Below are 134,317 nucleotides of genomic sequence, written 5' to 3'. Positions count from 1 at the left end.
GCAATGATGAATATAGTTCATCTATATTTCATAGTTTTCATATTGAAAAATGATTTTTTACGGTGCAGACAACTTCTTAGTTGGTGGGGGAACACAATTTGAATATTGTGGGAAGTATTTGAAGATGTATTTCATTGTTGTTAGTGTTTTGTTTTTTTAAAATCTACTATACCATATAATGCAGTTGGAAGACTGAATTTAAAAAAAAATTTATGTTGGGAACCTTAAATTTACTTGTTTAATGTTGTGGACTTTTTAGGTTAACAACAATCTAGAAACACATTTGATGTTATGTATACAACACTGTGTTTCTGATCCTTATTACAAGCATGTATATTATTTTACCGATGTCTTACAAGATAAATTTTTTTGTAGTCATGGTCTGTACAGATGAAGGAAACATCTCAAGAAGGGTTTCCAATTTCTTGCGTCGTACGGAAACCAAGCCATGTGTCTAAGGCTAAAGCAGGATTTAATACAAGCCTTAGAAGAGAGGATCTTTTTCAGTCAAAGTATGTTAACGCTAGTGTTAAGGAGCCGTTTTCTGCTGCGGCTACAAACTCTAAATCTGGTTTGCAGAAATCCGTGACACCGAAATCAACTGGGCCTCACAGCTCTGTCAAGAAGAAAGGCATAAAAACAGAACCTATTGACCCTCTTGACTCCGTCAGTCCTGTCTGTAAGACCAAGACTACTCTTGGGGTGGATATTGCAGAACTGTCTGAAGGTTCTGATTCAAGTGAGAATAAACAGAACAAGGCTTTAAATGGAGCACTCGATGACTTGCTTCGACTATGTAAGAAGGACGACTTTGTATCCCGGGTTCCTAGGCAGAAAAACCTTGCTTCAACACAAGTTCACCCATTCATCAGAAGTTCATTGGTTAAGCGTATATTGCGGGGTAAGACGCTGTCCCCTACAGTTTACGATCCGTTTGAAAAGGCGACACAATTGTCGGTGGATATGCTAGTGGCCTTCATTCGACATGATCTGTAAGTACAGCTTTTGTTTTAAAACATTTGGTTTGTTAAATCTCTGTCATTGATAGGCTTTACTGTTTACATTTACTATAGGGATAACCCATTAGAGACAAGCAACGGTGCAGCTAACTTCTATTTGAGGATAATGACACCTAAAGAGGAATGGCCTATAGGAGATGAGTGCTACGGATGGCTGAAAGATGCGGTATGTTCAATTGGGCCTACTATAATTGAGGATTTTATTTGAATACGAGGACAGAGTAATTAACACATACCATATATCAAAACTGTAGCATTTATGCCCTGCAATGCAATTGCTCCAGAAGCGGTCTATGCAACCAGTTACTCCGTTCATCACTGATAGGCTTGCCTTCTTAGATTCATGATTTGTCAATCAATGGGCTCATGATTACAAGAAGTGGGATAGTGATAAGAAGTGGCTTTTTTCGGAAGAGTATTTCAAGGTCTATTCTAGCCTATCTCCCTCATTTGGAATTACTAACAAGAAATGGGTAGAAGATGTAGATTTTGTGTACTTAGCTCATAACATCAACAACAACCACTGGATTGCTCTTGAAGTGGACTTACAAAGGCGCCGGATAAGCATATGACAGCATCTTGAATGCTTACACCGACGAAGAAGTGTATGAGTCATGTAAGCCATACACACGAATGATTCCTGCTTTGTTGCAGACTATGGCTCCACCAGGTAAAAAAAAAACATTAGGCGCAGCCGCATTCTCTTTCTACAGGGTGAAATATGTGCCTCAAAACATACAAGAAGGGGATTGTGGCATTTACTCTTTTAAATACATAGAGTGTTTAGCTCTAGGACTCACTTTTGAGGGATTAAGTGATGCTGCAATGCCATGGCTCCGCATGAAGCTTGCTAGTGACGTACTGACTGAAGTGCCTGGAATTGATTGCTTCATCCAAATGTCTGACCCAAACCCGCGACACGCTGAATCTGGTGGTGTGCAGTTCATCTCTGAGACGAAGTAGTAAAAGTGGAAGATAATGGTTGGTCTTTATTTTTTGGTGTTCTTTTCGCTACAATTATTCAGATCACTTTTGGTTGGGTATAACCAAGTTGCATGTTCTATAGTTTGACCTATGAAGTTGCAACTTTGTTATTTCTTCCTGGTACAAGTAACCATTTTTTGTGATGTAACAAGCTAATTTGGTGGTTCACTCGAATTTGGTTTTTCACTCTAATTTGGTTAACCCATTTTTCGGGACAATGTGTATTCAAACACGGGCTTTGTGATTTCAATGAAATTACACTTTCATTTGACCCTTTCTTTAACGTACGTAATATATGAAATATTCATATATGGTGAGGACAAAAGATGGGAAAGGAAAAAATCGATAATAGTAGCCATAATTGTCCTAGAGTGCCTAGAGAACCCAAAAACGTCACCAATGTCAATCAATTATCTAGAAACCGCCAGATAAAAAGTCATGATTAGGTTCTCTGTTTGAAGCCACTTCGTTTGCCTATATTTATAGGGAACCGAAGACTAAATTATTGTATCTCCAAACAAAATATCAATATCAACAAAGTCAAACAAACACAACTCTTCAAACAGCATGGATTTAATCTCCGACTTGAGTATGGCGAGGACAAACTAGGGGATTCATGTCAAGATTCTGGCTCTGTGGAACAATCCCTCAAGAGGAATTGTCTTGGAAAAACGAATGATTGTGGTTGACGTGAAGGTTAGAGTTATCTGTGTTTATATAAGATTGATTTAGTTAAATTTTGGGTAACCTAAATTCTTGAAACTGCTGTGATGTAGGGAAATTACATCGAAGTAATTGTTCCAAACAGGACCTACAGAAAAGCTTTTGTCCGGAATCTTTCAGAGGGTAAATGGTTTTACCTTGAAAACTTTCATGTTTTCCCTTCTAAATCCACCTGTTTCGCTCTCAATACCTATGAAATACGGTGTATGTGGGAGACGACGATGGTTTCCGTCTCTGACAAAACAAGCAACAACTTCTATCACTTCGTTTTCCCTAGCGAAGTTGAAAATGCGTTGGATGTCCAATTTCATCATGTTACTGGTAATAAATACACCTGATTGTGTATATTTTTTCAAAATCTATATTCCGGCTACTTTAACGATTACGTTTTTGCATGTTTCAGATGCTGTTGGGGTGGTTGTGAGTCTGTCTCCCATACGAAGAATCCCGTTTGTCTGCCGTGAAAACGAAACAGATTACAGTGCTAGATATGTAAAACTCACAATCAAGGACAATATGTAAGCCTGTCAATTAGGTTTTTTGAACATTTTATCTTATTTTGTTCATTATGTGAGTGAAAGTTTGCGAATTATTTATGTTCTTATATGTGTCTAGCTACAATGGGGAATTATCTATGTTCTTATATGTGTCTGGCTACAATGGGGAATTATCTATGTTCTTATATGTGTCTTGATAAATAGGGGAAATCGCACAACTTGTATTGCTTTGGGAGAATGTTGTGAGACGGTTGTCAAGAAGGTCTCAACGATCCTGAGTTCCCCCAGTTACAATTATCAGCCAATAGTGGCTATGATGCGATTCTGGCGGGTTCAGGCGTTTGAAGGTGAATCCCTATCTTACTTTATTATCCCTATAAAATTATGTCGCATTTAACATTGGTGTTCTCTTTTGTTTTAGGTAAAAATGTCGTCATGAGCGTTGATGATTGTGCTAGGGTTTACATCAACCCGACATTTGAAGACTTTGACTTGGAAGGATACATGTAAGTAGCATTTCCTATTATAGATTGCCACGTTAGATAAGTTACATTTATATATAGAGAGAAGAGAGTAATCCATGTTATGTTTTGTTTCTTGAATACAGTCGAAGCTTCGCAGACCCGTAATCTGATGTTGTTTACATGGAGGAGGTTGCGTCTAACTAAGGGATGGAACGCTCTTTGGGATGCTGGGCTATGAAATCCACCTTATGTTTTGTCATTTTTCTCCCTTCTCTCTCTACTTCTAAGACTCAAACTTGTTTCGCTATGTTATGGTTAACAAGCTTTTGGTTTTGACTAAAACAATATGTTCCGTTTTTTTATTGCCCTATTATAATCGGTTCTTTGTTTCCTTATATCTACTACAATGAAATCATATGTAGAACAACTAATTGAGAAAGATAAGTCTAACATTATCATTTATTCACCGTAATCATAAGTTCAACATGATAGAAAGTGGTTATATGGTTTGATTACAAATTCTACGAAATGATTAGAATGGAAAATTAGAAACCAAAAACAATTTGGTTACTTCCCTTCTGAATCACAATGTAGTAAATAACAAACACAACCAGAGCAAAAACACAAACAAGACTGATCATGTTCTTGATCTTCGCTTTGTGTAATTCCTTTTTGCACCAACCCATCTCTTCTTTCAGATTACCGACCATCTCTTTTACCTCATCACCTACGATCCTCATATACACAATCTCCGATTCTCTTTGCAATAAGTCTTGAACCTCTTCATACATTCCTTCTTCCACCCACTTAAACAAATGACCATCCTTTGATAAACAAAAATAGTAATACGAATAATATCACAAAGTTGTTGCAAATCAACGGTAGTAGAGTAAGAACGAAATAAAAGTAATGATTTAGGAGCTTACAGCTCTCGTAGCAGCACATCGGAAATAAGGCCGACCGGGATTCAGTTTTGATTGAGATGTGAAAAGAGATACATTACTGCCACACACACAATATTTCGGAAATCCTCTTTCATTTGAGCAATTGTTAATTGAGTTACAACTTAACTCATCCTATGAAACAAGGAATCATCAGAAGTTATGAAAAATCTAAATAAATCCTTGTTATTCAAAAAAAGTTCTGATAGGTTCGAAAATAAATTAATTACTTACAGATCCAGAGGTTTCGGGGTTCGATTTGATGTTTTTCGTGTTTTTCATCGGTTCAAATGCACTCGAGCAATCGTCCTTCGCTTCTGGGTTTGTCGGAAAGCGGCTAGGGTTCTTATTCAACGAGTTGGGGATATTTGTTGGTTTTCTCTCTCTCGGTTAAATAGCCACATTATTCGTCTCTACTAGTCTTTCAACGTTGACTATAAAAAGGGTCCATTAAATCGTTGACTTAAAAGTGGGCACGTGGGATTTACTATTTTTTCCGCTTTATTACAAACACTACGATTCACAAAAAAGGGCATTAATCTCTGTGAAAGAGTGTCTTTTACTAACACAGATAAACCCAACAAATATAATACGAAGACAGCATAAAATATAGTCTTACACATAACCAACAAAATATTACGCAAACATTAACACATTAAACGAAATATATTAACATAATAGTAGGCAAAACAATGTTTGCATACGACTATATTGTCATCGTGTTGAAGGCAACACAGAGGACAAATATTGAAATGGAATGTTCTGTAGAAAACCCGATAACCTAGAATTCCCATGGATCTTGCTTGTTCTACCACTTCGTTACCGATTATGACAGCTGCCTCAAGTGTTGGAAACTTCCGCAAAAAATATTTATTTACAAGCATACCTTCTTTTAAAGCTCCACAGCATATGAGTAGTATCCCATATGCAAAATGTGCATATATCGACTCGCCAACACATTGACTTAGCATATCTAGGGCAGCTTGTGAAGGACCTACTTGAGTCAAAATCCTCAACGCTTCAACATATTTTGCAACAGGATGACCTACTTCGAGGCACTTTAATAAAAAAAGTCATGTAACTCGCATGAACATTAGCAAGCCTTCCATTAAAAATAAATTCATCAATATCAACATTCTCCAAAACCTCAGCCGTGTAAACTAGCTCAGTGTAGCCTGGTCCTGCAGCGATAACCGGACCAAGGTAGCGGAAACCGTCTTCACCCAGCCGGCGGAAAATGTTGCAAACAATAGGAGTGGGAAGGTACAACATATTTTCCTTTTGGTTAAGTTATTTGATAGGTGAAGTTATGAGAACTTCGAAGTTCGTGTAACAACCCAATGTAGTTATAAAGTGGTGAAACAACAAAGAGAGTTCCCTCCATAACCTAATCTATAAGTATTTACTTAAGTTGGTGAGATAAGACCTCCTTGGGAATTTGTCATAAGTTCAGTAGGTTGTAAACTATTAACTACAGCTTAAGTAGTTATGATGACAGAGTTTTAAGACAGACGAGACATCAGTAGGTGAGCCATAACTGCGTAATGACAGATTTTTTGTGGAATAAATAAGAAAGGATAAATATATAAGAACAGAGGAAATTGTCATAAAGAAATGCGTTGACTGTTGAACAACACATTATACATACACATTTGTCCAAAAAACATTAGCTGATGAGTAGATTAAGCTTCAGAATCCTTAAGACAACAATATGTTAAACATGACGAGTACCACCTTCAACCTCAGCATCACACGTAAGTACATCAAGATATCTAAATATTGGTTGGTGTTGGTGGGCCTTTGTAATAGTAATGCAAACCCAAGGCCCATTGTATTGACTATTTTCGGGATGGGCCTTGTTAAACAAAACATGTTGGGACTGAAGGATAAAGTCGCATATCTAGGGTTTTACTTTTATACTCTATCTCTGTTTTTATCATCGTCTCCTCCACTTTCCAGCTGCAAGAACATATTCAACAATGTCCTACATTCCAGCAGCAGTAATGACAGATATAGTCCGTCGAGTTGGGAGTGATGGATTCCGGAATCTTGGTCCTCTGATCGCAGCCGGGCCATTCTTTCAAGAAATCGTCTTCTCCCGTGATGTTTTGCTAGACGTCGATCTGGATGAGTTCTTGTTCAACTCAAGGCTCGGTAGGGAAGAGTCCATCTACCGACCGTTTCTTTTGAGATGCGCAGCAGCAGGGCATGAGGTTGCAAGATATTTAGAAGGACTTTGGCGTTTGACGCAAGAAGGACCGTCGGTGGAAGCATTAGAGATGCTTGGAGAAGTTGGATACTCTTCCATCTATGCTACATTTGCATTTGCAGTTATGCTCCTCTGTTGTGGTTCCTATGACCAAGGTATGGTCGTTACACGCACTTTTTTTAGCAGGATTCAAACTTTGGAAGAGGCAATCGCCGTAGCCGGCGTAGTAGAAGACCAAATACGTCATATCGGACCAGGGGGTCGCAATGTCTTTGACGTTATATTCATTTCAAAGAGTATCCAATTTGCTACTTCGCACACACCAACTCGGCTACTTCCATTTGTCACCATTGTTTTACGTTTAATTACGCCACCACTTTCCATGAAATGTGTTAAATTAGGTAACCTTACTTCCAATGTTCTTGATCTTCGCTTTTGTTGTCTACAAACTCTGTTATGTGATGAACGTTGTTCTTGTTCGATTCTATCTGATTGTCTATGTTTATATATTTGTTGTGTAGTTTCTTCCTATGAAAACTTTATTCCTTCCTACGGTCTATGTTTATATTTTAGTCAGATGACATATAAGAATATACCACTAAGAAGATTTGAAGTCTTTAGTAGTGTTAGACATAACAGAATAGGACATAACAGAGTAGGACAAATGTAATTTCTTACAAAAACATGTGAAGAAGTACTGAAACAGAAAACATGTTATGAATTACATGTCGTTCGATTATGACCAGCTAAATGACATTTCGAGCAAACGTGAACTTTCCTTGGTCGGCTTCGATCAATAGCTATCTCCATTTGCCCTTTTATTCTTGTAATCTTCGGCCTGCCAGGTGGGATCCTAACGAATGGAGGCTTACAAACTGTCGAACCGATTCTCTGTGGGATAGGTGATGAACCATCCTTTGGCATTATGGACATTGCATAACCGCTCCGAAGAAAATCTGTCAAGTAGTTTTTGTCGTTGAGTGTAATCCTAGAAACTTTAGCATGCTCTGCTGCAGCAATAGCATGAACGCATGCTATTTTCTCTAAATCGAACATCATACATGAACACCTTTTTGCAGTCAAATTCACCACGTTTGTCGACACTCCATTGTTCACTTCATATTGATGCCTATCGATCTCTTGTACAGCCAGATACTTTGCCTTAATAATACGGTCCTATAAAGAGAAAAGTATATTGTTAGTAGTGAGTGCAACGTATTACCAGTATATAGATCCAAATCACAAGTTACTTACATGTAAATGTTTTTCTAAACCTTTTGTTAGGGTTGTTATCATCAACATCGCTTCTTTCCTCCTTTTAGCATACCAACGTGTCAGCATCAACCTCACTTCATCAAGTAGCATCACGATTGGGTACTTTCTGGCACCAGTCATGACTTTATTTAGAGACTCTGCAATGTTGCTAGTTGTGAAGTTGTGCCTATCGCCCGGAAAGTGTACCCGACTCCAGAAACGCACGTCAGCCCTAACTAAATAGCTATGCAAATCGGGATTCGTATCTTTAATCTGATTGAAGTACACGTTAAAATCTACGAGACGGTAAGCACTTGCAGCCTTTTTCACTAGTCCATATGTCTCACTACCTCTAAATTTTAACAATATATTCTTGTGAAGATGGTAAGTACAGACACCCCGACTAGCCCGCGGGTATACACGTCCTATTGCTTTACCTATTGATTTATGTCTATCTGATATAATAGACAGGCTTTCGTCATCAGGAATAACACAACTAAGTTGTCTAAAGAACCATTCCCACGACACATCGTTTTCCGTGTCAACTACCGCATATGCTAAGGGGAAAATATTGAAATTCCCATCTTGTGTTGTGGCAAGTAGAAGCGTACCTAGATATGGCCCTTTCAGAAATGTTCCATCCACAACTACAACTTTTCTCATAAACTGAAATCCATGAATGCTTGCGCCAAATGCAATGAAGACAAACTTAAATCTATCTTCTTCGTCAATTGCAAGTCTAGTTAGAGTTCCTGGATTTGCTTTCCTTATCAAGTATAAGTATGAAGGAAGATCTTCATATCCATTTTCTGAAGTTCCTCTCACCAAAGTCCGGGCAAATAAGAGTGTACGATGTGCCTTCCAATAGTCAACCTATAAAGAGTTAATATTTTTTTAACATCAATCCTCCAAAAGTGAATGATATTGATCTATGTTTTTTCATTATCTAACATACCTTTATTCCATATCTTAGGTTAAGTGCTTCCGCCACATGACATGGCAATACGGATTCACCAACACCACCAACAAATTCCTTGTAAAGCTGTCCTAGTATTGCAGGAGTCGCTTGCCTAGCACGTGCCGACCGTTCTGTGACTGAACATGTATGGGTACGATTGTATATGCGAATATTAAAAACATATGAATCTCCTATGGGTGAAGCTCGTACTCTGCACCTGCAGCCGGGTACCCAACAATTAACAGTATACAAGTCTGGCCTCGATCTATCAACATCGAAGTCGAACTTTTGGATTACACTAAGAATCTTCAATCTTTCCTCTAGTGCATCCTTGGACTCATACCATTGGCCAACAGCTAGATCCACACCACACATTTCCAATTTCAGATAAGACTTCGCATTCCAATAATTACCTGATGATAAAGAGAATTTTTTTATTTCTTTTGCAATTCCTCTGAGATTCCTCTATTTTTGCCTCACTCTTCACTTCATCTCTATCAGCTACATCTTCCTCCTCTTCCTCGTCTTGTGAATTCAATCCATAGTATTCATCTCCTGAGCTCGCTCCGTCTTCATCATCACAATAATCAAATCTGGGAAATTCATCATCATCCTCCAAATCTTCTTCGCGAATTGCTTCAGAAATGATTGATTCAACCTCCTCTGCTTCATCCACGGAATGTTCTGTTGAGCCAAACTTTCGATTGAACATATCTCCTACAGGTTTTTTCCCCTCCCTCTTCCGGTTGTAGTACTCCTCGTCTCCAATAACTGTTTCCTCCTTCACTTCCCTACTCTCCTCACATTTGCCCTTTCTTTTCCTGTCTTTCTTTTCTCGACAGTTACCACCACCAATTATTTCGACATATAGCCTCACCGATTCTTTTGAACACTGCCAGAGATATGCCTCGAATTGACGGCCATTCGTTACAAACACAGGTGGCGTATCTGCAAAACTTTAGGACTTCATATGTAACATATAACTGAGCTTGATTGACTCAGTCTTTGAATCAAAACCAAAATCTTCATACACCATGTCATTAAATGCTTCAAAACTACTACCAACACTAGCAGGTAAAATCCTACTTCCTCTTTCTTCATCAATACCAAAATCCCATCTTGATTTCTGAAATTGTCAGCTACCGCAAACTAGTTGAATGTCTTCCATCGCCTTTCGTCGATGTGCTCAGATTCGGAACCACCGAAAAAGTTTTTAACCTACAAACAACGAAGAAGACGCGTGTCCATTGAAATTGTAATTACAGTTACAATGGAAGGGTTTTTTTGGAATTGCCAATTTTAACGATGTGACATATTTAACATCATAAATAACTCTATCAAAATAAATCTATCACGTCTATATAACAAAACATTTTTAAAGGATTGCGGTTTTACCGGTTTTAAGTCTACCCCCACATTGTCTCGCTAACTCTGTCACCAATCAGTCGTAATACCACAACTCTATCGTCACACACATAAAGTCTACCACCACTTATCTGACACACTGTGACACGCTAGTAATTAATTTCTTGGATAAGTCTGTCAATTATATAATAAATCTATCGTAAAAAATTACTCTACTTTAACTACTCACAGACTTTGTTTCAATTTTCAAACTCTACTACATTTCTCTGTCTTTTCTTAACAACTCTATCATAACCTTTGTTAACTCTACCTAACAAATCTATTTCCTAAATTACTCTTTCATTACTACATATTAGTCTGCCTAACAAAGCCATTTTACATATTACTTTGTCACCACTATATACAACTCTACCAAATAACTCAACCAAAACTACATAAATCTATCACTCTACTTCAATCTACTGTGTCTTAAACATAGATTTATCAAATATATCTGACAAATCTGTCATTATTTATTAAAACTACCATACAAATTTGTCACCTCCATAAATCTGTCGCCACTTCCAAATTATCCTCCCTTTTTCCCGCCTCTTACTTTTTCCCATCTCCCGCATTTTTCATGGCATTTCTGTAAATTATTGTAATTACTTCTAATGGCATTTCTGTTATTTTTTTCTCGCCTAACACATTTATGAGGGCAAGATTGCCTTTAAAAAAAGATATTACTGTAGCTTCAAAACCATGTCATTTTAGTTTTTTTCCCTCTTCACTAAGCCTTTTGAGTAATTCTCCCTTTTTTTTTTGTTTTTAAAATTTTCTTATACTTTTATGATATGATTCGTTTGTTTATAAAATGTATGAATGAATGTAGAATGCAATTGTAGATTTTATTTTTACAGTGTATAAACGATTTTTTTTAATATTTATTTTGACCCCAGTTAAAAACAATCCTGGCTCCGCCACTGCCTGTCAATGCTAACTCCGAACTTAATCAAGATTTTGACGTAGGGAAAACTAATCACCCAAAGAAAACATTCGTGAATACTTGTTTGGTTGGTTTCCATAGCTTGGCTGCAAAACAAATAGGACCCAAATAGGAACCTCTCTGAAAGAAAGACAGAAAACGACGTAGTATATAACGTAACACAAACAAAAATAAATATGTGAAATAAAAAACACATGTCCACACATGGATACAAGAGCATTTAAGGAGCAGAAGGCAAGTAGTGGTTAGAGGGTATGTGATATAATTAATCGGCCCAAATAGATTGGTAAGTAGTAGCCGTCTATATCATCATCCATACTCATAACTTCAACCTCAGCTGCTTTCTACTAAAACCCTTTTACTATAAATTCTACGTACACTTGCCACTTCTTCTCCTCAAATTCATCAAACCCATTTCTATTCCAACCCCCAAATATGGCTATTCGTCTTCCTGTGATCTGTCTTCTTGGTTCATTCATGGTACTTAATTATTTACTCAAACAAAAATTGATTAACTTCTTACTTTTATTCTTTGTGGTTTGATGTTTTTTTTTACTTTATTATTGCAGGTCGTAGCGATTGCGGCTGATTTAACACCTGAGCGTTATTGGAGCACTGCTTTACCAAACACTCCCATTCCCAACTCTCTCCATAATCTTTTGACTCTTGGTTAATATCTTTTACTATACCGGCCGACTTTATGTTTGTTCTTAATATTAGATATACATATTATTTCCTAATTCCTCTAGGATATTGACATGTTGTTCTGAATTTATATTTTGGTTTTGACTAGTTTTTAACTGTTTTTTTTTTTGTCATTTTAAGACACACAAAAAAAAGAAAGAATTATATACATAAATGCAAATGAAGATGTGTTTGACTTGTATTATCACAATTTCTTTATTTTTCAACATATTTTTGAATCTATACGTTAATATAAAGCAAACAAATGTATTCTCTTTTGGTTGTTAATAAAATAAATGTGTCCTTACCATTACCAAACCATTTTTTATTCTGCAGATTTTACCGACGAGAAAAGTACCAACGTCCAAGTAGGTAAAGGAGGCGTAAACGTTAACACCCATAAAGGTAAAACCGGCGGCAAAACCGCCGTGAACGTTGGAAAGGGAGGTGTACGCGTGGACACGGGCAAGGGTAAGCCCGGAGGAGGGACACACGTGAGCGTTGGCAGCGGAAAAGGTCACGGAGGTGGCGTCGCAGTCCACACGGGTAAACCCGGTAAGAGAACCGACGTAGGAGTCGGTAAAGGCGGTGTGACGGTGCACACGCGCCACAAGGGAAGACCGATTTACGTCGGTGTGAAACCAGGAGCCAACCCTTTCGTATATAACTATGCAGCAAAGGAGACTCAGCTCCACGATGATCCTAACGCGGCTCTATTCTTCTTGGAGAAGGACTTGGTTCCTGGAAAAGCTATGAACGTCCGGTTTAACGCGGAGGATGGTTACGGAGGCAAAACTGCGTTCTTGCCACGTGGAGAGGCTGAAACGGTGCCGTTTGGGTCGGAGAAGTTTTCGGAGACGTTGAAACGTTTCTCTGTGGAAGCTGGTTCGGAAGAAGCGGAGATGATGAAGAAGACGATTGACGAGTGTGAAGCGAAAAAAGTCGGTGGAGAAGAGAAGTATTGTGCGACGTCTTTGGAGTCGATGGTCGACTTTAGTGTTTCGAAACTTGGTAAATATCACGTCAGGGCTGTTTCCACTGAGGTAAATACACTAACCACTGTTTTTTTTACCGGTTTGGTTTTGACTGAAGTGAAAACATATAAGATTAATACTAAATATAAAATATTTATACTTAATTCGGTTTTCTTATGATAAATTTAAATTTTGCTAAGGTTGATGTAGTTTTGGTCAAATTTACTTTTGTTTTCTTATGAATAAATATGTAGCTAATTAATTGGTTTGGTTATGATAGATTTGGTTCAGGTTGTGTAAAAAACATATACAAATAGCTACTATGTACTTAGCTAATAATTATTTTTATGAAATATTAAACATGTTTACATCTAGATAGTTTAACATAGAAATTATTTCTTAATTTATACAAGTTCTTTATTTTATTTTTTTATATAAAAACGAACCACACGAATTTATATAAGTTCCTGTGGTTCGTTTATACTCAAATTGGTTTAAATTTGGCTTTACATATATAAACCAATCTAACTATACATGAAAACACATGGTTCGGTTTAGTTCGAGTTGATTTGTATGTCCACACCATATATTGTGGCTAATATTTTGGCTATAAACCAATGTAACTTTGGTTACTACAGGTGGCTAAGAAGAACGCACCGATGCAGAAGTACAAAATCGCGGCGGCTGGGGTAAAGAAGTTGTCTGACGACAAATCGGTGGTGTGTCACAAACAGAAGTACCCATTTGCAGTGTTCTACTGCCACAAGGCGATGATGACGACCGTCTACGCGGTTCCGCTTGAAGGAGAGAACGGGATGCGAGCTAAAGCAGTTGCGGTGTGCCACAAGAACACCTCAGCGTGGAACCCAAACCACTTGGCCTTCAAAGTCCTTAAGGTGAAGCCAGGAACCGTTCCGGTCTGCCACTTCCTCCCGGAGTCTCATGTTGTGTGGTTCAGCTACTAGATAGATCTGTTTTCTATCTTTTGTGGGTTATATGTATAATTACGTTTCAGATAATCTATCTTTTGGGATGTTTTGGTTATGAAGATACATACATATACATATAGTAATGCGTGGTTTCCATATAAGAGTGAAGGCATCTATATGTTTCTTTTTTAAAAACCTACGTAGCTGTCTTTTGTGGTTTGCTTCTTGTGGTTTTGCAAGAAAATATAATAAAATTAGAGTTGAAATGTTACCATTTCTATGTTTTGAGTCAATTGACGGAAGACTTAGGGCTTGATTGGTTCTCCCGCTAGCACCCTCCTAGCGGTTGCTAGCGGTCGGTTGCGGTTGTTAGCGGTTGGTGCCAATCATAGAAACCGCTCCATACCGCTTCAAACCGCTCGAAATCGTTGAATTTCAAAAGCTCCTTCCCGCAAGCGTTTGCGGTTGCGGACGGTAGCGGTTGGATTTAAAAAAAAAAAAAAAAAAAAAAAAAAAAAACAAACAAACCTTTACTTATAATTATTATAAAATATATTATCCTATATGTATCTTTCATCTTTGTATCACGTTTTCATCATAAACCCTAATCAATATTCTAAAATTTTATTTTCTCAATGTCTTCCACCCAAACTGATGAAAATCAAGAACCAAACGTAAGTATCATATATCATTTTATTCATTCATCACCTCATGTGTAACTCTTTGAATATTTTTCTTAGCATCTTTTTTTTCTTTTCATTATGTATTGCTTTGCTTTTTGATTGAATATATGTTTCGATTTATTTTCTCGAATAGAAAATCACTTGCTTTTTGATTGAATTCAACGTTATTTACAGTTTGCCTCATTACTTGATGCAATTTTTGGTGTTAACCCAGTATAAAATACTATCTTATTACAAAATTTCTTTATTTTTGAATAACTATTTAGTACTTTATTTATGGTTTTAATTATTAAGCATGTTTAATTTTTCTAATATTATCATAATAATATATTAGTATTTTTATTTCTTTTTTTGTAATATTTTTTATTTTTTTGGTCATTTTTTTATTTAACTGCTACCGCAACCGCTGATTTACCAGTCATAAAACTCCCGCAAACGCATCCATTTTCAAACGCTAAACCAGTCGTTCAAAACGCTTGGTAACGCTTGAAACCGCAACCGCCCGCTTCCGCAAACTCCCGCAACTGTAACCGCAACCGCTGCGTTTAAACCAGTCAGACCCTTAAAATGCAGCAAGTAAGACCATCTCCAATGGGAAGTTTCTTAACATCAAATAATCAAAAATAATTAAAAAGAAGGAAAGAGAGCACGGATGAGCTCTTTTGTATCTGGCGATTATTTTGCGATCGAAGATTTTATTCCATAGTAACATACCACAAAATATTTGTGATTGGTGAGAATTTTGTGAAAAGATATCTCAAAGAATCATCTTTATATTTAATCTAGTTTTGTCTTAATATGGATTCCAGACTAGTCACAACAATCGGATCACAATTTCAGATTGGTTGGTACTATCGGGTCGCTACATCGATTGGTACTATTGGATCGCTACACAACTTCACATCGATTGATAAGTAACATTGTACTGGTTTATCTATTCTTATCATATCTTTCTTTCACCCTCTTTTTGCTAGCCATATTTTCTTTTTCTATAAAAATAAAAGGTAAAGAGATATTCTCTTTAATTAAAAAATCTTGATTGTTAATATGTTGTGATTTAAATGTGTACAGTTATTGATACCATATAAATCAAATCTAATGAAACCTAAAAATATTTTGCTCAAAATTTCATTTCAGTCATAGTTTGACCACCAAGAAGACTATTTTGTAGTCCATATAAAATTTTTTACTTTTAAGTTTTTGAGAGGTGAATTCCTTTAAAGATCCATATGATTGGTTTTCGTAGCATACTAGTATATTGAGTTGGCTGCCTTTTTTCCGCATTTATTTTTCTGGCTCTATCAAAGATGAATCAAGCATTTTGCATTTTTTAGTAGAGAAAATAAGCTTTAACTTATCACTATTCATACATTTTTGTTCAAATGATATATGGAGTGCTTATTTAAGGACTCTTTGTCTATTGCGGTTTATAGGAGAAACCGGTTCCATAGAGAATGGAAAAATCAGCTCAATTCTATGAATCTTTCACCTATAATGGTTCTGATTATTGTCTTTGTGACTGTGTCTGGATTCGCTATCCCAATAAACAAGACTCTAGACTCTAGAGGATTCTTTGTTGGCAAGATCATAAAAATGTGGGAACACAAAGATCAACGTAAAAACCCGAGGAGAGTTGAACTACTATGGTTCTTCAAACCTTCTGAGATTATGTTGCATCTTAAAGGAATTCAAGATGTACTTGTGAACGAACTATTGCTGGCTTCGAGGATAGGTCGTGGCCTCACCAATGAAAACCAATTGGTAACTAAAAACATTATCTCCTTTATAATTTTATATTTTTACAATGCATATTCTTTGTTAAATCGTGTATGTGGTGTTTTTAGTCGTTCTTGGCTTTTCATTTCATAATGAAAACATAATTCCTCATTTTTTTCCAACAGAACAATCTAATACAACCAATTATAGGGGCTAGCCACAGATTGCTGTTTCTAATTACTTATTTCCTTGTATCTTTTCTTTGCTAGCCTTGTTTTAAAAGAGCTTATTATTGTTTTGATATAACATTGTTACACAGGAAGCAATTTCTGGAAAATGTTATGTTTTATTATGCACTTCGGAAGACATTAGGAATCCGCAACCCTCTGATGAAGAAATCAAGTCGGCCGACTTCTTTTTTCGCCGAACTTTTGATGTTGGAACTTACAAAATCTTAGACAAGATAGATGATAAAATTGCTGGAGTTGATGGTACATTTTGTTTCCTTTCATATTATAGTGTTATTAGCTATTTAATTTGACACTTTATACATTATATATATCTTCTTCATTTCGCTTTAATGTTTGCAGTTAAATTTATCTTCAACAAAATCAGTTGTGAGAAACAAGATAGCTTGAAACCAAAGCTTCCTTCAACTAGTGGTTCGGATAGGCAGAATAGTTACAAGAAAGAAGAAGAATGTCACAAACGATTGGCTAGAAAAAAATTTACATTTGTAGAAGAAAGGTCTAACAAGGATTATAGTCGGCTTGATGATGACCTTACAACGCTTCTGGTTCAAGGAGAAATGATCACCAAGGAAAAAAAAAGACCAAGAAAATGAAATTTGAAAGCAATTGACTAAACAAAATTCACGGCTTGCAAAAGAAAGGTGGAGTAAAGATTTCTACTGTGTGGATGACTTGCCCCAAAAGAAACGGTTGCTATGTGGTTCTGTTGAAGTATCACATGGAAGAACAAAAAATTGTTATGGTTGAAAAGATGTAAAACCTATTAGAAAAGATATGTTGTTAAAAAGAAATTAGGCTTCGAGAGGAAAGATAGAGTCAAGATTCTTACAGTTTGGATGACATTCCTCAGAAAAAAACGGAACCTCTAAGATTATGTTGCAGTGTCGGATGGAAGGCCGGAAAGTTCGCAGAATATAAGTCATGATAGTAAAAAAGAGACAAAACATGCAAATGAGAAGGGTCAACTCAAGAAATCATCAAAAAGCACTAAGGAGAAGATGTTGACCGATACCAATTACAGACGAAACTATGAAGACGTTGACGTGACCAAAAAGCCGAATGTTGTAAGTTTTATATTAGTATGTGAATATCATGTCGTATAGTTTTTTTTTTTTTTGATAAACCCTATCGGCTATCCGGTCGGCTCCGGTAGGAACGCACCGAGGTGCTACATAGTGGACTAGTCCACCGTGTTAACGGTTAGGCCCTTACGGGCTACCACTCTGCCTATCCCGAGTTTGGAATGCCTTCCGACTAAGTGCCAGGGGGTAGTCAGGCCGCCTGCATTTCTGGCTACCAGGTAAACCAATTGGGCCAAGGCCCAACTGACAGACTTCCCAAACAAATGTGTTTTTGTTTCCAGGGAGAATCGAACTCAGGTTTGGGAGTTTCACCCTTTCCTAAAACTTCCTCTGCCACTAGACCACAGATGCTTGGGCATGTCGTATAGTTTGAATGACGTTGGTCTAAAACTGTCTGCTTACAGAATTTTCACTTTGATGTTTTAAAATTTCCTTAGTTATTAAGGGTGGGGTTGTACATCAACCTAAACTTCAAACAAATGGTTTTTTTTTTTTTGTTAGGCAGACCTTTGTGTGTTATAGCGATATTCAGTCACGACACTTGTTGCCAATGTGCTTGTAGACATGGATGTTCTTTATCTAATAGATTGTTGTTTCCTTTTCTTTATTGCAGGAAGAAATCAAATGGTACCGAAAACTTGTAAGTATTTCTCCTTTCTTTCTAATACCAATTTACTATACCTTTATCATCGTGCTCGACATGCTTGTTCTTTCATGTGAATAGAGTGACATGTTTATTTGCTTTAGTGATATGTTATAATTTAGCTAGAAAATGTTTATGTTATTTTGTTGAAAAATCAGGAACTTTCCTTGAGAAAGATCATGAGACTTTTGTTAATTTAGTTTATGTAATATCATACTAAAAGCATGATGTGGCCGGATCAAACCCAAACCAGCTTTCTCCAAATTTTATAATATCCGACCATAATTTGAAGGAAATCAACTTAGGGGTGTATCGAAACAAGGATTTTTAAAAATTTTGATTTTTTGTTAAAATCCAATGTTATTCAATTAGTGATTTTAAAATCTCTTCCCAAATTTCATTTTATTGAAGCTGATATTTATGTAAAGTCATTCCAAATAATTCCAAATCTCTTGTTATTCAATTAAGAATTTATAAAAACCATATCAAATCTACTGTTATTCAAATTTTACAATTTCTTTATTAAAAAATACTGAAAATGGATTTGGAGAGATTTTGGATACTTTTTTAGTACAAAAATTAGAACAAAACAATCACACCTCTAGAGATGGTATTTGAAAGGATTAAAACAAAAAAAATCCAAAAAAAAAAACATGCTAATCTAGCCGGCAATTCAGTCACCACACCTCTGTCTCCATCTCTCTGTCTCAGCCCACCACTCCGTTTGATCTAATTTCACACACACCAACTCTTTCTCCGCCGTAATCACCATAACCAATATAATCATCAAAGTGGATGCAAGAAGCAATTGACCATGTCCAGTAACAGCAAAAACCAATTGACCATGTCCAATAGCATTGAAACCCCTTATCTTTCTCTGCAAAAAACCAAAGAAAAGAAGCGATTGACCATGTCCAATAGCATTAAAAAACCTTGCCTTTTCATTTATCACCAATAGCTCACGTTATCTCCCTCTTGGAAGCACTACACAGTTATAATCATCCACACATACACCATCCCACGATGCAGTCACAAAGAAGTTATGTCCAAGCTTTCATCCTCGTGGTCATAAACCGCCGTTGCACACACTTCTCCCTTCTTCTTGTTTGGTGTCACCGCATCCCCTTTACATCCTAAAGCTTGAAGTGCTCTAAATGGTATATTGATCCCATAATCTTCTACAGTCCTAAAATCCTAACAAGAACAAAAGTTTGATTCAAACGTACACACAGAGTAATGCTCTACGAGTTTGATAATTGCGGATCAACGCTTTTAAAGGAAAAAACTTCATCTCGCAGTTATAATAGACACTTTTAAGATGATCCTCTATTAACCCACACACCGTCACGAAGTTAACCATGAGAAACGATGAATCTGGAGTTCCACTTTGAGATTCCTATATCCAGGGCCGGCGTTGAAGGGGTGCAAGAGGAGCAAATGTACCGGGCCAAATTTTTTTTGGGTAAATTTAAGGGTCCAATTTTTTTTTTTTAAGAAAAAATGATAATTTTTAAGATTTTAAGGTAATTTTAGTATGAAAAAGGCCCAAATATATACTTTTAGTATGAAAAAGATCAATTTTAAAGATTTTTTAGCACCCAATCACCAAAAACTGCAATTGTATGTACCATGTTTCTGTGGAAAAAAAAGTTTACAAATTAGTTTTTGGTGATTGAGTGCTAAAGAACGTATGCCATTTTACAGTAGATCAAACAGTATGTGAATCTGAGACAACGAAATTTGCCGGAGAAAGAGGGAGGAATCGAATCAGATATAACCGTTAGATGCAATTAGAGATAGAACAAAGTGAAATTACAAATTTTTGGATGGTAAAGTGAATGACGAAAATTAGGGTTCATGAAAAGAACTGAGATTTAATGGGGATTATGAAGATTGCTCGATAGAGTAAAATGTGCAGAGAAATAGCAAAAACAGTTTATGACGATGATCAAGGGGTTTTTACTTTGTTTTTTCTTTTTTCTTTTATTTTTATTTGTGTTTTTTGTTTAATGAAGATTTTAAAAAAAATAAACTCTCAATTCTTATTTTGTAGTTAAATTAAAGAAAACAAAAATCTTCTTCGAATTTAACAAGGAGTTTCTTGACTTTTCATTGAAAAAAACCTAGTTATTTAATTCTAAAAGATTTGGTATATTTTTTAAAATTTACTATAATTTTTGGTATATTTTAATAATTGTCCCTTTATAATTCCCGATAATAATTTGCAGAATATCAACTTAGTCTTTTTGGTTTAAAATTCCATTATATTTATTGTGATAGAACGAACAAACCCGCACGTTAGACGACTTTTATCTACAAATTATTATCCGTCCTAAAAATAAAACAACCTACTCCACTAACGATATAGTCTGCTGATAGTTTAATCCGGTAAATCAAAGCAAAAATTCTAAGTGTAGACAAAGACTATTGAAGTTCTTTATATCGTAAATATCAACAGTTAAATGTTTCTAAAAAGCAAAAGAAAAAAACAAATAGCAAAACCTTTTTCATTAATCTTTCGATTCAATCCAAAACGTTACGTGTAAAAAAGCTACAAAAAACGACGCCGTAGTGCGTTGAGATATGTGACCGTTAGCTTCATCCTTTAAAAATAAAAATATGAATATAGAGACAAGACACCACTATAGCATGAAAGCGCGAGTACACAGAAAACCCCCACTCGCAGCGCGTGAGACAAAACACCCCCCTTCTCTCATCTTCTTCCTCCTCCTCCTCTCTCTCTCTCTCTCTGCTGCATTTTTGTTCCCTTCATTGTCAATCTCTCTCTCTCAAAAAAAGACCTCTCCTTTCCAAATGGGTTGTGCTCAATCTAGGGTTGATAACGAAGAAGCAGTAGCTAGATGCAAAGAACGACGAAACGTAATCAAAGAAGCAGTTTCCGCAAGCAAAGCTTTCGCCGCCGGTCATTTCGCTTACGCTATTGCTTTGAAGAACACTGGTGCTGCTTTAAGTGACTATGGTCATGGTGAATCTGATCAAAAAGCTTTAGATGATGTTTTAGATCAACAACATTACGAGAAACAGAGTCGTAACAATGTAGATCCGGCTGCTCCTCAGCCACCTCCTCCGCCACCTATTGAGAATCTTCCTCCTCCGCCTCCTCCTTTGCCTAAATTCTCTCCTTCTCCGATTAAACGTGCGATTAGTTTGCCGTCTATGGCGGTTAGAGGTCGAAAGGTTCAGACTTTAGATGCTATGGCGATTGAGGAAGAGGAAGAAGATGAGGAAGAGGAAGAGGAAGTGAAGGGTAGTGGTAGAGGCACTGCTCGTAAGGAGGAGGAAGAACCGAGAACGCCGGAGAATGTTGGGAAGATTAATGGGAGGAAGAGGTTGGAGACGACAACGCCGGAGATTGTGAGTGCTTCTCCGGCGAATAGTATGGCTTGGGATTATTTTTTCATGGTGGAGAATATGCCTGGTCCTAATTTAGATGATAGAGAGATTAGAAATGGTTATGAGAATCAGAGTAATCATTTTCAGTTTAATGAAGAGGATGATGAAGAAGAAGAAGAGGAAAGATCTGGTTCTCGTAAGGTAGTTGAGGAAATGGAGCCGAAGACGCCGGAGAAAGTTGAAGAAGAAGAGGAAGATGAGGAGGAGGATGAGGAAGAGGAGGAAGAAGAAGAAGTGGTCGAGGTGAAGAAGAAGAAGAAAGGGAAAGCTAAGATTGAGCATTCGAATACTGCTCCACCGGAGTTTCGGCGTGCGGTTGCTAAGACTACTAGCGCTGCTGCATCATCAAGTGTGAATTTGATGAAGATTCTTGATGAGATTGATGATAGATTCCTTAAGGCGTCAGAATGTGCTCAAGAGGTCTCTAAGATGCTTGAAGCTACAAGGTTACATTATCACTCGAATTTCGCTGATAACCGAGGTATTGAACTCGTATTTTTCCTTGTTATTGAAGCAGTTATGTGTGTATATTCTTGCAATTTGGTGAATCTTATTGAGTTTCACGAATTTAGTGTGGTCTAGTCAATGATCAAAGCTTATTGTAATGTAATTGTTCCCTTAGCTTTAACCAAAACTTTGGTTGCTGCTTTTTTAAGTGATTCATAATGTGACTATGATTTGGTTAGAAAGTTTGGTTCTTTGTTTCTCTAAAGGAAACACGAAATATTCTTTATGTATGAGACTTTGATGCACTTTTTGGTCTGTGATTTAACTTTTATGAGAATCTAAGATCAACCTTAAATTAATAGACCTGATGGTTTTCTTAATCGCTTTTTTTCTTTTCTTTTTCCGTTTAAAGCCATTAAACAAAGTTCTTGATTTGAGTAAGTAACACTTTAACCTTTTTTTACTTGCTATCCCTACCATTATACCTGATCTGTCTCTATAAATTGTGTTGAATGTTTCTTGGACAGTTGTTGCTTTCTTGCTGATGGAAAAAAATGCTCTTTTATGTTGAGCAGGATATGTTGATCATTCAGCTAGAGTAATGCGGGTTATAACTTGGAATAAATCGTTAAGAGGCATATCGAATGGAGAAGGTGGAAAGGATGATCAAGAATCAGATGAGCATGAAACTCATGCTACGGTGTTGGATAAATTGTTGGCGTGGGAGAAGAAACTCTATGATGAAGTGAAGGTAAAATTTAACTTTTAAGCTGATCATTGCTATCAGAAGTGAAGGATGTTTAGTTGAATGCATCGTTTTGGTGGTGTAGCAAGGTGAGCTTATGAAGATAGAGTATCAGAAGAAGGTATCTTTACTCAACAGGCATAAAAAACGAGGTGCGAGTGCAGAGACTGTGGAGAAAACAAAGGCGGCTGTGAGTCATCTACACACAAGATATATCGTTGACATGCAATCCATGGATTCAACGGTTTCCGAAGTAAACCGTTTAAGGGATGATCAATTGTATCCAAGACTTGTTGCCTTAGTTGAAGGGTAAAGTTCCCTCCTTTTCAAATGATTTTCTGCAAAGCATTATCTTAGCCATCTCTGAGACACTAACCAATTTTCTCAACTTGTGAGATCTATAGGATGGCGAAGATGTGGACAAACATGTGCATACACCATGACACCCAACTAGGTATTGTTGGAGAGCTTAAATCCCTTGAAATCTCAACTTCTCTCAGAGAAACCACAAAGCAACATCACCATCAGACCCGCCAGTTCTGCACAGTCTTGGAAGAATGGCATGTTCAGTTCGATAGACTCGTGACCCACCAGAAGCAGTACATTAACGCTCTCAACAGCTGGTTAAAGCTAAACCTTATCCCCATTGAGAGCAGTCTTAGAGAGAAAGTTTCATCACCTCCAAGGCCTCAGCGCCCGCCAATCCAAGCCCTTCTCCACTCATGGCACGACCGTCTTGAGAAACTTCCCGATGAAGTCGCCAAATCAGCTATTTTCTCTTTTGCCGAAGTCATCAAAACCATCTTACTTCATCAGGAGGATGAAATGAAACTGAAGGAGAAATGCGAAGAAACACGAAGGGAGTTTATACGGAAGAAGCAAGGTTTTGAGGATTGGTATCAGAAACATTTGCAGAAGAGAGGACCAACAGAGGAAGCTGAAGGTGGGGACGACACAACAACGAGCGCTAGGGATCATGTGACAGAAAGGAGAATTGTTGTGGAGACACTGAAAAAAAGACTTGAAGAGGAAGAAGAAGCTCACCAGAGACATTGTGTTCAGGTAAGGGAGAAATCTCTCAACAGTTTAAAGATCAGATTGCCTGAAATCTTCAGGGCACTGTCTGATTATGCTCACGCTTGTGCCGACTCATACGAGAAGCTCAGAATCATATCGCAGAGTCACAAATCAAACGGTGGAGCCACTGAATCTTCTTGAACCAGTTTTAGTTCTTTTCGACTTATGTAATATGTATTATGATGGGAACATTATGCATAGTTTTGTGACCAGATTATGTAGTTTACTAGTATTGTTACTGAGTTCCTGTGTTTATATCCACATACTGCCCAAAATTACAACATGCTAAAAATTTAATAAAATGAAATGTCAGAAGTGGGATTTGAACCCACGCCCTCTTACGAGGACCAGAACTTGAGTCTGGCGCCTTAGACCACTCGGCCACCCTGACTTATTACAATCAAATTTTCACTATGGAATATCTATTTTAAACTTCTAGTAACACAGTTGAGGAACCACATTAAGGACAGTCAAAGACCTAAACTCTTTTCTCAAAATAATTTACCATAATATCAAAGATGGAAGAGATACTACATAATAAGAGTCAAATCTACACTGTTAGGAATGGAGTATATCATCATCATATACCAAAAAAGGAAAATATATCTCCCAAGTTCTAAACCTTCTAATCAAAAGCTTGGTCTCTCCACCAACAGACAACACTTCAAAAGCTTTTTACTATTTCTTCAACAACATTGAGGTTTTAAACTAACAGATGGCTGAGTTCCTGGTAACTCTTTGTCTCAACCTGTTTTTGGCACCGAATTCTTCCTTTGGCTCTGCGTCCTCCTTGCTTTTCTCATTCTCTTTTTCATCCTCATTGTGGATTTCAAGTGCTTCATCGCCTACATCCTCTGTTGACTTCACCTTGTTACCTTCAGAACTGTCGTTTGAGGTACTTTGTTGCTCCCTTCCTTCTACCTCATCTCCATCGGTGTCCCTGATCAAGAAAAAAAGTAAATGATGAGGTTTCTTCATACTAACGCTCTATCATCAAACCGACTCAAAGCTGTCAGTAAATCAATTTGAATCTATTACTATGGAAGAGACAGAAAGGAATGAGCTATAGAGCATGGTAGCAGTTTCATAACTCATCAGGCAATCGATCTGTTTCTGATACTAAATTGGTTTTCAGCATACCATTGACAGATAGAGTTACATGACAAACGTCACTTACTAATTTGGGCTTGATTTCAAACCAATGGTACACTGGAAAACGAATCTATACATCAACAGTGGTTTCATTCTAGTTCATCAGATTATTCGAGAGTTTATTTACCCAAATGCAAATACTACCTCATATGTGCTAAGTATTGATGTATAGATGACTTGTATTAAGATAGAAGTCAAGCTCTTACTCTGTTTCTTCCACGGCATCACTGATCATCTTGTCATACTCATCTGCATAATAAGATATGCAAACTAATAAGCCACGCCAACAGGTAAAGAATATATCAAATAACCGGAGGAAACGCAAGAAAAGATGACTTTACCAAAGGTGTACGTAGCAGGCATGCGATTACGACAAGAACGGGTAGTTCGGAGAGGAAGCGAGAAATTAACGACCATCTCTTGCTTCATTTTCCTTTTCATGGCCTTTTCTTTCTTCTGTTATTGCAGAAAAAATGAAACACCATAAAAACATGGTATAGAAGATGTGCGCATAAGCATAAAGACCGAATTTGAGAGATGTAGCTAGCAGTGGAAAAAAAATACTTTATGATATTTCTCAACAACGGGTATAGCTTCTGTCTCAATCATCCCGCCAATTGCAGCCAAAGAAGAAGCTTTGCTTGATGATAACTCCCTCTGCCATTACAGGATATATACTTAATGAATGTTAAAACAATTACAGACATCTTAAAGATCAAAATCTTACAGCGACTCTCTGAAATTCATCTAAATTGGTTGCTTCAGTTTCCCAGCTCAAACAAGATAAATCTGAGCCAGCATTCTTCTTTGAGATTTCATTGACTTCCCTATATATTCTGTACCCCTGGATGTCATTACCATCAAACCTACAGCGAAGATAAATGTTGATCACATTCACATTAAATGTAGAAACATAGAAAAAGGATATGTAAGTGTAAGTACCAGTAAGAAGTCTTCTTTCCATCTCCTCCTAACTTCCTTTTTCGGAAACAGGAATCCCTGTCTCCTTCCTTGGTATTTTCTTGAATATACGTACGAGCATCATCTTGCTACACCATTTACCGAAATTAACAAATGTAACTAGTAATGATCTTGTTTACATTGTTTTTCTTTATAGGCAAGGCATGCATTAAAAAATAGACTTCAACAACTAAATAAAGAGACGAAATTACTTGAACTCGAAGCTCACAAAGTGCCTTAAGAATCTTCAGGCGGTTAATAGGGTCAAGTCGTTGGTATTCAGATATCTCCTCCCTATTCATACACCAGAAGAAAAGAACGTTGTTATCAATCCCAACTCAACCTGAATAAATTCACATCATTTCACCACTTACCCTTTGTTAGCAGTAATAGGAATTTCACCCTTAGCAATCTGCAACAATGGCATTACAGGAACCATCAATAAGGAAAAACATAAACCTATTACAAAAAAGAAGAAGATATAAGCTAACAAAATGGTTCAGTGTAGTCTTACGCATGGCCACCATGGAGCAAGTTTCTTACACAACACCGTGATCCAAGCATTTGCATCGTCTAGCGTTTTATTCACCGGTGGTATCCCCTGAGATAAATTCACATCCAGAAGTTTCTTATAAGGCAACAAACACATAAACTTAAGCTTGTTAGTATCCATTAACAGCTGCAAGGTCAAAACCTTCAAAAGAGCTATGTGAAGCTGAGCATTTGTAGTGTTGGACTCTATAAGACCCATCTCAATTTCTTCAGCTGTTAACTTCAATTTCTCCGAGACAAGTGGTCCAAAGACCTATCACAACAACACAAAATTTTTAATTTCCCATGAAATTGAAGCACCCAAGAAGCAAAATCTCTAACAAATCCCTAGAATCATACATTGAAGAAATTGAGAACAGAAGCAAGTTCCCAACGTCCACGCAAGTGCTTCACAGCTGAATCGGAGGAAAGAATCGTTAAGCCTTCGCAGAGTCGTTCTTCTTCCATCTTCGGTTCAGGTTCTCTGGTCACCACCGTCTTCCTCTGGCGGAGCGTTACCATTTTTGTCGGAGAGAGAAAGTGGAAGATGAATGGGTTTTTGTGGGAGTGGAGAATGTATAAAAATTGGAGAAAGAAAATTTCTGGGGGAAATTCTCCCGCCAAAAGAGGAATGATTTTACTATTTACTATTTTACCCTAAAACACCCTAGGGCTATTATTTTCCCTTTTTGTTCTTTCTTGTATTTTCTTCTATTTCTATTTTTAGTCCCTTTATTCTGAAAACTTTAGTAATTCGCCTTTAATTTCTTTTTGCTATTGTACGTGGTCCTGAATAGTACCTTTTTGTTTGACACGACTTAAACAGTACATTAACATGCAAAGAAAGTCATATAACTTATGGTCAAATATGAATATCTCAATCTTTGATCCGCATAATATCAAAACGAATATATACTACATGACAAGTTGAGCAAATTCTTGTTCATTTGTAATCTATTTTTATGAGTTTTTTTTCACTTCAATCCGAATATACTGGATTCAACCACACGTATTTTCTGAATTCACACATTGTGATAAAAGTTGCAATAATAGCAATGTGAAACTAATACCTTAAATTGTATGTAGATACAATACCAAACCAGTGAGATTCTTTATTGACATTTATAATATTTCCTTTACCTGATATAGTTTCTCCAAGAGCATCATCCGCTCCTACATTAGAAATAAGGAACTGAATCAGGTAATGATCAATTTAGCAGTTTCATGCCTAAGTGAATCTGTGAGAGGTTAAAGTGAGTACCGGATTTAGCCTCGGCTGTTGCTTAGCATGTCTAGAATAGTGTAAGCAGCTTTCTGAAACTGGTCTTTCTCCTCCTCGAGAATCCTTTTCTTCTCCATAGCAAAATCCTTTGATTTCTCAATCTCTTCCTTGATTCCAACAGAGTTTTGATCGATTTCACTGCAGAGATTTTGTCAACCAAGAAAGAGAGGCACTGGATCAGCACTCAGCAAGTAGCCACTTTACAAGACTTGTAGTAGAGACCGAACATAAACATGTATTTACTTGACCATCTTGAGCATATTCTCCATTCCCATCTGAACTTGCTGTGACATTTCTGCAATTGCGTTTGTTTTCAACATAATCAGGACATGGCTAAAAATCTATATACAAAAAGAAATAGACACACAACATTGACTTGTAATCTCAAATCCATCCACTGATTCTAATCCATGAAAACATATAATGATAAACCTTTAAACGACTTATGGTGTTTGCTAATGCAATTGAACAAGCCAAAGAGTTAAAAGAATAATGTGTCGAGAACATACAGAATTCGCAAAATAGACTCAACACTGACTTGTAATCTCAATCTACTCACTGAATCAAAATTCATGAAACATTTAATGATAAACCTTTAAAACGACTTGTGGTGTCTGCTCATGCAATTGAACAAGCCAAAGAGTTAAAGGATAGTGTATGGAGAACATACAGAATTCGCGAAATAGACACAACATTGACTTGTAATCTCAAATCCACCCACTGATCTAAATCCATGAAACGTTTAACAAGGTAAACTAATGCAATTTGCATATGCCAAAGGGTTAACGAATAGTGTATCGAGAGTATAACAAAATATAACAACTACGAGATTCCAAAATTGATCAAACCAACGATAATGCACATCTTTCATTCTAAGTATCACCTACAGATCTATTTGCGAGAGAAGCAACTAACAATGGCGGATTCTAAATGCGATTTCCACAGGTGGATTATAGCTAAATGCGAATTCAAGTTTAGATCAAGCGATTAAGCCATTAAGTAAACACAAACTCGACATCGTAACTCAAGCTCAATCCTGATTTCTAGGTCAGTTCGAAATTCGAATTTGAATGAATAACGATAAGAGGGAAAGAGAAAAAAAAAAACAAACCGAAGACGAGAGAAGCCAGATCCGATTCCGCTTGCTGACCAGGAGATTGATGAGCAACAAGCTGAGCATCACTGTGAGATGGTGATTCCGCCATTATCGCCAAGCGAGAGAGAGATATTTCAAAGCGAGAGGTCTCGTGTATAAGCGACGAAACGGATTTATTTTTGAGACGTGATTTTCGTTGGCCTTTTAGAGGAGCAGCGAAACAGTTTCAAATATTTTCATTTTTAAGTATTAAATATTTAAATTCATATTAAAATAGCTAAACCCAGCCAACAAAAAATAGGAACTTTATTCAAAATGCAACCAATAATCTAAAAAATGCTAAATATATAATTATCTTAAACAGGAGTAACCAAATGATTTTATTCGAACATTCGAAAAATTCCAAATGCAAAAGGTACAAAATTCCCACAAGTTCAAATTTGGGATTTTTTATTATCAGAATAAACGGAACTACTCAAAAGAGCCGCAGAATTACAAAAGGAGACTAATCCTAAAGGAAACTAACACCAAGGAGACATAGACTTAGTGAACAAGAGACGACCCAGAGAATATTGAAGAAATGAGTGAAGAGATAGACTTGAGAGACCAGTCCTCAGGTGAAGGAGCCAAATGACACTATTCGTTCAAGTGAAAGCTCTTAATTGCATCTGATAGCAAACAAACTTCAAAACGCCATGTCCGATAAGAGCTTCAGCCTCGGGTTTGGCGAGTGTTGTATGATTTGCAGTTTGGGCATTTCTGAGCCACCACATGGTACTTTACCTCCGATTTTTTCCCACAGTCGTTGCAGAGAATCTGCACCTGTTTTGTCACCGTCAACAAGACTTTTAGTTCTTGGTTCGAGGATAAGGTGTAACTAAGTAAGTAAGTTCATACTGACCATTCTGTTCTGGTATGGTTCTGGCATTGGTGTAGCCGCAATCTCCATGTCAAATTTCTCCCACACCTTTGACATGTCGCATACGGATTTTGAGCAAAGTGGGCACGCATATCTGCAGTCATAATTTAGAGTTGTCAGTTGATATATACAATAGCAACATTTGAAAATAGGACACAAGCCCCTGAGTTATTTATGTACTTACTGGTAATGATCTCTCATTTCCTCCAAGCACTTCTGATGGATTGTGTGTCCACATGGCAAAACCGTCACATCGTTCCGTGATTCAAACAGGAACTGGAAGGAAACCAGCCAAAACAGTTTTTGTTAACAAGGGACGCTCATGTTTACAGTGGAGAAGTAAAACAAAACTAACAATGAGCAATACCTCAAAGCAAATGGGGCAGTCGTGATGCATTGCTCCTTCAACACAAGGGTGGCTGTTCTTGAGGAGGATTGAATAACAACAGCCTGGTTTGAGAATCAGAGAGCTGGTTAGATTTCACAAATCAACAAATATAGCATTGCCCAATCTTGAAATTTGAGGTTATCTGATGCAGAAGATGGCTTACCACACTTGTAACAGTGAAAGAAATTTTCACGTCCTCCAATTCTGAAACAAAAGTAAGATTTTAGTTATGAACAAATTTATAGTGTGTGGAGTAAATCAAACATGTTGTATGTTAGCGAGGAGTCCAAGAATGTACCTGCAAATTCCACACCCATCGCAGTGGTACTGTTTTTTAGACGTCTGGAAACAAGATAGCAACATAATGGTTAACCAGCAACAATAAAAAAGCCTGGAAAAATCAAGGCCTAGTATGTAGCATGAGAAAAAGAAAATGGATACAACAAAAAAGCTTAGCAATAAGTTCTCCTCGGAAACTTACATCATCATCGAAGAGCTTGCAGACTTTACAGAAGTACTTCCCCATGCACACTCCACAATGGATACAAATTTGGCCCACCTGGTACCAGAGAACAAAGTTAAGAAAATGTCTGATTACTAAACGCAGCAAAAGTCCAGAGAAAGTATAAAAGTCAAAACAGACCTCTTGTTCAGTACCACAGAGTAAACAAATAACCTGTGACGAAGAAGATAGAGATCTTGTCAATAGGGAATCAAACACAACATAATAAACTCCGAGCAACTAAGATATATAGACTACTTTACCTGTTCAACTTGGTGGCGAGGAATATCATGCCTCTGCTTCTGATCTACATTTATGTTGTTCTGATTCAAAGACATGATTACAAGAGTCAGTATACAGATTTTGGAAAAAATAGCAGTTACAAAAGGCAGTTTCCTGAAATCTATAACTTGAAAAAAAGAACTCTACCTTCGCCTCATTATGACAGTGATGGCAACCAAAGATCTCATTACAGCAAGGAGCTCTAATGCAACACCTTCTCCTGTAATGTGGACATCTGAAAGCACATGGGGAAATTAATCCAAGAAACAAGCTCAATGCTTAGAATTTATAAATACCTACCCATGCTCCATTAGTCCTCTACCAAGGACTTTGTTTATTAATGACTCTGCTGTTACCCTTTCCAGAGTTGACGATTCAGAGTCTTCATTGATTGAATGAGGGTGCAAATTACTTGACATTTCACCCTTCTCTTGGTCAAACATCTGCGGTTGCTCAGCGAAATGGTTGAAATATACGTCTCCCATTACGAATTATCTGTCAGTGATATTGGCAGACACTGCTAGCTGGTGGAAAGCTTATGAAACCTGCAAGTAAGAATATATTTAGAAAATATATTCCTCATTTTGAAAACATTATCAGTCACCTGAAAATCCAGCAAAAAAACTCGATGAATTGTTGCTTCCATCTACATTGCACCACACCAATCCAATCAGCACCAAGACAATCCATTTTTGAAACAGCTCCAATCAGCTTTCTCCAAGAGGAACAATCACCAAAACAAGATCTACAAGTATCCTGTTAAACAACTAAAAACAGCCCTCTTGGTTGATGGAGCTTTCATAGAGAAATAAGAGCTTAGCACATTGAGTGCTCACACTTCAGTCCTTCAATCTTGGGAAATCTATCCAGTTTAAACCGGATATGCCCAACCTATCGTAAAAGCAAGGCAAACACCATCAAACAAGGTTTGGGACTGACATAAACATGGGAATAACCGGGTTTTAAAGAGATGGGTTAGTGTCCAAAGAGAATAGACCTACCTCCCACTGCCACTTTTCACCAATATTCTTGAGTCGACATACGAATCAGAAATTTCTTAAAGGAAACAAAATTCTGAAGGATACTCCTAGTTTATGGAACCCCATCTTTAAAGCTGGCCTGTTTTGTCTTGACCTAAATGGTAACCCCATAATCAAAGGAAATAAAATCTTCTGATGTTCACAAGATCCGCATGCTCGAGGGAGCAAAAACTTCATCAAGGACAACAACGAGATATGCTCTAAGGAAAGTCAATACGGGGACCATAGCTGAGATAAGCAGACTAGAAACAAAGGGAGCATTCATGCCGCCTTCTTCAAGAATAACTATGAGGACCCTCTATTATTCCACCTTAGATGAGATGACAAAACAAAGAGCACTCTCGGCCAAATCAGAGATGGTAAACAGATGATTAAAGATGTTTCATGATCAAGGGAAATGCTTAGGCAGAATGAAGATTGCACAAGTCAAGATTAAGGAAGAAATAGCGACTAAGTGGGATAGAAAAGAATCGTTTTTTTCCACTAGATCAACAACAAGGATGGTTTCTCAGTGACCTATATGTCTCATTCTCATGGATCCTTTCATTGGTAGACCAGAAGATACAAGAACCAAGCTCTCAGACTCACCTTGAATCTGACTTTTACTCTCCTGAAACAGCACCTAAAATCCCTCCTAAAGATACCAAAGACCCCACAAGAACTGCCCTGCAACCTCAAAAAGACTGCCTCATGGTCATGGATTTGATTCAATATAATGTCTTCCTTAACATCGTCTATATCTTCTGGAGAGATAATTAGGTCAAATTCAAGACTCTAGATTACGTACGGATCGTTTCTTCTTCTGAAATCTTCCAATTTTTCAAGAAACTAACCTAATCGATCAAACTAAAAGTGTACAAACAAAAATCAACCACACATTCAGAAACACAGACATTACCAAGAAAAAAAAAAAGCCAAAGAATGAAGAAGGATCTAAAATCTAAATCAATGAAACAACGTAAACAAGATAACGAACTTTCGATCCGACGATTCTTCACCGATCAGAATTTTCAGAGACGCTAAATTCTCCGGCGATAATTCTCGCGAGCTCCGAACCAAGAAATCTCCGATTGAAACTGACGACGAATAAAATCAACTTTTTTTTTCCAGGTGACGAAATTTTGAGTAAAGAAAAAAAACGCGTCTGGGTTTTTATAAAGGACGGAAAAATTTCCAGATACTTCGAATTTTGCTTGTTCTTAATTTGGGGAATGAAACGTCAACCAAATTATTTTTATTTAGTTGACAGCGAAATATCTAAAGACCAATATTTATTATTTCCATAATTACTAAGTTTAATTAATATCCCATTAATATTTCACCAAATGTTTATACAGATGTCACCAAATAATTTCAACTTTCCAAATGTCTGAGATCATATTTTCGATGAATGCCTTATTAGTTACCAAATTCTTAATCATACAATTAATTTATTTTTTGAAATATATTTTGCCTAAAGAATGCAATAAAGTTTTAAATATGGAAATATTTTACGTGTTGGACTTGATTAACTTGTTGCGGAGACACAGGTGTGTGTGACCTGGCAACTAAATGATTGGAAATATCTAATTTATAGTTTTGATTCTATGGAAATCTTTCATTAGTTTACTTACAAAAAGTTTTCGCTAAGAATCATCAATCTTATCTCTATGAATGATGTAGACAAGCTATCAATTTCTTCAATCCTTTCAATATTCAGAATAACACATTTTAGTCCAATGTCCAATCTTTAGAATTTTGACTCGAAAAATATCTAATCTCTACTGATATGCATTTTTTTTTCCGTCAAAATTTTGACTCGAACTAATATTCCAAAGGAAATAATAGGTACTGTTATAAACCATGTTCGGATGGACTCCATAACCGTGAGCCTTGACCACGTTCTAGAAGTTTCATGACACACTTCTAGAAGGCCCGTCCATAGTCGGCCCAAGGTTATAAGCGACCAAGGCAATTGGGGCATCCATAGAGGCGGTTTAGTCTTAGGCTTAGTGGGCTTTAGTGTTTCCTAGTTCAAGTGGGATTTGTCTCCCCTATTGTGTATATATATAAGTTGTAACCTCATTCATTAATCAATAAGAATCACGAGATTCATAACACGTTATCAGCACGACTTGCTCTTAACAAAACCCTAAAAGCCGCCGATCTCCGCCGCTCCATTAAAGCTCGTCCGCCGGCCGTTTGCTTGCTCCTTGCTCGGCGATCTCTTACAAGGTTCGTACGTTCGTGAAAAGCTTGATAACCGAGGTCTTTAGCTCCCGGTTCCAATCCGTACAACCCCAAAGGAGAAAGGTAACTTGACAAACCCTAAAGCTAAAGAACCCTAATCGAATTTGGACCTAACAAACAACTAAAACCCTAAAACGAATGGTTGATAAGTGTTTGCGATTTGATTGCTTGGTCCGATTGTTTGTTTGCTCGATTGCTTGACTTGTTTAGGTTGCTAGAAAGCTTGTTATTGCTTATCCTAAACTCGCAAATCGAAAACATCTTAACCTAGAATCCGAAACCCTAAAAGACATAAACCCTAAATTGAAAAACACTCTAATCGGATCAAAACCCTAAATTCTAAATCACGTTTGGTTGAGGTTACGCAAATTACATGGGTTACGCAAATTACATGGGTTACGCAAATTACATGGGTTACGCAAATTACTTGCTTAGGGCGTTTTTAGTTTGATTGTTTCTTTGATTGATTACATGCATAAGTTGTTAGAAACCCTAAAACTAAAATCGCATGAACCCTAGAAACCTTAGAAAAGATAATCCTAAAGAAAATAGTAAAACCCTAAAATCCTAATTAAAATAGGAAATCTTAAAACCCTCAAATCCTAATCAAAATAGGAAATCTTAAAACCCTAAAATCCTAATCAAAATAGGAAATCTTAAAAACCCTAAAATCCTAATTAAAATAGGAAATCTTAAAAACCCTAAAATCCTAATTAAAATAGGAAATCTTAAAACCCTAAAATCCTAATTAAAATAGGAAATATTAAAACCCTAAAATCCTAATTAAAATAGGAAAATCTTAAATCCTATTGTAAATAGGAAAATCCTTAATTCTATTCAAAATAGAAAATCTATAAATCCTAATTAAATTAGGAATTTCATAAATCCTATTCAAGATAGGAAAACCTTAAGAAATAGAAAATTTCCAAATCCTAAATAAAATAGGAAATCTTAAAAATCTAAAATCATAAGTGAAATAGGAAAATTAATCCTAGAGTAAAGAGAAAAGTAAATCCTAAAAGGAAAAGGAAAAGTTAATCCTAATTAAAAAGGAAATCTAATCGTAAGCAAAAGAGGAAATCTAATCCTAAGCAAAAGAGGAAAGTCAAATCCCTAAGTAAATCGATTCATGGTTCGGTCTCAAATACCGCATGACACTAACGATTACATGATTTTGACTCAAAACTTTTCATTGTAGATGTTGAATTACAACTTGTATTTTACTGCCCTAAATCTCTTAGGAGATAATTATTTAAAATGGGCAATGAATACTAAGATTATCCTAAAAGTCAAAAGGACTTGGTGAATGTATCTAATAAGGCAATAATGCCAAGAGAGAAAGATAGATACAAGGCAATATTAGCCACCATCTTATTGAGAGTCTCATAATCCAGGACTATAAGTCCGTGGATGAGTCTATTGCTAGATGAGCAAAATAATGACTTACTGATAAAAACAGTGAATTACGACCTCATAGATTAACCCCATTACCTGATGCCAATAAGGCCGCAGAGGATAAGAAATAATCCAAAGAATCTAACCACGTCTAAAGTAATAGACCACACGGCCGTAGCCGTAGTGGATGGAAAGAACGTGGTTGTGGCCACTATAACCACTATAACCGTGGATGTAGACCCAATTCCGACCGTGGTCGAGGGCGAGGACGATGTGGTATTTCCAAACCCATTTGGTATATAAAGATGGTGAACATGATCAAGATGATCTAATAGAGTATGAGACTTCTGATTGCCTAAAAGAATCAAGTTGATAAATCTGAGTTCGACATTAAAACCTCTATGTTTTCTTTGCATTTTATGTTTTCATTGATTGTTATTTCCTTGAATTTATTTTATATTATTTTATGTTTAAAACATGATTCTTGTCCATATAAGAAATGGCCGAGGACAAGAACATATTTATGGTGGATAGTGGAGCCACACAAAAGATAAAAGATATTTTCCTAAATCTCATAATGAAAAATACCAATATTAGCACTATAGCGGGTATAGCAAATCTTATTGAGGGCTACGGCCAAGCCCATATTCTATTACCAAATGGCACGCATTTTGAACTAAGCGATGCCTTATATTCACCCAGCTCAAAGAGGATCTTATTGAGTTTCAAAGAAATAAGATTGAATGGTTTCCATATTGAAACAAAGGGTGAAGGGAACAAATAATTCCTAAATATAATTGAGATCACCAAAGGACATAAGAAAGTCCTAGAGACTATACCCGCATCATCCACTGGTCTCTACTATGCTAAAATCAATATAATCGAAGCTAATATGGCAATGAAAGAGTCCAACGAAAAGTTCACTTTATGGCATGACCGGCTTGGCCATCCGGGTCATAGTATGATGCGTAAGCTTATGATAAATTCAAAGGGGCACACCCTAAAAGAAAAAAGAGTTATCCCTAAGAATCTCACGTGTGAAGCATGTGCACAAGGAAAACTCATTATAAGGCCATCACCGGCAAAGATAAATAAAGAGACATTAAATTTTCTGGAAAGGATACAAGGGGATATATGTGGACCAATACACCCACCATGTGGGACATTTAGATATTTCATGGTCCTCATTGATGCATAAACAAGATAGTCGCATGGTTCGATCTTAAATACCGCATGGACTAGTCTAAAATCGATTGTATGATTCGGTCTTAAATACCGCATGGCCCAGATCATAAGACTGAGAGCTCACTTTCCAGATTTTCCGCTTAAGACTATTCGTCTAGATAATGCCGGTGAATTCATGTCCCAAGCGTTTAATGACTACTGTATCTCCATGGGGGTAAGTGTGGAACATCTCGTGGCACATGTACATACTTAGAACGGATTAGCGGAATCCTTCATTAAACGAATTTAATTGATAGCTCGACCATTACTCATGAGGTCGAAGCTTCCAGTAGCCGCTTGGGGACATGCTGTTTTACATGCATCAGAGCTTATACGCATAAGGCCATCTAGTGAACATAAATATTCGCCATCCCAATTATTAACGGGTCATGAGCCAGACATATCCCATCTAAAGACATTCGGGTGTGCCGTATATGTACCGATTGCTCCACCAATCCGAATTTCCTACTATAGGTGGAGAGACGAACAAGTTGGTCAAAGAAATATCATAGAATCAAACATCCTTAAATTGGCAAGATCCTTGGACTCTGATGTGTGACTCAGAGGTCCATAAGATAATAAATTTGCAAAAGCTAGCTAATGAATTGCCAGATTCCTTTGATGACCCAAAGAGAGTTATAAAAGCGTACATACCAGCTTGTAATGCACCAGTACGTATTGATGTTCACAAGGAACACAATCAAGTTGCTACAGAGTCTAGACAACGTAAGAAATGTGGTAGACCAATAAGTTCCAATGATAAAAACCCTCAGAAATTAAAGAAAGGTGCAATAGGAATCTGAGGTTACTGAAACCATCCCAGACATGGAGATAAGGCCGGCCGGCTCTAAGGTACAGGTACCAAACAATGTAGCTTGGGACGCCAAGCTGCAAAGTGTTAAAGGTCCTGATAATAATTAATCTAAATCGATTATATCATGTCTGGAACATAATGGAACCCATAAGGAATGTCGACATAAGATGATTTATTTACATACAAGGTATCACTTGAATTTATGAATATAAATGAGGATCAAGAGCCCACGTCTATACTAGAGTGCACTCAAAGAAATGATTGATTAAAATGGTACAAGACCATAAAACGTGGAGCTAAGAATCATTAAAGAAAAGGGATGTGTTTGGTCCGACCTTAAGGACACCATCCAAGATAAAACCAGTAGGACACAAGTGGGTCTTTGTGAGGAAGAGAAATGAGAATAATGAAATCGTGAGATATAAGGCACGGCTTATAGCACAAGGATTCTCACAAAGACCGGGGATAGATTATGAAGAAACATACTCCCCTGTGGTGGATGCTAAGTATGGCTATATAAAGAAAAAGATTTGATTTGCGGCTAATGGATGTAATGCCTGCATATTTATATAAGTCCACTGGATAATATATATGAGATTACCAGAGGGTATTGAGCTCAAAGATAAGAAAGATTCTCGAGAATATCACTGCATAAGGCTGGACAAATCCTTTCATGGACTTAGACCAAATGGGCGTATGGAATGTTATAAATGATCCCATTAGTCCATGTATTTTCATAAAGAGGTTTGCAAACAAAGGATTTGTAATCATAGCAGTGTATATGAATAATTTAAACCTTTGGGAAATCGACCAAACAGTTAAGTATATCTAAAAGAAAGACCTATGCAATAATTAAGTTCTGTTTGAGATTACAACCTGAGTACATGAATAATGGAATCCTTGTGCATCAAAAGGCATATACTGAAAAGTACTCAAGGATATTTAATAAGGACCAGGCCCGCCCATTGACCAGGCCCAATGGTGGTGAGAAGCCTTGGATTGGATAGTGATCCATTCGGTCCAAAGAAGGACGAGGAAGAAGTTCTCGATCCTGAAGTGTCATACCTCAGTGCCACAGGAGCGTTAATGTACTTGGCTAGCCACACTAGACCAGACATATGTTTTGCCGTGAACCTCCTTTGTCTAAATTTAGTTCATGATCAACCCAAAGGCACTGGAAAGGTTTGAAGGAAGGTTTGGTTAAATTTTAAAGTTTATTCTTCCTACTTTGTTTATTTGGGTTTTATTCTATACTGATCTAACCAAAGAAGGTCTAGTTTGCTTTGGTTTAGTTTGTTTTGCTGATGCAGGTAAGATCAGATTATGGCATGGTCAATAAATAGGAACTACGTGTGGCTTGATCCCTTCCAAGGGTACGTAGGCAGCCTTCTTCAAGGCGTAACTACTACAACATCAAAGACCATCATATGTGAAGACAACGTAGCCATGTATCGCTCAGCTCAAGGACGGCTACATCAAGGGAGATCGGACAAAGCACATTCTACCAAAGTTCTTCTTCACGCATGACTTGCAAAGGGATGGAGAAGTTCGAGTGATACAAGTTCGGTCAAGTGACAACTCAGCCGACCTCTTCACAAAGGCATTACCAACATCGACGCTAAGGAAGCTCACGCGTCAAATTGGAATGCAAAGACTTAAGGACTTACAGGGATGACCAAATCAGGGGGAGTAATGCGTGTTGTACTCTTTTTTCTTAACTATGGTTTTGTCCCAAATGGGTTTTCCTAGTAAGGTTTTAATGAGGCAGCATCCCCCAAGCGCATTACTGAGATCCTTTGGCATCTACACGGTTATGTCATCCAAGGGGGAGTGTTATAAACCATGTTCGGATGGACTCCATAACCGTGGGCCTTGACCACGTTCTAGAAGGTCCATGACACACTTCTAGAAGGCCCGTCCATAGTCGGCCCAAGGTTATAAGCGACCAAGGCAATTGGGGCATCCATAGAGGCGGTTTAGTCTTAGGCTTAGTGGGCTTTAGTGTTTCCTAGTCCAAGTGGGATTTGTCTTCCCTATTGTGTATATATATAAGTTGTAACCTCATTCATTAATGGGTTGCCGGATTTTTCAGCCCCCAACTAGTTGCAAACTCAAGGAGTCCCCCTATACTTTTTCGTTCTTAAAAAATCACCAACAACTAACAATTTCCTTAATAAAACATCCTCAACTTTCAGATTCATCTTGATTAATACGCCTCCAATTGAACCGGCCATTAAACCAAGTTTAACCACAAATCCGCGTTTACTATACCGCGATTAGGATTACCCGCATAAGTACCCATGACCCGAGAGTTAAAACGACGTCGTTTTGACTCGTCTCTTTTTCTCAAAACAAAGCCAAAACGACGTTGTGTTCTCTATTCTCTCTATTTCTCAAAATCGCGAATTGGGGGTTTAGGGATTTCAAAATTAGGGTTCATCTTCATCAAGTCTTTGGTTTCTGAAATTGCAGCGATGAGCACCACGAGTTACTACTCATCCGCTTCAAGTCCATTGCATCGTTTTTCTTCTCTTGGTGTCCCGTCGAACTGCTGGTGTGGAGAGGGTATCATCACATTCACATCAAAAACGAAGGAGAATCCATACCGGAGATTCTACCGATGCGCGATTGGAATGATGGTATATTTTTCTATTTGGTTAAATTGTTGATTTGGAAAGACCATGGAGTATTGATCGGAGTTTATTTGTATAGAGGGAAAATGAGAATCACTTGTTCAAATGGGTTGATGAAGCTCTCTTAGAAGAAATTAGGATGGTCGAGGAGAAGTGTAAGTTAGTTGCAGAGGATGTCAATGCTTTGAGGATGGAAGTGATGGGTACTATGAAGCTCCAAAACGAAAACTTCAAGAAAATGGAGGAGAAAATGGAGGATGTGATGAGTAAGAAGATAGAAGGTGAAGTGAAGATCATGAAGGAGAATGTGGAGGAGCTGGGTCATGTTATGGCTAAGTCAGCTTTGAAGACAGTAGGTGTTGCTTCTGTTATTCTTTGCTCAATTGTATGGCTATGGGGAAGAGTGTAGGTCTTGAGACAATGTGTAATGACTTTGTGGTCGTTATGTCTCTGTTTTGTGTAATGATTTGTGCTTTAGCTTTGTGCTTTGTGTTTTGTAATGCCTTTGTGCTTTGTGTTTTGTAATGACTTTGTGCTTTAGCTTTGTGTTTTAGCTTTTGTAATGACTTTGTGCTTTAGCTTTTGTAATGACAAAATGACTTTGTGCTTTAGCTTTAGATTTGTGCTTTGTGTTCCTTTTGTAATGCTATGATAATGATGCAAGAATGCAGAATTAAACTTGAGGAACCATTGTTGTTAACATCTAAATAGAGACATAATGATCCGAGAATAACATCCAAAAGATCAACATCCAAAAGATCAACATCCATAACATACAAAAAGATACTAGGTGTTCTGATCTTACATATTCTAACCAAGACTAAAACCTACAACTACTAGTCCCACTGGTCCCATTGACTGCTTCTTTGTGTTAGGTTGAGTGTTTCGGGTCCCTGTGATCCTTCTTGATGATCCATAAGCTGTGAGGGCTGAGAGGTAGATACTTCTTGATTCTTTTTACCCTTTTTAGTCTTCTTCTCCTTAGGTGCTTGTGAAGATCCAGCAGCCTACAACAGAAAGATAAACATGTTTAAACATCTTTCTCATTCAAACAGACACATTAGAAAAATATAAGGGATATACCTCTTCTTGATTCTTTGTCTTCTTACTATTCTTCTCCTTAGGGAATTTTTTACAGCCAGCTGCATTATGTCCAGCTTCCTTACATGATCTACAATGAATTGTAATCCCTTTCCTTCCTAGCTTGAGTACTTCAGGTTCACCCGGATTCTTCTTTTTCTTTGGTGACTCATGTTTACCCTTGATCCGATTATAATTCTTCTTCTCTCCTTTCTTTCTACCAGGTGGAACAGGAGCTTCTGGTGCGGTTATTAGGACATAACCAGTAGGCCAGTACATTTGGCCTCTAACAGGTTCAGGAGCTGTATCATAAATCTCTGCCCAAGTTGTTGTATTGAACATTGGTACAACATAATCTTCAACAGCCTTCTCTGCATGCATGATTGCTGCATAAGCATGTTCACATGGAATCCTAGTGACTTGCCACTTGCAGCATGAGCAATCCCATTCTTCAGTCGTCAAGTTCACAGAATTAGAATTACCATCTACCCAAACCTCATACTTGCCATGTGTTCCTTTTGTAACTTCACATCTGATAGCATCCTCCTCCTCCTCAGCTAGAATGTCTGATACATACTCGGAAACCTTTTTCTTCCATCTCTCAACCTTTATCTTCCTCTTACTAATGCGTGCCATAGCTTGTCTTCTTATTGTTTCCATCATTGGAACCAATGCCTTGGCTCTAGCTTGGACAATTGTGGCGTTAAAAGACTCTGTTGCATTGTTGTCCACATCCTCACAACAACTGCCTAGCCTAAACCAAGCTCTACACCAAGTCTTTGGATCCTCATGCATGACATCTTCATACAAAGCAAGATCATAAGCTCTCAGCTTATTCAAGTTAACTCGATATTGGGCATCACTGTAACTCCAAGCCAAATTCCATACATGCTTCTTCAACTCATCTTTATTTGCATGTCTCTTCTTCAGGTTTTCAACAATATGCTTCACACAAGGCCTGTGTTCAGCATTTGGCAAGACATTCTTAACAGCACTAATAATTCCCTACAACAGATACAAAATACATATAAGCACAACCACATACATTCAAAAACACAAAAGAAACCTACTTTTACTAACACATACCTTGCAGCGATCTGATATAACTACATAATCACTGCCATCCTTCAAGTTCAAGTCTTGCTTCAGGAGATTCAAGAACCAAAGCCAATTATCAGCATTCTCAGATTGAACAGTTGCCCATGCCACATGGTATATCTGATTGTTTGCATCATGACCAATATCAGTAAAGAGACAACCTTTAACAGCATGCTTCAAAAAGGTTCCATTTATCCCAATGAGTGGCCTGCAATAGTAGAATGCATTCTTCATTGCTCCAAGACACTCATAGATCCGGTTGAAGACATGGTTCCCTTTGGCATCAGTAATTGTATCAACAATGGCAGTTGATCCCTTATTTGTGCTATTGATTTCAGCAACATACCCTCGAAGGTGAGCAAACTGTTGCTCATATTCTTCTTTCAGCCACTTCAGAGCTAGACACCTCCCTGTCTGAACTTGTCCTATACTACTACACAACTTCCACTGCTCTTTGATATGCCTCTGAATGTCAAGAGGTATGTACTTAGGCTGCAATCTCAACTTGTCCATAAACAATCTTGCAATCACTCGGCTCTTCAGCAGCCTACATTTGCCATTAGGAGTACAGCTATGATCCAAACATTTGGTCACCAAAACCCACAATTGCCTTGTCCGATTGTAGGAGCAGTAGACATACCAGTCACAACCCTTCTTCTGAGCACACCTAAAGCTTATTTTATCCTTCTCCCACCTATTTTGCTTAATGTTTAGTCTATTCTTCATTGCATAATGCAACATAAACTCCTTAAACTCAAAACCAGTGAAGAATGTTCTTCCTATAGCTAACTTATCATCAGATACTAACCTAATCTTCCTATCTCTAGTGACCACATGATCCTCATCTTCATTAACACTCTCTGGAATTACACCACGACGAATCTGAAACTCATCAAACCAATTTGCCACTGCTTCTTCTATTTCGAACTCAAACCTCTCCATTATGTCTTCTTCACGCAGATCTTTCTTCTCTTTTCCCCTCGGTTTCTTCTCTCTTTGCCCTTCTTCACCTTCCTCATCTTCCTGTCGTGGTCTCTTCCTTCGGATTTCATCTCTGTCACCCTCTCCATCATTCTCACGGTTTCTGTCGTTGTTGTCACCTCCGCCGTCTTTCTCACTCTCACTGTCGGAGTCGGAGTCGTCTCCTCCAGCACTATCGTCATCGCCATCTCCCTCATCTCCGCTTTCAATTCCACTGTCAACCACATCACTCTCACTCTCTGGAGGCACGAAATCAGGATCATCAGGATCACTTTGATACACTAATTCCTTCCACGGCCTATACTCCGATGTATCCCCAACCCAATCAGACATAATTTCAAACCTTAACCCAGAAATCGCAAATCCCCTTTCCCTTTCTCTCAAGAACCCTAATTTTGAAATCCCTAAACCCCCAATTCGCGATTTTGAGAAATAGAGAGAATAGAGAACACGACGTCATTTTGGCTTTGTTTTGAGAAAAAGATACGAGTCAAAACGACGTCGTTTTAACTTTCGGGTCATGGATACTTATGCGGGTAATCCTAATCGCGGTATAGTAAACGCGGATTTGTGGTTAAACCCGGTTTAATGGCCGGTTCAATTGGAGGCGTATTAATCAAGATGAATCTGAAAGTTGAGGATGTTTTATTAAGGAAATTGTTAGTTGTTGGTGATTTTTTAAGAGCGAAAAAAGTATAGGGGGATCCTTGAGTTTGCAACTAGTTGGGGGCTGAAAAATCCGGCAACCCTTCATTAATCAATAAGAATCACGAGATTCATAACAGGTACAAGAAATAAAATAAAAGAGAATATGCCATAAAGATGTCAAAACCTAAAAGAAAAAAAAAAAAAAAAGAGAGAAAAATTTACTGATCAGAGTATGAGACATGTCATTCATACGCACTTGGTAGTATCATGTGGTAGATCCAACTTTGAGAAATATTGTGTAGGGGTGAAAAAAGTGCAAAACATTATCTACAAAAATAAAGTTAAACTAGGATCGGACCCGCGGTCCACCGCGGGAGAATATTGGTTTACATACGTTGCGTTTAATATTGTGTATGTTTTTTAGTAGAACGAATCGTGTAGTATACTTATAAATATTCATAATAACGAATTGTAGAAAAAATGTAAAATTGTTTATAAATATACCCATCGTATTAATTATGATTTACAAAATAGAATTTTGTGTTTTAAAATTCTAAAATTAGACGATTCATGGGAATTAGAGCAGTCAAAAACCGCGGGTCGAGCCCACATCATCTCACTATGGGGCAGATTTGGGAAAATATATTAAACCCGCAAATAAGCGGGCCACATGGATTAATTCGCAGTGGATCATAGGTTTAATCGGTTTTCATCCGCGGGTTGGTGGATCAGCCCGTATATTAGTATTTATTGATAAAATTATAATTTATTCAACATGTGGTAATTTAAACAAACTTTTTATAGTATTTTGATTTATTTATTTATTTTAGTAGTATTTTAAATTTTGGTTACTTTAAAATTATTTAAACAAAATTCATGGACAATCCCGCAAATCCGCATACATTCGCGGGACGGGTTTGTATTTCATATATGCTACCCGCGGGTCGTGCGGAACGACTAACTACAAGTCAAAATATTTTTTGTCTATCGCAAAACGGACTTAACGGGACGAATCAACTCGCTTTGATAGTTCTAATGGGAATATTATTTAGTCATACAACAAAATGAAGTTTGGACATAGTAATAATAGAATATGTATTTTATTTGTTAGATGAGAGATTGAAAGATGAAGTATAATGATTAAAAATTAATTATTATTTTTCATGATTCACAAAATTTAATAAATACTTATCATTTTGTTGAATAATTCTAAAATCATATTCAAGAAATCTTTATAAATTGAAAATTAAACTTCTTTGGTAAGCTATAGGTATGAAAATATCATAATTTCGATTTAATCTAATTAAATTAAAATTAGTTACATGGATTTTATATCTATTTAATTTACACGACCAAAATAAAAATATCTATTTAATTTACATGACCAAAATAAAAATATCAATTTAATTTATAAAACAGATGGGTTATTTGTGATAAATTTTCTAGAAATCTTTAGAAGCAAGTAAAATATCTTTCAATTAATGATAATTGGCTAAAATGAACGAAATTAATGACAAAAACGTTGATTGTTATGGAATTAGTCCCAAAAATATATGAACAAATTTATTATACGTAATTAATGTATAATATTGTTTGGAATATGCTATTATTATTATTTACCATAAGTACAATCAGATTTTATTTGATTTCTATAAATATTTTATTTTATTTTGATTTTTTATTATTAATTCGAATTTATATTCCAAAAAAATCTCAAAGATCCGATTTCAGAATTTCGGGTCAATTTTCTGATTTTAACCCGACCCATTTTCATTTGTACTTCTCTTTTAATAGTATAGAGATGGTTGTCCTAATAAAGTTATCAAAAATAAGTTAAGATCAAAGCAACTCATACTTGGATCAAAACTTGTGAAAATTTTATTTTCTAAAAAAACGAATTGCACTTGAATCATTTATTTTAGGGGTTAGTGTTCAATCTACATGTGGTTTAACAAAAGAAAAATAATTGAACCACGACATTTAAACCTCATTTCACATAAACAACTACCTCATGCATAAATTCATTTTCTTGTGAAAGGTAACAGAATGCATATCAAATAGTTTAATTAACCACACTGACTCGTTGATCCGTGCCAGATGGTTGCTACATTTGTTCTTATTAATGAATATGAAAAAACAGAGACCAAAAAATTATATAAAAGTTAAAGTTAAACAAACACACACACATGCAATCTAAAAAAAGAGACAAATTCTCTACACTTTGGTGTCCTAAAAAATTTCAGCTTTGTTGTCTCCACTTGTAACTTTTGGTTCCCACTAGATATATCTCATCTGGCATTTACTTTCGACACTAAATAATCTCATTCTCATCAACACTTGCGCTTTCTAGTTTTCTACACATAGATAGATCAGTTCATAGACGGCGCCGGTGACAATGGTGGTGGAGGCGGTGAGTATATCGGCGGCGGACATGGTCTAGCCGGAGGCGGTGGTGACAATGGTGGTTGAGTAGGAGATGGCGCCGGTGCCAATGGTTGCGAAGACGGTGATATTTGAGACGGAGGAGGAGGAGAAAAACACGAAGAGACAGGACTACACTTAAAAGAGTCACAATCTACAGGTTTCGACAAAAACATCTTACACTCCATCATCGATCTTTGGTCTCTCTCGTCTTTGAGACAATTCATAGTATAATTATAATTCTCTAGATAACGACACGTGGCTGGTTCTCCGGTGAAATAGTTAGACCCGTATCTAAACTCTCTTAGCTTCTCAAGCGAACATAACTCCTCCGGTATTAAACCGGAGAGCATGTTACGTTCAACGTTCAACACCTCAAGATTCTCCATCTGACCCATCGACTTTGGTAACTCTCCGACCAACCAGTTATAACTAACGTCCAAAACGGTGACGTTTTGAAGTAAACCCATGTCATTAGGTAGACAAGATTGTAAACCGTTATCCATTAGGATGATCTCGTTTAGAGTCTTACCCATTTTACCGAAACTCGTCGGTATACATCCTTCAAACCGGTTTGATGCTAGAACTAGAACCGATACCGGAGAATTCCCCATGTTAACCGGGATTTTATTAACGAACCGGTTACTATTCAGGAACAGAGCGTCTAGTTCTTTATCAAACAGAGATTCTGGTAATTGACCTTCAAACTCGTTGTACCGGAGATCAAGATACTTTAATTTCGGTAAACCGATTACCACTTCCGGGAATTTACCAGCGAACCGGTTATTACTTAAATCGAGTTCGAAAAGGAGACTCAACTGCGAAAACCCGACCGGGAGAGTACCACAAAACCGGTTCGAGTTAACGTGAAACAGAGCAATATCGGTTAAGAGGCCAAGCTCTTCAGGGAGGTGACCAGCGATATCTCCATGGTTTAGATCAACGCCGGAGACAGTTTTAACCAAAGGGTCGTCGAGAGATGATGAGCATACTACACCGTTGTAGTCGCACACACGTGATCCGAACCAGTTAGCCGTTAGATTCCACGGGTCAGAGATCATGGTACGTTTCCACGCTTGTAACGCCACGTAAGCTCTTTCGAGCCGTACGTTTTCGAAGATTAGGTACGGAGGTATGGTTATAGGGTCGTCTCGGGTGTACAAAAGTTGCCGGGAACCACCACGAGCCACGGCGGCGGAGATGTAGAGTAAGACGACGGTGGTGAATGATAATAACGTCGGTTGATAAATCCTCATCACACTCAAATGGAGTTTTGTGTTTTTGTTAATCACTCTTCTTCTTCTTCTTCTTTTATTATTTTTTTGGTTTTCTTTGAGATTTGAATCTGTAAAGAGAGAGAGAGAGAGAGAGATTAGCAGTGAAAGGTAGTGATTCTTATTATTAGATGTGAGTGTAGAATAAAACATTTGTATCGCTATTTTTAGTAGATTATGTAAAACTGTTTTTTCCATTACAGCATTGTGGATTTGTGGTTGACCGAGAATGTCTAAAAACTGTAATGTTTTTTCTTTGTCATTTACAATTTTATTACAATGACACGACGATGAATAAGTAAAAAACACGTATAGTTTTAGGGAGAAAAGACCACCTATTATTATTTTGTAAATTAAGATTTATTTTGAATTGACTTGGCAAATTTGAAATGAAATTGTCCCACTAGTTTAGCGTCTGAGATTATGCTAATAGAACATTAGTATGTGGTGATGCTAGCTTTTAGGGGTGATCTTAGGGGGTTTGTTTGTTTGTTACTAAGTTACTTACTATCTTGTACAACTTACTTTTTCATTGTCAACCTTACTATTATGTTAAGTTAAACGAAATGTCTGCTAAACCAAATCGGAGGATGATCACAACTTACAAAACAGGAGTCACCATAACATGATATTAGCATTACGAAACAAACAATATAATCAACATTAAATTGGAAAAGATCTATTTAATTTGCGCTTTTAGTCCATAAATACTTTGAGTTAATGTTAATGATCCATCTAAGTATGTATTTTTTATTCCAAACATCCGTGTGGATCGATCATGTGATTAAAAATCTATTTGTTTAACGTTTATGATTGTATTTTAAAATATCTTATACATAGCCTATGTATACACTGATTTGACTGTTTTGATTTATTTTATTTTTTTTAGTCAAAAGGAATAAGTCTAACGTAACGGATGGAAGCTTAAACCCTTGCTTTGCAGGTCCTCTTGTGTTTGTGCTCAGCAGGAAACAACACAGTTGGCAGCATAAGTTGATACTCCTCAACTGTGAGAGGAAGGAGCGCATGGAATAGGTATGAACTACCCAACGAGGATGTGGTCAAAAGTATCAACTAAACATGGTAATTATGTGACATGATGTTTACGGCCGGAATTGTCCATTTACTTGTGTGCTCTTAACTTAATGTTTGTTATCTTCTGCCATGTAACTTTGTTGTTTTTGACTAAAGAATTTTGCCGCTTCTCTCTGGTGTGGCTGTATCTGAGGTTCTGATATTTTTCCAATATTTTGCCGCTTCTCTCTGGTGTTTCTGATGAACACTACTTGTTTATTATATCTGGCCCGGATGGAATCTAAGCTCTTATATTGCTCCCACCTAAATCGGAGTCTTGGTAAGTCATAGCGTACTTACAACCTCCTCCTTTCCTAGCTATTTGTTGTATACCTAGGCTACAACATAAATATCACCTATTCTGAAGTATATATACAATGATGATCTGAATGAACTCAAACATAAGAAAAAAAGACCCATGTAGTCTTCATTTAAGAATATTACTTTGTAAAAAATCTTCAATTGTTTGCTTGCTTCATAGGTATAATTGTGAATGGGAAATGTTGTTTCAAATTGTGTTTTCATCGTGGATTAATTTGATGCAATAGTTTAGCTGACATAAAGGTAAATAAATGTCTAGGTATCCTGGGATCGTGGAAGACTCTCTTCTGAAAAAGTTGGCAAAGTATCAAATGTTGACTCACCGGGAATATTTCTCCCTAATAGCTAATGATAATAACAATCACTATTTTATTTTACTTTTGTTTTTGTTGATTTCATTATTGAATTTCTTATTAAAAATAAAAATTGAGATCAAATTGGAGGTAAACGTAAAAAATCCAAGACCAGACCAGCTAATATAAAAAAAACTGAAACAATAAAATAAAACCAGACCACTTGTCACGTCATGTACTCTGGTTCGGTTGGGGTTCAACTCCTATCAAAGGTCAGCTCTTCCAGGATAGCGAGGGAAGGGAATAACGTCTCTAATATTGTCCATTCCTGTAGCGAAGAGAAGCATACGCTCCAAGCCGAGTCCGAATCCAGAATGCTTCACTGTTCCATGACGTCTCAAGTCAATGTACCACTCGTATTGCTTAATTGGTAGACCCATCTCCTCCATTCTGTAGACCAGATTTTGCTTCATGAGAGATATCAAATAACCAAAATTAAACAGATTGGTTTCACTTTCACAAACCTTTCCATGAGGACGTCCATCCGTTCTTCCCTTTGGCTTCCACCAATGAGTTCTCCTGTAGAACTTTGAACTCTCAAAGTGTTTAAGGATCGGACAACACAGATTTTACTCTGTTTTGTCTTACCTCTCTGTTTTGTATAACGTAAAACCACACACTTTTATTAGATATATAAACTGTATTTATAGTTTTACATGACACACTTTGACTAAGGGACACGTCTCTACAAGACAACCCAATGTAGAGACACATACATACACGTGTAACTGTTTTGCAGTTAACGATTCTATTCGTATCTCTTCGGTGTGTAATACGAATAGTTTATACATAACAAAACTCAGTTACTTAACTCTATAATATAAGACTCTAAATAAAACTACCATGAAGACTTGATCACGACCAACACTCCTCCTTGATCATGGCTTCATCTTCACGCCTAGCTCTTCTCGTAGAGACTCAAACCTTAACGTGTTTAACGGTTTGGTTAAGATATCAGCGACTTGAAACTCTCCTGGACAATGTTCAAGCTTGATTTTTCCTTCTTGCTCAGCTTCTCTTACGAAATGATACTTGATGTCGATGTGCTTTGTTTGACGATGTTGAACTGGATTCTTTCCTATAGCAATTGCAGATTTGTTATCACAGAGAATCCTTGTACCTTTTTCAGTCTTGAATCCGATTTCATTCACTAGCCTTTGTAGCCATATGGCTTGATTTGCTGCAGAACAAATCGCAATGTACTCGGCCTCAGCCGTTGATTGAGCAACCGTCTTCTGCTTGCTTGAGTTCCAACAACATGCCCCAGATCCAATCATAAAGACATAGCCGCTTGTACTCTTCTTGTCTTCCACTGAACCACCCCAATCACTATCGGAGAATCCCACCAACTCTGGTTCTTCTACTCGCTTGAACTGAATGCCATAGTTCAAAGTACCTTTAACATACCTTAGAACTCGCTTGGCTTCTTGGTAATGTTGCATCGTTGGAGCAGCCATGTAACGAGACAGGTATGAACTTGCATACATGATGTCTGGCCGTGAAGCACAAAGATATAGCAAACCTCCGATTATGCTTCTATACTTTGTAACATCTTCAAGGTTCTCCTTTAAGACTTCCTTCTTCTTTCCATGAGGAGTTAATGGTGTTGACAGACTTTTGCAGTCTTGCATTCCAAATTTCTTCAAGAGCTTCTTTGCATAATTTTCTTGTGACAAGAAAATACCTTCTTCGTTTTGGGTTACTTCCATGCCGAGAAAGTAACTTAGCTCTCCTAAGTCGGTCATTTCAAACTCATTCTTCATCTCCTCCTTGAATTGTTTAATCTCCTTTATTTTGCTTCCCGTGACTATGATGTCATCAACATATAAACTAACCACCATTATCTCCTTTGAGGTCTTCTTCACATAAAGCGCTGCATCATTGATGCTTCTCACAAAGCCATTCTTGATAAAATATCCATCAATACGTCCATACCATGCTCTAGGAGCTTGCTTTAAACCGTATAGCGCTTTGTGAAGTTTAAGAACTTTTCCTTCTTCTCCTTCTTCTATGAACCCTGGTGGCTGTTCTATGTAAACTTCTTCTTCCAAATATCCATTTAAGAATGCTGACTTTACATCCATTTGAAAGAGTTTCCATCCTTGTTGAGCCGCAATCGCCATTACGATCCTTATTGTATCATATCTTGAAACCGGTGCAAAAGTTTCAAGATAATCCACACCATACTCTTGCTTTGTGTTTGATTGCTTCTCCACTTGCATCAGTCTTCAAACGAAAGATCCATTTGACACTGATCACATTTTTGTCTTTTGGTCTTGCCACAACTTGCCATGTTTTGTTCTTCTCGATCATCCGCAACTCTTCTCTCATGGCTTCTATCCATTTTCCATCTTTCATTGCTTCTTCCAAGGCTTGTGGTTCTTCAGCCATCATGAGACACATCTCATGTATAAGTGCCTCTCCTTCAACTTCATCGGTTTGGTTCATGAGATCATTGATTGATCGGAAACCTCTTGGACCAACATAATTTTCTCCTTCTTCTTCTGAGTTTTGAACTGCTCTGTTTGAAATATGAAGTTGATTCAAAGCGTTGCTCACTTGATCTATTTCAGCGTTTAGATCATTTCCTCCTCCTTGTTCTTGTGAGTTGATCTTGACTTGCGATAGAATCGATTTTCTTTCTCCTTTTTCATCATGACTCCATGTTTTCTTCTCATCGAATGTCACATCTCTTGACACTTCGATTTTTTCTTCATTTAGCAATAACACTCTATACCCTTTTGATTCGTTGCTGTAGCCTACGAACAGCCCTTGTTTGGCTTTAGTGTCAAGCTTTCTTCTCTTCTCATCCGGTATGTGTATGTAACATACACACCCAAAAACTTTCAAGTGATCAACACTTGGTTTCTTTCCGCTCCATATCTCAATTGGTGTAACTCCTTTTTCCAATGAATTAGATGGCAATCTGTTTTGCAAGTATGTTGATGTTGCAATAGCTTCAGCCCAAAGCTTGTTAGATAACTTCTTCTCTTCGATCATTGATCTTGCCATCTCTACAAGCGTTCTGTTTCTTCTTTCCGCTATACCATTTTGTTGTGGAGAGTAGGGAGTCGTTATCTCATGATGTATGCCACTCTCTTGACATAGTTTGATGAATTCTCTCGATAGAAATTCACCACCTCCATCTGTTCTAAGCCTTTTGATCCGATTCTCCGATTGGTTCTCCACATAAGGCTTGAATATCTTGAACTTTGTGATCACTTCACTCTTGTTTTTCAAGAAATATACCCACGTCATTCTTGAGAAATCATCAATAAACGTGAGGAAGTACTTGCTCCCGTTTATTGACTCCGTTTGCATTGGACCACACACGTCCGAATGAATAAGCTCCAAGGTTTTGTTTGTGTTGCTTTGAGATTTCTTTGGAAAGCTCCTCCTTGGTTGTTTTCCCATCTCACAAGCCGCACATACGCCTTTTATTACTTCGAATTTTGGAAGATCTTCTACACTCTTTAGCGTTTGCATTTTCTCCATCTTGTCATAGTTCACATGACCAAAACGCTTGTGCCAGAGATTTGTTTGTTCTTCTTTTTCTTCGAAAGCCACATATGCTTCTTCTCTTGAATTTTTCCAACGAATTGGAAAGCTTCTGTTCTTCATCTTGATCTCCAAGATTTTTCTTCCTTTTACGTCTTGAATCACACACTTGTTGCCTTCAAAGATGACCCGATATCCATTTGATATCATTTGGGAGACACTAAGCAAATTTCTTGCTAGTTCGGGTACATAAAGTACATCTTTGATGACATGATCTCCTTTGGTTGTGGTTACTCTTATGTCTCCTTTGCCTTCGGAAACGACTTTCCCACCATTACCAATCTTTATGGTAATTTTCTTGCTGCGATCCAAGGTTATGAAGTATCTAATGTCTTTAGACATGTGATTGGTGCACCCACTATCTACCAACCACGTTTCTTCTTTGATTGTTGAGATCTCTTTTTCTTCAACAGCACTAAATAGCATATGACACCCATCTTCATCTTCATCTTCTGATTCTTCAATACTTAGATGTGCTCTTTCACCTTTTCTAAGTTTACAATCTTTGGCTATGTGTCCTGGCTTGTCGCACACGTAGCATCTTCTTTCATAGTTTGCACCTCTTTGTGAAACGCTTTCACTCTTCTTTCTGAAACAATCTACCTCATTGTGATTGTTCTTCTTACACACGCCACACCACATGTTGGTCTTCCCATGGCGATCTTTGTTTTGCTTGTTTCCTCCTCTTGAACCAAGCTTTTCTCCATAAAACGCACCCTCATTGATACGATCTTCTCGGAGATTTAAACGCCTCTCATGCGCCTTCAATGTTCCTATCAACTCTGTGACAGAAAGAGTTGATAGATCTTTTGTTTGTTCAAGTACCGCAACGATGCTGTCGAATTGTTGTGGTACGGAGATTAGAATCTTTTGAACCACTTGGTAATCGGACTTCTCTTCTCCATGAACTCTTAGTTGATTACTCAGATTAATCAACTTGGTTGTGAAATCATTTATGGTTTCACCTTCCTCCATCTTCAGATTCTCATACTCTCTTCTCAAAGTCTGAAGATTGATCATCTTTACTTGTGAACTTCCTTGGAACTCCATTTCCAAAGCATTCCAAGCATCTTTTGCGGTCGACGCGGGAGCAATTCTCGGAAATATAGATTCTGAGACTGCACTTTGAAGGATTTGGAGAGCCAACATGTCTTTCATCAATTGATCTTCTCTCTCTCTAATCGATTCCGATGTGCTTTCAGAAGATGGATTCGCCGTGACTCCGTTTTCGACAATCTCCCATAACTTTCGTGTCTTCAAGATGGTAATCATTTTAATTTTCCAGAACCCGTATGATTCACCATTGAAAATTGGAATAACTTGCTGCATTGTTGTCTCCATAGCTCTGATACCATGTAGAACTTTGAACTCTCAAAGTGTTTAAGGATCGGACAACACAGATTTTACTCTGTTTTGTCTTACCTCTCTGTTTTGTATAACGTAAAACCACACACTTTTATTAGATATATAAACTGTATTTATAGTTTTACATGACACACTTTGACTAAGGGACACGTCTCTACAAGACAACCCAATGTAGAGACACATACATACACGTGTAACTGTTTTGCAGTTAACGATTCTATTCGTATCTCTTCGGTGTGTAATACGAATAGTTTATACATAACAAAACTCAGTTACTTAACTCTATAATATAAGACTCTAAATAAAACTACCATGAAGACTTGATCACGACCAACATCTCCAACCTTATTTTACAGAGAAATAGACGCCATTGATGTGCACACACACACAAAAAAAAAAAAAAAAAAAAAAAGGATTCAACTTCAACTCGAGCTTTATTACCTTTGGAACGAGGACATCGAAGGCAGCAACTGTCTTTCCATCATCGTTAAGTCTCATGTAGAAAGCTTTGATCTCTTTGGGGTAGTTATAGACAATAAGAGGCTTTTGAAACATTAGTAACCCTTTTCGAAATAGTTTTTAAGGATTATAGAAGAAGAAAGACCTTTCATGCTCAGATGCTAAGTCGATTCCCCACTCCACTTGGTTCTCAAATTTCTTTCCTTGAGCCACAGCTTTCTCAAGTAGCGTTATTGCTTCGGTGTATGTTACTCGACCAAACCCAGTCGAGGCAACCAATAGTAGCCTGTCAATGCAGGCTTTGTCGACATTCTTAGCCATAAGTTTCATGTCATCATCACACTTTTCAAGCAACGAATTGCAAATGTCTTTCACAAGTGCCTCTGCGCAGTTCATAGCCTCCTACAAACAAAAATTTTAAAGCTGTTACTGCGGCGGCGACCAAAGAAAATAAAAATAAAAATAATCAAATGTTTTGTTACCTCTACACCGGCAAAAGCTAATTCAACCTCAACCATCCAGAACTCAGCAAGATGCCTTGAGGTGTGAGACTTCTCTGCCCGGAAAGTGGGGCCAAATGTATACACATCACCCATACTGCAAGCGTAGGTTTCGGCGTGTAATTGACCAGAAACTGTGAGGAAAGCTTGACGAGCAAAGAAATCTTGGGAATAATCAATTTTTCCATCCTTTTTAGGTAATCCAGGCTTAAGCCTTGACCTCTCTTCAACCTTAGCTAAAGTCTCCTTTGCTTCAGTGAGTTGAGCAACGGAAGCAGTAATCTCTTGCTTGCTTGCTTTGGCAGCTTTGAGTTGCGCTACAGCTTCACCTTTCTCCTTGACAATGAGCTTGGCAGCTTCAATGTCAGCCTCGGTGGGCGACTTGTCGTCAGATTGGTTGATCAAGGTTGTGACTTGGAACATTTCACCAGCACCTTCGCAATCACTTGTTGTGATGATAGGAGTGTGAATGTGACAGATATCATGTTCATCACAGAAAAGGTGAGCCTCAAGAGTAATCTTACGTCGGATTCTTGTAACTGCTGCCATCTGTTTCAAGTCGAACGAACACTTTAACAAAGTAATTATTTCCCGATAAAAACTCTAAAGAATATGTAATCAAATAGCAAGTTTTACCGTGGTGGTCCTTGCACGAAAATTAGTATAGTCTCTCAAATGCTCTAGAGTCAGCTTCGTCTTAGGAATCGGGTACGTAGCCGGATCCACCGTTCCCACATCAATCACCTTCTCGGCGCTAAGCTCAATCTTCTGCTTCGTAGCTTTACCTTCCGGAGGAATCTTCAAACATCCATCAACGGTCAGACAAGTTCCCGTCGCAACCAACTTGGAGACATCTGACACACAAGCATCCACCTTGACCTGAAGATTCGCTGCGCAGGATCCATCGTTCACCTCAAGAAAAGCGAAACTCCCTTTTCCTTGCTCCCTTCCCGTTTTAACCCACCCGCTGATTTCGACCTTCTGACCGGCAAGTCTATTAACTCCGGTGAATCGGAGAAGATGAACACGAGCAAAGAAGAATCGGAGTCAAAGAGAATCTTTATTCAACAGTCTAAAAACAGAGTTTGTTACAAAACTTGTTAAAAATAAAACTGTAATCTTAAGCTTATATATACAACTTAATAATCGACATTAAACCAATACCAAGTTAACCAGAGTTAACCGGATCAAACCATCTCCAATAAAGTCCAGCTCCACCATCGGGTCGAGTTCAATCGCTATTTTTTAGTATTGAGTTAAATCGTTCTCCTCTAATCTACTAATACATGTATTGACCTATCTTTGCAGGGAAAGAAAATGCATGGCTCAGTAAAGAATGACTTGGTGAGCAAGTATGCTAATCAAATCTCTGTTGGTGATTGGATGTTCATTGAAAATTTTCAACTCAACTATGTGAGTCGTCAATTCAGACCTACTACACATCTCTACAATATGTCATTCCAAACAGGGATCGTGGTCATTCCATGTGACCAAAAATCAGATTCTAATTTTCGGTCACTTGCAAAGTTTTACATTTATAAATATAAAAATATAATAACAATAAAAATATATCTATATGCAAAATCTACATTAAACATATTTTATTTTTAATACCATAAATCGTAACTTAATCAATTATATGTTTTCGTTTCACTATTTTACAACATCAAACATAAACATGCTAATGGATTAATCGTACAAGAATAAATATATACTTATATATATGAACATTCATCAAATACAACAAAAATGTATAATCCAACATAGAGTTTACCTAAAAAATCAAACTATTTTTTTTTATAAAAAGATATAGCCATGCGGTGTACCGCGGGTTCAAATCTAGTATCTTATATAATAAAGAAGGGTTCCACTTTAAAAAAACTCACCCGAGAGCGACACGTGTCAGTTTCATTAAAACCAATATCAAATCAAAACATTTCAATTAATACACATCATTTTTATTAACCAACAAAAATTAAATATGATGACACATCATCATTCCTATGACTTATTAAACTCACTAGATCATCACCCGTACTAAACTACGGGTTGAATTTTATTTATTACAAAATTTATATAATATATATATATATATATATTAGAACTAAGTTTTAATATATTATAGTAGTAAGTGAAAAAATATTAATTTTTTTGTCAGTCCCTATATACAATATTAGAATAAATATAAAATTTTTTCTATAATGCTCAATTATGGATAATTTTTTTTAAAGATATGAAAACGGAAAATAATTTTATTTTTCAAAAAGTAATATTTTTTGAACAATGAGTTAATTTATGTTAACAACCACAAAATAGGATTGCATATATTTCAGTTATATCAAAAATTAAAATATCATAAATGAATCACATATAAAACATAGATTATTTTGAATTAATTAAGAAAATTAGCTATTATATTGAATTAATATAGAAAATTCTTTTTCAATTTATAATTCTTTGGTTGTTGAAATAGAGATTTGTTTAAGCTAATCTAATTACAGAATTTGTTTGAGATTTATAATTACGGAATTTACCAATTATTCGCATAATCGAATATGTTATAAACCTATATTTAGTATATAATAATACCAAAATCAGCTCATGCATGGAGTCTATATTTTTATTTTAGAATCTCAATATTTCATTTTAAAATATTGCGTACACAATCTATTATATGTTAATTCTAAAATTGCTTGCGGAATCAAATTTTCAAATATTTAGAGGTGCCAAACCATATTTAAATGTTCTACACTATTTTTAAATATTCCAAATTAAAATATTTAAATTTTTTTGTAGTTTATAAAATTATGAATTTCAAAAAACAAATTATATGAAATTAAATATAACTATTCAAATAGTTTAAGGATCAAAACTCATTTCATCATATAATATATTATATTTAACCCACTACCTATTATAAATATTTTAAAAAATAATCAAATTAGAGTATTTATAATTTTTAACTTTTTGAACTATTAAGTATTGATGATATTCTCTAAAAATATCAAGTAAAACTTATTTTAAATGTTGCAAATTAAAATATTTAAATTTTTATTGTAGTATATAAAATTATACATTTCAAAAAAATAAATGTATGAAATCGAATATAAATATTCAAATTCTGACCCGTTGCTCAGTCGGAATTTTTGTTGACTTTATTGTTGTGTAAAAAAAATATATTACTCAAGTCTGAATTTTTGACCCGTTTAATTGTTTCCTTTATAGATTGAACAATTTATATGCGTTTTTAAAAATTCAAATCTTGGCATATGCAGAAAAAAAATTATTTTTTTTTATTATGTAGATGATATGATGATTTATTTGTTTCATATTAATATAATCATATAAAGATGAGAGGTGAAGTTTAATGATTAATAACAAATTAATATGGTAAGTTAGATATCAAATCTTATATGCTCATTTTGATTGGTAATTTAAAAAAAATAATAATAACAGATTTTTGTTTAATAATTTAATTAAATTAATTAAATGACATAAATTAGTATTTTACTTGTTTATCCTTAATAAATTGAATGAAATTTGTTCTAAAAGAAGATTTTTGTAATGACATTCTTAAGTAAATTCTTACAAAAGGAAAGGTTAGTTAAGGGTATCTTATAAAATGTACTCCCCAAATAATAGTATAGGATGTATTCGGATATTTGGTTCGGTTCGCAATAGTATCTGTTCGGTTTTAGGTATTTCGAATAGAAGAATTTAGTACCGCATTTGGGTATTTAAAATTTTAGATACGGTTCGATTTGGTTTCAGATTTTTTGGTTCGATTAAACTTTCGCTAAATTTTAGGAAATATCACTAAGAACTTTTGAATTTTTTATTTTCAGAGTTACGTATAAAAATCTTATATAATATAGAAGGGTTCCACTTTAAACATCTCACCAGAGAGCGACATGTGTCACTTTCATTAAAACCAATATCCAATCAAAACATTTCAATTAATACACATCATATTTATTAACCATTTGACACTTTAATCTTTTGACATGTATCATTTTTCTTTTAATTATAGTCCAATAAATTTATTCCAATGATTTTTACAAATAATAGATACAATATACATTTTTTATTGTTTTGGTACATTTTTCAATATTTAGATCTTCATTTTCTTAGCAAAATTTATAGTACAAAGTAAACATATATCAAACTATTTGATTACAAAATAATCTAAGGAAATACATTACAAGATTGATGTCCAATTTTTTAATATATATTCTTTCGACATGTGTCATTTCTAAATTAAAAATTTTGTCCAATAATTTATTCCATTGATTTTTGCAAACAATAGCGTGTATAATTGTAATATTAGATTATATTAAAGATATATTACCTTTCATTCTGGTCATCAATCTCTCTATCTCTAACATAGGAAATTAAATATTTTCAGTTTTATTTATGTTACATCTCGTTCTCAAAAGCTTATCTTAAATGAAATTGCATTCAAAAGAAGTCTATAAATTTTGCAACCCCTACTAAATAAGTTGGAAATACTATTTGAGGGTTTTCGAGTAGTTATTTTAAAAGTAGAAGATAAATTTGTAAAACATAGATACTTTGAGGGGTTTAATCAAAAACAAATCATTTCTATTCTTACACTAATCACTATGACACATAGGAAAGACACGTCAGCAAACCGGGTTCAAATATCAAAAGATTTTTTAAATTGAAAACGAATACCGGGATAATAATAACCAGGTCAAGAATAAGATAATAACGTTTCCAAACAGACCCTAAAATGATGCGACCTTCAAGTAAACGCTTCTTCTCTTTGTGCATATAAAAGTCCATTATTGATCAAGAGAGTCGTTTTCTTTCCTCTCCCCACTTTTTTAGCGTTTCTTAGATCTCTCTCTCTCTCTCTCTCACCATTGTCTTCTTCTTCTTCAACGGCGCTTTCGGATTTTGTTTTTCCTCAGGTAAGCTCAATTTCTCTCCTAGGTCTCCGGCGATCGTTGACGTGATCGCAATCATCTCGCCTTGTTCTTCGTTTCGAATCCGTCTCTTTCGATCGTGTTTCTGTTTCTTTAGTCTGTTGATTTCTTCGATCTATGTTGATTTGATAACGCGAATCGTGTTTTGATTGATCGATCATGAAGTATAGACGCTTGATTAGTGTATATCTATCTCCGTTAGGTTCATGATTCAACTATGTTTGTGAAGCTTTAGAATCGTAGAATCGATTCCTTAGGGTTTCGTTGTTCGTTTTTGTTCAAGAGGTTGTGTAGATTGATTTTGATCTGTACCTATGTCGTCACGAAGAACTAGATCAACGAGTTTGTGGCATCAATTTTGATTTGCTGGTTAGGTCACGTTTCTTATTGATTTGGAATCAGTTTTGACTATTAGGATTGTGATTGTTAGTGTAGATTTTGCAGCAGAAGTCATCGATTTGATCCCGTCTTTCGTTTGTTGATAGTGGATCTCACTTAGCAATGAAGTCAGGAGGATCATCTACATTGAATCCTTACGCAGCAGCTTACGTACCACTCTCGAAAAGAGAGGGTTCTTTGGCTGATACAAAGCCTGCCACACATCATCACGTGCAGCAGCAGCAGCAACATCATTATGTAGCTCATGGTTATGGAGTCCAAGGAATGGGAAGTTATCCTGGTTCTCAAATGTCGCCTAAGAAGTCCTCTGACATGGTATACAATCATCAGTTGAAAGATGAGGATTTGGAGATGGATATGGATATTGAGTACCTTTTAGTAACATTCGCTGGTCTTTCACATGAGTCTATCAATGATGTTTACTTGGCTAACAGTTGTGATCTTGATGCAACTATCGAAATGCTGAACCAGCTCGAGGTAATCCATTCACTATCAATAGATCCGTTGATTTGAAAGTTCACAGTATTGACTTTTGGTGTTTCTTCATACAGATTTACAGTACTGAAGCTCAGGAATACCTCCCAGACACACTGGACATTGGCGATGTACCTGAGACCATCACCGAGCCTTCAACCTCAACAGTTTCGAAACCAAAGAATGAAGCGAATGCATCATCATCATCATCATCCTCGGGTATCCACAACGCACCTGTATCCTCCTCCTGATTTGATGAGTCCTTAAAAAATGTGAAGTTTTTTTTTCTTAAGTTTCTTGCAAATGGATGATATCAAGTTTATGATATTCTTAGGAGATCTCTTTCTATATTTTCCCCACTTTGTCTCTGGGAAAAGAGAGTACAATGTATAGTTTTTAAAAAAATTCAGTTTGAGAATTGGGATTTTTCTTTTGTGGTTTGAGAAAAAGCTACGAATCAATCTTTACTCTTTTGGCCATTTTGCTGCTCGATATTATGAATCAATGATATGTTGCTATTGTAGATTCCTTATATAAATGCTAATAATGACTGAAATATCCGTTAATTATGTTAGTCAACCAAAATAATTGTAATCAATGTCAATGTACAAATTGGTAGAGCAAGTTAAAAGATAGTCTGACAAAATTGTAAATGCAGCTACTTTTGCGGCTCTTATGTCTCTCTCTGGGTACTATTATTAGAATTATCTAAATAAGTACTTTGCTAGAACAAAAAATAAATAAAAAAGGAGAAAAATGAGGAAAATAGATTCCGTGAATTTCTGTGTGTGTTTAAACCTGCAAAAGCTGTCATATAATGATTTTAGAGTAAATTATCAAAGATCAATCTGTTCCAGTAGAAGAAAAAAAAACAAAAAACAAGTCGGTGATCTTTTTGTTTTTCCTCTTTCTACAGAACAACTAGTCTTTTCTTCTTCATTTGTTCAATCATACATTGGAGATTTTGAAGATCTGATTCTTTTATTTCTGGGTTTGATTTAGAAGAGAAGATTAAATTTTATAAAACGAAAAAAAAGATGGGTTTGGATTATTACAATATATTGAAAGTGAATAGAAACGCAACAGAGGATGATCTAAAGAAATCTTATAGAAGATTGGCTATGAAATGGCATCCTGACAAAAACCCTAATACTAAAACAGAAGCTGAAGCCAAGTTTAAACAGATCTCTGAGGCTTATGAGGCAAGTCTTTCCATTTTTCTTTTTGTTGCTAATCTTCATTCTCTTGTTCCCTTAGATCCATTGCTTTAGCTAAAGATTTATGGAATGAGTTTGTTTTCTTGGGATATAAGCAAAAAAATGAATCTCCTCAAGCAGATATTCTTGAGGCATATGAGGCAATGTTGTTGCATTGCTAACCATTGATTTCGTCCTAAGAATGTTTTTTTTTTGTGGGGAATGTTTCAGGTCTTGAGTGATCCGCAGAAGCGAGCGGTATATGATCAATACGGGGAAGAAGGATTAAGCGATATGCCGCCTCCTGGGAGCATGGGAAACAATGGAAGAGCGGGCGGTTTTAACCCGAGAAATGCAGAAGATATATTTGCAGAGTTCTTTGGAAGTAGTCCATTTGGGTTTGGATCAGCTGGTGGTCCTGGAAGGTCAATGAGGTTTCAATCAGACGGTGGAGGAGGAATGTTTGGCGGATTTGGTGGTGGAAACAACGGAAGCGAAAACAATATATTCAGAACTTACAGCGAAGGCACTCCTGCGCCTAAGAAACCTCCACCGGTTGAGAGCAAATTGCCTTGTAGCCTTGAAGAGTTGTATTCTGGATCAACTAGGAAAATGAAGATCTCTAGATCCATTGTTGACGCTAACGGGTAAACTTTTTCTTTTAGACTTCTTGTTCTTAAGTTTCAAGAATGGTGGCAATTTTTTTTTTGTTCATTGGTGTTTCTTTGGATGGTGCAGGAGACAGGCGCAAGAAACAGAGATTCTAACGATTGTTGTGAAACCGGGATGGAAGAAAGGGACGAAGATCAAGTTTCCGGACAAAGGAAATGAGCAAGTGAATCAATTACCAGCTGATTTAGTGTTTGTAATCGACGAGAAACCGCACGATTTGTTCAAGAGAGATGGGAATGATCTCATCACAAGCCAAAGAGTAACGCTAGCAGAAGCTATAGGAGGAACAACTGTGAATATCAACACGCTCGATGGGCGGAATCTACCCGTTGGTATCTCGGAAATCGTAAGTCCCGGGTATGAGTTTGTGGTTCCTGGAGAAGGGATGCCAATAGCTAAAGAACCAAGAAACAAAGGCGATCTCAAGATCAAATTCGATGTTCAGTTTCCAGCAAGATTGACAACAGAGCAGAAATCCGCACTCAAGCGGGTCTTAGCAAGTTGAAGAACTGAGATCTTTCTTCCTGTAATCTGTACAAATCTTTGATTATGTTGAATTCAAACTTTTATGCTTAATAGACTCCATTATTCAAAGGTTTACAATTCTATTGAAACACTACAAAACAAAAAAAGCTGATGATAGAGAAGTCAATACACCTAACAAACTTTAATTACACAAACGCATTCACAAAGATCAAAATCCTCTGTTCCTACGTGTACTGTACTGTTGTTGTCTAGGTGTGTTTTGATAGGCCTTCCATCCACTCGATGGTCCCGCAACTGGTTGTTGTTGTGCTGGTGGTCTAGCCATGGTTCTGCTATGAAATTGAGGACTCAAGTCAGGAGGTGGTGGTGGCAGTTGAACTTGGTGGCCTGTGACTTGCGGTTGCCATTCAGGAATGTCATCATCGTCATCATCCTCATGACCATCCCATGGTCGTTTACTACCACTACCTGCTGAATTTCCATATTTAAGAATGAGCTCCCTTACTTGATCCATAGACCGAGACTGAGGCGGTGGTTGAGGAAAAGAAGTAACCGGTCCACTGGAGGAACTGAAGTTAAATTCCGGCAAATCATCGTCATCTTTCGCAGCTACTGGCCCAAATCCAGGTGGCACGTCTTCATCATCATCATCACAACCAACCAAACCATGATTCCTCATGGATGCAACATTTACAACAGGCGGCGGATTCGTAACATTCACACAACTAGACCTTTTGTTTTCTGGAGCCAACACAGACTTCTTAGCACCAGAAGAAGAATGCTGACGTTTGAATCCAGGCTTATGTCGTGAGCCAGGAGACGCGACAACTGCACGCCTCCACACAACAACACCGATCAACCCGATATCCTCTGAACACTTGACCTCATCAAAATGGTCCTTGGAGATGATTTTGCTCAACAACTCAAGTATTTCACCGCGTGGTGGACAGAGGTAAAGCTCAACGCCTGAGGTTGGTTCTGCATAGCCAACTCTTTGGTCAGCTACGTACGACTTAGTAACCTGACCCCAAAAAGAAAAGGACAAAGGCAAAGACTTATAAGCAAAACTAATAAATGTCTTATGTACTAAAAGAAGTAAAATGACAATATATAAAAATTAAAAGAATAATAATCAGAATTAGAATTAATACCTCAAAAAGACTATCACGTTGGCTCTGAGAGATACCATCCTTGCAAACCACGTTCATTACCTGCAATTTAATGTACCAGCTTGATTATTATTTACACTAATTACGAAAAATGCATATAAGAAGAAACTTTGTCCTCTAAGACAAAGAAATATGTTTCGAGCGAGAATCTATTTTGGGTCAAGATCTGCAAGTAGTTTAAGGACCAAGTTCTGGCGTTTGTGGTCTGGTCACTTTCTCTCTGTAAGAGATTCTTGGTAACATTTTGATGATTCTATCTCCTACCTAGTTAACGATACAACTAAAAGTGATTTGGCATACAAAATTTCATGATTTTATACAAAATTTCAGATTCAATCCACAGTTGATTCTCTGGTCAATCAGGGCTTTTTTTTTACTGTCCCGGTCCTGTTTCACAGATGTAGATCAACCGTGAGCTTTTTTGCTTTCTGGGTTCCATGTTTTAGCTAATGGGAACTGGGGAGCCTAATCTCTGCAGTAAGAAAGGACTTCCAATATTGAGATGAGATTTTGTGGATCTATTATTGCTTGTGTAGTAGTAGTAGTAACAAAGAAGAGAGTGAAGCTAATAGTGCTAATGCTACTACAAAGATAATGCACGCAATAAACTTTGTATACCATTAAGACACGGCTTCGAGACAACGGAAGCTCTTTTACAAACTTCCCAAACGCGCTGAGTCTCACTCTACCCTTTACCTCCACCATTGTTGGCCACTCGCCTGTCTTTGCTTTCTCACCACTGCACGAGCAAATCGAGTCAGACACAATGTATGATTCAATGATACCCACATAAGATCCTTTTCTCATTCCATCTTTTGTTCTACAAATTAAATAAACATCAGAGTGTGATATAATTCTACATGTACTCTTTTGTGAGCTGTTTCCTATTAAGTCTAAACTTAGCTTCATGCATATCTTTGGTACTAATAACCCATTTCTATAATGGTTTGATTTCACTATGTTCGAATCCAAATAGCAAACAAGAGATAAAAGTTTAAAGTAATTAAGAAGACTTGCCTCTTGAAAATTCCAGTGACTGAGACAACGGAAGCGGCACTAAGCTGCAGTATACCATCCCATATTCGGTCCTCTTTAATGTTATCAACCAAAAGTATTTCTTCAGGTTTAGAGACATCAGTGTCGAGTTTGACACCAGCATCCGGTTTTGGGGAAGTTACATTAGTCATTATGAGTTCTGTTTTGGAAGAGACGCTCTCACTGGGTTCCTTTGGAGACTGTTTTGGAGATCTTGAAGGTGATTTTGAATGTGACCCATCTTTAGAGTCACTCTTCTCAGATGCAGGCTCTTCCTTTACAGGAGGATGCTCATGTGGACTGCCAAATGGAGGTTCTGAGTTCAGGGATTCCATGAACTCATCAAGCGATACAATTGGAGGAAGAAAACCCACATCCTTCATCTCATCATCCATTGACAGACCATGCATTGGATCAATCTCCTCTGTTGGGGGCAGAGTCATAGCAGATGATGTTCCCTGGTTGAGTTTTATGTTCTTATCATTCGAGTCATTTTTCTTTAAAGTGGATTTGGTAGATGATTTCGCGGATTTTGCTTTGGCTCGAGGTTTACTATGTGAGGTAATCTCAGCAGAGACATCCACTGTCCCACTATCAACAGGATCAATTTCTACCTGGAACTCACCTTTATGCGTTTTCCTCACCAGATTTCTGACATCAATGTCTGCATCCCGCAGGACAACCATCTCCGCCATCTCTTCTGCTTTTGCTTGTCGCCACTGAGAAAGCTCCTTAGAAGCAAGTTCCTCAGCTGTCATATTACACAATCTCTCTGGAGATATCTTTCCGGACATGACACTTTCTCTTAGCTCAGGATTGTTCTTATCCTTCAAATTGAATAAGAGAGACCTTCCCTTCTCTTTGTACTTCTTGTTCACACCTCTAAATAGCTTAAAAAGTTCCAACTCAATTTTAGATGCCAAGAGCTCTGGATCCTCAAACGACTTTTGAGGTTCATTCTCCCCAAAATCTGAAACAGGTTCCAAAACCCATGAGAGGCCATTACCCTGTAAAAGTTCATCCCCAGAAAAAATACTATCACTAAAACGAACATCATCACAGGGGAAAACCTCGTCAAATTGAGTTTTCTGTACATCAGATTGATTAACATAATTCATCTTTGTGTCATTGGAACTCTCTTGCGACAAAATTCTTCCATTGCCATTCTTCTGCCCAAAACTATCATCCCTTGTTGACAATGCCGGTGTGATGTCTTCAGCTACTGTAACACTAGTACCATCAGCTGAGGCAGGCTCATTACTTTCAGCTATTGGAACACTTGCTTCTTCAGTCTCTGAATTCTTTTTCTCTTTCGGAGATTCCTCATGCTCGTGAACCAAAGCCAAGGCAGCTGCTAATGATTCCTTCATTTTAGATCTTAAAGACTCGTTACCATCATTCTGTGTTTTCACCGACCCTTGTGACAGGCCTGATTGTTTCTTGTTCATCACTTGCTTCCCAGATTTTTGGGAAGCAGGTTCCATTTGCCTTGATCTCTTAGCAGACGTTGGTGGATGTTCCGTCTTGGAAGAAAGAGTAGCAGGTGGCGGCATATGACCCCGCTCAATACTTTCTGAATAAAATTGTTCTAGCCATGGTCTGTGATGCACTGGCTCTACTCGCCTATTTGGTGCATCTAACTTCTCGGAAGCAGCAGAACCACCGAGAGTCGACTGAGACTCTGGTGGTGAATTACGCTTCCCTGCCCCTGGAAGGATACTACATGCAGATACAGAACTCTCTCCAGAATACGAATGTGCAACAGGAAGTTGAAACTGAGGCATCAAAGACTGAGTATCAACCAACATAGAGGATTGAAAAGGGACATCCTCAGGTTCAAATCGGAATGCCAAAGGACCAGAGACAGATGTTTCCATAGGCTCTTGTTCCATGTCTGAAACTGAGATATGCTGATCATTTGATCCTACTATCTCTATCAGATTCGTTTCTCCAAAAGTATCTGTCTCCAGATCAATATGCTCTGTTCCCATATTACTGGACATGATACTAAACCACAACAGCGATATCCAAACATTCACTTCAACAGCTCTGAGAAAAACAAAAATAAAATATTTGGTTTAGAATAAAAACAAAAAATTTGATTCAATCCTACAACATAATCCGATCACAGAAGAAGAACACACATCTCCATTTTCATTTCCGATTACAGGAAAAAACAAAATCAAAACCCAAAAAAAAAAAAACAAAACCCATTTCTAAGAAGATTCAACAACAGCCAAATCAAACAATATACACTAACATAAACCAAATAAAATTCGAAATTGGAGACCATGAAAATTTACCTGATTTCAAACAAGTTCACTGGAAAATCAATCGGAGCAAGATATGTGCGAAGGGAAGAGGAAACCCTAAAAGCTTCTGGATTTGGGGATAAGAGTTTTTTTCAGCTGTCTCGGTGACGGAACCAGTTTCTTCTAGAGATGATTAGTGGAGGAGGGTAGTACTTGTGATAAGGCCAAAATCCTATATGGGCTTTACTAATAGGCCCATATTAAATGGGCCTTAGTGAACCAAATTACTTAGGATTCCTCTCTCAGACAAATCCAACGGTTGGATTTACGTGTCAACGTCTCATCAAACGGACGTTAATAATTTGCATGCGAGATGTTTTTATTTTTATTTTTATATTATCGGAAACAAAAAAAAAACAGAAACAAAGACGCTGTCTTTTCGAGAAAAAGGAAAAAAAATCAAAATTAGGAAAGTAAAATAATTTTCCGAGAAAATTTGTTATCATTTTTTTTCTAAGCAATCTAAAAAACAATAACGAATCATAAATTCTTCAAATCCAAGCTCTGTTTTTTGTTCTTTGTCTTCCAGATTTGTTTTTTTTTTTTTTTTTTTAATACACTCTAGATTCAGTTTTCTCTCTCTCTCTCTCTATCTCTAGGAATGTTTTTGTTCGTGGAAACTGGAATCATGAGATTAAGATTTTGAAGGAGAAAGCAGGTAATGATTAGGGTTTTCTAAGTATTGGGTATTATAAAAGTGTCAACCTTTTTTTTTCTTCTTCGGATCTAAAACCACATTACACGTTTCTCTGTTTTTATGTCAGATCCATGTTCTTGTCAGAGAATTTAGGGCTCTTTGTTTGGATTTGAGCTTTGCTTTTGTTCTTCTTTGTGAAAGTTTTGAAATTTGGGAAAAGATATGTTTAAGCAGTTTCTAAGTAAACTTCCGAGGAAGTCTTCAAAATCTGATTCTGGAGAGCTGAATCGTTCGAGTTCAGGTCCGGTATCGTCTCCGGTTCAGAGATCCGGTACTAGTGCAGGTTCGGGTCCGGTTCGATCTAACTCAGGGAAGCGTATGTCATCTGCTGTGTTCCCAGCGAGTGTTGTTGCCGGGATTGAGCCTTTGGTACCGTTTAAGGACGTACCAAGCTCTGAGAAACTGAATCTCTTTGTGAGTAAAGTTAGTCTCTGTTGTGTGACGTTTGATTTCTCCGAACCCGGTAAAAACTCGATTGAGAAAGATGTTAAAAGGCAGACATTGTTGGAGCTTTTGGATTTTGTAGCTTCAGGGTCTGTTAAGTTTACTGAGCCAGCTATTCTTGCAATGTGTAGAATGTGTGCTGTTAATCTGTTTAGGGTTTTTCCTCCGAATTATCGGTCTAGTTCGGGTGGTGAAAACGATGATGATGAGCCGATGTTTGACCCTGCTTGGCCTCATTTGCAAATTGTTTATGATTTGCTGCTTAAGTTTATCACTTCTCCGTGTCTTGATGCTAAATTGGCAAAGAAGTATCTAGATCATGCTTTTATTGTGAGGTTGCTCGACTTGTTTGATTCGGAGGATCCTAGAGAGCGGGAGTGTTTGAAGACGATTCTGCATCGGGTATATGGGAAATTCATGGTTCATAGGCCGTTTGTACGCAAGTCCATGAGTAATATATTCTACCGGTTTGTGTTTGAGACAGAGAAGCATAGCGGAATCGCAGAGCTTTTGGAGATTTTCGGGAGTATTGTGAGTGGATTTGCGTTGCCTTTGAAAGAGGAGCACAAGATCTTCTTGTGGAGAGTGTTGATTCCATTGCACAAGCCTAAATCTGTCGGAAACTACTTCCAGCAGCTTTCTTATTGTATCACTCAGTTCATAGATAAAGAGCCGAAACTTGGCAGTGTTGTGATAAAGGGTTTGTTGAAGTTCTGGCCTATCACGAACAGCCAGAAGGAAGTGATGTTTCTCGGGGAGGTCGAAGAGATTGTAGAAGCAATGAGCGTGATGGAATTTCAAAAGATCATGGTTCCTTTGTTCTTGCGGATTGCTTGTTGTGTCACCAGTTCCCACTTTCAGGTACATTCCTATTACGAATTGTTTCCTTGATCTCGATATCGTGTTGCAGTTAGATATCATATATGATTGATCTGCATGAGCATAATATAAGCTTATAAAGTTTGAACAATTGGGCGTCTTGTGTTTCAGGTTTCTGAAAGAGCTTTGTTTTTGTGGAACAACGATCAAATTGTGAACTTGATTGGACACAACCGGCAAGCCATCCTACCAATCATGTTTACTGCCTTAGAAAAGAATGCTCAGAACCACTGGAACCAATCTGTGCTAAACTTAACCTTAAACGTAAGAAAAATGTTCTGTGAAATGGACGAGGCTCTGTTCATGTCTTGCCACGCCCGCTTTAAAGAGGACGAAGCAAAGCTATGTTCTGCAGCGGAAAAGAGGAAAGAAGTATGGGCAAGGCTAGAGAACGCAGCAAGTATGAAGCCGATAACAGGAAAGACGGCTGTTCTGGTAACTCCTCGAGCAACCTCCATTGCCTGCTAAATAGCGCTTAAACCAATTCACGGACAGTTTATCCAACGGAAATGAAGCAGCAACATCAAAAGGATGATGGAGTGGCTGTTGCTTAAGCTATGGTCTTCGGGAACTTTTCATCGGGGTTGATCTCTGTAATATTATATAACTTTGATGTTGTTAGATGTGTGGCTTTTAATGCTAAATCTCTTGCTTCCTTTTAAAGCAATGAAACCATGTTGCAGATTTTTTTATCAAACTCTTTGTATCAATCAATTAAGTTTATATATCCTTTTTCTTTCAACTAGGACTTTACGGATCTAAACTTAGATCACACAACAACAAACATCAAAAAGTTTATGTTTATAGCCAAAAGAAATAAATGTACAGGTTGTTGTTTGTTCCTCACAAAACTTCATAGACTAAGGTCATGCACGAAGAACGTCTTCCCACGATATGTGATGGACCTTTCTTCAGCTCCAAGGCACCACAAATGGCCTTGCAGGTTAAGAGTCTCTTTCATTCCTGCTGTTTCCCACACAAACTCAAAGAGGCCCAATGCCCTATCTAACTGCTTCATCCCTCTCTCCAACATTTTCTCATCCGTTGAAGTCAAGATCCTCCCCATGCTTAAGCACAAGAACTCGCCCTTCTCCTTGTAAAACCCACCACAGAGATCAACTTCAATATCACGCACACGGCCATAGAGGAAATACATGACGAGAGAGAACAAACAAGGCGAAGGACTGCCCAACATCTTTGAGAGTTTTCTGTACACAAGGTGCTCTTGATGTCTAACCTCTCTAAATCCAATAGTGTTGTCCAAAAACACATCTTTGATCTGCAAAAGCCCTTCTTTCATCGATACAAGCTTTTCCAAATGATAAAGTACAGTAATTTCTTCATCATGTTCAAGATACCTTCTCAGATCATTCACCATATCAAGAACATCTTCCCATTTCGCAGAAGCATTAGCTTTCGCATATCTAGCTGGCACAGGCCGCATCCAAGAAGTTGATTTCTCGGCTTCAAATGAAACCGATGATTCAGATAAGAATCTGAGGCAAGACAATATCACTTGCTGACCCAATACTCTACCTTGACTCACCTCTCTATGTTCAACTAACCAATCAACTTCTTCTTTAAGACCATTCAATATATCTTCAAGAGCACCTCTCCATATACGATACTGCGTTACCTGTGAACACACAGTGCACCTCACTAGCTTCCGCTGTTGCGCCGAGACATTAAGAAAGTTGCTAACTTTAGTCAATGAATTCACCACCAATGGCTCTCTTTCACTTTCACTCCCAAAAAATGGGAACTTGAACCTTCCCTCTTCTCTGAGCTTCTTCTGAATTGAAGGAGAACCAACAAACATTCTAGCCAGAGACTTAAAGGCTTGCATTTTCTTTTTGATACCATCATCATAAATGACAACACCATTGATGTCCTCTAGCTTCCCATCGACTAAATCGACATCTTTCAATGCACGGCTTAGTTTTTTCAGAACTGTGAGTTTCGACTCGTACCATTCACAAGGCAATGTATCTTCAAAGGAATCAACTGAAGAATGATACAAAACCTGGATTGATTGGAAGAAGCGACTCGGATTTGCTCTGAAACAGATGTCAGAGATTAGAAGTCTTCTTATTTGATGATACCCATTAACCCACATTTGAAAAGCAGCTAAGTGTAACAGCAACGAGTTAATAGTCAGACATCAAATCCTCTCTTAGGAATTTCATCAAACAGTTTGTATGCACTTTTTGAGAAAGAAGAAACTTGACGAAATTGGGCTCTTAATTCATCCACAGGTGTGATCTTTTCAAGAGATCAAACTTTTAATGCATGATTAAGTATCGTGAAAAGAAGCAAAGCGAATTAGAGAGAAGAGATTCAAGGGAAGCTTTAGATGACAAGGGAAGCTTTAGATGACAAGTGAAGCTGTGAGAGAGAGGAGATGAAGTTGGAAGCGAAGAAGAGCTTGTTAATCGCGTTTGGATCATTAATGGGCCGACTCATTATAAGAGCTTGTTAATCTGTTATTGGTATCATGATTTTTAAATTCTATTCAAAATCTAGGGCGATAGGCACTAAGAGCGTAAATGGTAACATGAAAAAGATATTCAGCCAGATTCAGTAATTCCGCAGTTACCATTTGCATAAAACTAAATTCAGCCAGATTCAACAGTTTTTCCAACATCAACAGATACATAGTATGTTCATTTCAGATAAAAATTTGGATTATAACGATTCACATTAAAATTAAAATATTTTTGGCTATTAAATTAAAATATTTTTAAAATAAGTTTAGATCATACAAATACGATATATGAATAATTCATACACATAAAATTATTACCAGAATAGACAAGAGACATATTTATGTTCAGATATCTATAGATAATTTTAGATAATTTTAATAAATTTTAGATACTTAAATATAATTTTCCAAATTTTTGCAAAAATAACTCATACTTATGCTAAAATAATATTTAAAATATCAAATTAAAAAAAATTGTTAATCATCCTAATCATATTAAGGATTTAAACTACTAGAGAACAATGAAAAATCAATAAGATAATCTATACTATATTATCATGTTTATTTTAAAATTAATTTTTCAATAAAACTTTGACAAAGCTTTCTATTAATTAATTATATCATTTTAATAGTTCAAAAATTAGATTTGGAAGAACAACTCAATTTTGCTAAAAAGATATTAATTCTAGTATTTATTTATTGGTATAAGAGTTAATTAGACAATTAGATAATTTTATCTATTTTATTTAGATATTTTTCCTTAGTTATTCTACTAATATTCATAATTATTTGACGATATTTCAGTTAAAGTCTTAATTATTTCGACAGATTCTGCTGAAAAGCACAAAAAAAAAAATTCAGCTAGATTCAGCGGTTACCATTTGAAAATGTAAAAATTCAGCCAGATTCAGCTAAAAATCACAAAAAATTCAGCCAGATTCAGCAATTCAACCGGATTCAGCCAGATTCCTCGGTTACCATTTAGACCATGAATCACCCTTTGTTTAGCGTCTAGCGGTTTCTTGAATATTGGAATTAATTGGTTAAATCTTTTTTTTTAATCATTTTCTTAGTCTTAATAATTCATATTCAGTCCAACTTAAAGTATTCTTTAAGTTATCTTCTTTTGTATAAGTAAATATAGTGTATGATAATGTTTAAAATATGAATCTTGATTCCCAGTTATTAAGATCTTCAAATGTTAAACATATACTTTGATAACAAACTCATGTGAAAACTCGAATTTGTGTTAGTGTTGTTAATATGTCACCACTCTTTTTTTTTTTGTCAAAGAATATGTCACCACTCTACTCAAATCATACTATATATCGTATCTTTTTGACCAAAAAAAAAAAAACAATTAATGTGAAGTGGCTCTAATTTTGCTGGTGGAATTATACTAAACTCTTTAAACAAAAATATGTTTTCATCAAATTGTTGACAATACATGCTCCATCCATGTCAATTGCGTGCTTTGCATAAAGATAGAAATTATTAGGAAGAATGTGGAAGGGTGCAACAGAACAAAGACAAAAGAAAGAAGGGCTAAGAAAAAAAGGCTTAGAAAGATGAACATGCTTTGCTTTTTTATGTGGGTTAAAGAGAAAATTTTAAAAAACTTTTTCAAAAGTTACTGAAATTTTTCCAAAATTTAAGAATTTATTATTGTTTCGTAAGGGCGTTTTTGAAATGGATAAAAAGTTATCTTTGCTATTGCTTTTGTTTTAAAAATTGACTTTAACAGTAAGAATATTTGTTTATTTAACAAATGATGTGCACTTTACTTAGAATATTGGTCATCGACGGGTCTCTCTCGTTTCCTCATTAAAAGAAACACTAAGTCTACGTATAATTAAGAGTATGTTAATTAGCATGAATTATATATTTGCATGAAATTATGTTTAAAGCTATATATATACTGTATATAGTTGCACACATCTACCCTGACCCTTGTAACTTAATTATACCGCCAACACTGAATTTTAAGCAGTGGCTTAGTTTGACACTAATTGTAATTTAATGATTGCTTATGGATCTTTAGGTAACATGACTATGTTAGTTATAATAACCATATGATTTAGGAATTATATATATGCACTACTATATTTGGTATTTAAAAGAAGTTTATAAAGCTGGTTGTATTTTATTGTTTACAATAATTCACAAACCTACAAATACTAATATTCATCTAAATCAAATCTAATAATTGATGGTTTTGAAATTTAAAATGGGAAGACATTCACCATGATGCATGATAATAATACCTAAGACGTACTTTCACTTCACTAAAACCAAAGAAGAATAAAATGATGAATTGAAGTAAAAGTGGGGAAAAAAACGAAAGATTCTTTAGTAAAAAGCCAATTAGTGCAACCCTTTAACGCAAAAATAAAAGCTAAGCAATGGATTATAGTAGCAGACATTAAAGACTGGTTGTCTTTTTTTTTGACCCGTTGATGATAATCTTATACTACACTTCCATGAGTTCATTGTATTGGGAATCCTATGCAAAATGTAACGTGTGTGTGGACACGTACGTACGCTTTCTTATACTATTTTAGAGTCCAAATCATGACAATAGAACGAACGATAAAATTAAAATAGGAGTAGATGTAGTCAGTGTGAAACAAACCGAACAAGCAGTGTAAAATATATTGTTTCTCGAATAGAATTGTATCAGTTAGTAAATTAATCAGCACCATTTTTTTATTTTTCGATTGCTTCATGAAAAACAAAAAAAAAGTGAACCATGTATACAACAAAAAATGAGGTGTACATCTATTTCTTTTAATTTTCTCATTTTTGGTTGTATAAATGGGTTCATATATTAAATTTTCACGAAAACGAATTGGTCGGCTTTTCGTTCAAATAGTTAAGGATAACATAATTAATATTTTTCTGATAACTATTCTCATTTTAGAGGGAACTCGTAGAAATTTCATTCGGTTTGGTGGTTAACTCATTATATTATCGTCAAGCCATATCTAAATATGGATGCTTAATCTTGATCTACCTTTGAAAGTTTTAAAATTTGATTATTATTCACGCCTTTTTTTGAGGCATTGGATTGAACAAAAGGTTTCGTACGTTGTGGTCCATGATGCATCATCTATTTCAAACGCTTACTAGAGTTTGTGTTTGGTTTAACGTAAAACTCCACTCCTATACTACGATTTTTTTTTTTTTGATAAACCCTATCGGCTGATCCGGTAGGCCTCGGTAGGAACGCACCGAAGTGCTACAGAGTGGAATTTTCCCGATCCAGGTAGAATTGGGCCACCACACTGTCTGATCCGAGTTTGAAATACCTTCCGACTAATGCCAGAGGGTAGTCAGGCCGCCTGCATTTCTGACTACCAGGTAAACCAATTGGGTCAAGGCCCAACTGACAGACTTCCCAAACAAATGTGTTTTTGTTTCCATGGAGAATCGAACTCGGGTTTGGGAGTTTCATACTTCACCAAAGGTTTCTCTGCCACTAGACCACAAAGGCTTGGGTCCTATACTACGATTTATATGATTGCAAAAAGTAAATGCATAAAAAGATTTGCGTGCAATTTGGATTTTGCTGCCACCAAAACAGCAGTTCTCAACGTCTCGTACGATCAACATTCAACAAGTCAAGTGCTTCGAACTTAGGTGAGAATAGGGATTGCGGAATCAGAAGGCAACAACCTTGTCATAAATAAGAATACATTAAAACAAACGTACATACTAGCTAGGAGATGGAATGACATCAGAATTTTTTTGTCTTGCTTACATTCGAACATAAACCAAACAAAGGTCCTACAAGATATGAAACGTGTCAAATCTAAAGGGAAAAAAAAATCATGACATAAAGGGTCGGTATCTTGTTCCGGTTCTTCATCAGTTTTCTCTTCTCTAATGCTTCCTGGTCCAAAAGAAAAGTATCAAAAGATACGTTAACTTACTGTTTTTAGTCAAAATATATATGTTGTGACTTGGGATTAGAAATTTACAATTATTGTTGGACTAATAGGGTGGTTCAGTGGCAGGTTTTGGTGCGTTACACCTGAAACACTCTGACCTGCTTGCGAAGTTATGTTCGTTGCAGCCTGACCTATATATACACACATAAATTAACGATCGGTTTAGCTTACGTAAAACCCAACATATGCATGAGTTATAGATATGACGTGATGACAAAAACCCATATACATTTCATGAACCATGCACATGAACAACATTTGTTATCGCAAAAAAAAGAACACATGCATACACGCACTAACAAACAAACAAAAAGTACCTTGGGCAAATCCAATCTCCAGATTTCCAAGGAGAACGGCCTGTGCCGCTGCCACCACTGCTGCTGCCAAAACCAAAAAGGCCACGTCTTGGACCAACATTCATGTCTATAAACCCGGTTGTTGCAGCAGCACTTGAACTTGAAAACTCATCTTTGGCGGCACCACACTTGAAACAACTGGACCTATTGGCAAAATTATGTGTCCCGCAACTCCCAACGTTGCAATACCAATCACCGGGTCTCACGTCGGGCCCGGTGTTGAAACCGAAGGAGCTACTAACCGGACGGCCACCAAAACTGCCGAGTAAGTCAGTACTGATGCCGCCCGGTCTAGGCTCTCTACAACGTTGGCATGAATCCCTCCATTGGAAGTTGAGGTGGCTACACGATCTGCAGTTCCAATCTCCCGGCCTATTCATCTTCTTCTACGACCCCATAGAAAAAAAAAAGTAAATAATTACACAAAATTAATAAATATATATCTGTATACAAATAATGTAACCTATATATATGTTATGATTACCTGAGGATGTTAAATGGAAACGAATAAAGAGAATTGATGAAGTGAGTGTTAGAGCATATGAAGGTGTTGTTGTACTCTCTACATATATTTATATGGACAAAGCAAAAGTCCCTAGCTTTAACAACCGGGAACAATTTTTGAAGTGAAATTAGGGTTTCAATTGGTTTATTTACTTTCTTATTTGCTACAGCTTTAATGCATATCCCTTTAACGTTGGGTTTCTCCGTAAACTACGTTATTCCCAAAAGAAACAAATTTATCTATTTATATATATCGAGGACTTTAAATTTATCTATCATTTTTTGACCCCACTATTTTAAACAAATAAAAGAAACACAAGTTTAAAGCTTTCGATATCAGCCGTTTTCATTTTGCGTCTGCTTCACAAAAGCTAATACATATACATACTGCCAAATTCAATTCCATTTTTGTTTATTTATCACATACTTGACATATGTAAATCTGCGTAATTTTAGACACATAAATATTTTAAAATTAATCAAGACGTATTCTAATAGATTAGAAGAGTACCAAACTATAATCCGAGTTCAAATTCGGAAATGTGCAGTGGGTTGTAAACGATCTTTAATTTAACTTAAATTGAAAGATCAAAATAAAATTATTTCAATCTTTACGTATGGGGAGGAAAGTAATTTCCAAAATCTAGTCCTAAATTTACAAAAGACCCAAAATCTTACTGGTTCTTTAATTTATACAAAATAACAAATTAAACCAAAGTTTGCCAAATTACATACCAAGATGACTAAAAAATATCTCTTACAACTCTTGCTTTTAATGGTGGTGTGGAAACATAGATGTGTTTTTTTTTTTTTTTTTTTGGGCGACGGAAACATAGATGTGTAAGATTTTGGTGTCATGAACGAGAGTGAATCCTCCTAATTACTTGGTCTCAAGGTTTTATAACACTTGAATTGATAATGAAAAGAGATCGATACTATAAATGGCCTCTATATATGGGTTATTAATATAGTTTTTGACTAACAAGTGGATTCTCGCTATGAGACAAAATGAAAATTTCACTAAATTTCACAAATGAAACTGAAAAAAAAAGAAAAGAAAAGAAAAGTAAAAGATTCTTAGACCTTTTGGGGACCCAGTTCGTATATGCTTATAGATTTGTTGTTAACTGTATATGCACATATGATCATATAGATCCTGACTGACGACAAGCTGAGGAATATATAGTTATATTCTCATTATCTATTTCGAGCATGTACCACTTTCATATTATTCATCAATCGTAACTTCGTGGTATAACTAATTTGTAATCACATTTCATATATTTGTATAGATAATAAACAGATATATTGATGGAGGTACATGGGTGTATAATATGCTCTCGTGCGTGTCAGGAGAAAAAGGATGCAGCATGAAGTAAAAAACTCTCTAGTAATGTTAAAGCAAAAGTTGCATATGGCAACAGTTTCAAGGAACGTATCTGTTCCCTTAGCCGCGGAAAATTATAAACGTCAAAGGAATAACTTCTCTTAGCTTTTCTTTAATTTAATTACTCTTGTAACTAATATTCAAGTATATCCATGAGAACTTATTCGTTCGTGATTCTCAAACAAGACTTAAGAAAATCATCAAAAATTATAGATTAAAGCGTAATTAAAACAAGAATCATTAAATTAAATGGGAAGGAAAAGGCTTTGAGGTTCGTATCTTGACCATCTTTGTGTCCTTTTGATTTGTCTACTTACAACAAGACAGTTTCGTCCACTTTTTTATTTAACCTATCATTTTCTTTATTTTCCTCACTGTACATACAAATTATAAATTGTGGTTTGTGGATACACTTCAAATGCAATCGCTTTTTTTACCGTCAAATCACCCTTTCTATTGTGGTACATACTTGTCTATCTAAAGTTGAGTCAGCTATATGATAATAAGACAGAAAAATCCACAATAAGACATAGGGTTTTGTGTAAAATAATCCTCACAATCACTAATTTTTGCAACTATATCTTTTACATTCCAAAAATGAAGAATAATTTTTTGAAACCCAAAATAATAGGCAATATAAGCAATTTTATCTTAGGTTTTTTTTGCACAAAACCCTAAGATATACTCCATCCGTTCCTGAAAGTTTGATGTTCTACTATTTTAGGTTTATTCCACAAAAATTGATTTTCTAGCTTTTTATTTTATTTTTATTAATTGATATTAACAAATCGTAGATTTCAAGGCGTAATGATTACAAATAATTAACTGTTTTAGATTACTATTGGTTCATACATTATTAAAAAAATAAAAAGAAAAAATTATGAAATGATTAAATCATGATTGTTTCTTAATATATGTGTAAACTCTAAAACATCAAATTTTCAGGAACAGAGGGAGTATAACTTAAATGACTTTATTCAACTTTTAAGATATACATATACAGTAGTAGAATTTCACTAACAGTACAAGTTATATATTATTTACTGAAATGAAGGACAATATTGTATTTTTTTCTAACTTATGTAAAATGTAAGAGATAATGTAGTGTATATATATATATATATATATATCTAATTGTCATGTACCCCCAAACAAGTCTTTTTATGTATATTCATAAGTTTAGAAAATTAAAGCTTTAAATTAATTATTTGTACAATTGTAGTATACGAACTAAAATATAGGTTATGGTGATTTTTTTGGTAGGATGGTTATGGTGATTGAAGGTGCATGCTCTATACAACTCCGTCCATGGCTCCGACCCTAATGCCTTATCCATAAGTAGCCATAAAAGTGTAACTCGAAATTGAAGAAAAATAATGGGTAACTTAAAAAAGAATATTTAGAAAGAATCATAATAGAGAGAGAGACAAGGGAGAAAATAGAAGAATCATAATAATTAATAAACCCACCATAATGTCTCGGGGAATGGTAAAGAAAAACTGACGAACACAAAAGAAAAGAGAGAATCTATTCGATTATCTTTGGGAAATACTTCCATGCATCATCATCACTTATCTCAACTTCTCCAAAATGTCTTATGATTTTCCCACGTATTTTATTTAGGATGATTCAATTATCTATGAGTATGATCATTCGCTAGGACGATTACTTAGCATAATCAAATTGTATGTTAAGATTGCGAGCAAAAAATGTTCTTAAGAAATTATATATATATCATTGTTATCTAGAGTTTTTATAGCCCCATGAAAGATTAGACATTAAAAAAAACCTCAACATACATAACTCACTTTTTCTTAAGTTTATTCATGAAATAACCATATGATATAATTTCACATTTACTTAAAAGAGTAAAAGTGTTTGATATGCCATGTAATTCCCCCAAAATAACATATCCTTAAATATATTAAAACAGTGCTGACCAAAATACAGAGGAAAATAAATTAGTTAATGGATTTTTTTGTATTTTTGTAAGTTGAGGGTTATTTTAAAAATATTGGCTACTTTGAGGGTTTTCTTGCTAATTGACAGGAAAAGTAAACCGAATATGGTTCTACAAGTAAACCGGACAACAAAGTAAAACCCAAACGAAAAATAAAAATAAACAAAACTCTCAAAATTAATTTTGTTTAAGCAGAAAAGAAGAAGAAGAATCCATGGCGGAAGAAGAATTGCAGAGAATCGATGAGAAGAAGCCATGGCGAGTTCTCGAGTTCTACAGTGGAATCGGTGGAATGGTATCACTCTCCTTCTTCTCTAATTCTATGTTTTTGGTGAAGTCTACTCTCTTTCATAAACCCTAATTCCTATGTTCCTTTTGCTCTTAGAGATACTCTTTAATGGCGTCAGGTGTTGTTGCAGAAGTAGTTGAAGCTTTTGAGATTAATGATTCCGCTAATGATGTTTATCAACATAATTTCAAACATCGTCCTTATCAGGTTTCTTCTTTGTTCTCAAATTCATCATTTGTGAAATTGGTTGCTTATAAGCTTATATATGATTAATCGATAGAAGCATTGTTACATTTTCAAATTGTAGATGATGCTAGTTCTGTGAATTAGGCCATGATTTGTTCTTAGATTGTTGTTATTTGAAAATGTGCCATTGTGTTTCACGTTGCGGCGGTTAGGGCGGAAAAATCCGTTTGCGGTTCGGACCGCTTTTTATTTATCATTCATAACTATAATCCGTAGTAATGCAGATTGAAAAAAATAGAACAAGTCCGCCGCGAACTAACTACAGACCGTTTTTTACGTAGAAATAAACTTGGTCTCCCGCGGTTTGTTTTCTGCTCCGAAAATAGAGTGTTGTAGTCCACATTGCCCATAGCATCCATTTATACATTTTCCAGTATGGTCTCTTGATTTCTGTTTCGGAATCTTTATCGAATTCTTTTTGTTTTGTTTGTTACATAGGGAAATATTCAGAGTCTCACTGCTGTTGACTTAGATAAGTATAATGCAGATGCTTGGCTTCTTTCTCCTCCTTGTCAACCTTATACTCGACAAGGTGAATCACTGTTGTTTTCTTTACTATCAACATGACTTGCTTTTCTGTAGCAGATGTGTTGAGTACTAATTGTGTTTTTTGGTTAGGCCTTCAGAAACAATCTGGTGATGCTCGGGCTTTTTCGTTTCTCAGGATTCTCGAGCTTATACCGCATACGTCTAAGCCCCCACAGATATTGTTTGTAGAGAACGTTGTTGGGTTTGAGGTATGTGTTTGCTTGTGCTTCTCAGCTGGAGTTATAGTGAGATTTTTAACAATCATTTGTACTTGTTCTCGATCATCTTCTTTGAATTTGTGACATATTTAGTTATTGGTGGTGTTTGTTGGTGCAGACTTCAGATACTCATATGGAAATGATTGATACATTAACAAAGTTAAATTATGTCACACAAGAGTTTATTTTGAGTCCGTTGCAGTTTGGTGTGCCGTATTCAAGACCACGTTATTTTTGTCTGGTACTCTCTTTACCTTATGATTACGTAGTGCATTTGACGCATATCTGTGTACCTAAAACTGTTATTTCTAGTACTCTGAGAATGTATTGGTATATGCTGATTATGAAGCTGTAAAATTTTCTCATGTAGTGTGCACTTTGCGTATGAATTTCCGTTTCATTTCTATTTTCCTGCTTTTATCTTTTTCTTTTGGTTAAAACATCTCATGAACTTTAAAATCATTTGATTTATCTTGTTACTTTGCAGGCCAAAAGAAAGCCTCTGCCATTTAAGTCCCAACACAGTAATAACAAACTACTCTGGTCTCCAAGCCCGTTATATGGGTGTGATGATCAAGTGGAGGTTGGAAAATGTCAAGCAGAAGAAGGATTGGATAAATTACTTCAATTTTGCGAACCAGTAGAGAAGTTTCTCGAGTCAGCTGCACATGTTGATGGCGAGCCAAGTAGTGTTGATGACTCTGAGAATGGGTCCAAAGATTGCTATGGACAAGAAGACGATTCTGTGCCAGACTCTGTTCATCAATATCTAGTACCAGTAAGTTTGATAGAGAGATGGGGAAACGCAATGGATATTGTTTACCCTGATTCAAAGAGATGTTGTTGTTTCACAAAGAGTTATTATCGATACGTGAAGGGCACTGGTTCCCTATTGGCAACTGTCCAGGTACGTTCTTTCATGGAGTATACAATATTACTTTCCTCTCTATTTGCAAAGTGCAAAGAAATGCTTATCGTGAATCTGTGACCACACAGCCAAAAATCAAGGGTAAGGAATCTTGTTTGAAGGAGCAGCGGCTTAGATACTTCACCCCAAGAGAGGTTATAAGCACTGTCCTTTTTACTACCAATGCCTCACTGAAAAGTCAGCTTTATTTCAGTGAAAGATGATTTTTAGTTTCTATTTGATTAGGTAGCTAACTTTCACTCATTCCCTGAAGATTTTGTGTTCCCGAAGCACATAAGCCTTCGACAGAGGTACGCTGTTTCATACAATACACCATTTGAACCAAGATTATGTGCATCCAAGTACATAGCAGAGGCACCATTTTGATTTCGATACAGAATATAAACCCATAATATACTCTTATTTCTCATTACTTTGTGTTTGCAATGTGGAAATAGTTGAACACAAGAATGTGAAACCGTGCTTATAACAGACCGATGTTTCTGACTACACTGTTAAAAACTCCTCTTTGTGCAGATATGCAATGCTTGGAAACAGTTTAAGTGTAGCAGTCGTGGCTCCTCTGCTTCGGTATCTATTCGATTCTTGACTGCAAAACTGGAAGCAGTAAGTGACGCTACCAATTACCTGAACCAGCTATTCTCCCGAACAAGCTTCTCCTACGTTTTGCTACATCATATGACCATGTTCTTCAGTGAAACATAACCATATGCAACTGCTCTGTAATTTTAGGATAAGCTTTGCAATTCATATCATTAAATTTTGTGTTACTGATAGATGGTCATTAGCTACTGTTATGGACACAACTTATATGGGCTTGTCTTTCACGTGGGCCTTATCCGGCCCAGTAATAGATTTTTTTCCCAAAAGTAACATGAATTTGGCATGTCTGCGTCTCCTCTGTCTCTCTCTCTCTCTCTCTCTCGCAGCAAGGGGAAGCTTTCTTCGACTGTGAGTCTGTGACGGTGCGTGAACTTCACGCTCCGGTGATACCACCTAAGGTTAGTCTTCGGCGACGTTACTTTTACCTGATTACTTGCTTTTTACGCTTTATTCTTAATTTTTTCCGACCTGAGATATTTTCCTCATTTGTCCGTACAAATTGTTTGTTCATTTGTTCTTTTCCAATTCTTGACTCTGGTTTTAGTATCACTTGCAAGTAGGTCATCATACAAACCTCAAACTGGTCCAGGTTTGAAGAGAAAAATGTTGCCCAGGGGTGCTATTGATAAGATCCAAGGAAATGTGAGCAAGCCTTGCTTCTGGAAGTCTCTCTCCCCAGGACAGAATTGGAAATCTAAGCCCATGGTAACTTAGTTATGAATCTCTCCTCCTTTGATTTTTACTCACTGTTCTTAGACTCTTTCTATTGAATTTGCTTTGTTACAAGTTTGGTTTAAACATGTCCTCTGTCGAATTGCTTCTTCTGTTTGGATGTTGTTGCTAGAACAGTAAGATGTGATAATCCTTTTATGTTTAGTTTAACCCCTTTATAGACAAGTTATTATAGTATTACCCATTTGTTGTTGTTGTTTAAATAAGCTTAGATCTTTCTATCTTTTAAGAAACTTTGGAGAGATTTTAATGGCACAATGCTTCTTGCTTCTTGGTCTGCGTTGTCTTCATTTTGTGAACTTTTGTTACTTACTGACCTGTTTTATCTACTGTTATGGGTACTTTTACTTCACAGGTTTCATTCGCTATTAGCTCATGTTTATGCTAGTGTTGGTTCTAGTCCTTTTCTATGCATTCCTTGACCTACAAACCAATCGGTTAAGCTCGTGTTTTTGCTTCTTGTGTTTTCCTTTGGAAAGTTTTAGCTTTTAGTCTCATGTTACCTCTTTTTACTGTCTGTATTGTTTTGTTGTTGTCAACTGTTCTTATTGGGTTTATGAAGAGGATTATTCCAGAAGAGTTTGTGAGAAGAACGCCTGGGGCTTTTGAGCACAGAGTGGTGTTTAGTGTTCGTTGGGAAAATTCCTGGCAACTCTGGCTGGAGCGAGAGAAGAACGAGCTGTTTATGATAGAAGAGGATTGGAATGAGTTTGTAGATGACAATCACTTAGGTCCAAATGATAATTTGTTCTTCAGACACGATGAGACGATGAATCTTGAAGTGCAAATCTTTAAGAATAATGGGGACGAGATCATCGATGTACCTCTTGAAGTTGAACCCGAAACAGAACCATTTCATCCTACGCCCAAGAAATCTCACAGGGAGACAACCGCTGCCTCTGCCTCTGTCTCAGGCGGCTCTGGTAAGGCTATTCAAGAATCATCAAACTCAAAACTGTTATTTGTTCTTTATGTCAATGTTTGATTCTTGTTGTTTCTGTTTTGGCGGAATTCTCAGCAAATGGAGGAACAAATTGCCGAGGAAGACAGCGTTCTAATGATGTCAAAAACCCTGAGCGATACCTCTTGAATCCCGAAAACCCTTACTTTGTGCAAGCGGTGACAAAAAGGAATGACGTTCTGGTAATCATAACAGTTTACATTGTCAGTTTTTGTATTCCATAAAATTTACCAGTTTATATCTGTGGCCTTAAAGCTTAGACTTGTCTTTGTTTCCCACTGTATGCCCAAGTAGTATGTGAGCCGACCGGTAGTTCAGACGTATAACTTGAAGTTTGGTCCGGTTAAGTCCACCATTACCTACCTTCTTCCCGGGGGAAAAAAAGAGGAAGGAGAAACTAAGATCTACAACGGGCAACCTTGTTTCAGTGGCTGGTCGGTTCTATGTCGAAGGCACAATCTGAAAATCGGAGACTCGGTGGTTTGTGAACTTGAACGCTGTGGTGGTCTGGTTACGGCTGTTAGAGTGCATTTCGTCAATAAATACTAGACCAATCCTCTCTAGTAGTAACAAAAATGTTATTAATAACTTTCATTAGTAATGCTTAAATGTGACAATCATGTTTTAGTTTAACGAACTTCTATGTTTTTAGATGTCTCTGACTCTTAGTACAAAGTACAAACCATTTGGAGAATACTTGTTTTGTCAATTCGCTTGCTATCTATTGTAGAATAATGTGGGCCATTTTGTTAATGGGCCATACCCGGCCCATTAATATAGTTTGGCACAGTGTTGAGTTTCTCTCTTTCTCAAAGCAGAGATACTTAAGGGAGAAGAACAGACGCAGCAGCGAGAGGAAGCTTCTTCGACTCTGACGGTGCGTGCATTTCACGCTCCGGCGACGTTATTTTTATCGCTTTTTACGCATTTTTCTGTATTTTCTTCTGACCTAAGATATTTTCCCCTTTGACCGTACAAATTTGCTTCTTTCTTCGTTTCTCTCTCTCTGTCTCTCTCATTAGTCACCATTTTCATGTACTCTGCTTTATATAATAACTTTAGGGTTTAGCTAATGAAAGTAAAAAAAGTGAAATAACGCATTAAAGGTTTGATTTTTATCCAGTTTTACTGTTTTCTTTGATTTCATTACATGCAAGTCATCTTCGTCTTTGTTTATGAACCCTAATTCTCAGAATCGATCCAGGTTTCGAAGAGAACAAAATGTTGCCTAAGAGTGTTACTGATAAGATTCAAGAAAATGTGAGCAAGCCTTGCTTTTGGAAGTCTCTTTCTCCAGGACAAAACTGGAAATCTAAATCCATGGTAACTCAAACTTTGTCTCTCCTCTTTTCTAATCTTTTGATGTTATTGACTCTTTCCATTGATTTTCTTTGTTTGCCCTAAAGATCTATTGTTCGTTTGTTGTTGTTCAAAAAAGCTTAGATCTTTCTATCTTTCAAGAAACTTTTGAGGAGATTTTAATGGCAGAATGGCTCCAGCTTCTTGTTCTGCTTTGTCTTTATTTTGTGAAATTTCTTGTTACTTATTGACAAGCTCGTGTTTTAGCTTTTAGTCTCATGTTTCCTTCTTCTAATGTCATTATCGTTTGTTGTTGTCAACTGTTATGATTTATGGGTTGATGAAGAGGAGTTTTCCGGCGGAGTTTGTGATAAGCATGCCCGGGTCTTTAGAGCACAGAGTGGTGTTTAGTGTTCGTTGGGGCAATTCCTGGCAACTTTGGCTGGAGCGAGAAAAAGAAGATCTGTTTATGATAGAAGAAGATTGGGATGAGTTTGTGAATGACAACCATTTAGGCCCAAATGATAACTTGTTCTTCAAACACGATAGCACGATGTTTCTTGAAGTGCAAATCTTTAAGAATGATGGGAAAGAGATCATCGATGCACCTCTTGAAGTTGAACCTGAAACTGAACAACTTCATCCTACTACACCCAAGAATTTTCACAAGGAGACAACCCATGCCTCTGCCTCTGCTTCTGGTATGGATATTCAGATTGATTGAATCGTTTTGATGCTCTTCAAAGTTCAAACTTAATACTATACTTTTCCTTTTACTCGAATGCCAAAGTTTGATTCTTTTTGTTTATGATTTGGCAGAATTCTCAGAAAATGGTCCAGAGAGACAGGGTTGTGTTGATGTCAAAAACCCCGAGCTATATCTTCTAAACCCGAAAAACCCTTACTTTGTGAAAACGCTGTCGAAAAGGAATGACGTTTTGGTAATAATAGCAGTGTTTTCATCAGTTTTGAGTCTAGTTTATGTCTGTTGCCTATCTAAGACTTGTCTTTTCTCTCTATTTCACATGTATGTGCAACTAGTATGTGCCCAAACCGGTGATTAAGAAGTATGGCTTGAAGTTTGGTCCCACTCATTCCCCGATGCATTACCTTCTTCCCGGAGATAAAATCAATGGCTTGACTAAGCTCTATGGTGGTGGCGATGCCCCTTGTTTCAATGGCTGGGTGGGTCTATGTCGAAAGTACAATCTGAAAACTGGAGACTCTGTGGTTTGTGAACTTGAACGCTCAGGAGATCTGGTTACTGCTGTTAGAGTACATTTCATCAATGAAAATATGAGATAAGTCCTCTCTAGTCTAATGTTTATATGTGACCCTTATGCTTCTGTTGCTTTAGTGCAATAGTAGTCCAACTAAAGAGCTTGCGTTTGACTTGGTAGGATATGCATAAACTTTTATTGTAAGTTTTGTAACTCTCCATAAAAATCAAAAGGCCTAGATACATAAGATAATGGCAACGTTTCTTTTGCCTTCTCATACAAGAAAATACAATATAAGCAAAGGCCCATGTGCCTATATAAAACCCTAACCTCTGTCTTTTCACTTTCTCTTTAGAATAAAATCAAAAACTCACCAAAGACAATTTAAGAAATAAGAAAAGACCACACGCTGCATTTTCTTGTAATAGGATTTGTGATTCATCTATGGTTTACGAACGCTTATAAGCTTGACATCGTCGATGACAGGCCCACACAATGACGAGAAATCATCGCTTCTCATGGCATAGAAAGTGCTGTAGAACATAATTCTTGATCGGCTCGAAACCGCCACAAACCGGATAGAAGCTCGTTTAAACCCTCCGGTGCCTTGCGACTCGTAAGGGACCTTAAGTGTCTCTTTTCCCGCAAAAGCCTCAACCACCATTGATCCTTTGCAAGCATTGTTGGCGTCTCCAACCGCAAAAGACAGCACGTAAGTTTTCCCAATGATGGTACGAACCACTTGAGCAATGGCGCTCTCTTTACCCGCTACAAGCTCAATAGCTCGGCGACCCTGTGGGACTGAGAAATGCTCAATGTCTACGTACTTGACAGCCTTGAGAGACTCCACCATCCAGCCAGGTAAAGGAGAGTGGTCATCTTCTATGAACGGTGGGATCAAAACTCCCGTTGTCGCGCCTGGTAGTACTAATGGACCTTCTTCAAATCCTCCGTTTTTCAAAATGTTCTCTGCCATATCAAACATAGAAAAATCATCACTATTCCATATATATCATAACACCAAATGTTCAAGAATCATAAAAGCAGAGTATTTATTATAGTAATTAGCTTACTATTAGTTGGTCGTGGAGGGTAAAGAGATCTCATGGCGACACCATCAATAAGTGGACCACAAGCTGGATCTTCCTCAACACCAGGATTATGAATCACAACTTCAGCAACTTCACTCTCAGCTTGAAACGCCCAAGCATACAAATCCCACCCACTACTACTATAAACCGTCTGCACCGGAATCACACCGGAGTCAGGTGCTACAGATATGTTAAGTCTCTCGTCTTGAGCACAAGTCCTAGCAGCACTAAAAGTGAGCGAGTAATACATTCCTTTAACCACTTTAAGTCTTTGTTTGATCGATGCTTCGTTCCCTAGCCGGACTGCGAATTTACCGGCGGGAACAACGAGAAGCATGTCTCCTTGTTTATGTCCTGATTTGATGTATTCGACGAATCCTGTGACTTCCCAGTTTGGTATTGCTAGTTTGTTTAGTATTTCTGTTCCTTTCATGTCTGATGGTTTTGGTCCTAGCTCGAAGTCTCCGTTTGGTAACATGCCTGTGGAAATGACCGAATTGTCCTTGTGAATATTAGGAATTTTAAAAAAGAAAAAGATTTATAGAGCACGTGAGGTGTGTCCGAAGACAGCCTAACTGGTCCTAAGGTAACATGAACTAAAGGACCTACTCTCAACTTCATTGATTGGAAATGTCCAAAAACTTTAGTGTGTTGTGTTTGTGTCAGAAACATGGGCCAAAACTGTAATTTTTATTACATTGGCTTCTTAAAAAATCTAAATTCTAAAGCGTAACAAAACGATTTTTTTTTTTCATTTTTGTTTGTTAAAATAAGTACTATCGCTAGCAGAGGCAGGTTCGTACGAGTGATATCATCGTAACCAACCACTTTGAAGAAATTTAATGAAATTTTTTGGTTTCCAGCATTATATTGATTATTCATATCACAAATATAATCAAAAGATTTTCTTTTCTCGATTCTTTATAAAATTCTGAGTAAATGAGTTTTTGTTCCCATTAATTTGTGAGAAAAGAAAATATGTGAAAAAAGAAATGAAATTGCCATAATTTACTGTACATAAAGGTTGGAAATTGGAATTGGGGTACAATTTAAGTTTTTTTTCTTCTTCAAAGTAATTTTAAGATACTTTAAAGTAGTAAATCGGAATTGGGGAAGAAAAATGCATTTATGTAATGAATTTTTGTGAATGTATGGGTGTAAAAAAAGTTACCGTCACGGAAGGAGACGGTGGACTTAGAGGCGGTTGCGGTGGCGATGAAAAGAAGGAAGAAGGACACGACGGTGACGCCTCCCATTTTGACGGAAGAGAGAAAGAGATGAGTGTAAAATGTAATTGGCAAAGAGAGTTGTGGCTATTGCTTATAAGGAGAGGGAGCTATAAAAATGACCTTGGAGGTTGTAATATATTACGAGTGTGTGCCACTGAGGCTAGTTGGAGTATCCCACGTGGGGTTGTGACGCTATTCCTTTCCAGAGATTTGGAACCTTATTGACCATTTGGGGTTACTTCAGGAATTAAAATTTTGTAAAAAAAAAAGTATTTTTGCTGTTTATATAGTCAAGCTCTGTTTAGGCGGTGACTGAGGAAGCCAGAAGTGTCCAATTGGGACATGTTTATAGATGATTAGAGGTAATTGCGTATAAACAGGTAATGGGCGGGAGTATTTAAATGTACTACTAGAAATATACGGAATAAAATACTAAACTTATTTAAATACGGTAACGGATCGAATTCGGATAATTTTAATCGTTAAATTTACAAATCGAATTTTCTTTTGATCAAGATCACATCTTTAAAATATGAATATTTCGAATAATTTTGAGAAATTTAGAATATGTTCTAATATCTATTTCTTTTTTTTTTTTTTCTTTTTTTTGTTCATCCGAAATTAATCTATTTCATTATACATGTTTGTTAGGTTAAATTAAATTGTCGATTTTTTTTAATGGGTATAGGACGGACAGACGGACGGTGAAAAATAACACGGGACAGTTATATTGCAGAACATGGTTATATGACGGGACGTGTTTGAATAAAAAAAATTTAAACATCATTAACCCGCTGCTTCAATACGGATTAAATCTTCATTTTATTATTTTTAACACTACCAATATTAGACATATTGAATGATCCTGATTAAAATAAAATTATATAAAAAATAAATTATTCTATGATACACCGTTATTAAATAATTCTAAATTATAAAATATAAATATCTTATAAATTGATACAATTTTCAACTTTTATATATAATATATAACAATTAAATTAAAAAATATTAATTTTAAAAACAAATCGCCCGCGGTATACCGCATGTTAAAATCTAATACTAAACTTATTAAAATACAGTAACGGAGCGGATTCGGATAATTTTAATCGTTAAATTTACAAATCGAATTTTCGCTAGTTTTGATAAAGATCACATCTTTTAGATATGAATATTTCGAATAATTTTGAGAAATTTAAAATATGTTCTAATATCTAATTCATTATACATGTTTGTTAGGATAAATTAAATTGTCGACTTTTTTTGAATGGGTATAGGACGGACCGACGGATGGTGGAAAAAGTGTTGCAAAACTGTCATAGACTAAAGTAGGCATGGGCATATGGGTAATCCGTTCGGGTTCGGGTTAAATGGGTAATAAATTTACGACCCATTCGAGTATTTCTAAACATTCGGTTTCGGTCCGGTTCGGATATTGTCGGGTTCGGGTCGGTTTTGGTAAAAAAATTTAGACCCTATAAATACCCGAAAAATATGGGTACCCGTTCGGTTCGGGTATTTTATATGTAAAATGTCGGGTTTTGTACGTAAAATATCGGGTACTCGAAAAAAACTTTAAAAATTTGTTAAATTTTAATAAATTTAGTTATATTTGAATACATTTTGCTAAATTTTGACAAACATAACAAATAATTTTTGGATAGTTTGGTTGTTTTGGGTATTTAAGTCTAAAGTTAATTGACGTATTTAGATTTATAATTGTAATTCTAGATTATTAAATTATATTAAAATTATATATACTTAATATTTTGGATATTTAATTATATGTTCGGATATTTGGGTACCTTGTTTGGGTAATGGGTAATACTCGGACCGATCCGATACCTACGAGTTTACAAAAACTGTACCCAATGAAATAATTTCCTCTTATCCGTACCCGCACCGAACCGGCTTTTTCGGTCTGGGTATCGGTCCAGATTTTGGATCCGGTTTTTTTGCCCAGGCATAGACCAAAGACTACCAAAAACAAAAACACTAAATATACTATAAACACTTACGTCTAAGATTGTGAAAATAATTGACATTTTTCTTTGGCAATCTTACATCTGAATCTACGTGACAAAGATGATTAATTATGATAATAGCTAGGAAATGCCAAATTGGTCGTTTAGATCATCGGTGGAGAGATACTATTACTAGGAGAATCGTTTATCGTGGCATGTGTTACACCACTTACACCCAAAAATATTTTCCTTTCGAAACTTTTTTTTTTTTTTGTCTTCTTGGTGCGCTTTTTTGTTTTGTTTCTTGGCTGTATTTTGAAAATAATAAAATTGAGAAATGTGTATGGTATTAAGGGCGCCGTTCAGTGGCTAAGAATGCGGTTTCCAAAGTCGGCCATGAAATTGTCCTCAGAAAAATTCAGAATGGTGTCTTCTTCTCATTCTTATCGGCCCAAGAACCGGGAATTGTATTATTTTCATTTTTAAAATTATCCAAATTCACTTCTAACTGTCTTAATGTTCGGTTTTTGGACTGTAGCACCGCCAAAACCACCAATATATGCATTTCTTACTCTTACAGACCAGTTTTTTATAATTCTATATAATGTGCTTTATGTTCTCGGTCTTAAATTGTATGTTTATCTCAGTGGCCAAATCATTAAACTAACTAGATGTGTAACATGTGTTGCTCTCTCCTTATTGTTATGTTCTGTGTGTGTTGTAAGAACGCTTTACGAAGACGCTCGCTCACTAGAACATGTGTATGTGTTGAGAATGAGGAGGTACGCCACTTCACATCAGTGGCGGAGACAGAATTGTTTTTAACCGGGGTCAGAAAAATATTTAAAAAATAGTTTACAAACTCTTAAAGAAAAAATTTATAACAAGCATATCATATCCCAAAAGAATTAGAATTTTTTAGAAAACAATAAAAGCAAAGGAAGTATCCTTGATTTAAAGAGGCCAAAAATTTAGGGGTTTTCTCCTTCGTCAATAGGAGAGGAAGAGACAATAGACTTTGTTTATTGTTTAGTTTACTATCAGAAATATAATTTAGGTGTATTTCTTTGTTAATCCATGTAAATCATTAAAAATTGTATTATTCTTTTGGGTTTCGTTTGTAAGTGGAATCAATTTTTGAAAATATTGGACTTTTTATGTAAGTAAATTAGTTTTGGATTGGTTCAATGGGGTCAATTGATAATTCTAGTTGGGTTCATTAGTTTTAACATTAAAACATATAACAGAATTTTAGAAAGTAGTTGTGGTCAGCTGATCCCATTATCTATATGGTGCCTCCGCCCCTGCTTCACATGGTCATGGTCGCATCCTCGCATGGGCAAATGTTCTAACGTTGATATGGCATCAAAGATTTGGACACCTTTCTATTAATATACCTTTTCTTTTCTTTCTTTCTAGGAAATAGTATAGTATTGCGCGCATTAATTTCAATACTATAGTAGTCTCTTGCGTTAGTTGTTTGGTGTAAAAATTTCAAAATGCCAATTAAATATATCAATTGAAAGCTTATGAAATTTAACAACTTTGATCATCTATAAAAAAAGTAACACGTAGCTCCAATGAAAGAATTGTTTCTGATGGATCCAATATAAATCTTGATTAATTACGACTTTAAGACCCAAGTTCGGACAAACTACAATTACTATTTAAAATGTTGAATCTAAAAAAGAAATATTAGAGTATAATACGATGGAGAGAAGAACCGAAAAAAGACGAGGAACCGTCGAAAACGTGGGTGGGGCATGGGTAACGAACGCAGTGGAACCCATAGAAAAAAGAAGAGATCATAGCAAATGGCAGGATCATGGCTTTGTCTCCTCGTCCTTGTACACTTCTTTTACTCTTTCACGGGCCCATTGCCTCATGACTCGATCTCTTGTACAAAAAAAGCTATCGATAACCTTTTTTTATATATTAGTAGGTCCGTTATAATTATAGAATTTATATTAGTAAGGACAAAATACTATTTGAGGTACGTTGTATTCATATAATTTACGTAGTATTTATTAGGTAGGGAAGTTGAATCCAAAAATTTTGTTTGATTTCGGTTCCAGATCTTAAGAAAATGTGTAAAAAGTTTTCAATCTTTATAACAAAAAAAGGTTCAAATCGATTTTTCGGATCAAATCGCTTTTTGTTCGAGATAAAAAATCTCTAGTACTATTATTAGGTAAATCAATTTAAAAATGTATAGTTCAAAACCAAAGTCAACAATATAGACAGTTAAGTTTTGAGCATGATACTGAATTTCTTTATTGTGCAAAGATACTGAAAATTTAAGTTATTAGAAACCGTTTTTTTTTTTAATTCTCACTTTTTGAATTATGCATAATCTTAGTTTGCTGCTCTAAATTCGAACTTAGAAGCACCAAAATCCTCTCAAAAACCGCATAAGAGACAAATGATAGTAAGACTGATTGGTGGAACTGTTGCCATAAACTATTGCTTTAACATTTAGCTACATAATTTTTGGCTTTTGGAAAATATGAGTACAACTATATAAAAAAATAATGCAATAGAATAAAGAAGTTAATAAATCTCCACAAAACAAAACAAAAAATAAACTATTTAATAATCATCGATAATTATTAATTATTGGCAATTTGGCATTTGGCAAGTGAGAGAAAAGAATAGGAGGAAGTCTACTCACATTTAATTTAACATTGTCATTTTTTTTCTGTTAAGTAATTCATTAATGAATTAGGCCAAGGACCCTCCTGTGCTAATGTGACTCACATGGAAATGTCTTCAAATACAAATCCATATCGTTCTCTACTGACACCACTCTATTAAATACTTTAATACCTTATCTTATATACTTATCTACCTCAACACTTATTCACCAGACCGTGCAAAGCATCGTTGATTCATGTAAAAATTGTTTAAAAGTGGCATCTTTTGAGGAGTTATGTAAACATTAACACTTACCTCCTTTGTGTTGCACCAGGACTCTATTTTATGCAATCCATATCTCATAAAACAGCAAGAAGATAATGCTTTAGTTATAGTGCAAGAGACTAACAAGCTTAAGGAATGGTTCTTTGGTAGAGAGGTAAAGCTCCTAAAGCCTCTCGCTCAGCTCTCTCCCGCTTCACTTGCAAATGAAGTATCGTGTGTAAGAACTTTGCAATAGTATTCCCCAACACTACAAGATAGAGAAAAGTTCATGATACAAGTTCATTAAGAATAAGCAAGTAGTGGATGGAGAAAACATATATAGTTTTGATCATTAGCAGCAGAAGATATCAATATGAATATTTGTGTATATTATATCGAAATTGGGTATTTTGCACTGACAGAAGAAAGATAGGCTTAATCCTGTTTTTCGTCTTACTAGAAGTTACATATGTTACAATATTACACAACTTATAAGGTTAAGATTATGATATAAAACTATACTATGGAACCAAAAAGCTAATTATGTAAGGTTTGTTCGCATAAGGGCTCTTTAAACACAAGAGTATTCTTGATCCTTATACAAGTTTTATGTTCAATCTTGCAAGATCCATTTAAACTACAAACTTGAATACTTTTATGGGGGATTATCAAATTCCTCAATATGTTGCAACGATACACTATGTCTCATTGATCTAAACGACTAAAAACATATGCCTTAGACCATATTTTTATCAAATATAGAAAAAAATTGGTGGTTCCCTTGTTGACATTTTCCAACTCGTTGACATTTTATAACACGTTGACATTTTAACAAATTGACTTAGACGTCCATATACTCGATGGATCATTCCCGAACCTTGAAGCTCGATGGATTAGATCTAGATAAGTACGGAAAATATTTTTCTTCCTCAAAACTCTGTTTCACTGTCAAGAAAGCGGATAGTATCGGCATGGGAAACTGTTTCTCCCTTTTAACCGAAAGATTTGCTACAAGTCCAGGTATATATATATGAATCTGTGTGTTTACTATGTGATAATGTGTAGATAGATATTGTTAAGCTCTAGATGTCAATGTGCAGTGGAGGAAGGTGTGAAAGTATTCACTATGGTGGAGCTGAAGAAAGCGACCAAGAATTTCGGAAAAGAGAGGGTAATAGGAGACAGCTATGGCGAAGTAGTGAGGGGATATATCAATCCCAAGACTTTATCTCCAGCTAAGGAAGGTGTTGGCATGGCCGTCGCCGTTAAGAGATTTTACTTAAAATATGAGGAAGCCTTGCAAAAGTGCCTTGTAAGTAGTTATCATCTACGAGAGACTGTATCACACATGTATAGATATCGTTGTGTTCTCAACATTACAGCTGAGGTTTTGTAGGTTGACTTGGAGATTCTGCGACATAACTCTCATCCAAGCTTGGTGAAGCTCATTGGTTATGGTTATGGTTATGATCATGAAAAGTTGTTCATTGTTTCTGAATACTTTCCAAACGGAAGCTTAGAACGTTACATTTTTAGGAGTAAGCAAGCTAGAAAATTGTATTGAGCGTCTTTTTTAGATTCATCTCTTTTTGGCCTTAATGTGTTGTATCGTATAACAGAGAGTCGTCCAAAGTCATTGCCGTGGGAGACACGGCTTAAGATATCAATAGAAGGGGCTCGGTGTCTTGCCTTCTTGCACTCTAGGAAAAAAGACGGTCTCTATCGCACATGTCTCACTGCTTGTAATATCCTGCTTGATTCGGTATGGATTCGCTTACCATTTTTTTGAATACTTCCTCCTTAACTTACAAATGATAGCTATGGGGGGTATGCAGGAGTTCAACGCAAGAGTTTCTTGTTTTAGACTCAAAATGGTAGATTCTCTCGAAGACTGTTCACACACCCCCTCTTATGCCGATGGATCATCCAGAATTTACTATGCACCTCTTGAATACATATTCTCAGGCAACAATCTTCTGTTTCCTCCTTCAGTTCTCTCTCAAGTTAGAAATGACCATTAAATTCGAACACTAACCTTAGACTGATGCAGGGATATCGCACATGGCAGGCGATGTATACAGCTTCGGTGTTATACTACTTGAGATCTTAACTGGTTTGAGAAACCCGTGCATCATCCTAGCAAAGCAAGCAACACAAAATGGAAAAGAAAACATTGCAGAGATGATTGATCCAGATTTAGAGAATAGCTATCCTCTTGCAGCGGGAAAACTTATGTGCGAGCTTAGTAAACAATGCCTTGAGGACAACCCGAAGATAAGACCAACCATGCAAGAAGTGCTAGATAATCTGAATGCTATAGGCCAGATTTGAGAGGACAAACTATATAAGGGTTATAAATTCTGAAAACATTGTTCCCACTATAAGATAGTTATAATATAGTCAAACTATGCATATGCACAATATACAACACTGAAAAGGATTGTGGTTCAAAGGTTACACGCCTCTCTCCAGAGCTCCTCTGAGGAACTTTGAAAACATTCCCAAAAGCTAGCTTAAGGGATTGAGTGTACTTAGGTCTTTTATATAGCATTGATTTACTCTCCTCCTATCCGGTGTGGGATATTTTACCCGTATCTCTATAATAGCTCAATCAAGCTTACATTACACATCCAATTCAATATCATATAATGTCTTACATAAGTTCAGTGTTCACATGAACCATACATAACCATACAATAGCAAATTGAGGCCTAAAGAGTACTAAAACAGAGAGAAGATTAGGATCTGTTTGGTTAAATGACCCTACTATAAGCACAAGAGAGACAAACTCACAAACATGCTTAAGGAATGGTTCTTTGGTAGAGAGGTAAAGCTCCCAAAGCCTCTCGCTCAGCTCTCTCCCGCTTCACCTGCACATGAAGTATCATATGTAAGAACTTTGCTATATGAATCTTCTCACCACTACAAGATAGATAATACCAAAGTTCATGATACATAATTCATTAGACGGCGAAAACAATGGGACTTATTCAATCTTGATCATTAATCTTGCAGCACAAAATATGAATATGACTACAAAATTAGTAACCCTGTTTTCGTTCTTACGCAAAATTACATGGGACTTACAAGTGCCAAAATGTCTTGGAGGTAACTCCTGAATGGTGTCTGCATTGCCTGTGAAATTACAGAGACAAAGAAAGAAAAAAGGATTACATAAACTTCTATCTCACAGCTAAAAGAACTTCACTATCTCAAAAACACTTCTTTCATGGACTACTACTATATTTGGAAAGCTTCCCTCAACCACAAGGAACCAAAAGGTTTATTGTGTTCACCAAAACAGCTCTTTGAAGACAGAGTGTTCTTGATCCTAATACAAGTCTTAAGTCCATAGCTATATAACTCTTAACTCTGTTCTCACTTAGTTAGAGACATACATACCTGAAGATTATCTGGGAGGTACTCGTGTTTCATAGAAAGATCCATTGCACGCTTTAAACGCTGGTTCCGAGCATCAACGATCTCTCTCGGTAACCGATTAAGAGCTTCCTTAATATCCAAGTCATACAAAGGATCATATAGATCGTCGTATCTAAGACCTAAAATTCGTAAAATCCACAAAATTCCCAAAATCAGCCAGGAGAAGAAAACTAGGGTTTGGTTTCTAGGGTAAGAGAGAAAGAAACAGTACCGTATCTGCGAAGGCGATTAGAAACAGACTTCATATGCATACGAGCTAAGAAATTCTTCCTGGGATCAACTAGTCTCTGGAGAAACGACGCCATTATCTTCTTCGATTGTGTTGAAACTTGAAACCTTTCGCTGTTTGTAATTTAACCCGGGAACGAAGGAGGAAGAAGCATCCAGAGACATCTGATTAAACGGCGTCGTACGTAACTCTTACTAAAAACGGCATCGTATGTACTCTTATTAAAAACCAGCGTCGTATGATTCGCCGAATAAAACGTTTGTCATCGTTGACTTTTAACGCGTTTGCGTTTACTTACCAACGCGTTTACTAATTACTAGTTGGTCGATTTAAGATTTCGTATTCTCCATCAAACTTTAGTGTTAAGAAAACTTTCAGATTATTGGAATGGGAAATTGTCTCTCAGCTTCGACACCTCCCACCCAACCAAATGCTCCCATTTCAGGTATTTAAATTAATCTCTGCGAATTGAAGTATTTTGATTGATTTGAATGTTACTATAATGGATACATATATATAAGTTTTGTTATAATATATGTATAGTGGAGGAGGGTGTGAAAGTCTTCACGGTGGCAGAGCTGAAGAAAGCGACTAATGATTTCGGAAACCAGATGGAAATAGGAGAGAGCTTGGGATATCTCAATCCCAAGACGTTGTCTCCGGCCAAGAAAGGTGTTGGCATGGCCGTCGCGGTCAAGAAAATTTACCTAGCCAATGAACAAGCTTTTCAAGATTGGCTTGTAAGTAATTATATCATCTACGTACCAAACAGATTCATATATATATGTATGTGGATAAAGTTTCTTATTAACTTTTTTTTCTTTAAAAAAATTGGACTTTTTTATCTTAGGAAATTTTATTGATGTTTTTGGACCCATAATAAACGCTTATGTTGCCTAGAGACGGGCATGTATGTCTTAACATTAGAGCTGATATTTTTGTAGGTTGACGTAGAGTTTCTAAGACATAATTCTCATCCAAGCTTGGTGAAACTCATTGGCTATGGTTATGATCGTGATATGTTGTTTATTGTTTCTGAATACTTTCCGAATGGAAGCTTAGGAAGTTACATCGATAGAGGTAAGGAAGTTAAGTTTATTCATCTTCTTTTCTTCATTATATTTTGTAAGTAGAGTCAGTGCCGGCCCGATCAATTTGGGTGCCCTAAGCAAAATTAAAGCCTATAAATTTTTTTTTTTTTAAATTAGATTTTTACCCTTGAAAAAATGTTGTAGTTGTCTCTAAAAACCCACAATATTTTTAAAAGGCCCTACAAAAATTATTGTATATAAGAAAACTTAACAAATTTTTAGGTAAAAAGGCCCTCAAAATTTTGAGACCCTAATCGGTGGCTTCACTGGCTTGTCCTCTCCGCCGGCCTGAGTAGAGTCAAAGCAAGAAGATTATTTGTTGCTCTTAATAAAGAGCTTTATAAAATAGATAAATAAGATAAAAAAATGAGACAACTCCTTAGAGCTTTATTTACTGTAAGAGAGGAAAAGACTAATTGAAAGCTAAATGATTCTTGGATTAATAATTTTATATCTCCGAAGAAAGAGAGTTGCTCAAAGAGGCAACTCTTCTTATAGTTAACTTCATATATTGATGTTCGTTACTATATATATATATATATATATATATATATATATATATATATATATTTGAATCTACTTTCTTGAATAACTTAACTACATGAGTTTGTATTGAATTGGTCTAAACTTATAACCTTGGGCTTGTCATGTTTGATTCAATACATTTACCATTGTGTGTCCACATTTCACTAGAAGTACTAATTCAGGGTGAACAAAGTTTTATTTCTTGCAAGCTCACCACATGTTAATTGTTAAACACCCGAGCGAAAATCGAAGTGGTCCACACGCAAAGTTTGCTCACAGTAGAATGTGGAATCCAATTCTGGAGCTGTCATACGCTCTTAACCTTAGATCCAATACTAATTCATCTTCCTTTTGGCTTTATTAATGGTTTATACAATATCACAGATAGTCGTCCAAAGTCATTACCGTGGGAGACACGACTCAAGATATCCATAGGAGCGGCTCAGTGTCTTGCCTTCTTGCACTCTAGGAAGCAAGCCGGCCTCTACCGCAGATATCTCACTGCTTCGAAAATCCTGCTCGATTCAGTACAGATTCACCTTGCTTTTTTTTTTTTTTCTTGATTACTTGCTCCTTACCTTACAAATGACATGTATTGGATATGCAGGACTTCAACGCAAGAGTTTCCTATTTTGGAAAGCCAAAAGTTTCTCTCGATGAACTGGTACACACCAGAGGGTTTGCAAATGTAGCACCTAGATATCAATACCCACCTCCCGAATACATACTCTCAGGCAACAATCTTCTGGTTCATCCTTATATATATCTTAAAGTTAAAAGTGACCATTAAATTCAAAGAGACTAACTTTAATTGATTGCAATAACCAAATGAAGGGATGTCAAACATGGCGGGCGATGTGTACAGCTTTGGTGTTATACTACTTAAAATGTTAACTGGTTTAGGAAAGCACCTTATAATCTCAGTAAAGCGAGAGATAAAAAATAAAAAGGACAACATTGAGGCGATGATCGATCCAGATTTGAAGAATAGCTATCCTCTTGAAGCGGGAAGACTTATGTGCGAGCTTATTAAACAATGCCTTGAGGTAGACCCGAAGATACGACCAACCATGCAAGAAGTGCTAGATAATCTGAATGCTATAGCCCTGTTTTGAGGACAAATTATATTAAGGGTTATAAATGCTGAAAACATTGTTTCACTATAAGACAGTTATAACAACTCGTATATGACGAGAAGTGTTAAGAAACAAAACCTAATTCTCCTTTCTTATCCACTCAAGAACAGATCTAAGCTAATCAACTTTGAATCTTTACACTAATACAATGATCACTATTTTCTTCGACCTCTCTCTTTAAGAAAGCGACTAAGTATTTGGGAAAGGGGATGATAATAAGATAGTGCCTCGGAAAATCCACAATAATGAGGGGATACATCAATCTCAAGACGTTATCTCTGGCCAAGGAAGATGTTGGCATAGCCGTCACCGTTATGACTTATGAGTTATCACTCAGCCGATGAACAACTTTTTCAAGAGTGGCTTGTAAGTAATTATCATATCTACAAGACATTTATATCTATGTTGCTAGGTTTAAGTTGGAGCTGAGTCTTTGTAGGCTGAGGTAGAGTTTCTACGACATAACTCTTATCCAAACTTGGTGAAGCTCATTGGCTACGGTTATGACTTATGACCGTAATACATTGTTCATCGTTTCTGAATATTTTCCAAACGGAAAGTTAGAGCGTCACATCTATAGAGGTAACGAAGTTAAATACAAAGTTTATTCGTTATCTTTTTGGATTTAATAGTTCATATAAATATCACAAAGACTCCTCCAAAATCATTACCGTGGGCGACACGGCTTAAGATATCTATAGGAGTGGCTCAGGGTCTTGCCTTCTTTCACTCTAGGAAGAATACCGGCCTCTACCGTGGAAATCTCACACCCGTTAAAATCTTGCTAGATTCGGTATGGATTTGCCTCGGCTTTTCCCTACCTTACTATATGGCATGTATTGATAATGTAGGATTTCAGCGCAAGAGTTTTTTTATTTTGGACTCAAGTTGATAGACTATGAAGAGCAAGTCTTTTCATATGTAGATGAACCAGCTAGATGTCACTACACACCTCTCAAATACATAGGCTCAGGCAACAATCTTTTGCGTCCTCTTTCTCTCTTAAGCTACAATGACTATTAAAGTTTAAAGACACTAAGTTTTACCAATTTTGCAATTACCATATACATGCAGGGATGCGAATAGCGTGCGATGTTTACAGCTTTGGTGTTATACTACTCGAGATCTTAACTGGTCTTGAAATTACGCGCATTAACCTTGCAAAACAAGTAATACGAGATGACAAGGTATTCATGGCGGAGGTGATCGATTTGGATTTAGAGAATATATATCCTTATGAAGAGGGAAGACCTATGTACAAGATTATAAAAAAATGCCTTAAGCGTCACCCGTATAAACGACCTCTGATGCAACAAGTACTGGATAATTTGAATGCGATAGCTCAGATTTGAGGACAAACTAAGGGTTATAACTGCTGCCAACATAGTTTCACTATAAGGAAAACCATAACATAGTCAATGTATGTGTATACAAAAACAGCTGCAAAAGATTATTTTTTAATGTGGTTCAAAGGTTACACGCTTCTCTTCAGGCTCCGGATGCACCTGAAACAAGATTCTTGTTTATGCATTTTTTTAATATCAATTCTTGGATTGAGTATAATAAATATGAAAGATTTTGATTACCTCTTTAAAACTTATGGTTCGGATCCTTATTTCACCTCTGCTTGTAGTCAGCTCATCCAATATCTCCGCGTCGTAGAATTCATCTTCACCTTCTGATAAATGATGAGAAGACCCTAGTTTCTGCTCACGAAACAGAAACCTCTTGACTCAATTGAAAGTTTGAAACTCATTAAGAGACCAGAACATACAAAAGCGAAAAAAGCTTTACCCGGTATGCGAAACTTGAGTGTTGTTGTATAGGTGCTGCTACTATTTCTTCATAGTCAGAAGCATCTAGCACTTGAAGATGTTGGGGATGGAATAACTTGGGAAGCAAGTGTTCTCTTATACTTATGAGTAGAAAGAAGAGCGCCGGGAAAAATATCCCGGCCATATGAATCCATGTCATACCATAGCACAAGAGAAAATAAACCAACTGGAAAAGTGTGAATGTTACAATCACTCTGTATGGTACTAACTCCACAAATGAAGCATGTACTCCTTCCAAGACTCTGCATTAGATGATGAAACCAGTGATTAAGAAAAGCAGATCTTTCTAAAAATAGACTAAAGGAAAGGATTTATATTAACTAACTTGAAAAGACGGCTAGGAGGAATAAAGAGAAGCAACAATCTCTCCCAGAATTGGTTTCCCGGGAGACTGTCTATCGCCATATAAGCAAAGTAACCCCAAAGTATTGAACTTGGGATCATTTTGATGACTGGCACTGCAAGAAGTGTTAAACCAACAAGAACTGATTGCAAAAGATTGCTCACTCTTTGCTCGTTTACTCTAACCGGCAAGTTAGCCTCTATATGCACATCCGGATCGAATTTTCCTTTTGTATCCGCTCCTTGGTCCGGTCTCATTACAACTTCTTTCAACTCTTTTAAATCTGTTGCTACTGAATTATCCTGCAAAATTTTTTTAACTCTTTTTTACTTAAAACCTTTTCTTTCCATAGATATAGGAGAATGCATTATAATTAATAACCTGAGGTGGGCATGTCTCCATCTCTATAAACACTGATTGCATTCTTCCATATATTTCTGATTTGCTAGCTTTCATTTTCATACACTCCTTTGCTTTCTTCACCATTTTCTTGCGTGTCAGCTGCCAAAAAAAAAATCATCATCTCTGTTTCAACTCTTCTTTTTTTCATATGTATTTGTTTTTACCTGACGATTGAGAACTGCAAGACTCTTTGTGTGCATTGGAGCCTGAGGAAGAACACCATTTGAAGGAGGAAGTCCAAGTAGTCCACATATCAAAGTCTATAAAACCACCATAACAACAAGATTCAATTGGTTTCTCCATGAAGAAAGTATCTTTAAATCAGTTTTAAGAACATTAAAAAACTAACCATAATTCCAAGCAAGAAGATGTCATAGTGATAAGCAGAAGGATTCTTTAGATTAAACTCTTTCTGTTGTGCCATTTGTGAAGCTACACTATGGTCGAAGAAGTAAAGTCCTGCTATCATCACACCGGGTATAAACGCAGCAAATATATACATTACCGGTACCTTACCCATGTCCTGTATATAAGAAGTTTTGCATGATATTTCTATAAGTTTTGCATTTGGATTGATCATTGAATCATTTTTTTTCATATATATTTAAAATCTTACCTTGATTACAGTCCAATGATACAATGAAGCTGGCTCCCATGGAAGAGGACAGAACAGTCTCCGAGGAACACTTGGAAGTACTTCACTAGGAATTGTGTAAGACAATGCCGTCCATAACAAGACCATTAAAGGAACACCGTAATCTCCAATGAAACTCCGAAGCCATCCTGTTTTTAAGTGGTCTAAGTGAATATCAATGTACACATATCATGAACGAACGTAAATAGACAATAACGTACCAAAGCCGTATTTCCAAGATTTTGCTCTTCTACTCTTTAGCGCGGTGAATACAAGGCCTAACGAGAAAATTACCGCGAGCAACCCATTTGCATACAACAAGAGGAAATGAGATTTCCCTGTTTCTTGATTTTTAATTTCGGGGGCGTTAAACTCGCTGATCAATCCCTGAAAATGTATCATAACTAGGCATGTTACTTGTTGACTGATTAACCTGGAAAATGAAGTTGGTTATTTACCTTGATAGCTTCTTGTAAAAACAGAACAGCAATCAACATGCCAAAAAGTTCCCCAGCGATTCTCGTAAACCTCGTGATGATTGTGCCCGCGTTAAATATCGAAAGAAGGATAAGCAAAACTGAAGTCCATACACAAACCCTGCGGAAACATATAACAACAAACTCTTAGAAAACAGATTACATTCACTAACAATACTATTTATTTTCTGTGATCATTACCATGCAACCCAAGCTAGGTAAAGTTCTCGACCGATATCCGGTCTACTAATGCAGAAACTATAAAGATAAGTATACATAATGATGGTTGGCTCTGCAACCCCAAGTATCAACAATGGTTGTCCACCAAAAATCGCATGGATGATTCCGCATATCGAAGTAGAAGCTAATGTTTCCACTGCACTTAGAGCTCCGCCTTTTAACCACAAGTTAAGTAAAAATCATCAATGGTAATTCTCTAGGAGATTCATAAAAAAAAAAGCAACATGGAAAAGAAATATTTATATATATATATACCTGTATGTTTACTTAATTGCTCACCAAAGGCAACTACAGGAAGAGACGATGCAAAGAAAATATAGCAAGTCGGAGCCAAAATTCTAGTGAAACATTGAAATCAAGAATTCAATGTTTAGCATCAATTTACATTTCAAGAAAGATTGAAATTTAATTAACTTACCTTATACCGGTTTTTATGCCACGAATCCAATCTTGTTTGTAACATTTTCGTCTACCTTCGATATCTCGAAGTATTCCCTGAAATGGACCTCCTTCTCCTTCACTCTCCATTGCTGCATCAATCCGGAGTACCTAGCGTGTTACACACGCATTCACAATTACAACCTAAAACAGCATAATTCTAGAGAAATTGAAACTTCAATAGATCATTAGAAATAAGCTTCTAAACATATATTGATGAATCGACTTCGACATACCTGGAAAGCTCAAGAATCGAGGAATATGTTAGACATAGAAGGAAGAAATCAAAGGAAATTCAAAAAGACAAGACAGAGAAACTTGTATTGATAAAAATAAAAACATGATTAATAGTAAACCGCGTAATTTTTCCACACATGATTCTAACTTCTAACAGTTTCAACAATAATGGTGTTATGAAAACTAATTAAACTCCATGACACGTTAGCCTGGTTAGTTAGTTTTGATGATAAATAGTTTGACCTTTATTTGGTTGATAAAACCTAATTAGATTTTCTAAATTAATACTAAGTATTAGTGTTTTCTAAATTAGCGTTCTTTGTCAAAGCGTTCACTCAAAAACTTTTTGAGTATGCATGTGACCTAAACGTTTTCATCCATTGAGTAGAGAATCTATTAGTGGAAATGACAAAATTAAATTTTAATTAGAAAATGTTGATGTGTAATTTTTCTTGCCAGTTGATGAACGGGTTTTGAAAATTTTAAACACTTAACTTAACCATTGTAACTTTATATATTCTTATGAATATTCCATATGCATTACACAATCTTTTTTAGTTTACATTACATTATCTTAATAAATATTACACAAACTAGAGCAATTATTGTAATAACTAATGAAAAAACTTTAGACGTCCATCTAGATTTCTTGATTTGCCATTGGAGCTACTTGTAGATTCACCCTTTGTCGGTAACGTATTATGCACCGGTAGATAACTCCGACGACAATAATTAGTAAGACTATAACCAAAAGTATAACATAGAATCAATGTTGAAGAATTCGCTAGGCGCTAAACAAGCGTGCGTGACCTGTCGTTTAGTGCTTGGAATGTTTATTCATAAGTTAGACGATTTTAAGCAGTTTAAACATTTACAATATAACACATTATAAATATGATTTCTTATTAGATAAAATTTAGTTTTTAAAGTTGCTAACTAACATGATCACCACGTTTGCAACAACCCAGTATTTAGCCTCCTTTAAAAAGACAATGCAATACCACTTTTGCTTTGTCCAAATTACAGTAAGATTTTTAAAAATTAAAAGTTATTATCAATTCTAACGTGTCAACTTAATACATAGAGAGATGTTTCTTTGTTTCCTTCTAGAAACATAGTTTGAGTCTTTGACAATCTCGCGTGCTTGTAAATTGTTTAGAACAAAAAAAGTAAACTAATGGTTTAATGATACTCCTACAAGACTATTTGCCTTCTAAAATCCATTAAAAGTTCAAATATATCTAAGAAACTCTCTTTAAATTAAAATTCTAATAAATACTAATTAACTCTACGAAACCAACAATAATCCGGCCGAAGCCGATAATAAACCTAACCAACCGAAACCACACCTTGGCCTTCCAAGATTCCGGCTACCGCTTGAACGATGGTGGTGCGACATACCCGAAAAAAACGGATACCCGCCTAGCCCACCGCGAGATTGCCTTAGACGGTCGTATCCGCCACCACGTCCTCCTCCTACCTTACCGCCACCACGTCCTCCTCCTCCCTTACCGCCACCGCCTTTTCGGATAAAGACTGCTAATTTCGACGTCTTCTCACCGTAGCCAATAACACCTTCTGGCTTGGATATGGTGGAAACATGGCTGGTGTCAACGGAGGCTAGACGTAAGGATCGTGAGTCTACAACGGAAACAAAGTTGTGATGCAAATAAAGAACGAAGAGAAAATAGAAAAGCAACGACGTTTTTGTCAAACCCATGTTTATGCTTGTGCCTTCTCAGCCCCTCTTTTTTTGACGTTTTACATATATATAAGGGTCATCGAATTTTACGTTTCCGTTCTTAGTTGGGAAACAACAAATTTTATTCGTGAAATAGAAAAATGAGAATTGTGAGAAATCAGACGCGGTAGATCTTTCTGCAAATTTGACATTGAAATTATTTGCCAATTTTATTTATCTGTTAATTTTTGGTAATATTAGTTATTTCTACAATTTATACTGAATTCATCAAGTTTTATATTGTCATTTTGGTGTTTATTTTCTTATTCTTAGAGAATAATAATTATTTTTCAATTAAAAACCAATAGTGGTGGAAAAAAGCCAAAATGAAATTACATGCTTTAGATAATCTCACTAATATTTTATTCATGGATTGGTGAACAAATTTTAAAATGTGAGTTATAAATGTTTTTAAATACGGTGTGGTTGGGTTGGATACAATGTAAAAATGTTTCTTCTTATGCAAGCTCTCTCGGAGCTATGGATGTAACAACGATAGCAACAAAGGCCTTGAAGAAGATGATGATGGTGCTCATGGAGGTCTTCATATTTGCTCTTGGCTTCTCGATCGATCTTGGGGTTTATACTGAAACTTGTTTGACATTTATTTCTTTCAGTTTTTATTAAGGGTTTCTATTTTTTTTTTTCCTAGGCATATCAGTTTTCACTTAGTAATACCAGTTAATTTTAACTTATCTAAGCTAAGATTGGATAAAAGAAACATGGCAATATAATTCAATAATTTAGTTACTGATCAGACTAGATCATCAAGTAACAAATCTTCTATACTTTATATAGCAATTAGTCAAGTCATATACAATGTATTTGCATTATTTGCTACAACGCTGAAAATTAGAGAAAATAGTTTCCCAATTACATTTATATCACAACAATATTTTTTAAAAATTTTGATCTCAAATTACAGAATCTCGTTGACGTCAATTTAATCTCTAAAGATTTTTATTTCAAATTTCATATATCAAAAACTGACAATATTTAGACTTTTATGACTCCATTAATTGTATAAAATGTCATTTATTGATTCAAATAATAAAAGCTGGAAAGGTTACAACATATAATCCCCAAGTCTCTTTGACTTCTTCTTCTTCTTCACTTCTCCAATCATTCACTTCTTTCAAAAGTCTCTCATAACCTCTCACTTGACTTGTATCTACCGAAGCTTCTTTGATCTAAAAGTAAGTTTTCTCTGCCGCCTCTATCTCCTCTTTTTCGCTGGTACTTTGTTTTGAGATCTCTACACATTTAGTTTTGTATTGGTATTGGTGAGGATGACTTGTGCAAAACTCGCGGTCTCCTTTTGTTTCTTAATATTTTCATTGATTTTTTTTTGTCTATATATAGATTTTCCGAAGTTGTTTGCCGAATTGCCGATCACCATAAACTTTTTAGGAGTATGTAATGAAAAGATTTGAGTAAAAAGTACACTAAAGGTTCATCGATCCGTTTATTGATTAAATTGTTTACTTTGAATGAAGGAAAAAAAATATACTAATTACAATCATGACAAATGGTGGTGGTGGCGGCAACGGTGGTGGCGGAAACAACGGAGCAGCAAACCGGACGGAGGAGTTACAACCCCACCCGGTGAAAGAACAACTCCCCGGAATCCAATACTGCGTCAACAGTCCTCCTCCTTGGTGTAAGTTTCGTTTTATTGAATTTTGGTTATTAACTTATTATTTTAATTTATTTATTTTATATCTTATTAGTGTGTGTGTGTGTGTGTAAATGTAATATTTTTGGTGTTTGCAGTTGAAGCCGTAGTGTTGGGTTTCCAGCATTATTTGTTGAGTCTTGGCATCACAGTTCTCATTCCAAGTCTATTAGTTCCACTCATGGGAGGTGGTGATGTAAGTTGAGATGTCTTTATTTTTTTGAAAATTATTAAAACATCTTACATAACTATTAACAAACCTCAACACACACAAATATGCTCTTCCAGATTTTGATTTTAAAAATATGATTTTGTTTTTTTAGTTACTATTTCACTTTATTTTTTGGAGTTGGTTAATTACTATGTTTTCAAAATTTGGGTTATGATACTCTTTCGGTTAGAAAAACAAAATTTCTATTAAATTCTTGTAAATATTAAATTTTCTATACATACATTTTGATTTTTTTTTCTATATATGTTTTGACATTTTCAGGCAGAAAAAGTTAAAGTAATACAAACATTACTATTTGTGTCTGGATTAACAACATTGTTCCAGTCTTTCTTTGGAACTCGATTGCCTGTGATAGCTGCGGCTTCTTATGCCTATATCATACCTATCACTTCCATCATTTATTCGACCCGATTCACTTACTACACTGATCCTTTTGAAGTAAGTCTTATAACATTAGTATTATTATCATTAATTTTACAAACTATATTGTACTAATAATAAATTGTTTGATGTATATAACATAACTAATCAGAGGTTTGTGAGAACAATGAGAAGCATACAAGGAGCTTTGATTATAACCGGATGTTTCCAAGTTCTTGTATGTTTTCTAGGCGTATGGAGAAATATTGTTAGGTAAATTACTTAATATTATTTTGCCAAAGGAGACATACCTTATTATGTTTCTAACATTAAACATGAATGTATTTTTTATTTGCGCTCATTAGATTTCTAAGCCCACTCTCCATTGCTCCTTTGGCAACATTTACCGGATTGGGACTCTACCACATTGGCTTCCCTTTGGTATGTGTATACCCAAATGTTTTTATTAATTATTGAATAATTATGTAGAGTTATAATATGATGCAAAAATCTTTCATTTTTCAGTTAGCAAGATGCGTTGAAGTAGGACTTCCTGGGTTGATCTTACTTGTTTTTGTCACTCAGGTAAAGTTCTAACCGTTGTTTCTTAGCTTTCTTTTGTTTTAAATCCTTACACAATTAGAAAAAAATAAAATATAGATCATCGAAAAACACTAATTTAGCCAACGCAATTTATTTTGGTTACGTGTACATTTTACATGTCACTTTTTAATTTTTAAGTTTACGTAAACTATTTTTGTTAAGAGTATTTTTATCTTATGCTTGGCTTTGGCATTTACAATTAACAAAATAATTTATTTTTTGTCGGGTGCAGTACTTACCGCGTTTTTTGAAGATGAAAAAAGGGGCGATGATTTGGGATGGAAACAGATGCGACCGCTATGGGATGATGTTATGCATTCCAGTGGTATGGTTGTTCGCTCAGCTACTCACATCGAGTGGTGTTTATGACCACAAGTCTCAGACTACTCAAACCAGTTGTCGTACAGATCGTACTGGTCTCATCACCAACACTCCTTGGTCAGTTCTTCTATTTGAAATGTTCATTTTTTTCCATGTAGAGATTTCACTATTTTGGTATTCATAATTTATCTTTATTCTTTTAATGTGAATAATAGGATATACATACCATATCCTTTTCAATGGGGAAGCCCAACTTTCGACATCACTGATTCCTTTGCGATGATGGCTGCGTCTTTCGTCACTCTCTTCGAGGTTAAACTTTATTCTTATACATAAAATTGAAATTAAAAATCATTGAAAATAATATTTAGAGTACTATGAAGAGTGATAAATTTTATGTACTATTGTAGTCGACTGGTTTGTTCTATGCATCAGCAAGATATGGAAGTGCGACGCCGATTCCACCATCGGTTGTTAGTCGTGGTAATGGCTGGCTGGTTAGTCTAACAAAAACTTAATCAAGTCACATTTAAAAAAAACATACTTTTTTATACCGTTTATTAACTATTTATTTCATCATCTTATGAATATTTGAATAAATATCTTGTAGGGAGTTGGCGTATTACTCAATGGCATGCTTGGAGGCATCACGGGGATCACAACATCAACGTAACGAAACTTATCTATAAATTACAAATTTTTAATTTTTTGAGCATTTATCTTTAGTATATAATATATAAAGTATACTAACTAAAGACTAATGATATGATTTTGATATGGGTGTACCTTAATATTCAGAGAAAATGTTGGACTTTTGGCAATGACTAAGATTGGGAGTAGAAGAGTGATACAAATATCAGCTGCCTTCATGCTTTTTTTCTCTATTTTTGGTAAAAGAATTTCTTATAACCTATTATAATCTTTAAATGATTTTTTGAATTGTTTACTGATTTGATAACTTATTTATTTTAATCAAAATGCAGGAAAGTTTGGAGCGTTTTTCGCGTCAATACCATTACCAATCATGGCATCTCTTTATTGCATCGTATTGTGTTTTGTATGTAAGTCTCTTTATCTATTACACTTATAATTTCTTTAAAGTGTAAAATTACATTTTATATTAATATATGTATTTATTACTAAAAATAAAATAAAATTTAATTGGTTGCAGCTTCCGCGGGACTTAGTTTTCTACAATTCTGCAACCTCAATAGCTTCAACACCAAATTCATTGTAGGATTTTCTTTTTTCATGGCTATTTCAATCCCTCAATATTTCAGAGAATATTACAATGGAGGTTGGCGGTCTGATCATCGCTCGAATTGGGTAAATTACATCTTCTTATATACTTTAAAGCACATTTTTAAAATTACAAATGCTTTTTTATAACTTAACAAATTGAAAATTATTTTGTGTAAATACAAAACAGTTGGAAGATGTGATAAGAGTGATATTCATGTCCCACACAACGGTTGCGGCAATAATAGCGATAGTGCTTGATTGCACATTGTGTCGTGAAAACGATGAAGCCAAGAAAGATTGCGGACTGAAATGGTGGGATAAATTTCGACTATTCAATCTTGACGTGCGAAACGATGAGTTTTACGGTCTACCTTGCAACCTCAACAAATTCTTCCCTTCTCATTGAAACTTTCACTAATATCTTCTTCTATTCTTTTGTCTTTTTGAATGTTTCCTCTCTCTTTCTTTATGTCTATCTAGAAGTTTAGAGTGCTAATATATTTTCTTACAATTTATTCATCTAGTTACATATATATCTTCAAATATTTTATAAGAAGCTTTAATAGTTTGTTCGATTATTGCATATATGGAGCTTAATTTGTTTAAATTATTTAAGCCGTAATTTCTCATTTTTTAATTTATATACTAGATTAACCAACTTCTTATATCTAATGATGCATAGACTGATATCTTAACCTCCAACACTTTCAAGATTTCTTAGCATTTATTTAATGGTTTTTGATAATGTAATTACTGAAAACAATCTTAACATATTATATCAAGTAAAATCCTTCTTAGAAACAAATAAAAATTCCATTTTACAAAACTGCTTTGGCACTACTAGAAAGTCAGACATTCTATTTCTATCAACATTGGTGATTTTTTTCCCATAAATTCACACATTTTTTCTGTAAATATTATCCAAAAAAAAGAAAAGAAAAAAGATCAAACATATGTGTCAAGACTCAGGATTAGAACCACCACCATCTCCCTTCTTGTTAGCCATTGTGTACTTAAGAATCTCCAGAAATAAACAAAACTTGAACATTTCAATACATTCGTAATCACAACCGTTACAAATGCATTGTGACAGTCTCTTAAATCACAATGAACGTAATCTCAAACTGAGAGAGAGACATACATGTCTAAGCATTTGATTTTCATTCTACAAAGTTGAAATTTTTTCTTCAATTTCAGAGTTTTTATTCTCCAAAGCTTGATGATCTCTCACTGCTTTATGGTAAAGAGCTTGCAGCTAAAGAACTTGTAGTTTGTTCATGCATTTTCTTACTTTACGTAGAGATAATTCTAACGATGAAGAAAGTGAAAAGAGCGGTGATAAGCTCAAATTAACCTTAAGCAAATCCCTCAAATAAAGAGAGAGTCGTAGTACTTAAGGGTCAGATTCACAAAATTATTTTGTTCACACAAAAAGTTAACAGTTTCGAAATTAAGATAAACAGAACAAGTAAATTAATAGACAGAAAAAGCAATTAAATCGAGTGTAAATTAAGATGGGGAAAAATGTCAGGTTCACGGAATTTCTCAGAAAATATCTAAATTGTAGATCTACCAATATTGTTAGAAATTATTAAATAGCGTTCTAGAACTCAAATCACAAAACTATAATCAACCAACTCTCGTGTGTATTGAATATATATATGCCTAATAGTAGGAATTCTAACTCTCGTCTGTAAATCCCAAAACTAAACAAGCATTAACGATCAAGTTTGACATGTTCACAAAAGTATCTAAACCAACTCTAGTCTGAGAATATCTACTTTTGCTCACCTAAGATAGTTCAGGTAATAAGCGCACTCTCTTGTCTAATTATTATCCTAAGATCAAATTCTAGTTAGCTACTCTAGAATTAGCATTAAGATCAATCAAAGATGAAGAACTATAAAGATATTATCCTAACTAGTAATCGATCTAACAATTCATCTAAATCCCTATTGAGAATCCCTAAACCTAACAAGAGAACTACTCAGACATGATCATGGTAACAGAAAACATGATTTGACTATAAAGCATAAAAGAAATAAAAAAAAGAATAGAGATAGATCAGCCGTTGATCTGATAAATGGTATATGTAGACGCCAATTAGTTTCCTCTAACAAAGAGATTTGGCCCATACCTTTTTTAAGATGACCAAGACAACTTGAAAGCTTTTATTTGAAGTTTTCATGGCTAAAGAACCAAATCTCTATAAGCCAAAACCATAAAAAAATTTAATTAGTGTTAATATGCAAATTTTATTCATTTTGTTTTCTAAGAACTTATTTTAGAATAGTTTGTTATTTACATTTTAGAATAAGTTTATTAAATACCAAATCTAAAGATTACACCAGCAAATGTCAAATTCAACAAGAGTTTCCTTCTGAACCATCATAATTGAAAAAATAACTTAGTCGAGTACAATAAAATCGTTTTACTGTGTACCAATTCTTATTCCATAACATTTTGGACTATCTATCAAATTCTCGATAGGAAAAGAATTGATTCTACGTTTGTTCATAGTTAGAGAATTCAAGCATGAGAAAATATTGATTCCATTTTTTATAATCTCATGCCATAAGTCAAGTCGAATATATTCGATCCATTTTAACACCCCTATATATCGAACCAACCAATCTGCCATTTAAATTCTTGTGAGAATATTTTGACTTTATAATAGATTGATGGAGCAATAAGGTGTGAGATATCCTAACGAGTTAATGAAACAAATGAGTTGGATTGTAATAGATAGGTCAAATGTTGGGTTATTATGGATTGTATTATCTATTTGACATATGAATTTTTCAAAAAGTTAAAAACTATATCTTGTAAAGAATATGAGAAACATAATATATTTTTGACGTTAATTCTAAATGTAAATTTTACATTCTAAAAAGATATGAGAAAAAATAAAAGTGGAGAGAAGACAAAGAAATTGCTTTTTTCTTAGCAAATTTGAAGAGTGTTTTTTAAAAAAAAAATCTTTACTCATTACTTTTAATTAATTTTTATATAATTATAGACTATCTCTATATTCTAAATTAAGTTGTTAGTAGAAAAAATAGAATTTAACCTTGATAACAAAAAAGAGTTAAGTAACTTAATTGTATAATAGTTTCATATGATTAATTCAGAATAATATTCTTATTTATTAAATACCCGGTCTAAAGATTACAATGTAATGTGTTAAACTCAACAAGAGTTTCCGCCTGGACCACCATAATTGAAAAAGAAACCGAGTCGAGTTCGATGAAATGGTTTCACCTTACCATTTACATTTTAATGGTAAAATCATTAAGAATATTTACATGAGTGTTTACAAAAAGAATCATTAAGAATATTTACAAAAAGAAACCGAGTCGAGTTCGATTAAAATCATGTTTAATATTTACATTTTTTTTAGTATTAAGAATAAATAATTTTAAGAAAAAAAAAATGTTCACATGCACACCTTCCAAAATGCATACGTCCAAAGTTGTCCGGTGCGAAAGAAACCTGGATTTATCTGTCAAAATGATTAGCAATACTTTAATACAATAAAATATTAATAATAAGTGATTTTTTTAGAAACCTAAAAATAAAAACCTACAATATAACCCGCTTGGATAAAATTTTCTTGGTTATTCAATAGACTGCCTATAAATATTTGGCTATATGAAATCTGATATCGTCCAACGTTTAGCGCAAATCCATCATACCAAGCTTCTACACCATAAAATGGACCAGCTTGTGACCTTACTCCAGCAATCTACCAAGAGCCAGTTATATTGACATTACTAGTTGAAATACACAAAAATAATTAGATCTAGTGTATAAGAAGAAAATTAAATGTTTACATGTGCTCCAGAACTATGGGTTGAAAGCGGATGGAAATATTTTTCGGCGAAAAGTTTATGCCTTGATGTTGTATTCATTTGAGTTTCTCAATATAGGAACGGTTCCATCAGGACAACCTGTTTTCTTCGAATATGATTTGTTGTTCCCAATGTGATTCCTCAATTCAGTTCTTGAAATTGATGGTTTCATCTTTTCAAAAAATAAAATTTATAGTCAAATTTAAAATCACATTTTATAAAAGTTAATTAAAAAATAATCAAAATCATGTAGGAGACGAATTTTTGAAAGGTCTATGCACCTGGATTGTGTTGTTTTGGAGCAAGGGATGATTAAGTCCTGGTTGCTTAAAAATATCTACACAATCGTATGTAGCATTTTCACTTATCTGTCAATATCCAAAAACAAAAAGACATGAGACGATCTTGAACTCAATCCATGATATAAGAAAAAAAAAGAAGATGTTAATTCAATTAAATATATCAAAATAATTAGGGACACAAGTGTCTCAAGTTCTCAAAATATTAACACTGACCTTGAAGGATCTGAGAGGCAACGTATTTTGATCTGAACGAACTAGGGGCCTAGGGCTGCTACGAACAATAGATGCAAGAGAGTTATCTTAATTGTTGTAGACATTTTATAGTTATGTTTCTTCAAGAATGAAAACACTATGTTACTTATATATACATATTATAAGCACTACGTATGTTTGACTTTTCTAAAAGTAATTAATACATTCTAACTAAGAAAATACAAATATTTGACTGTAAATATTATGGAAACATTTTGTACGAAAATTTTGGAGTCTCATATTATGAACGTGAGTAGCAAGAAGGACAAGATCATTATCATATATTTAACTATATAACGTAAATGATTATTGAATGGGGAATAATCGTACTTTGGCCAGAAAGTGAAAAGGATTTACTTATTACGTTATCAATAATAAATAATTTATCGTCAATTAAACAAAAAATTCGTAATCAGTGTGTTGTTGACTATTGACCCAGTTTATTATTGTCTTTTTTTTTTTTTTTTTTTTAACGTCTTTCATATAATAATATAAAACCAGAAGTATAAAACAGAGTCAATCGAAACATAGGACATAATAAACCAAAGGAGAAAGAAGGCATTAAAAAACAGAGCAAAGAAGATTACAAGAGAACCTCATGCTGAAGCTATGCGTTCTCTCTCAATCCGGTCGTGGAGCCAAGATGGACCTCCTAGCGCAAGATACGATGTAAACCGTCCCTCCTTCGTGACACTACAAGCAATATCCCTGGCCAAAGTATTGGCTTTCGGTGAAGAGAGGTGAAAGCTTACCTACCCCATCACCCGTATTGCTTGTAAGATTTTATCGGGCTGGGAACGATACTTCGGCCATTCCAAAGGATTCTCCAATGCCATCACTGCCGCGTTACAATCCGACCAGATTTCGCAGTTGTTAATATGAAGATCATGAAGACTGCGAAGACACCACAATAGGCAGTGTAGTTCTGTAGAGAGTCTGTTCATTCTTGGAAGAAAAGCATCTCTAGCATGAAATAGAGCATTGCCTAAGTGGTTCCTTAAAATCCAAGCACCCCCACAGTGAGCCGTAACACTTACCCAAGAAGCATGAATGTTGCATTTTAAAATCCCTAAAGGAGGCTTCAACCACCTTAAAACCTGTCTACCTCCACGGCTAGCCTCCTCTGCGGTTTCAAGATTAGTATTGTGGTTAAGTGTAGTCCATTCTTCCATTTCCTCTAAAGCCGTGGCAATGATAATATGAGGATCAATTCATCTCTGATTTTTACTATATTTTGTAATTTCGAACTCCATTCAAAATACTTATATATATATATAATATTGTCTGGTGGATATTACCATTCATATAAAATTTAATATTGGACATCTATAAATATGATTACATTTTGATACTATACAATACTAGTATTAAGAGTATCTAAATATTTTAAAACTAATAAAGTGATAAAGAAATGTAATCAAATGATCATAAAAATAATTAATTTAGAGAAAACAAAAATAAATGATTATATGATATGATATTATCGTTCTTTTTTTTTTTCCGTCATGATAGAATCGGATAAACTCCTAACTCCTACTCCAGTGTTCTTCCTCTGACGCTAAGTCCTTCTTTTTATAGCCATGATGTGACAACTCAATCCTCTTTAGAATTGATATGGGACGGATAGGTCATACGTGCTTTGTGGCGGCGGGAGCATTGTACGGAGGGGCCGACTTCCTGGCAGATCGATTGCAAATTGGCCGACTTCTTGGCAAATCGATAACAGATGGGCCGACTTCCGTTGACCTGGTCAATGTCCCTGGAGCTGGTCATCATTTTCTGATGGGCCAAGCGAGTGTTGGTGGGACGAAGCCCATATCCAACATCTAGTCAACTTTTTGCAACAACTAATGTACAAGACGATCCTAAAGAGGATTGACCTAACCCTCCACAGATGTTGGTTTTTTCTGTTTTTTTTTTAATGTAGAGACCTCGTTGTACTCCACATTGTTCTCTAGTCAACTTTTTGCACCAACAAGGTCTCTACAGAATCAATTGGATCTGAATAGAGTGGTAAAACATCCCCAAGTGAAACAATAGAACCTGAAGCAGAACTCATCGTCTCCTGATCATTCCTTCTGTAAAGTGGATGATCCTTGAAATTTTCTCGATGAAGGCAATGAACTCTGAAAACATTAGAAAAGAAAGCCCAAATGGTCTCATCGTATTCACGTCAAACACGCCAGAGCCCTTACTCTGTTACTCATCAACCCTAAACCCTCAGGCACGGCATCTTCTTTATCCTTTTATCCCTAAAAAGTGATTGGGACTGGGAGGAGACCAATTCAGGTTTTTTGGGTTCCAAGAATATTACTTTTTAGAGTTCGGTTCAGGTTCTGCCATTCTCAATCTCATGTAGAAGATGGATTGGCGGCCTTTGTATATATTATCTCGATCTTTTGTTCATGTTGTAATTCTTTATTTTTTTTTAAGTTAAATTTTTTTTTGTTGTGATTCTTTTTTAATTTCCTCTATGGGTTGTTCAAATGTTTTGGTTCATGGATGTGCTTAAGTTGGAAAATCGTGATCTGTGAATAATGCCTTATAAGGAGTTAGCAAACTGGACATGACGAAGGATTGTTGAAATTCATAAAATCTTGATCGTTTTTTATGGAGTATCAAATTGAGTGCTAGTCACGCAAAGAATCTGACCATCGTGGCTTCCAATGCCATAATTAACTTCAATGCGGGAAATCAGAGAAATTTTTTTAAAAAAAAATCAATTATTCAACAAATTCATTTCGAAGTTTTCAATTAATCAAGGCAAGTGTGTCCTTCGTTACAAACTTATTATGTTCAAGATAGTACACCTACTCTTTGATCATGCGTCTATCTAAAATTCTAAATGCATTAGCATCAATATATTACCACATAGATGTTCTGTCTCTCCATGCTCTGTCAGAATTCTTGGAAATTGTGTTCTAAAGCGACGCCAGATTTTGATACATAAATACTAAACTTTAACGTTGTTTAATAGAACGAGTACGACGCCAAAAAAACGTTTTAAGTTGGTTCCAAAACGACGTTAAGAAAATGACGTATCTTACCGTCATGTTGTAGGGTCACAATAATAATATTTTTTTTGGTACTTAATTGATCTCATGATCTATGATCAATTAAATCTCAAAAGATTTCTATTTCAAATTTCATATATCAAAAACTGACATTATTAAGACTCTTATTACGACATTAAATTGAATAATATGTCATATAATCATTTAAATAATTTAAAAGTTAGGCAAAGACTTTTAATCCCCAAATTAGAAAGCTTCTTCCATCGTTTTTAAAAAGTAAGTTTTCTCCTATATAATCGATTGACTAAAACAAAAATTATAATTCTTATGCATCTTTCGTTGATCTCTGCAGAAATTGTTGTGTTCTTGATTATGAAAATTTTGGTATTGGTCAGGTTGACTAATGCAAAACTCTGAGCCTCCTTGTGTTACCATAACATTTTCATTGATTTCTTTTATTACGTTATCTATATTTAGGATTGATGTTTTAAAAAACAGTTTACGATATATCAAAATATTTCTTCTATATTTTTCTATATGATTTTCTGCAGTTGTTAGTCGATCACGTTAACTCTTTTAGTAAATGTAATGAGAAAGATTGATAATTAACATGGTGTACTAACAATTTCATATTTATTAATTTAAAATAAGTTTATTAAAAGCCATTTTAAAAAGACTACATTGGCAAATGTCAAACTCCGCAAGAATTTCCTCCTGGACCACCATAATTAAAAGTAAAGTCGAGTAGTTTTACTTTATCGGTTCTTATGCCATAACATTTTGGACTATCTAGCAACTTCTCCATAGGAAAAGAATCGATTCTACGTTGTTCATAGTTGGAATTCAAGACTTCAATATTTGCAAACATTGCTGATTCCTTTCGGTCTCCAGTCGGAAATTTACCATTACCCATTGGAGGACTTGAACCTTGATGAGAAGCTTGAACTGCACCTCCAACTCCAACCATATTTGCACCAGTACCTATTAGGTTAAATAATTCTTTTGGCCAATATCCGACATCTATGTTCGGTGCATTTAGTATCAGTTTTGTAATCCACCAGTTTCCTGTTTGTTTATCCTTTTAGTGTATAAGATAAAAAAAAAAAATCATTAAAAATTGAAGAACAAAATAATGTGCTAATCAAATTACTTTAAGAGTAGTGTGTTCGAACAACACAGGTTATAGTCACTATATATTTCAATTCATAAAGTTAATTTTAAAATTCATAAATCCTCCAAAACTAAGTGGGAATGACATATGTGAAAATTAAGAAAATCATTCATTCTTAAGCATGTTTTAGCTTAAAAATCTAACATTTAAAAATTGCAGATTTAATATATCATTATTAACACCAAAAATAACTATAAAAAAGTTTACAAAATATAAAATTAATTTTAAATTTTGCATAATAATATAAGAATCAAAGAGAATAAAAAAAAATCCTTAAAACAGTTTATAAAAATAACATAATGACTATTTAAATGGTTTACAAAATAAATGAATTAGTATTAAAGACTTGAAAAATCACCTGGTGGATGGAGTAATGCAACAAATGTTCGTGTGGCTGGTCCAAGGGCTGGGCTATGGGAACCTCCTGTGATACTTGAACAAACCCTGGACATGCCGTATTATAACATCCTTTTCCATTTTCACCCTATAAAAATATTGAATATTTCAATGGTATTTGATTTAACAATTTTTGCTTATATAGAAACCATAAATAATTTCTTTCACATGCAGACCTTCCAAAATCCATATGACCAAACATCTCCATCGCCAAATAGACTTGGATTTATCTAAAAAAAAACTTTTATATACTTTAAGACTATACCTAGAGAATTAACGAGTGGATAAAGCAAAAAAAAAACAATAAAAAATGTAAAGCTTACCATCCAACCTGCTTGGATAAAATTGACCTTATTGTTCAAACCACTGCCTACATATAATTGAGCATATGAGGCTTGATCTCTTTCGATGTTTATGTTATGTATACTAAATGAAGCTTCTACACCGTGATATGGACCATTTTGTGACTTCACTCCAGCAATCTACCAAAAAACCGGTTATAGTGACATATATACACATAACTAATACTTGAAATATACATACAAAAAAGTATCATAGCTAAGCAAATAAGAAAAAAAATTGAAAGCTTACATGTGTTCCAGGACTATCGCCTGATAGCGGATAGACATACTTCTCGGCAAAAAGTTGTGCATTGGTGATATATTCTTTTGAATTTCTTAATATAGGAACGGTGCCATGTGGACAGCCCATTTTATTCTTATATGTTTTAGTGTTGTCAGTTTGATTCTTTAATTCATGTCTTGCAAATGATGGTTTCATCTATTCAAAAAATAAATTATATAGTCAAATTTAAATTCAATTTTTATAAGAGTAAAATGTTCATAGGAGACAAATTTCTGAAACGTCCATGAACCTGGATTTTGTGATTTTGGAGCAAGGGATGCTCAAGTCCCGGTTGCTTATAAATGTTAATGCAGTCATATGTTACATTTTCACGTATCTGCCAATAACAAAAAAACAATCAAGCTTTTTATAACAAAAATAAACAAGGCGATGTTGAACTCCGTCCATGACATATCCGACTATAGATACGTTGATGTTGGACTAATTTCTTTTGTTTCAAAACTGACCTTGAAGGTTCTGAGAGGTACCATATTTGGATCCGAACGAATTAGGGCTGGTGAGAACAAAAAAGGTAAGAGATTCATAACAAGAGCAATCCTAACTCCTGTAGACATTAATTAGTTTTGTTTCCTCAAGACTGAAAACACTATGTTATTTTATTTATATATATATATATTACGATCTCAAGAAGAGAAAATCAACAATACGATAAAGTAGATATAAATGTTTGACTGAACTTATTATGGAAACGTTATATACGAAAATTATGGAGCCTCATATTATAAACAAAATTTAGAAGAAGAACAAGATCATTAAATAAGGTGGGAAATGGTAGAACTTTGACCGTAAACGAAAAAAAACAAAAGGCACCTTTTATCATAATGCCCTTACTAATAACAAAAAGAAATTAGAATAGGAATATATTATAATTGTATTTCAAAATAATTAATTGAAGAAGTAACTAATATTTCAGATTTAGTTTTCATAAAATCTTTTAATAAGATTTTGAAGATTACAAACCAATTTCTAAAAGATAAAATTAACTTATTTATGACAATATTCATTAATATTATATATGTATATATATATATATAAATCAAAAAAATTTATTCATTTTATAGATATTATATATTAACCCTTATAGATATCAATATTTTGATTTTTCACTATATAAATTATATAGAAATCTCCACTATTAATTGAAAATATTAAAAATAGTAATTATATATATATAAGTTATTTAAGTAAAGAAATTTAAAATTATAAATATTACATAAAATACTAACATAAAAATTCTCTAAAATAATAATTTAAGTAAAGTCATTAATGACAAAAAGATCAAATTAAAAGTTTGGCAATCTAATTAGTTTTCAAAACAATTAATAAAATCTGAAAATATTTAGTAGCTAATCAAATGGGTTAATTGAATAAAGAAGATTTCATGTCAAAGTATGTCAAGTTAATTATTTTTAATCATTATATTTCAAATTTCTTCATTGTTTGATTTTATTTTTTTGAGAAAATTAAATCATCATATCATCCATATAATAATAAAAAAATGTAGATTTTGTTGTTGCATATACTATAATTTAAATTTTGAAAACTGAACATAAATTATTCAACATGTGAAAATATTTAATAGTCATACATGGAATGGAGATGAGTGGTAGACTGGTAGTCCAAAAACTTAAGGAAGACCAAAATGTTGAAAAAAATAAATCATAAGCGTATGAAACCTCACTTAATATGCGTTTATATTTTAAAGTTTTTGATTTAGTATATGAAGACCAACGTATACCAAGTGTAAAATTGAATGGTTAATTAGAGTGAAACAGAATATCATACAATATAACTAATATTTTTTTCTTTGCCAACTCTTTATGCTAATAATTGTAGTATTGGGTAAAACGGCAAAAATCAACCCAAACATTTTGCAAAATGTCTTTCTATATATACTCAAAGAATGATACCAAGCATTTTTAAACATGAACCAACAGAAAATTTAGATGACCTACTTGAACCGTAAGTCCTTTAACTGTTTCCTCCTTTGACCTATACGGTGTTAGTCAACCGTCTAACGGTACTGAATTAGACGTGTGATATGAAGTGTGGCTAAACAAAACGATGTAGTTTTTGTCGGTTTAGTTGTATTGTGTACACAAAAATGATGTTGTGCACACAAAAATGATGTTGTTTTGGTATTAAAGATAAAATCGATATTGGAGATAAAACTACCAAATATTGATTTTATCCCTAATTTCAAAACAACATCATTTTTTAGTTCAGATATAAAACATTTGGTGAATGTCTTATATAGGAGTCTTAACTACAGAGTCTTAACTACAGGCTCAACCCACCCATAAAGCAGAGCAGCCAAACCATTTACTTTAGGCCACAAAATATAAAAAAAGTTTTTAGGGCCATATTATTAAGAATCTTCCTTAGTCTTGTTGTTATGTAGTCTTTAAATTAGTGTCATGTCCCGAGTTTGAGTCTCTTCTCTAACAGTTTTTTTTTTAAATTTTAATAATAGTTTTAAATAGAAAATTATATTATTGAAGTATGCATTAAGCACCAAAAATCGAAGGACCGGGCCTGCTTAACTAATAATGCAATTATTATTGTTTAATACATTCAAAAATATTTGATACTTTGATTCCATAAGAAAATTGAAAATATGTAACTAAATTGAATTAAATTATTTCTTGAAAAATATTAGTATTATATATATCATAAATTTTAAATTACAAGTTTAAGAGAGAAAATTTAACTAGAAAATAAGGATCCAGTAGATCCTTTAGTGTTCTACCTCATACTCCTTATTGTCATTGTCCTGAATATATGTATCTCGTGGGGGTCGGAAACACTTGTTGATCTCTTCTTTACTCATTACTTTTAATTAATTTTTATATAATTATAGACTATCTCTATATTCTAAATTAAGTTGTTAGCAGACAAAATAGAATTTAACCTTGATAACAAAAAAGAGTTAAGTAACTTAATTGTATAATAGTTTCATATGATTAATTCAGAATAATATTCTTATTTATTAAATACCCGGTCTAAAGATTACAATGTAATGTGTTAAACTCAACAAGAGTTTCCGCCTGGACCACCATAATTGAAAAAGAAACCGAGTCGAGTTCGATGAAATGGTTTCACCTTACCAATCTTACCCCATAACATTTTGGACTATATACCATAATCTCAGTAGGAAAAGAATTCATTTTACGATTGTTATAGTTGGAATCCAAAACTTCAATATTTGTAACCAATGCTGAGTCTAAGCGGCCTCCCACTGGAAAATTACCATTACCCATCGGGGGACTTTCACCTGAACCAGAAGCTTGTACTGCACCCCCAACTCCAACCGTAGTAGCACCATTGTCAATAAGATTAAAGAGCTCTTTTGACCAATATCCAATATCTTCGTTAGGTCCATTCGATATTGAGTAAGCCACCAATTTCTAGTTCCTTTATCCTTTTTCATACATTAAAAAATGAAACAAATGCATTTTGTTAAAAAAACAAAAAAGAATATGCTAGTACATTACTTTAAAAGCTAAGTGTTATTATATAATCAAATACATCTTAATATGATTCATAATGAGAAATAAATAAATAAAATCTGGAAATATAATACCTGATGGATGGACCAACGCGACCAATCAGGGACTCCTGGCTTAAGGTCTATGGGTTGGACTATGGGAAATTTTCTCGAAACCTGAATAAACCCATCAAATGCTGTATTGTAACATCCTTTTCCATCTTTACCCTATTAAAATCATGTTTAATATTTACAATTTTAGTATTAAGAATAAATAATTTTAAGAAAAAAAAATGTTCACATGCACACCTTCCAAAATGCATACGTCCAAAGTTGTCCGGTGCGAAAGAAACCTGGATTTATCTGTCAAAATGATTTGCAATACTTTAATACAATGAAATATTAATAAATGATTATTTTTTAAAACCTATAAAATAAAAACCTACAATATAACCCGCTTGGATAAAATTGTTTTGGTTATTCAATCGACTGCCTATAAATATTTGGCTATATGAAATCTGATATCGTCCAACGTTTAGCGCATATCCATCATACCAAGCTTCTACACCATGAAATGGACCAGCACGTGACCTTACTCCAGCAATCTACCAAGAGCCAGTTATATTGACATTACTACTTGAAATACACAAAAATAATTAGATCTAATGTATAAGGAGAAAATTGAATGTTTACATGTGCTCCAGAACTATGGGTTGACAGGGGATGGAAATATTTTTCGGAGAAAAGTTGTGCCTTGATGTTGTATCATTTGAGGTTCTCAATATAGGAACGGTTCCATCTGGACAACTTGTTTTCTTCGAATATGATTTGTTGTTGCCAATGTGATTCCTTAATTTAATTCTTGAAATTGATGGTTTCATCTTTTCAAAGAATAAAATTTATAGTCAAATTTAAAATCACATTTTATAAAAATAAATTAAAAAAAAATCAAAATCATGTAGGAGACGAATTTTTTAAAGGTCGATGCACCTGGATTGTGTGGTTTTGGAGCAAGGGATGATTAAGTCCTGGTTGCTTAAAAATATCTACACAATCGTATTTAGCATTTTCACTTATCTGTCAATATCCAAAAACAAAAAGACATGAGACGATCTTGAACTCAATCCATGATATAAGAAAAAAAAAAAAAGATGTTAATTCAATTAAATATATCAAAATAATGAGGGACACAAGTGTCTCAAGTTCTCAAAATATTAACACTGACCTTGAAGGATCTGAGAGGCAACGTATTTTGATCTGAACGAACTAGGGCTGCTACGAACAATAGATGCAAGAGATTCAAAACCAGAGTTATCTTAATTGTTGTAGACATTTTATAGTTATGTTTCTTCAAGAATGAAAACACTATGTTACTTATATATACATATTATAAGCACTACGTATGTTTGACTTTTCTAAAAGTAATTAATACATTCTAACTAAGAAAATACAAATATTTGACTGTAAATATTATGGAAACATTTTGTACGAAAATTTTGGAGTCTCATATTATGAACGTGATTAGCAAGAAGGACAAGATCATTATCATATAGTTAACTATATAACGTAAATGATTATTGAATGGGGAATAATCGTACTTTGGCCAGAAAGTGAAAAGGATTTACTTATTACGTTATCAATAATAAATAATTTATCGTCAATTAAACAAAAAATTCGTAATCAGTGTGTTGTTGACTATTGACCCAGTTTATTATTGTCTTTTGTTTAGTTTATGTTTATGTGTAGTCAATTCATCTCTGATTTTTACTATATTTTGTAATTTCGAACTCCATTCAAAATACTTATATATATATATAATATTGTCTGGTGGATATTACCATTCATATAAAATTTAATATTGGACATCTATAAATATGATTACATTTTGATACTATACAATACTAGTATTAAGAGTATATAAATATTTTTAAACTAATAAAGTGATAAAGAAATGTAATCAAATGATCATAAAATAATTAATTTAGAGAAAACAACAATAAATGATTATATGATATGATATTATCTTTGTTTCTTTTTTTTCGTCATGATAGAATCGGATAAACTCCTGACTTCTACTCCAGTTAACTTGTTCTTCCTCTGAAGCTAGGTCCCTCTTTTTATGGGATTATTATCTAAAAAACCATTTTTGCTCAACCATTTTTCAAAATTGTCATTTTCTCAACATTCTTTCAAATTTGCCATTTTTGCCATTTTTAAAAACTAAAAATTTGGAAAAATAATTTTATAAAGCATATACTTTATAACAAAAACTATACCCTACAAAAAAATGGAACTTAATAAACCTAAGCATTATGTGTAAATTTGTGTTTTTGTTTACAAGAAAATGGCAATTTTCAAATTTTTTTGATAAAATGGCAAATTCTATAAAAGCCATCAAAATAAATCCTTCATTCGTAATTGATTCCTCCTTTTATAGCCATGATGTGACAACTTAATCCTCTTTAGGATCGATGTGGGACTGCTAGGTCACATGTGCTTTGTGGCGGCGTAGCGTTGTACGGAGGGGCCGACTTCCTGGCAGATCGAATGCAAATTGGCCGACTTCTTGGCAAATCGATGACAGATGGGCCGACTTCTGTTGACCTGCTTGGTGAACGTCCCTGGAGCTGGTCATCATTTTCTGATGGGCCGAGCAAATGTTGGTGGGACGAAACCCATATCAACATCTAGTCAATTTTTTGCAACAACTAATATACAATAAGGTCTCTACATAAAAAAAAAATAAAAATAAAAAAAATAAAAAAATAAAAAAATACCAGGTCCAAGACGTTACGGGCAAGGCAGGGACGGCTTGCCGTGGATGGGACGACAAAGATTTAGATATGGGGACGTTTCCACAACGTCTCGAGCAAAAACTGGCGTCTCTAATATGTAAACATATTAATTAATATAAATACATGTTTTCCAAAAATATTTAAAAAGAAGTTAAGGGTAAAAATAGTTTACTAGGGTTTTTAAGAACTTTTCTCACGCCTCTCCCTGCCTCCTCACGTCATTTTGAAACTTTGACTCTTCGCCTCAATTTCCACTAGGCCTGGGCATTCGGATTTCAGATCGGATTCGGATCGGATATATTCGGATCGGATATATTCGGATTCGGATCATTCGGGTATGAGAGTTTATTATCCGTTCGGATTTTATGACTTTTCGGTTCGGTTTCGGTTCGGATATATTCGGATTCGGATAATTTGGATAGAAGAATTTATTATCCGTTCGGATTTTATGAGTCATCGATTCGGTTTTGGTTCGGATGTGTGTCGGATTCGGATCGGTTTTCGGGAAAAAAAACTAAAAAATTGTTCAATTTAAATAAAAATTGGTTTAATCTTACTAAAATTTGGTGAAATTTTGTAAAAATATGTATAATTTTAACAAATATAACTAAAAAATTTCTGAAATATAGGTTATTTAGGATATTTTTGTTATTTGCTATAAAATTAAAATTAAATATAACTAATATTTTTGGATATTTAATTTTATTTTCGGTTTTCGGATATCCTTTCGGTTTTCGGTTCGGATCGGATTCGGTTCGGGTAATTCGGATAGGAGAATTCATTATCCATTCGGGTTTTGTGACTCTTCGGTTCGGATTCGGTTCCGGATTTTTCGGATCGGTTTCGGATCGGTTTTCGGATTTCGGGTTTTATGCCCAGGCCTAATTTCCACAATCCATCTCTTCACGTCATTCACCGGACCGGAGCTTTTGTAATCGTCCTTTTCTTTTACCTTGCTTTTGTAATTGTCGTTTCTTTTCAACTTTTTTATTTATTCACTACAAAATATACGATGGATAACGTCAATTTACTAGAATCACTTCGTTAACCGACGTAAGATTTTTTGGTGCAAGGAATTTGGCGTCGGTTTACTAACCGACTAAAATATTGGTTCATAAAATTCGTGTTTTCCTTTTTTAAATGTCAAAATTTGTTGATGAATCATATGAGGACCCACTAAAGGAGGGTTCACTACGTAAATCGAGTCTAAAATTTATTTGGTTTATTATCTTATGCTAGAGAGTTTTACAAACTTTTTTTGTAAATGACGTTAAAGTCAGACAATATTAACGTCATACAATAATACGACGGTCTTCAAACCGACAGTATTAGTTTTAAGTCAATTTCTAACCGACGTTACACTCAATATTAAACGACGTTACTTTCCGTGTTTTTTGTAGTGATTGGTTTGTTTGTTTTTTAGATTTTATTTCATGGTATGGTGCAGTTTGCTTATACTCCCTCCGTTTCGTTTTAGTTGTCGTTTAAGGTTTTCTCACACAAATTAAGAAAAACATTAAATTTTCAGTTTTACCCTTTATTAATATATTTTATATAAAAATTCATTGGCCGAAACATTAAAACAATAGGGATAAAACTGGAATTTTCACCAAACATTTGCATCGAAAACCTAAAACGACAACTATTATGAAACAAAATTTTAATTCTAAAACGACAAGTAAAACGAAACGGAGGGAGTATAAAGTAATGACGTTTTAAGAATCAAGTGATAATATTGGTAGTACGTTCTACTAACATGTCAAATCAAAGTGGAGAAAATTTATCATGAACTTATGTCTAAATTAGAGAAATAAATAGTAATAGGAGTGGAAATAAATAGCTTATGCATATGTCTCCACTGTTTCTCTTCTGAGTTTCTCGGAACTCCTATTTATCTTTGTAAACGCGGTTTCTTTTGAATGAAGGAAACTATGTTTTTGCATTTAAAAATAAAAAAAAAGTAGTAGGAGTGGAAAATGGGGCTTTCAGTGTAATATGAATGAGCGCATGTGCTTGAGACGTAGGAAGGTAAGAGGTCAAAATCCCATTTCACAAGACTCATAAACCACTTTATTTGCCCAAGTCTCTTTTCCATGTTATTGTTCTCTAGTCAACTTTTTGCACCAACTAATATACAACAAGGTCTCTACATAAAAAAACAAGGTCTCTACAGAATCAATTGGATCTGAATAGAGTGGTAAAACATCTCCAAGTGAAACAGTAGAACCTGAAGCAGAACTCATCGTCTCCTGATCATTCTTTTTGTAAAGCGGATGATCCTTGAAATTTTCTCGATGGAAGCAATGAACCCTTATCATTCTTATTCCATAACATTTTGGACTATATATCGATCAAATTCTCTATAGGAAAAAAATCGATTCTAAGTTGTTCATAGTTGGAGAATTCAAGCATGAGAAAATTTTGATTCCATGCTTTTATGCAGATCTTTTATAATCAAAATTAAATTATGCAGATGAAATCAAACTTTGGACGTTAATATTTAATCAATAGTAGAGATTTCTGATGATATATATAGTTTTCATGCAGATGACCACGTATGTTGGACCGCAACGGAATAATGTAATTAATTATTAATCCTATGTATATTTAGTTCTTTCCATTGTCTTGCTCTTTAGTGATTGCATGGGCGATAGTATGCTGGTGTATTGCAAGGTACCGGAGATGAAATAACCTGATACAGAGTTCTCCAGCGGCACAAGGCATAGAAATACTGTGAATATTAGTGCTTTTGAATAATTAAAAACAATATATGTTTAATATTAATGTTACAACTTCGCCATACATGTAATACTTTTGGCATTTTAATAATTACTTTTGCGTCCTATTATGTGAATTGGCGGTTGCTTATAGTAAAGTTAGCTTATTAATCTAGTAATTTCATGATTAAGAGACGTGTCAATAGATTCATTGATCGAACCAACCAACCCGCCCCTTAAATTCTTGTGAGTTGAATATTTTGAGTTTAGAATAGATTGATCAAATAGGATTGATATCCTAAAGAGTTAATAAATCAAATGAGTTGGATTGTAATCAAATAGGTAGGGACGTAGGGTTATATTGGATTATATGATCTACTTGACTCATCATTGCAAAAACGTAAAAAAAACTAACTTAAGTATATAAAAATTCATATTATCAATTTAGAATAGTTTATCAAACGCCAAATCTAAAGTTTACATTGGAAAATGTCAAAAACCACAAGAGTTTCCTCCCAAACCACTATAATTAAGAAAAAAAATCGAGTATAGTTTCACTTTACCAATTTTCAGCCTATAACATTTTGGATTATTTAGCAACTTCTCTATGAGAAAAGAATTGATTCTACGCACTTGGTTTGTTACATATGGTGGAAATTTTTTTAAAAGAGGTAAACAATAAAAATACGGTAATTAAAGTAGACATTGAAAAGCTGATAAAAAATAAGCAAACAATAAGAAAAAAATAAGCAAAACATAAGGAAACTTTGAAGTAATTATTTATTTAAAGTAATTAACAAATTTATGATTTCAGCTCTGCAAAGGAAACTACAAACTATTTCTATAGACTTATCAGTTTATGATTTATCTATTTATCACTTTTAGACTGTGATAGATAGATTTATGAGTCATTATATATAAAATGTTTTTATGATTTTATCTATTTATCACTTTTAAAAGAAACGACAAAATACTTATATATATATATATATATATATATATATATCAGGTAAAAATACCATTATATGAAATTTAATACTAAACATTTATTAATACGATTACATTTTGATACTAGTAAAATGAAACGAAACAATGTAAAAGCGTGAATACATTATTTTTCAATTATTTTAAGGGAATTTATAGTAGGTGGGTAGTTTTATTTCAGCTACTTTTATTCAGCTAAACCTGTCATCCAATCATACCCAAAATATTGTGTTTAGGTTCCTTATTTAGGATTTACTAGGGTTTAGTTTTTATTTTTTAGATTTTTTTATGTCCACATTTTTGTTGTTATGTACAAAACGTTGTATTTTTAAAATGCAACGAGATTTTAAAATTAGAGTTTACTGTAATCTAGCTGTAAGGTAGCTAAGATATTTTGTTTGGGTTCCCTCTTTAGGGTTTAGTTTTCTCATTTTAGATCTTTTAGATACTTTATATGGATTGTATAATGTGAAATAATTGCTTTAGCTTCACCAATTTTTGATTTAGCGTTCTCTCATTTCAAATATTATCATCTCCTAAGGTAATTAAAACCATTATGTTTAGGTTTCTTATTTACTATTTAGAATATATATATATTTTTTAGCGTTCTCTCATCATTGACTAAGGGCCTGACTGGTTTAAACGCAGCAGTTGCGGTTACGGTTGCGGTTGCGGGAGTTTGCGGAAGCGGGCGGTTGCGGCTTTAAGCGTTATCAAGCGTTTTGAACGACTGGTTTAGCGTTTGAAAATTAGTGCGTTTGCAGGAGTTTTATGACTGGTAAACCAGCGGGTGCGATATCAGTTAAATAAAAAAATGACCAAAATAAATATAAAATATTTCAAAAAAAAAAAAAAAAACACCAATATATTATGATGATAATATTAGAAAAATTGAACATGCTTAATAATTAAAACCATAAATAAAGTACTAAATAATTATTCAAAAATAAAGAAATTTTGTAACAAGATAGTACTTTATGCATCTGGTTTAACATAAAAAATTGCATCAAGTAATGGGAAAAACTGTAAATAACGTTGAATTCAATCAAAAAGCAAGTGAGTTTCTATTCGAGAAAACAAATCGAAACATATATTCAATCAAAAAGCTAAGCAATACGTAATGAAAATAAAAAAAACGATGCCATGAAAAATATTCAAAAAGTTATACATGAGGTGATAAATGAATAAAAGGATATATGATACTTACATTTGGTTATTAATTTTCATCAGTTTGGATGGAAAACATTGAGAGAATAGAGTTTCAGAATATTATTAGGGTTTCTGATGAGAACGTGATACAAAGATGAAAGATATATATAGAATTAATATATATTATAATAATTATAAGTAAATGTTTAATTTTTTTTTTAATCCAACCGCTACCGCCCGCAACCGCAAACGCTTGCGGGAAGGAGCTTTTGAAATTCAGCGATTTCGAGCGGTTCGAAGCGGGACGGAGCGGTTTCTTTGATTGGTACCAACCGCTAACAACCGCAACCGACCGCTAGTAACCGCTAGGAGGGTGCTAGCGGGATAACCAATCAAGCCCTAAGATATAAAGTTCTCACGTCTATTTCCTACAATAACTAGAAGGGTGCTAGCGGGATAACCAATCAAGCCCTAAGATATAAAGTTCTCACGTCTATTTCCTACAATAACTAGAAACTAAAACTAGTTTTCCTAACAAGAACTAGAAACTAAAACTAATTATTTCTTACAATAATTTCTATGTTATTTTCCATATTTATTTTTAGAAGCACACATAAACCTCAAAAATAATTCATGTACACAAATCAAATATAGAATCAATTACGAAATAAAGCATTAGGAATCTTCTATAATTTAAGGCCACAAATGATATAGAAACAATAATTAGTTACAATTTTTGGATTTTTCTATAGATTAGATTAAAGGATTGTTGTTAGCATTAATTGTTTTTGTTTCTTAAATGGAAATTAGCAGATGAGCGAAGGTATGGAAAGATAAACTTTTAAGAGAATAATTTATGATCTAAATTTTATGAGCGAATATAGGATGGAGTAAATTTTTAGAATTAAAGTCTAATTTAGAAAATAAAAGAAAGGGTCAACGTCTAATTTAGGGATCCGCTTGTTTTTAAATCTGGGCTAATACTAACCCACTTGGGTTGTTTTTAAGGATCTGAGGCGTTATTTCCGGGTCGGTTTCTCGATTGGGTCGGGTCAGATTAAATGGAGAGTTAAATATGCGATTTTTCAGTTTTTGTATACGCTTAGTGTTAAGTAGTAATCCTCTGAACACCTCTTCGAACGCCATCATTCGCAAGATCTCAAGGTACCT

General features: G+C 35.2%; 29 protein-coding genes and 1 non-coding gene across 40 annotated transcripts in view; 15 read left to right on the top strand and 15 right to left on the bottom strand.

Annotated features, from left to right (window-relative positions):
• LOC110227136 overlaps positions 1–1,366 on the top strand; it is a 3,384-nt gene extending 2,018 nt beyond the window's left edge. The window contains exons 4-6 of the mRNA XM_021020468.1: positions 376–992; positions 1,074–1,185; positions 1,274–1,366. Coding sequence (XP_020876127.1) covers positions 376–992; positions 1,074–1,185; positions 1,274–1,366 — 822 coding nt within the window. The remainder of the gene's footprint in view (positions 1–375; positions 993–1,073; positions 1,186–1,273) is intronic.
• A 5,141-nt stretch (positions 1,367–6,507) lies between these two features.
• Positions 6,508–7,777, top strand: LOC9310339. The gene is made up of 2 exons (XM_021020461.1): positions 6,508–7,133; positions 7,683–7,777. The coding sequence occupies exons 1-2, from the start codon at positions 6,608–6,610 to the stop codon at positions 7,775–7,777; spliced, it is 621 nt and encodes a 206-aa protein (XP_020876120.1). The 5' UTR covers positions 6,508–6,607.
• A 3,946-nt stretch (positions 7,778–11,723) lies between these two features.
• On the top strand, positions 11,724–14,260 carry LOC9310338 (BURP domain protein RD22). Its single transcript, XM_002874225.2, has 4 exons — positions 11,724–11,879; positions 11,969–12,068; positions 12,420–13,126; positions 13,696–14,260. The coding sequence occupies exons 1-4, from the start codon at positions 11,835–11,837 to the stop codon at positions 14,020–14,022; spliced, it is 1,179 nt and encodes a 392-aa protein (XP_002874271.1). The 5' UTR covers positions 11,724–11,834; the 3' UTR covers positions 14,023–14,260.
• Positions 14,261–20,975: 6,715 nt separating this feature from the next.
• On the top strand, positions 20,976–24,305 carry LOC9308245. Its single transcript, XM_002874223.2, has 4 exons — positions 20,976–22,256; positions 22,798–22,973; positions 23,053–23,276; positions 23,372–24,305. Exons 1-4 carry the CDS (start codon positions 20,981–20,983, stop codon positions 24,183–24,185), a joined length of 2,490 nt encoding a protein of 829 aa, XP_002874269.2. The 5' UTR covers positions 20,976–20,980; the 3' UTR covers positions 24,186–24,305.
• A 46-nt stretch (positions 24,306–24,351) lies between these two features.
• Positions 24,352–24,435, bottom strand: TRNAL-CAA. Its single transcript has one exon. It is a non-coding gene; the product is annotated as a tRNA-Leu (tRNA).
• Positions 24,436–24,530: 95 nt separating this feature from the next.
• Positions 24,531–27,524, bottom strand: LOC9308244 (DDT domain-containing protein DDR4). The gene is made up of 11 exons (XM_021022203.1): positions 27,048–27,524; positions 26,851–26,961; positions 26,671–26,757; positions 26,531–26,568; positions 26,369–26,450; positions 26,139–26,245; positions 25,924–26,062; positions 25,761–25,853; positions 25,538–25,652; positions 25,403–25,445; positions 24,531–24,984 (listed from the first exon to the last, which is right to left on the bottom strand). Exons 1-11 carry the CDS (start codon positions 27,207–27,209, stop codon positions 24,753–24,755), a joined length of 1,209 nt encoding a protein of 402 aa, XP_020877862.1. The 5' UTR covers positions 27,210–27,524; the 3' UTR covers positions 24,531–24,752.
• Positions 27,525–27,629: 105 nt separating this feature from the next.
• Positions 27,630–29,264, bottom strand: LOC9308243. Its single transcript, XM_021022224.1, has 4 exons — positions 29,081–29,264; positions 28,213–28,264; positions 27,949–28,107; positions 27,630–27,860 (listed from the first exon to the last, which is right to left on the bottom strand). Exons 1-3 carry the CDS (start codon positions 29,172–29,174, stop codon positions 27,954–27,956), a joined length of 300 nt encoding a protein of 99 aa, XP_020877883.1. The 5' UTR covers positions 29,175–29,264; the 3' UTR covers positions 27,630–27,860; positions 27,949–27,953.
• A 152-nt stretch (positions 29,265–29,416) lies between these two features.
• On the bottom strand, positions 29,417–33,341 carry LOC9308242 (E3 ubiquitin-protein ligase MIEL1). Its single transcript, XM_021022211.1, has 12 exons — positions 32,158–33,341; positions 31,457–32,047; positions 31,304–31,391; positions 31,138–31,197; positions 31,016–31,048; positions 30,854–30,931; positions 30,671–30,714; positions 30,536–30,576; positions 30,352–30,434; positions 30,169–30,260; positions 29,967–30,078; positions 29,417–29,887 (listed from the first exon to the last, which is right to left on the bottom strand). Exons 2-12 carry the CDS (start codon positions 31,639–31,641, stop codon positions 29,777–29,779), a joined length of 927 nt encoding a protein of 308 aa, XP_020877870.1. The 5' UTR covers positions 31,642–32,047; positions 32,158–33,341; the 3' UTR covers positions 29,417–29,776.
• Positions 33,342–40,491: 7,150 nt separating this feature from the next.
• Positions 40,492–40,900, top strand: LOC110227129 (uncharacterized protein At4g04775-like). The gene is made up of 2 exons (XM_021020453.1): positions 40,492–40,497; positions 40,571–40,900. The coding sequence occupies exons 1-2, from the start codon at positions 40,492–40,494 to the stop codon at positions 40,898–40,900; spliced, it is 336 nt and encodes a 111-aa protein (XP_020876112.1).
• A 5,499-nt stretch (positions 40,901–46,399) lies between these two features.
• LOC9308241 (leucine-rich repeat extensin-like protein 7) lies at positions 46,400–48,540 on the bottom strand. Its single transcript, XM_002872126.2, has one exon. It carries the CDS (start codon positions 48,189–48,191, stop codon positions 46,668–46,670), a length of 1,524 nt encoding a protein of 507 aa, XP_002872172.2. The 5' UTR covers positions 48,192–48,540; the 3' UTR covers positions 46,400–46,667.
• A 6,563-nt stretch (positions 48,541–55,103) lies between these two features.
• On the bottom strand, positions 55,104–56,844 carry LOC9310336 (asparagine--tRNA ligase, cytoplasmic 3). Its single transcript, XM_021020449.1, has 4 exons — positions 56,807–56,844; positions 56,260–56,617; positions 55,606–56,172; positions 55,104–55,525 (listed from the first exon to the last, which is right to left on the bottom strand). The coding sequence occupies exons 1-4, from the start codon at positions 56,842–56,844 to the stop codon at positions 55,244–55,246; spliced, it is 1,245 nt and encodes a 414-aa protein (XP_020876108.1). The 3' UTR covers positions 55,104–55,243.
• A 3,591-nt stretch (positions 56,845–60,435) lies between these two features.
• On the top strand, positions 60,436–61,876 carry LOC9310335 (polyadenylate-binding protein-interacting protein 6). 3 transcript variants are annotated; one of them, XM_002874222.2, is made up of 3 exons: positions 60,436–60,557; positions 61,058–61,448; positions 61,523–61,876. In XM_002874222.2, exons 2-3 carry the CDS (start codon positions 61,074–61,076, stop codon positions 61,694–61,696), a joined length of 549 nt encoding a protein of 182 aa, XP_002874268.1. In that variant the 5' UTR covers positions 60,436–60,557; positions 61,058–61,073; the 3' UTR covers positions 61,697–61,876. The 3 variants fall into 3 exon arrangements, with proteins under 3 accessions (XP_002874268.1, XP_020876238.1, XP_020876237.1); XM_021020579.1 differs by having other exon boundaries at positions 61,017–61,448; XM_021020578.1 differs by having other exon boundaries at positions 61,008–61,448.
• A 123-nt stretch (positions 61,877–61,999) lies between these two features.
• On the top strand, positions 62,000–63,907 carry LOC9308239 (dnaJ homolog subfamily B member 1). The gene is made up of 3 exons (XM_021020577.1): positions 62,000–62,647; positions 62,873–63,288; positions 63,380–63,907. The coding sequence occupies exons 1-3, from the start codon at positions 62,483–62,485 to the stop codon at positions 63,816–63,818; spliced, it is 1,020 nt and encodes a 339-aa protein (XP_020876236.1). The 5' UTR covers positions 62,000–62,482; the 3' UTR covers positions 63,819–63,907.
• Positions 63,866–68,453, bottom strand: LOC9310334 (transcription factor bye1). Of its 2 annotated transcripts, XM_021020575.1 has the most exons (5): positions 68,307–68,453; positions 65,986–68,052; positions 65,587–65,707; positions 64,951–65,010; positions 63,866–64,820 (listed from the first exon to the last, which is right to left on the bottom strand). In XM_021020575.1, exons 2-5 carry the CDS (start codon positions 68,004–68,006, stop codon positions 64,008–64,010), a joined length of 3,015 nt encoding a protein of 1,004 aa, XP_020876234.1. In that variant the 5' UTR covers positions 68,007–68,052; positions 68,307–68,453; the 3' UTR covers positions 63,866–64,007. The 2 variants fall into 2 exon arrangements, with proteins under 2 accessions (XP_020876234.1, XP_020876235.1); XM_021020576.1 differs by lacking the exons at positions 63,866–64,820; positions 64,951–65,010 and adding an exon at positions 65,142–65,440 and having other exon boundaries at positions 68,307–68,452.
• A 242-nt stretch (positions 68,454–68,695) lies between these two features.
• Positions 68,696–71,077, top strand: LOC9308238 (serine/threonine protein phosphatase 2A 57 kDa regulatory subunit B' kappa isoform). The gene is made up of 3 exons (XM_021022239.1): positions 68,696–68,973; positions 69,080–70,317; positions 70,447–71,077. The coding sequence occupies exons 2-3, from the start codon at positions 69,175–69,177 to the stop codon at positions 70,801–70,803; spliced, it is 1,500 nt and encodes a 499-aa protein (XP_020877898.1). The 5' UTR covers positions 68,696–68,973; positions 69,080–69,174; the 3' UTR covers positions 70,804–71,077.
• LOC9308237 lies at positions 70,999–72,779 on the bottom strand. Its single transcript, XM_002872122.2, has one exon. It carries the CDS (start codon positions 72,449–72,451, stop codon positions 71,189–71,191), a length of 1,263 nt encoding a protein of 420 aa, XP_002872168.1. The 5' UTR covers positions 72,452–72,779; the 3' UTR covers positions 70,999–71,188.
• Positions 72,780–76,472: 3,693 nt separating this feature from the next.
• LOC9310333 (zinc finger Ran-binding domain-containing protein 2) lies at positions 76,473–77,836 on the bottom strand. Its single transcript, XM_021022689.1, has 4 exons — positions 77,611–77,836; positions 77,088–77,512; positions 76,801–76,901; positions 76,473–76,712 (listed from the first exon to the last, which is right to left on the bottom strand). Exons 2-3 carry the CDS (start codon positions 77,504–77,506, stop codon positions 76,814–76,816), a joined length of 507 nt encoding a protein of 168 aa, XP_020878348.1. The 5' UTR covers positions 77,507–77,512; positions 77,611–77,836; the 3' UTR covers positions 76,473–76,712; positions 76,801–76,813.
• Positions 77,837–81,130: 3,294 nt separating this feature from the next.
• LOC9310332 (tRNA (cytosine(38)-C(5))-methyltransferase) lies at positions 81,131–84,055 on the top strand. Of its 2 annotated transcripts, none has more exons than XM_021020535.1 (9): positions 81,131–81,272; positions 81,363–81,473; positions 81,951–82,044; positions 82,131–82,249; positions 82,377–82,499; positions 82,746–83,165; positions 83,255–83,320; positions 83,412–83,476; positions 83,703–84,055. In XM_021020535.1, exons 1-9 carry the CDS (start codon positions 81,192–81,194, stop codon positions 83,773–83,775), a joined length of 1,152 nt encoding a protein of 383 aa, XP_020876194.1. In that variant the 5' UTR covers positions 81,131–81,191; the 3' UTR covers positions 83,776–84,055. The 2 variants fall into 2 exon arrangements, with proteins under 2 accessions (XP_020876194.1, XP_020876195.1); XM_021020536.1 differs by having other exon boundaries at positions 81,148–81,272; positions 81,397–81,473; positions 83,703–84,039.
• A 24-nt stretch (positions 84,056–84,079) lies between these two features.
• Positions 84,080–86,137, top strand: LOC9310331 (B3 domain-containing protein At5g25475). 4 transcript variants are annotated; one of them, XM_021020537.1, is made up of 5 exons: positions 84,080–84,187; positions 84,350–84,494; positions 85,084–85,444; positions 85,540–85,664; positions 85,777–86,137. In XM_021020537.1, exons 2-5 carry the CDS (start codon positions 84,393–84,395, stop codon positions 86,029–86,031), a joined length of 843 nt encoding a protein of 280 aa, XP_020876196.1. In that variant the 5' UTR covers positions 84,080–84,187; positions 84,350–84,392; the 3' UTR covers positions 86,032–86,137. The 4 variants fall into 4 exon arrangements, with proteins under 4 accessions (XP_020876196.1, XP_020876197.1, XP_020876199.1 ...); XM_021020538.1 differs by having other exon boundaries at positions 84,099–84,187; positions 84,334–84,494; XM_021020540.1 differs by having other exon boundaries at positions 84,100–84,187; positions 84,379–84,494.
• Positions 86,138–86,290: 153 nt separating this feature from the next.
• Positions 86,291–88,253, top strand: LOC9308236 (B3 domain-containing protein At5g25470). 3 transcript variants are annotated; one of them, XM_021020542.1, is made up of 5 exons: positions 86,291–86,359; positions 86,687–86,805; positions 87,128–87,482; positions 87,601–87,722; positions 87,823–88,253. In XM_021020542.1, the coding sequence occupies exons 2-5, from the start codon at positions 86,704–86,706 to the stop codon at positions 88,084–88,086; spliced, it is 843 nt and encodes a 280-aa protein (XP_020876201.1). In that variant the 5' UTR covers positions 86,291–86,359; positions 86,687–86,703; the 3' UTR covers positions 88,087–88,253. The 3 variants fall into 3 exon arrangements, with proteins under 3 accessions (XP_020876201.1, XP_020876200.1, XP_002874263.1); XM_021020541.1 differs by having other exon boundaries at positions 86,676–86,805; XM_002874217.2 differs by having other exon boundaries at positions 86,291–86,588.
• Positions 88,184–90,551, bottom strand: LOC9310330. The gene is made up of 3 exons (XM_002872120.2): positions 90,264–90,551; positions 89,075–89,572; positions 88,184–88,970 (listed from the first exon to the last, which is right to left on the bottom strand). The coding sequence occupies exons 1-3, from the start codon at positions 90,346–90,348 to the stop codon at positions 88,444–88,446; spliced, it is 1,110 nt and encodes a 369-aa protein (XP_002872166.1). The 5' UTR covers positions 90,349–90,551; the 3' UTR covers positions 88,184–88,443.
• Positions 90,552–95,016: 4,465 nt separating this feature from the next.
• LOC9308235 (probable serine/threonine-protein kinase PBL4) lies at positions 95,017–97,748 on the top strand. The gene is made up of 3 exons (XM_021023906.1): positions 95,017–96,495; positions 96,580–96,640; positions 96,803–97,748. Exons 1-3 carry the CDS (start codon positions 96,310–96,312, stop codon positions 96,970–96,972), a joined length of 417 nt encoding a protein of 138 aa, XP_020879565.1. The 5' UTR covers positions 95,017–96,309; the 3' UTR covers positions 96,973–97,748.
• On the top strand, positions 96,982–97,748 carry LOC110227904 (probable serine/threonine-protein kinase PBL8). The gene is made up of 2 exons (XM_021023905.1): positions 96,982–97,148; positions 97,234–97,748. Exons 1-2 carry the CDS (start codon positions 96,995–96,997, stop codon positions 97,512–97,514), a joined length of 435 nt encoding a protein of 144 aa, XP_020879564.1. The 5' UTR covers positions 96,982–96,994; the 3' UTR covers positions 97,515–97,748.
• Positions 97,749–97,800: 52 nt separating this feature from the next.
• Positions 97,801–99,015, bottom strand: LOC9310329 (cytochrome b-c1 complex subunit 7-2). The gene is made up of 4 exons (XM_002872119.2): positions 98,836–99,015; positions 98,586–98,743; positions 98,271–98,318; positions 97,801–98,053 (listed from the first exon to the last, which is right to left on the bottom strand). The coding sequence occupies exons 1-4, from the start codon at positions 98,927–98,929 to the stop codon at positions 97,985–97,987; spliced, it is 369 nt and encodes a 122-aa protein (XP_002872165.1). The 5' UTR covers positions 98,930–99,015; the 3' UTR covers positions 97,801–97,984.
• Positions 99,016–99,188: 173 nt separating this feature from the next.
• Positions 99,189–101,771, top strand: LOC9310328 (probable serine/threonine-protein kinase PIX7). The gene is made up of 6 exons (XM_002874215.2): positions 99,189–99,298; positions 99,397–99,593; positions 99,798–99,933; positions 100,854–100,996; positions 101,077–101,203; positions 101,304–101,771. Exons 1-6 carry the CDS (start codon positions 99,241–99,243, stop codon positions 101,582–101,584), a joined length of 942 nt encoding a protein of 313 aa, XP_002874261.1. The 5' UTR covers positions 99,189–99,240; the 3' UTR covers positions 101,585–101,771.
• A 912-nt stretch (positions 101,772–102,683) lies between these two features.
• On the bottom strand, positions 102,684–106,537 carry LOC9308233 (probable boron transporter 6). The gene is made up of 13 exons (XM_021023616.1): positions 105,954–106,537; positions 105,791–105,873; positions 105,497–105,689; positions 105,278–105,416; positions 105,041–105,206; positions 104,802–104,968; positions 104,535–104,708; positions 104,350–104,445; positions 104,165–104,284; positions 103,766–104,085; positions 103,400–103,682; positions 103,192–103,311; positions 102,684–103,110 (listed from the first exon to the last, which is right to left on the bottom strand). Exons 1-13 carry the CDS (start codon positions 106,061–106,063, stop codon positions 103,063–103,065), a joined length of 2,019 nt encoding a protein of 672 aa, XP_020879275.1. The 5' UTR covers positions 106,064–106,537; the 3' UTR covers positions 102,684–103,062.
• A 704-nt stretch (positions 106,538–107,241) lies between these two features.
• On the bottom strand, positions 107,242–108,131 carry LOC9310327 (keratin, type II cytoskeletal 1). The gene has a single exon (XM_021023718.1). It carries the CDS (start codon positions 107,928–107,930, stop codon positions 107,499–107,501), a length of 432 nt encoding a protein of 143 aa, XP_020879377.1. The 5' UTR covers positions 107,931–108,131; the 3' UTR covers positions 107,242–107,498.
• A 667-nt stretch (positions 108,132–108,798) lies between these two features.
• Positions 108,799–112,832, top strand: LOC9308232 (putative nucleobase-ascorbate transporter 10). Its single transcript, XM_002874213.2, has 14 exons — positions 108,799–109,611; positions 109,725–109,822; positions 110,120–110,296; positions 110,391–110,491; positions 110,584–110,659; positions 110,744–110,803; positions 111,054–111,259; positions 111,358–111,454; positions 111,553–111,639; positions 111,753–111,811; positions 111,941–112,032; positions 112,126–112,203; positions 112,314–112,468; positions 112,572–112,832. Exons 1-14 carry the CDS (start codon positions 109,473–109,475, stop codon positions 112,788–112,790), a joined length of 1,644 nt encoding a protein of 547 aa, XP_002874259.1. The 5' UTR covers positions 108,799–109,472; the 3' UTR covers positions 112,791–112,832.
• Positions 112,833–115,451: 2,619 nt separating this feature from the next.
• On the bottom strand, positions 115,452–126,835 carry LOC9308229. The gene is given in 10 exon segments (XM_021020447.1): positions 115,452–115,645; positions 125,118–125,406; positions 125,409–125,436; positions 125,599–125,730; positions 125,812–125,865; positions 125,949–126,107; positions 126,196–126,269; positions 126,272–126,383; positions 126,493–126,579; positions 126,728–126,835. Coding segments are annotated over 10 exon segments (1,047 nt in total). The 3' UTR covers positions 115,452–115,641.
• LOC9308230 lies at positions 120,415–122,743 on the bottom strand. Of its 2 annotated transcripts, XM_021020616.1 has the most exons (7): positions 122,462–122,743; positions 122,245–122,331; positions 121,962–122,150; positions 121,694–121,852; positions 121,547–121,600; positions 121,333–121,458; positions 120,415–120,881 (listed from the first exon to the last, which is right to left on the bottom strand). In XM_021020616.1, the coding sequence occupies exons 1-7, from the start codon at positions 122,567–122,569 to the stop codon at positions 120,495–120,497; spliced, it is 1,110 nt and encodes a 369-aa protein (XP_020876275.1). In that variant the 5' UTR covers positions 122,570–122,743; the 3' UTR covers positions 120,415–120,494. The 2 variants fall into 2 exon arrangements, with proteins under 2 accessions (XP_020876275.1, XP_020876276.1); XM_021020617.1 differs by lacking the exon at positions 121,547–121,600.
• Positions 126,836–134,317: the final 7,482 nt, after the last annotated feature.

This window comes from Arabidopsis lyrata, assembly GCF_000004255.2.
Source record: "Arabidopsis lyrata subsp. lyrata unplaced genomic scaffold ARALYscaffold_6, whole genome shotgun sequence".
NCBI lineage: Eukaryota > Viridiplantae > Streptophyta > Magnoliopsida > Brassicales > Brassicaceae > Arabidopsis > Arabidopsis lyrata.
The sequence above is the reverse complement of the archived record's forward strand: the minus strand, read 5'-3'. Positions and strand labels throughout refer to the sequence as shown.

Excerpts from the sequence above, each read along its gene's own strand:
- LOC9310339 (XM_021020461.1), top strand. The coding sequence starts at position 6,608 with ATGTCCTACATTCCAGCAGCAGTAATGACAGATATAGTCCGTCGAGTT. Across the intron at positions 7,134-7,682 it reads CGTTATATTCATTTCAAAGA|GTGGGATCCTAACGAATGGA; the intron begins GTATCCAATTTG and ends TCGGCCTGCCAG.
- LOC9310338 (XM_002874225.2), top strand. The coding sequence starts at position 11,835 with ATGGCTATTCGTCTTCCTGTGATCTGTCTTCTTGGTTCATTCATG. Across the intron at positions 11,880-11,968 it reads GTCTTCTTGGTTCATTCATG|GTCGTAGCGATTGCGGCTGA; the intron begins GTACTTAATTAT and ends TTATTATTGCAG. Across the intron at positions 13,127-13,695 it reads TCAGGGCTGTTTCCACTGAG|GTGGCTAAGAAGAACGCACC; the intron begins GTAAATACACTA and ends TGGTTACTACAG.
- LOC9308245 (XM_002874223.2), top strand. The coding sequence starts at position 20,981 with ATGAATATAGAGACAAGACACCACTATAGCATGAAAGCGCGAGTACAC. Across the intron at positions 22,257-22,797 it reads GAATTTCGCTGATAACCGAG|GATATGTTGATCATTCAGCT; the intron begins GTATTGAACTCG and ends TATGTTGAGCAG. Across the intron at positions 22,974-23,052 it reads AACTCTATGATGAAGTGAAG|CAAGGTGAGCTTATGAAGAT; the intron begins GTAAAATTTAAC and ends TTGGTGGTGTAG.
- LOC9308244 (XM_021022203.1), bottom strand. The coding sequence starts at position 27,209 with ATGGTAACGCTCCGCCAGAGGAAGACGGTGGTGACCAGAGAACCTGAA. Across the intron at positions 26,451-26,530 it reads CCTATTACTGCTAACAAAGG|GGAGGAGATATCTGAATACC; the intron begins GTAAGTGGTGAA and ends GTGTATGAATAG. Across the intron at positions 24,985-25,402 it reads GATGCCGTGGAAGAAACAGA|GGACACCGATGGAGATGAGG; the intron begins GTAAGAGCTTGA and ends TTTCTTGATCAG.
- LOC9308243 (XM_021022224.1), bottom strand. The coding sequence starts at position 29,174 with ATGGCGGAATCACCATCTCACAGTGATGCTCAGCTTGTTGCTCATCAA. Across the intron at positions 28,265-29,080 it reads TCTGGCTTCTCTCGTCTTCG|AAATGTCACAGCAAGTTCAG; the intron begins GTTTGTTTTTTT and ends ACGCAATTGCAG. Across the intron at positions 28,108-28,212 it reads AATATGCTCAAGATGGTCAA|TGAAATCGATCAAAACTCTG; the intron begins GTAAATACATGT and ends AAATCTCTGCAG.
- LOC9308242 (XM_021022211.1), bottom strand. The coding sequence starts at position 31,641 with ATGGGAGACGTATATTTCAACCATTTCGCTGAGCAACCGCAGATGTTT. Across the intron at positions 31,049-31,137 it reads CTCGCCACCAAGTTGAACAG|GTTATTTGTTTACTCTGTGG; the intron begins GTAAAGTAGTCT and ends TCTTCGTCACAG. Across the intron at positions 30,715-30,853 it reads GCAAGCTCTTCGATGATGAT|ACGTCTAAAAAACAGTACCA; the intron begins GTAAGTTTCCGA and ends TCTTGTTTCCAG.
- LOC9308241 (XM_002872126.2), bottom strand. The coding sequence starts at position 48,191 with ATGGAAAAAACAGTTTTACATAATCTACTAAAAATAGCGATACAAATG.
- LOC9310336 (XM_021020449.1), bottom strand. The coding sequence starts at position 56,844 with ATGGTGGAGCTGGACTTTATTGGAGATGGTTTGATCCG. Across the intron at positions 56,618-56,806 it reads ATTGGAGATGGTTTGATCCG|ACTTGCCGGTCAGAAGGTCG; the intron begins GTTAACTCTGGT and ends CGGAGTTAATAG. Across the intron at positions 56,173-56,259 it reads TTCGTGCAAGGACCACCACG|ATGGCAGCAGTTACAAGAAT; the intron begins GTAAAACTTGCT and ends GACTTGAAACAG.
- LOC9310335 (XM_002874222.2), top strand. The coding sequence starts at position 61,074 with ATGAAGTCAGGAGGATCATCTACATTGAATCCTTACGCAGCAGCTTAC. Across the intron at positions 61,449-61,522 it reads AAATGCTGAACCAGCTCGAG|ATTTACAGTACTGAAGCTCA; the intron begins GTAATCCATTCA and ends TTCTTCATACAG.
- LOC9308239 (XM_021020577.1), top strand. The coding sequence starts at position 62,483 with ATGGGTTTGGATTATTACAATATATTGAAAGTGAATAGAAACGCAACA. Across the intron at positions 62,648-62,872 it reads AGATCTCTGAGGCTTATGAG|GTCTTGAGTGATCCGCAGAA; the intron begins GCAAGTCTTTCC and ends GGAATGTTTCAG. Across the intron at positions 63,289-63,379 it reads TCCATTGTTGACGCTAACGG|GAGACAGGCGCAAGAAACAG; the intron begins GTAAACTTTTTC and ends TGGATGGTGCAG.
- LOC9310334 (XM_021020575.1), bottom strand. The coding sequence starts at position 68,006 with ATGTCCAGTAATATGGGAACAGAGCATATTGATCTGGAGACAGATACT. Across the intron at positions 65,708-65,985 it reads GTCACTGGAATTTTCAAGAG|TGGTGAGAAAGCAAAGACAG; the intron begins GCAAGTCTTCTT and ends TTGCTCGTGCAG. Across the intron at positions 65,011-65,586 it reads CTCGAAGCCGTGTCTTAATG|GTAATGAACGTGGTTTGCAA; the intron begins GTATACAAAGTT and ends ATTAAATTGCAG.
- LOC9308238 (XM_021022239.1), top strand. The coding sequence starts at position 69,175 with ATGTTTAAGCAGTTTCTAAGTAAACTTCCGAGGAAGTCTTCAAAATCT. Across the intron at positions 70,318-70,446 it reads TCACCAGTTCCCACTTTCAG|GTTTCTGAAAGAGCTTTGTT; the intron begins GTACATTCCTAT and ends CTTGTGTTTCAG.
- LOC9308237 (XM_002872122.2), bottom strand. The coding sequence starts at position 72,451 with ATGTGGGTTAATGGGTATCATCAAATAAGAAGACTTCTAATCTCTGAC.
- LOC9310333 (XM_021022689.1), bottom strand. The coding sequence starts at position 77,506 with ATGAATAGGCCGGGAGATTGGAACTGCAGATCGTGTAGCCACCTCAAC. Across the intron at positions 76,902-77,087 it reads GGAGATTGGATTTGCCCAAG|GTCAGGCTGCAACGAACATA; the intron begins GTACTTTTTGTT and ends GTGTATATATAG.
- LOC9310332 (XM_021020535.1), top strand. The coding sequence starts at position 81,192 with ATGGCGGAAGAAGAATTGCAGAGAATCGATGAGAAGAAGCCATGGCGA. Across the intron at positions 82,045-82,130 it reads TCAACCTTATACTCGACAAG|GCCTTCAGAAACAATCTGGT; the intron begins GTGAATCACTGT and ends TTTTTTGGTTAG. Across the intron at positions 82,250-82,376 it reads AGAACGTTGTTGGGTTTGAG|ACTTCAGATACTCATATGGA; the intron begins GTATGTGTTTGC and ends TTGTTGGTGCAG.
- LOC9310331 (XM_021020537.1), top strand. The coding sequence starts at position 84,393 with ATGTTGCCCAGGGGTGCTATTGATAAGATCCAAGGAAATGTGAGCAAG. Across the intron at positions 84,495-85,083 it reads ATTGGAAATCTAAGCCCATG|AGGATTATTCCAGAAGAGTT; the intron begins GTAACTTAGTTA and ends GGGTTTATGAAG. Across the intron at positions 85,665-85,776 it reads CAAAAAGGAATGACGTTCTG|TATGTGAGCCGACCGGTAGT; the intron begins GTAATCATAACA and ends ATGCCCAAGTAG.
- LOC9308236 (XM_021020542.1), top strand. The coding sequence starts at position 86,704 with ATGTTGCCTAAGAGTGTTACTGATAAGATTCAAGAAAATGTGAGCAAG. Across the intron at positions 87,483-87,600 it reads TGCCTCTGCCTCTGCTTCTG|AATTCTCAGAAAATGGTCCA; the intron begins GTATGGATATTC and ends ATGATTTGGCAG. Across the intron at positions 87,723-87,822 it reads CGAAAAGGAATGACGTTTTG|TATGTGCCCAAACCGGTGAT; the intron begins GTAATAATAGCA and ends ATGTGCAACTAG.
- LOC9310330 (XM_002872120.2), bottom strand. The coding sequence starts at position 90,348 with ATGGGAGGCGTCACCGTCGTGTCCTTCTTCCTTCTTTTCATCGCCACC. Across the intron at positions 89,573-90,263 it reads CACCGTCTCCTTCCGTGACG|GCATGTTACCAAACGGAGAC; the intron begins GTAACTTTTTTT and ends TCATTTCCACAG. Across the intron at positions 88,971-89,074 it reads CCCTCCACGACCAACTAATA|AGAACATTTTGAAAAACGGA; the intron begins GTAAGCTAATTA and ends TTGATATGGCAG.
- LOC9308235 (XM_021023906.1), top strand. The coding sequence starts at position 96,310 with ATGGTGGAGCTGAAGAAAGCGACCAAGAATTTCGGAAAAGAGAGGGTA. Across the intron at positions 96,496-96,579 it reads AAGCCTTGCAAAAGTGCCTT|GTTGACTTGGAGATTCTGCG; the intron begins GTAAGTAGTTAT and ends GAGGTTTTGTAG. Across the intron at positions 96,641-96,802 it reads GGTGAAGCTCATTGGTTATG|AGAGTCGTCCAAAGTCATTG; the intron begins GTTATGGTTATG and ends ATCGTATAACAG.
- LOC110227904 (XM_021023905.1), top strand. The coding sequence starts at position 96,995 with ATGATAGCTATGGGGGGTATGCAGGAGTTCAACGCAAGAGTTTCTTGT. Across the intron at positions 97,149-97,233 it reads TCTTGAATACATATTCTCAG|GGATATCGCACATGGCAGGC; the intron begins GCAACAATCTTC and ends AGACTGATGCAG.
- LOC9310329 (XM_002872119.2), bottom strand. The coding sequence starts at position 98,929 with ATGGCGTCGTTTCTCCAGAGACTAGTTGATCCCAGGAAGAATTTCTTA. Across the intron at positions 98,744-98,835 it reads TAATCGCCTTCGCAGATACG|GTCTTAGATACGACGATCTA; the intron begins GTACTGTTTCTT and ends TACGAATTTTAG. Across the intron at positions 98,054-98,270 it reads TCCAAGACATTTTGGCACTT|GTGAAGCGGGAGAGAGCTGA; the intron begins GTAAGTCCCATG and ends CTTCATGTGCAG.
- LOC9310328 (XM_002874215.2), top strand. The coding sequence starts at position 99,241 with ATGGGAAATTGTCTCTCAGCTTCGACACCTCCCACCCAACCAAATGCT. Across the intron at positions 99,299-99,396 it reads ACCAAATGCTCCCATTTCAG|TGGAGGAGGGTGTGAAAGTC; the intron begins GTATTTAAATTA and ends ATATATGTATAG. Across the intron at positions 99,594-99,797 it reads AAGCTTTTCAAGATTGGCTT|GTTGACGTAGAGTTTCTAAG; the intron begins GTAAGTAATTAT and ends ATATTTTTGTAG.
- LOC9308233 (XM_021023616.1), bottom strand. The coding sequence starts at position 106,063 with ATGGAGAGTGAAGGAGAAGGAGGTCCATTTCAGGGAATACTTCGAGAT. Across the intron at positions 105,417-105,496 it reads TACCTAGCTTGGGTTGCATG|GGTTTGTGTATGGACTTCAG; the intron begins GTAATGATCACA and ends ATGTTTCCGCAG. Across the intron at positions 104,285-104,349 it reads TTGCAGTTCTCAATCGTCAG|CTGACACGCAAGAAAATGGT; the intron begins GTAAAAACAAAT and ends TTTTTTTGGCAG.
- LOC9310327 (XM_021023718.1), bottom strand. The coding sequence starts at position 107,930 with ATGGGTTTGACAAAAACGTCGTTGCTTTTCTATTTTCTCTTCGTTCTT.
- LOC9308232 (XM_002874213.2), top strand. The coding sequence starts at position 109,473 with ATGACAAATGGTGGTGGTGGCGGCAACGGTGGTGGCGGAAACAACGGA. Across the intron at positions 111,455-111,552 it reads CTTTCGTCACTCTCTTCGAG|TCGACTGGTTTGTTCTATGC; the intron begins GTTAAACTTTAT and ends GTACTATTGTAG. Across the intron at positions 111,812-111,940 it reads ACGGGGATCACAACATCAAC|AGAAAATGTTGGACTTTTGG; the intron begins GTAACGAAACTT and ends CTTAATATTCAG.
- LOC9308230 (XM_021020616.1), bottom strand. The coding sequence starts at position 122,569 with ATGTCTACAGGAGTTAGGATTGCTCTTGTTATGAATCTCTTACCTTTT. Across the intron at positions 122,332-122,461 it reads TACCTCTCAGAACCTTCAAG|ATACGTGAAAATGTAACATA; the intron begins GTCAGTTTTGAA and ends TGTTATTGGCAG. Across the intron at positions 121,459-121,546 it reads GGTCATATGGATTTTGGAAG|GGTGAAAATGGAAAAGGATG; the intron begins GTCTGCATGTGA and ends ATATTTTTATAG.